At 38.4% G+C, this 144,179-nt stretch overlaps 4 protein-coding genes across 4 annotated transcripts in view; 2 read left to right on the forward strand and 2 right to left on the reverse strand.

Annotated features, from left to right (window-relative positions):
- The first annotated feature begins 974 nt into the window (after positions 1-974).
- Positions 975-63,936, forward strand: slit1a (slit homolog 1a (Drosophila)). Its single transcript, XM_056761274.1, has 37 exons — positions 975-1,392; positions 15,753-15,824; positions 16,641-16,712; positions 17,230-17,301; positions 34,778-34,849; positions 34,931-35,002; positions 35,137-35,208; positions 36,122-36,285; positions 37,411-37,558; positions 39,204-39,275; positions 41,235-41,306; positions 44,037-44,108; positions 45,824-45,967; positions 46,381-46,544; positions 46,772-46,795; positions 47,579-47,723; positions 47,810-47,884; positions 48,090-48,233; positions 48,325-48,468; positions 48,893-49,059; positions 51,287-51,419; positions 52,433-52,501; positions 52,591-52,662; positions 52,738-52,809; positions 53,931-54,002; positions 54,252-54,415; positions 54,598-54,722; positions 54,799-54,896; positions 55,738-55,877; positions 56,022-56,115; positions 56,241-56,378; positions 58,307-58,535; positions 59,290-59,420; positions 59,552-59,706; positions 60,021-60,309; positions 61,379-61,590; positions 61,853-63,936. The coding sequence occupies exons 1-37, from the start codon at positions 1,205-1,207 to the stop codon at positions 62,089-62,091; spliced, it is 4,587 nt and encodes a 1,528-aa protein (XP_056617252.1). The 5' UTR covers positions 975-1,204; the 3' UTR covers positions 62,092-63,936.
- Positions 63,937-64,238: 302 nt separating this feature from the next.
- Positions 64,239-89,587, reverse strand: wu:fc17b08 (uncharacterized). The gene is made up of 7 exons (XM_056761273.1): positions 89,471-89,587; positions 84,500-84,565; positions 75,696-75,775; positions 75,284-75,416; positions 73,239-73,499; positions 73,058-73,157; positions 64,239-69,661 (listed from the first exon to the last, which is right to left on the reverse strand). The coding sequence occupies exons 1-7, from the start codon at positions 89,565-89,567 to the stop codon at positions 65,479-65,481; spliced, it is 4,920 nt and encodes a 1,639-aa protein (XP_056617251.1). The 5' UTR covers positions 89,568-89,587; the 3' UTR covers positions 64,239-65,478.
- Positions 89,588-100,987: 11,400 nt separating this feature from the next.
- Positions 100,988-120,507, forward strand: nvl (nuclear VCP like). Its single transcript, XM_056760771.1, has 23 exons — positions 100,988-101,130; positions 103,139-103,209; positions 103,294-103,346; positions 103,431-103,509; positions 105,458-105,518; positions 105,612-105,776; positions 106,765-106,867; positions 107,424-107,500; positions 107,579-107,713; positions 108,951-109,052; positions 109,155-109,272; positions 109,354-109,498; positions 110,990-111,173; positions 114,407-114,628; positions 114,726-114,830; positions 115,708-115,770; positions 116,035-116,154; positions 116,235-116,334; positions 116,409-116,515; positions 116,614-116,690; positions 116,778-116,866; positions 116,950-117,023; positions 120,273-120,507. Exons 1-23 carry the CDS (start codon positions 101,074-101,076, stop codon positions 120,315-120,317), a joined length of 2,352 nt encoding a protein of 783 aa, XP_056616749.1. The 5' UTR covers positions 100,988-101,073; the 3' UTR covers positions 120,318-120,507.
- Positions 120,508-124,876: 4,369 nt separating this feature from the next.
- degs1 (delta(4)-desaturase, sphingolipid 1) overlaps positions 124,877-144,179 on the reverse strand; it is a 21,337-nt gene continuing 2,034 nt past the window's right edge. The window contains exons 2-3 of the mRNA XM_056760978.1: positions 138,795-139,537; positions 124,877-125,823 (exon numbers count right to left, since the gene is read on the reverse strand). Of these exons, the coding sequence (XP_056616956.1) occupies positions 125,677-125,823; positions 138,795-139,537 (890 nt within the window). The 3' untranslated portion in view covers positions 124,877-125,676. The remainder of the gene's footprint in view (positions 125,824-138,794; positions 139,538-144,179) is intronic.

Below are 144,179 nucleotides of genomic sequence, written 5' to 3' on the forward strand. Positions count from 1 at the left end.
TAGTATATAAATAAACAAAAATGGCCCAATAACATTATTTTATATACACTGTGTTTACCATACTTCAGATTAGTCTGATTACAAACTTCAGGTAAGTTTCATAAATGCACATTGTATTAAACAAATTGCAATAACACCATATTTTTTACTACTATGTTTTTTGTTGTTGTAATAATATCTCTTTACTCCAGCAACTGCTACCTGCATATATGAAAATCTGCTTTGCAAAAATGCAAAATTGTGAAAAGCGCAAAATTGATCTGAATTGAAAAACAGCACCACAGCAAAATAATTCACTTTTTCCTCTTTATCTTTCTTGTAGTTTTTGCTTTGGAAGAATGGTTGTGGAATAACCTTTCATTTAGTAAAATGCTAAAACAGTCAACACCTACAGTATACGTCCGCTTTTTTAGAGCGAGAATATGTGGTGTTTGTGGGCAGTTTTGCTCTTAAAAAAGGTCTTGTGGATTCGCATCTTCGTGTCTTCGTTGCAGCGCATTCAAGGTTTTCATTTTCAATGGAGTCAAGCAAAAATATTTCACCTTCTCTGTTCTTCCCACAAAGGCTCTATCATTTTGGTGTCTGCGTTTCCAACCTTCCCCCATCTTAAAACATGATTACACCCCACTCTTTTGGGGAGGGGAGGCACGGTGGGGGGGTGGGTACACTGCCCTTCCCCAATGGACCCTCTCCCCAGGCCACTCTCTTTAAAGAGGCCGTCGCCCAAAAACAAGGTCTCGTTGTGCCACGCAGGGAGGCGATCGCAGTGCTGTCTGTAGGGAATCCTGTGAGCTCGAGAGAGGAAGAGCGGGGAGTTTAAGGTTTTGGGGGTGGGTGGAGAAGAAGGTTCTAAGGGAGGCGTGTGTGAGAGCAAGAGAGAGAGAGAGAGTAGGGGGTGGGAGGAGTCTGGGAACTGCTATTTGTAGATCCTTGTGATGGATCACTGCTGTGTGTATAAGAGGGAAGGAGCGAGGGATTTTTTTGTTCCTTTACTGTTTCACGTGCTTCTTTCTTCAGGCAGACAGCAGTGCGCCAGAGAGGAGAGCAGCCAGACAGCAGCACGTTACACGCAACCAGTAAAGCAACTCCAGCAACAAGAAGAAAAGGGGAGTTTGTGCAGAAAGTGAATTGTGAAGAAGCGGGAGCACCTTTTTCCCCTCACGTTCTGGACACAGGAGAACACTAGCTTCAACGCTTGGAGATCATGCCTGGATACTCTGGAGGCAGACTGGCAAAGGCGTGCATCCAGATCCTGCTGCTGTGCAAGGCTGCCTTCAGCAGTCATGCCACTGCATGCCCGGCACTCTGCACATGCAGCGGTACCACGGTGGACTGCCACGGGCTGGGAATCAAGACCGTGCCGAGGAATATACCAAGAAACACAGAGAGACTGTGAGTAGACACTTTTTGTCCATCTCCATGAGTGTGGGTGGGTGTTGGGGGGCGGTTGCCTGCATCGCTATCAATTGAATGAGAACAATAGCTCAATGAGGTTCTGCCGTCTCGGACAGGTACAGTAAGACACGCACTGCAGATGAGCGAGTGGCCCACACGTGTCCGAGTAGGGACTCAGTACGCTTTCGGAGGCGCTAAACTTTGCCCTCAGAATGTGAACTCTTTCAGCTGCTAAAAAACTGAGTCTCCCCCCATTATCACTCTTACAGAATAAACACATTATCATGCCAATGTCACATGGCCATGTTTTTTCGAGCTGAAATGCCTTTCCGAGAATCAAAGCACTTTTTTGGGATCACAGTATTTTGAGTTTGTGAAGGTGTAAAGACAGCAGACCTACACGACTCATATACTTGGGGTCTGCTTTAAATACACTGTAAAAACATCAAAGTTTAGCTGTTCATCATGTAGCGTTTGGAACAAGAGAAATATAGCACTTCCTTTAAGCAAGTCAACACATGACATACTCATATGCACTGCTTCTCTCTGAATCGAATCAACATTTCAACATTTGTTTCGACATATACTGTATGTAAACATACTGATTGAAGTTTCCAGTAATATGTGGCCAGGCCAGTCATCAATTATATGTCAGGACTACACACACAGAGTGTTTCCGGAGTCCACACAGTCTACAGGCATTTTTTGCAAATCCAACTTTTACCAGACATATTTGCAGAATGTCTTTAGACAATGCGTTGAATGACTGTAAAGAACCAGCCTCCCCACAGGGTTTTCGCATAACCTGGGTGCAGAAATGGGCAAGCAACATTTCTTGTGTACTCAAGTGCTGGGTTTGTACTAACATCAGTCTCTGTGAGTTTCAATTTCACCCTTAATCGTTTTCTATCTATTCTACATCCGTGTCCTGCTTCTTCCCACATGAATGCTGAAGCAGAGATGAAGTCCTGTCTGTTTCATCTCTGCTTATATATACATTTAGGAAACTGCAGTGCTTGAGATCAAACAGGGCTGATGTGTCAAGTGTGAGCTATCTAATAGAGAATTCTCTTTGATTCGGAGCGTCGCTGTGGGTACTGAGACACTCGTGCTGTCAACTCTGGCACTCGTGTGCTCAAATATTCTCCATGCCAGCCAGAAATCCTTCAACTGATTGCTTATTGATTGACTGTCTTGAAAGTGTAGCTCAGCGAGCGAGAAACACTATAGGCCTTACTGTTAAATCTCTGTAATAAGTCTCATAACCAGTGTAAGATTCGATTGTAGAGCTTTTATCGTGGAAGAGTTTTCCATCGCAGCACAGCGCAGAAATATTTGTTTAAAATGGGTGTGTTCCTTTGGCCAGTCTAGCTTTACACATACTGCACTATATAGGTAATGGGAAAAGTCAAGCAGACAGTGACAATTTTATGGCTCAGAAAAAAAAAACTATTGCCAAATAAATGCATTGGTTCTGTGAGTAGCATGGTCATCGCCGCAGTCCAGACACATGCACACCAGGTTTAGTTAGAGGCTCTCATCGCCCGTAGGTTTTGGTGTCTTTGTCTGTCACCTCTTTTCCACCAATGCTGTTTGACCGTGGTTATCAGATTTACAGTTAAAGCTTAACTTTAGAAGTGAGAATATGCTAAAACAACAAAAAAAAGTAGGATGCTGCAATAAAAAACACACAACCAAGGTGATAAATTATTTATGCATTGTTATTACACAGCTCTCTGAAATACTTGAGATCTGAGGTTTTGAGGTAGAGGCTTCAACACTTTCTGCAACACCATTTATTGAGATAAGGGGAACAAAGATCATATAGACAGTGTCAAATGTAAATAAACAGAACAGCGTTCTCTTTTAACAACCTTGAAGAAGAGTAGACCAAGAAAAAACATAATGGATAAACCATTAGGAAAATATGGTTGCATTATGGATCCAGACCAGGTCAACGTCAGAGACTCAACGCCATAATATCTCAGTCTTCCAGTTGAATTCATTAGCTAAATAATGACTCCTTGCTCTTACCTCATCCCTGTGTATTTTCTAGCAGAAACGGCCAGCTTGCTGTCTAAACTCTATCACAGTGAAGTTTTTAGTGCTCTGAATAAGATTTAATGAGCATGCTAATTGTTTTACTCATGACACCTCAGGCACAGGGGACTTTGAAGTTTTATGTGCTTGATGATTTCATCAAAATGTCTAATGCTTAATGGGCCATATTTACTGGATAGTTTTCTTGTTTAAATCCACAAACATGACTGCCGGTTACCATCTGCCATGTGCTCATGAATTTTGTTTTAATACTTGACACATGGTTGTGAAAGGTTTGGAAGACCCACATCCACAAAGTTTGTGACTTATGCTTAGTATGGAAAATAGGAAATATTAGGACATATTTAATTTACTTGAACTCCCAATCCTTGCCCATGCCTATCGCACACGTGCACAGAAGCCTGCTGAGGGTAGCCGCCTGTTATCCGTCATTATCCATCGTTTTGAAATCAAGAGGATATCTGCCAAATGGTGGGCCAGGCAAATGACAAAACTGTTTTCAATCTCCCGGAATCTCTCTTAGATTGCCAAGAAGTGGGCTGCATACTATGAGATGAAATGTCTATGCCAGATGTAAGGTATGGTGTGAGAGGTCACGGCAATGGCTTTAGGGCCAGATTTACTAGACAGGGCAAAATAGCACCAGAACGCAATTTCAAAAACGTGCCGACAGGATGGGAAATACTGCAGGTGATTTGCAGTCTCAAAAACATATGTGTCAAGGACCTTTCAGCAGTAGTTTAACTGCGTGTCTCTAAATACTGACAGAAGTCTGTTTACGTCAAAAGAGGTGTTTGTGACTGTCACAAGCTGTTAGTAAATTCGGCCCGAAATCTCTTAATTATGGTGCAGAGTTCTTTATGTGCAAAGCACATTTCTTATTGATGTGATTAACCATGATTAAACATGTTTAGCCTTACTTTCAAACATCTGTTTATCTCTGAAATTGTATCTTCTGCGTTTGTTTGTGGAGATGTAAGAATCATATTATCTCACACGCACATTGAAGTTTTTCTTTAGAGTAGCATCCACTCAAGCTGTGGGGGTGTTAGCTTAGTTCAAGCACGTGGGGTGGAGTAAGGCTGTCAGGGTGGGGTGAGTTAAAGTGTGTTAATAAGTTTATCTTTCTCTATTTTAACTCAAGAACAAAAAACAGGATAGCTGCTTTTTATTTTATTTTTGTTTGCATTTCTTTTTTTAATTGTTTGGTTTTGACATATATGCCTGCCTTTCATCCGCTTTTTAAGCAGTAAAGCGAATGATTCACTCTCAGACCCATCTTTGAAATGCCTCTCGGGCATGCAGAGCAGCTTCTATCTCTTTGAATGGGGAAACATCAAATTCTCCAAAATATAAACCAAACTAAATCTGACAACAACTGTCTCATAATTTGCATCAAATCATAAATTAGCACTTTTCAGGCTGACCAGCTAATGCTCATACGCATTCCTAAACACACTGACTGTTTCCATAGCAACTGGATCATCTAATGGTAGCTGAAGTGACTTATTCATCAGTGATTGGCTCATTAACTTAGAAGGCGGGTGTCCATTCTGCTGCTCAAACTATTAAAAAATATATTCTGCTATGTTTCAAAGACTAAAATTAAATTAAAAGACATTTTTTCTTTGTATAATTCTTTTTTTCGGTATTTTCCCTCTCTCTTTCTCCCTGTTTATGTATATATATACAAATCAGATAGAGGTAAACACTGTGGCATTCACTCTTTTTGCCACTCAGTGGGAATGACTCGCTTGACTTCACGTGCCATGACATCACCTGCATACCCTCTATACAAGTATGCAGTTTATCATATTTTTACACCAACCACATTCATTACAGTCATGGCAACTAAATTTCATTGTTATCAGTGATGAGTCAGACTGCGACAGCCGCTTGACCCCCCCCACACCGAAAACATTTCACAGAGGGACACCAGAGTTTAGCTGGGTATTAAACTAAAATTAAACAGAGCAACTTATGAAAGTTTGTGTCAAAAAAATGTTAGCCGTGGGCGGCCGCTGAAGGAAGATAATTCAGACGTTCAAGAGCCATTAATCTCATTTAGCAATGAGCTGAACAGCTCTACTAGTGCTACTAGTCTTTCTCCATCACCAGCAGCACCTACTTACAAATGCGGCAATGTGCAATAATGAATATGAATAAATCATAATTTACTATAGCCAGGTTTACCAAGTCTGATGCATTTGGCAAGGTTGTGTATTAATATATCTTGTACACAGATTCAGGCCCTGCTTCACTTCACATTGAGACACTGTTCACTTATTTTGCTGTAACGTGACAGCTGAAAAGTGTGTTGTACAACTTCACAACTGATCAACAACAGTCAAAACCAACATCTATCTGACCTTCAACTGTTAAGTAGACTTTGTTCACTGCCTGTCTAACAACATCAGATTAAAAAAATGTTTCTCTTTTCAATAGTTCTGCCGTGTTTCATTAAGTTTATTAAATTGGCTCGTGCGATTATGGTTAAACTGCTTCCAGAAAATGTCACATGATTTCAGGATTAGGGAACACAGTGAGCATCCATACTGCCTGATTTTTGCGTTGCATTGTGGGAATTTTTTGGGACCAAATGTTTCAGTGCACTGGAAGGATTTAGCAAACCAGACAGCCCTTAAAATGGCCGACTTACTGATCAGTGCCCTGACTAATGAACAAGAGAGCTGATGGGAGGGTTATTTATTTAGCTATCAAATTTAATGTCGATTTGTATATTTTTGGAGCTTTTGTTTTTCACCTTTCCTTCAGTTTCATAAAATGATTTTTTCGGAGGTTGGAGCTGCTTGCTGGGAGAGAAAGCATACTATTAAATAGTGTTGAAACAACAGGTCATTTATCACCGTCGTATGGCAGTTCTACTTGATTCTTGTTTCAGTTGTTGTATTCTCTGCTTTTATTTTATTTTTTCTTCATTTTTTATATTGCATGTCTACATACAGAGCATCCCTTGTGTGAGGAGCAGTGTCGGTATAATAATTTACTGTAATTTAATTACTTGATACTGAAAAAGTTAAGTAAGGGACAACTCAAAATGTTTCTGTAATTTAATAACAGTGACTTCTGATGTTATTGAAATAAATACTGTGTAATATATACAATTGTGGAAATGACATCAACATTCTAAGTCTAACTTTAAAGCAATGCTTTAATGTATAATACTCACATTTGTAATAATTTGGTCAGTTCATAACAATACTTTATGTAGTTTTATATTATTCATTTTAATGAATTAAAATAGTTGTTTCATGTCTATCCATGAATTACTTCTAATCACAATGAATCAAGGTTGATGTAGGATAAAGAAAGTATTGGGAATAAGAAATTAAATAATTTTTGGAGAGAGTCATTTGTACAGTAATCTTATTACACTATTGAATTTGTTACTGGTAACTAGTAATTCATTACTTTTTCAGAGTAATTTGCCCAACACTGGTGAGGACGTACACATTTTTGTCTTCTTTGCATTCTATAGGAACAGAAAGAATTTGATAAAATGCTCTAGGCATTTAGTTGTATTACCTTAGCTCACTTTGTCACTCATTGTAAGAGGGGCTTGAACAGCGTCAGTGTCCTGCAGTCAACAATATACGGAAATTTGTAGAATGGTTATCTGAACTAGGGAGGCACCGATATGAACATTTTTACCGATAACGATAACCCATTATTATTTAAAACCGATGACCGATATATTGACCGATAAATATTTAGGTCACAGTTCAGTATAGGGGGCAATTCTCGCTGTTAACAAAGTATTAAGTACCAATAAACTCTCAATTTGTTGCTTATTAATAGTTAGTAAGGTCTTTGTTAGGTTTAGGTATTGGGTAGGATTAGGGAAGTAGAATATGGTCATCCAGAATATGTGGTTTATAAGTACTAATAAACAACCAATATGCTAATAATAGGCATGCTAATAACAACTAGTTAATAGTGAGAATTGACCCCTACACTAAAGTGTTACCAAAATGTTTATACAGCAAACAAATACAGTGGACAGACTACATTTATTTTAAAGCATAAACTGCAAATAACAAAATCCTTTGACGTTTAACTGACAAATAAGTAAGAGGAAATCTTTTTTTGCAATTGCTGTGGGACCACTTGCATAGAATGTTGTTGCCATACGGTATCCACTTACGTCCCAGTGTGTAATAATACAAGTAAAATAACTATTTTTATGTAGCGCCTTTAAAGCAGCTTCTCAAGGCACTTTACATAAAATCTGAAAAACAAATACATCGAAAAAAGACAATATAAAATATTAAACAATAAAACAATTAAAGAAAAGCTGACCCAAAAAAATAAGTTTTAAGGTAAGATTGAAAAATACTTAAAGTCTGAGCATCTCTGATATGGGAAGGAAGAGCACAGGATGAGAAGGCCCTGTCATCAACAGTTCGAAGACATGTCTGTGGAACAGTCAAGAACCCAGCCTGAGATGAACACAAAGTACACCCAGGAGTATAAGGAGTCAAAAGAGCCAAGAGATACTGGAGGGCTAGACCATGAAGTGCCTTTAATGTGAGCATAAGGATTTTAAAATCAACACGGAAATTGACCGGAAGCCAATGAAAGGACTGCAGTGCTGGCGTGATGTGTTTAATGCGTGATTAATAGAAATCTGAGTATCATCAGAGTAAAAGTGGAAGTTAAGCCTAAGTGACCTTAAAAGCAGACCAAGAGTAAATAAATAATTCCTAAAATGTAGGGGCCCAGGATAGAACCTTGTGGAACCCCAGTGAAGACAGAGCCAATATCAGACCTGAAACCATTCATAACAACAATTTGATGGCGATCGGACAGATAAGATTTAATCCATGATAAAACAGTCCCAGAACTCCCCAAAACAGTTTTAAATTGATAAAGTAAGATAATGGATATTTTAAGGCAAAATTGTACTTACTGGGTCTTAAAGTCTGACTATTTAGCATAGGGACCAACTCTCACTATTAATTAATTAGTTGTTTATTACATGTCTATTATTAGCATATTGGCTGTTTATAAGAACTTCTAAAGCACATATTCTGCATGACCATATTCTGAATCCCTAATCCTACCCAATACCTAAACCTAACAACTATCATATTAACTATTAATAAGCTAAACATTTTTTCGAGTTTTTTGACGCAAATTCTGTAGTTAATAGTTTGTTAATAGTGAGTATTTAAAATAAAGTGTGAAATGGATTTTAGGATTAAAGACAGATGGGAGCAGGGAAGCTTTTAATGCAACAATCATGAATTGAATCCTGTAACCATTCTGGAATCCTTTTTATGAAAAATCTCCAAATTCTTAATAAGAATCTTAAATGTATGTCTTACTGCTCACTCTTTGAAAAGATAAACTAAACATTCTTGTTATGGTTATGTTCTTGGCAAAAACAAAGCGTTCTGTTTTTTATTTCCATCTGCCTGTACATCTGTGTATACATCTGTCTACAATTTCTCTGTTCTGCTGTGGTCCCCTGAGTGGTCATTAGAACCAGTAGAAAGTTCATGACTTAGGACGAAGTACACAAGAGATTTGTGTGTTTCTGTTAATGATTGGTCAAGAGATTTTACAACAAAAAAGAAACATGTGTTTAGTCTACTGTAATGAGAAGATATTTGCAATGGACGCACACAGTGTTATTGAGCTTCAGAATAGTCCTTTAACAAATCCATTTACACGATCTCGTTCACAAATCCATTAACTTTACATTCACAAATGACTATTTACACATTCAGACCCTCGTATGAATTGACAAGAAACATTTTTCAGATCCGCAGCTAGATTTACATTCAGGAAATATAAATCATGAGTGCAAACACACAATTCGTAGATGGGTTATTCTCACAAAATCTTTGTTTCAAGATGTCAAACATGATTTTCTTAAAAACCCTTGCATCAACAAATTTCTTTTGAATATATTAAAAAACAAAGGGTTACGTGATTAAAAGCATTCATTTAAAAACTTTCACTGACAGTTTAAGACAATAAAAAAAGATCTTATAAATCTCATTACCGTAACCAATAAAAAACTGTAAATCCCATAGCTTGTTTTGCTAATAAAAGATAAGCCATGAATGATGCCTAGCAAGATTTCAGTCATGTACACAGCGTGACAAGAGAATATTACATTTTTAACCAGAGAAATAGAAATGAGAAAAATGTTTTACTTGGTAAACACTTTATATATAATACTGTTTCATACTTAATAGGTAGTTATGCAGGAACTAATGCAGAACAAATGGTTAGTGCTGCATTACCACTGTAGTTATTATTGATAACTAATAAGGAAGAAAGATCAGTTGGTAACAGCATCCCAATGTTTCAAGTAAGTAACAATTAGTTACATATTACTTATTTAATAGTTGCTAATAACAACTAAATGCTGTGTGTCTCCTGCAGAACTACACAATAACTAAGACTCATTTAAAATAACTATCCATAAACACATGTTGTCATGGTTCCGCCATCTTGTCTTGTCTATTCTTGGTCTTGGGGCGGAGCCATGACATAGTCTAAGGTTCTTTGTGGAGAGAGAGGTTGGGCCTTAGGGATCATCTCACCCTCTCTCCGAGTCTCGTCTGTGTTTCCTGCCCTTTTCATCTCGTAAGCTTTCCCATCAGTGTTTCATCCCCTATCATCTGGTCCTTGTCAATTATCCTGTGTTTGTTCCCCTTTAAAACATCCTCATGTTCATTGTCCTGTGCTCGTTCATTGTACGCTGTACCTTGTTTGTTTCATGCCTGACCGTGTATTTCAACTTTGCCTTGTTACCTTACCCTCGTGTCCCGGATTCCTTGTTCCTGTTACCTCGTGTCTTGTACGTGTAGTTTAGTGTTGTACAAAGTGTTTGTTTTCTTTGTCTAGTGAGTCCGTGTCGTTGTTATCATTATTATTTATCCTGTATTGTTTTCCCCCTCCTGGGTTTTGTTTTGCCTTTCGTGGAGTCCTTGCTTAATAAATTCTTTGTTAACCCCTTCATCCCTGTGTCTGCCTGCAACTCAACTCAACTCAACTCAACTTTATTTATATAGCGCTTTTTACAATTTTCATTGTTACAAAGCAGCTGTACATGAGACACATTTAATACAAGTATGAATTCTAAAGCAGCCCCCCCGGCCAGGCAGATAGTGCAAAACAATATGCAAACGGTGGTGAGGAACCCAAAACTCCCATCGAGAAAAAAAACCTCAGGGGAACCCAGGCCCAACCAGGGGATTCCAGTTCCCCTTTGGCAAAAGCTGCTGCCTCTGCACAAGCTCAACAGTGCTTGCACAACAAGGCTTAGTAAAAATATAAAAATTAAGGATTAAAGATTATCATTAATAATCTAATAGCATTTGAAATGTTGTAGGAAAAACAAAGTTGTCGTGTCCTTTATCCAGCTCTATCCTCTTAGCACTTGTCAGGTCACCGCTTCCCATTCTCAGCTCTGCCATCAGGTCTGGGCATGAACTGCATCCTGCGGTAACCTTGGAACAAAGAGACAAGACTGGCTGAGAGTAGAGTACTGTTCTGCACTCTTTGATGCAACAAGTACATCATTTGTTGTTGAATGTGTTCCTGGTTCCGGTTGATCTAAATAATGCAGCCTAAATCCTCTGAGGATTAATATTATGGAGGTGTAGTGTATGCAAGATTAAAAAGATGAGGCTTTAGTCTAGATTTAAACTGACAGAGTATGTCTGCCTCCCGGACCGTGCAGGGAAGAATATTCCAAAGTTTAGGCGCTAGATAAGAAAAGGATCTTCCACCTGCACTTGATTTTGAAATTCTAGGTATTACCAACTGACAGGACCCCTTAGAGCATAATGTACGTGGAGGTCTGTAATACAATAGAAGTTCATTCAAATACTGCGGCGCTAGACCATGTAGGGCTTTATAGGTAATAAGCAAGATCTTAAAGTTAATGCGATGCTTTATAGGTAACCAGTGCAAGGTTGACAGAACCGGGGTTATATGCTCATACTTTTTTGTACGTGTAAGAACTCGAGCTGCCGCGTTTTGAACCAGTTGCAGTTTTTGTAATAGGCCCGCAGGGCAACCACCTAGAAGTGCATTACAGTAATCTAGTCTTGATGTCATGAATGCATGAATTAATTTCTCTGCATCTGAAAGTGACAGCATATGACGTAATTTAGATATATTCTTAAAATGGAAAAATGCAATTTTACAGGTGTTTGCGACATGGCTTTCAAATGAGAGAGTACTGTCGAATACAACGCCAAGATTCTTAGCTGATGACGAGGATTTTATGGAGCATCCGTCAATCGTTAAGCAGTATTCTTGGTTGTTACGCATAGCAGTTTTCGGTCCAGTAAGTAACACTTCTGTTTTGTCCGAGTTTAGTAGTAAAAAATTGTTACTCATCCACATTTTTAAGTCAACTATGCAATCCTTTATTCGATGAAACTGCTGGGTTTCATGAGGCATCGAGGAAATATAAAGTTGAGTATCATCAGCATAACAGTGAAAGCTAATTCCGTGTCGCTTTATTATATCTCCTAGAGGTAGCATGTATAATGCGAAGAGCAGGGGTCCCAAGACTGAGCCCTGTGGTACACCGTACTGGACTTGTGATTTGCGGGACACCTCATTGTTTATTGCTATAAATTGAAAACGGTCGGATAAATAAGACTTAAACCATTTCAATGCTATTCCGTTAATGCCGATGTAATTTTCGAGTCTATGTAGAAGTATGCTGTGGTCAATGGTGTCAAATGCAGCACTGAGGTCTAGCAGCACCAATAACGAAATACAGCCACGGTCAGACGCTAAAAGCAGATCATTTGTAACTCTGATCAAAGCAGTCTCTGTACTGTGACATGCTCGAAATCCAGACTGGAATTCATCATTAATGTCATTCCTTTGGAGGAAGGAGCATAATTGAGTTGAAACTACTTTTTCCAGAACTTTAGATATAAAAGGTAAATTCGATATAGGCCTGTAATTCCCTAGTTCTTTAGGGTCGAGTTTGGGTTTTTTTAAAAGAGGCCTTATAACAGCCACCTTAAATGCTTTAGGCACATGTCCTAATGTCAGAGATGAGTTAATAATACTAAGAAGAGGATCTATAATTTCTGGGAGCATTTCTTTCAGTAGTTTTGTAGGTATAGGGTCTAGCATGCATGTTGATGATTTAGATGATCTAATGATTTTAGACAGTTCATCGTGATCTACTGTAGAAAATAATTGCAATTGGGTTCTCCCTGTCAAAACCATAACACTCCTAAACAGCCTATTAAAGATACCCGTTTGGTATTAGGATTAATTTTATGAATAGTTTTAATTAATTTGAATAAATTATTTGGGGACTTTTGTAATACATACTGTGATATTTTTATTCATATTGATAAAAAAATCAATCTATTGTGCATTTCAACAAAAACTGTAAAAAAGAATGCCCCTCTTAATCACTGTATTGTCACTGATGTTTCTGTGGTAAAATTGGCAGTTTTTCTTGTCAATCAGTCGGTACAGTATTGTAACCACAAATAACGCACTGTTACTTACACTCTGTCTGTCACAGCAGCAGCGTTTTAAGATTGAATACTGCTAAAATGCTCAACCACATCAATCAATTTACTTTATTGATATATTCAACATGAAATCCTTGCTGTCTTTATAGAATGAATTATTTATACAGACAGATGAAAGCTTCAGAAAAGAGAAGCAAACAAGACACAGTGATTTACAGAAAGTTTACTGAAAGAAATCTTATTGACATAAACTCGTAGCAGCTGTTAATGAGTAGTTAATAGATCATTATTTTAAATTAACCTTAGTTATTATTCAATTCTGCAGGAGACACAAAGAATTCAGTATTTAGAAAATTACTTTTTTTATTAATGGAAAAGTAACTAACCATCCATCCATTTTCTACCGCTTATCCGAACTACCTCGGGTCACGGGGAGCCTGCGCCTATCTCAGGAGTCATCGGGCATCAAGGCAGGATACACCCTGGATGGAGTGCCAACCCATCGCAGGGCACACACACTCACTCATTCACTCACGCACTCACACCCTACGGACAATTTTGAAAAAGTAACTGATTGTTACTTATTTTAAACATCAGTATGCTGTTAGTTCCATGGAAACACTGGAAGAACCCAAGCGCAGGCAGCAGTTTTGAGGTGTTTAACAAAGACAAGATTTATTTAAACACAAACAAAAGACCCACAATGGGGTTAAAACAACAATAATGATAACTTAGGCACAACAGAACAAAGACTTATTGAAACTAGACTAAACTAAAAGAACTTGACAAGAACTATAACACTACAATATGCTAAGACTTAACTTTGTCTTGACCAGATATTCCTTAGGGCATACAGAGACGAAACGTCCTTCATGGAGTAAAGGCAAATAAGCACAAGCACAAGTACAACAAACGAGCACAGGACAATAGACTTGAGGATGTTTTTTAGGGAGACAGACAAAGGATAATTAACAAGGGGCAGGTGTGGGTAATGAAACACTCGGGACAGTTAACGAGGAAACGAGATGGCGGGAACAGAGACAAGGACCAGAGAGAGAGAGTATAGAAGGTTCAAAATCTCTCTCTCCACATAAAACCTAAGGCATTGCCATGAATCTGCCACAAGACCAAGAATAGACATGACATGATGAGCCAGAATCATGACAGTTACCTAATTATTAGTTCATCTTTCTTCCTTATTAGTTATCAATAATGACTACAGTATTAATGCAGAACAAACCATTTGTGTTACCTTTTTCTCTGTTTCAATTAAACATATACTGTTGTAAACTAATCGGGAAGCAAATCGGGATGAGTTACGAATGAGTTATAAGTTCAGCATAAAAAGCAATAAAGTACAAAATAGTTTGTTTCTCTGCAAAATGATGCTTTGTGCAAGGTAGATAATACAATAACACAATTATGGTTATTCTCATTATTTTTTACATCTCATCTCAACCCCCGATACTAAATCAAGGTAGCACGTTTTTCTAAGACAATCTTTTCTTGAAGGGCATCTGTCAACAGTCTTTCAAAATAAAAGTCTCACACAGAAAAACATTTAATATTAAAAAAATTGTTGTTGTTGATGTTTTTTCTTTGACTGTACACTTCCACTTTTGGGTCGAAGACTTTTAACGCACTAGTTGAGGTACACCCCAATCCCTCCCAATTGGGTTTACGGTCCAGAATGAAAGCTTTGAAGGATGTTTGTAGACCAAACGATTTTAGTAACTTGAAGTGGCCTTTTGCATTATGATCCCTAGCGCGGAAGGAGGCACCAACATAAGGCAAAAATCATTAGGGAACGAAGTGTCCAGCAGTTTTACCCTTAGAAAGCCTATGGCACCATGACCCTTTTCACTACTTCAGAGAACTATATATTGCGTTTGGAATGCACCACCTAACACAGTTCCTAGAGTGACACTGTCCTGCGGAGCATAGCTCCAAACGTAGTCAAGCACACCTGATCCAGCTCAAAAAAAGAAAGATGTGAAAGACGCACACACAGGTGAATATGACTGTAGGAATGGATTAAGTCAAGCATCGCATGATTGAAAGACGAAAAGAGGGAGGAGGTTTTGTTTGCTGATCATGACGTAATGGATTTGCTGGTGGCAGAGAGAGCTTCAGAAAATGATGACCACATATGAAGTCTTTACATGAAGTTGAACAGAGTTATTTTCGTGTCTACACCGGACAAGTCACACGGCTTGTTCAAATGGGATTGTCACGCCGTGCCTCATCCAGTATGGACAAAATTAAAAGTTCTAATGGGTTCCAATGTGTTCTGTTGTCTAATTTTGCGCCGTGCCTCATCCGGTGTAAGAGAACAAGTTTGAGAGAATATGAGCGATTGAGATGTTCCAAATGAAATATGTCTATGTTGGATTAGCAGAATTGGTGTCAGACTCATTTCAATGCAGTTAAAAATTCAATACTTGAGGGCTTGTAGTTCAAGTTGTATGGGGGGTTAGGAGGGTTTGAAAAGGTGTTTTTACAAGGTTAAGCAGCAACCAGCTATTATGTCTCTCAGATGCTTGAGGTGAAGATTAACTGACCACTGTTTGATTTCATGAGCTGCACCGTTGCCAAATAGATCAAATTCCAAATGTGTCATTTTTATTGATCGTCTCATGAGTAAGGAGGTGTACATGCAGTTAAAATCAGTTTTATAATCAGTTTTCAATGCCCTTAAGTTTTATTTAATGGCAAATATTCCATGAATGTTTTATCCTTAGCTGGAGAGATACAAAGCAATACATTTACGTGACTCATAATTCAATGTTTTTTTTTCTCCAGGGAACTGAATGGAAACAACCTCACACGCATCAACAGAAACGACTTTTCTGGACTCAAGTACCTCAGGGTTCTGTAAGTTTCATCTTTGAATAGTGGTATTTTAATAAAGAACTCAGGATGGTTTTAGGGCTTTCTCAAAATGGTATTCCTTAGTAGTCACTCTTCCATTTAGAGATGGATGTTTCATATAAAAACATCTACAAAAACATCTCAGGTGTTTCTCTTTAAATTCCGTGGAGAACTTTAATTGGACAAATTGTTGGCATACAGGGCTGCGTCCGAAACGATAAAATGCCGTGGCAATTCCAAGTCAGGAAGGCTCCAATGAACCTCCGAATACAATGTTTGTTTTATTTCCGATCTCCTGAGATACCATCATCTGATAGATGTTTGAAGGCAACACAGATGTATCTTTCTTTGCCCCACAATGCGTGTTTGTGTGTGAGGAAGGTGATTGGTCAAACTCAAAAAAATAAAATGATCGGGGCAAAGCGAGAAATTTGTATTATATTTTTTCAATATGTGATTAGTTATCGTAAACAAATAGACTGCCTATGAAGCCTATCAGAATACGTTTTTAGGAGATGCCTTCATGGACCTATTCTGTCTCTAAAGGCATTGCTTGATTGGGTAGCGAGCCTGACAAAAAGTCAGCTCCCCAAGCATACGGATGCAATTAGTGAGAACATTCGCTTGTCCAGTCGTGACGTGGTGGAAGGATTCTTATGCATTTCTTTCTTAATGTTTAGGGTGAGGGATCCAACTGGATCCTTGCTTAAAAACGCAAGTGTATAATCCTCAAGCACCATCAGTATCCATAAATTGCTCAGATGTTATATTCTGTATTTGAACATCAGTTTCTCATGGCTTCTTTTCATTCTTGAACAGGCAGCTGATGGAAAACCAGATTGTAATGGTAGAGCGTGGAGCATTCGATGACATGAGAGAGCTGGAGAGGCTGTAAGTTCTGTGGGCCAGAGCCACACGTTTTTCTGAATGTTTTTTGCAATATCAAAGTTAATCAAGTTTACCCAAAGATATTTTTGACAGAGAAAAGCTAACAGAACATTATTCTACATTTTTTTGTGTGTTTTGGTCAAGACGCCTTAGGCAACCACTAGTTTGGTTCACTTTCGTTATATTAAAAAGAGCTCCGGCTGCAAGTATATTCTTCAAATATGAATCATTTATGTTTTTCAAAAGAAAGTCATTTGGATCAACACGAAAGTGAAATGAACAATCCCTCCATCTGATTATTTCCATTAGCGGCCTCTACGTTGTTTCACGAATTTGCTGATTAAAATGCTTTTTAGGTATAAATGTTGAAAGAAATCGTTTTTACAGGTTCAGTATGCTGCCTGTCCAATACTCTGCAATAATTTTACAATAATCCACTCATTATAAACACAAATGTTCTAACACAGTTCTTTGGCTTCAGAATACAATGTGTTTGTGTTTTTCTCTTGTTTTCTCAAAGACGTCTGAACAGGAACCAGCTTCAACAGTTTCCCGAACTTCTGTTTCAGAAGAACGCGGCTCTGTCGAGACTGTAAGTCCATGTTTTCTGTCCTCTCCTGCTTGATGTTCACATCATTACTATGACTGAATGCAGTCATGGGAAATGAACCTAGTGTAATACAGTCTGTTGACATTCACACGGCTAAACTGCTGAAAATCTAGCTTGAGCTGGTATCTGATTTTGGAACATGTTCAATGGTACATGCTGGAAGACCGTTTTTACCAAGAAGCAAAGTAGCTAAAACACTTTTATAACATGACCACCCAATGAATATCTAATGACCTTTTGTGACCTGTGACAATGCTAATTCTTTTGGAACAAAGGTTCATGTTTTGTTACTGGAAGTACCCAAATTTACCCTTAAAGGAATGGTTCACCCTAGAATGACATGTTTGCCATCTTTGAGTAATAATAGTCCAAATCCTGGCTGTTCCTTGTTTTGTAATGAAAGTGAATAGAGACCTAGTTGACCCAGTCCCAAAATAGCAAATATCCAACATCAAAGTTAAATTTACGTGTATTTGTATATCGCTTTTCACAGTTTACACCACTGCAAAGACACTTTACACAAGGATTAACTCTAAAACACTCAGATTACACGGAACAAATTCAAACATTTTTAATAAAAAATAGGAAGACTTTCATAGTCTGGAGCTGGCAACATCTGAAGTCCTTGTTAGGGCAGGTGTCATCTTTCAGCATGCGTTAAGTCATCTGACATCTTGGTGGGAGGCAGGATCCGAACTGTAGCTGGCATATCACTAGTTACCTCGGGATGAGAATTTGGATTTAACCATAAATCATTGAGGAAAAAGTTCAGAAGAATTGCATAATATATCGTCCCAGCCCTAATTTAAATCGGGAGAAAGTGTCTGAGCCCTGAACCGTGTCAGGAAGGCTGTTCTACAGTTAAGGTGCTAGGTAGGAAAAACTCTACCTCCTTCGGTGGATTTGCTATCCAGAAGCTGGGGCTTTTTTAAGCCTTTATAAGTGGGAAGCAGTATTTTGTGGTCAATACAAAATCTGACTTGTAACCAGTGTAAAGGTGTTACAAATTGGGGTTATGTGGTCAAACTTGCCTGACCTGGTAAGAACTCAAGCAGATTCATTTTGGACTATTTGTAGCCTATTTATTGAGGGTGAGGGTGCAGAACAACCACATAGCAGAGCATTGCAATAATCAAATCTAGACGTCATAAATGCATGACAGACTTCTCTGCATCAGAGACAGATAATATATTTCAGAGTTTGATGATGTTTCTAAGGTGAAATTAGGTATTATTAGGTAGTATGTTTTTGCGACATATGAGATGTGGTTTTAAAAAGACAGATTGCTGTCTAATGTAACGCCCAAGTCAGATATTACATGTTTTTTTTCAGCCTTTTATCTGCTCATTGTAATTAGGATAGTGAGGGAATAACACACACCTGGTCATGGAACAGCTGAGAAGCCAATTGTCCCATTACTTTTGGTCCCTTAACAAGAATCATATGCAAACTGTTGTAATTCCTACACGGTTCACCTGATTTGGATGTAAATGTAAATGTAAATACCCTCAAATTAAAGCTGACAGTCTGCAGTTAAAGCACATCTTGTTTATTTCATTTGAAATTATGATTGTGATAGAGCCAAAAATGTTAGAATTGTGTCGATGTCCCAATATTTATGGATATGATTGTATATTTCACTGGCATTCGTTCTGATGATTCCCCATTAATACAAACAAAATTTAAAGGCCCAGAGAGGTATGATCTGAACCCTTCTAATGCCTGTCCCTGAATACCAGTAGCATTGTTGCAGTCAATCGATAAGTATGGCAGGAGTCCAATTGCATAAACTTAAAACCTACTCCGTCTTAACAACTATTCTCACTGACTGGCAATTGATTAGGACTATTCACCTAATCACCTTTTTATGGAACTGACGTAAAAAAGTTCTGACCAGTCTTGAAGAAAAAAAATGGATAACTAACTTCCAAGACTATTCTAAGCAAATTATGCAACCGGCCCATGGTCTACAGGCCATGAGTACAGACCAAAAGTAATACACACGTTGGCGCCAATGGCTTTGTGGTTAGTGCGCCGACATGTAGCGCTAGTGCACTTACAGCCTGTCCAGAGTTTGATTACCATCTCGAGCGTCCTTTGCTGGTTCAACTCCCCTGTTTTATATCCAATGTATTAATGTCTGTTTTCCAATTTCCTATCCATTAAAGGCAAAAGCCCCTAAAATATAAAAAAACATTGTAAGAACTGCCTATAACTACTTTGTTCAGTGAAGATACACTTTCCGCTCAGTTATGTTATATGAATTAAAGAAATAATCCAGTTCCCCTTATATAGTCTTGTTCATGAATACTCGTCATGGTGTGTGATCGTATGTTTACAATTTAGAAATATACAGACTGATCATTGTTTGGCCTTCTGAAGGTGGCAAAAGAAAGTTATAAAATGTGTGCTTTACACAGTAAAACGTTAAACCCATTTTAATGAAGTCAAAGAGAAAAAACACTGTGAAATATTCAAAACAAGTGGGCCAGGCGGAGAGTGAGAAAGATGAAAAGAGATAGGGTTCTGCATTCATGTACAACAGGATCTAAATTTCGCTTTATTTATTATTTATAGACAGGATTTGCTTAGTAAAATATTAACCAGTCGCTGTATTGAGATTTCAATGTTTGAGAGAAGATGAAACAACATTCAGAAATCATGGATTGAAAGGTCAGTATTATACTGTTGTTGAGTTCTGTGAAGTTTTTGAGTGGGGTAGACGTGCCAGGTTCATAAAATGAGACACAGGAATCTGGAGACCTTTCACACTAACCCAAAATCATGTCTTGAACCTCATCTGTTCTTGATGTAGTGAAGACTAAAAAGTGATGTTTAGCAAAGCTTTATGGATCATGTTGCTGGCACGACCTGTTCATGCAGATCTGTATTGTACAACATTTGGAAAATTAGACCTTTCCTGTTGTAGCATGCTCTGCAATCCTCGTACAAGCGCTAATTGTAATTGGTACAGTTACTAATGTAATGCTCTCCCGGTCTGTCTTCTAGCTTGTACAACCAAACCTCTGAAAATGGTCCAGAATGCAGCAATAAGAGTGGTTTTCAATGAGCCAAAAAGAGCACACGTTACACCGCTCTTCATCAGGTTACATTGGCTTCCAACAGTCGTTCGCTTTTAGCTTACAAGACTACAACTGGTTCCGTACACTTCATAATTCAGACGTATGTAGGGAATGCGATCAATCTTGAAGGCATCCTCAATTGCGAGGATCATGATCTTGTCTGTCGTCTAAAACACAGCTGCACAGACCCATTGGCGTATGACATGGAAGTACCGCGGGAGCAGAGAGCTCTGTATGCTTTCCGATCACTCTCGCCGTGCTGCGAGGTGGTCTGTGAAGTCTCCCGTAAAATTTAACAGCTTATTCACTTTCATGCACCTTTTTTCGAGCCGCTCCAAGAACAGCAAAATCTTTAAGAATTGGCTAAAGACACATCTCTTTGGAAACACCTCACACAATAATACAAACTATTTCTATGCCTTATATTGCTTCTAGAAAAAGATTTGTATAGTGTCTATAAGTATTGTCTATGTAGCTTTATAGGACCCCAAATCTAGTGCACAGAATGTGTCTGTGAAGTTTCAGCTCAAAATACACCACAGATCTTGTAATATACTGTGACCTACATGTTCAATTCTTGCCTGTGAGGAAAAACAGGCTGTTTCGGTGTGTGTCTCTTTAAATGCAAATGAGCTTCTGGTCTCCGCCCCCTTTCCAGCAGAAAGCGCTGAGCCGGTGCTTCCAACAACAAAACTGAAGAGAATGGTCATTAAGTGAAAAGGGGAAACACTGTCTTTACTTTAAAAATCTATGCTGCGGTAAAAACGGGCTGATGATGAGGAGTTGGAATGGAGGAGGGATGCTGCGAAAACGTAGAGAGAAAGAGGGTAAGGCGTCTTGTCTGTTTGTATAGGTTTTCTCCTGAGCTAAAAAGGATGATTGGTGAGATTGGCTATAGGAAACCAGCTGGGTAATGTCAGGGTTGGCGGAAGGAAAACCCAGATGCAGGCAGACACGTGGATGATCGGGTTAACAGTAGTTTATTACCACACGAAAACATAAAACAAAGACCCACGATGGGGTTTAAACAAGAAAACAAGATAACAGTAAACAGACAGGACACAGACTAACTAGGACTAGATAAACTAACACTTGACATGAACTAAGAAAAACAAACACTAGACTAACTTGACTTTGACAAGAACAATTCCAAGAGGACCGTCACAAAGGTAACCAGATACAGAATACACATTCAGATACATTCCATGAGCACAGGACAATAGACATGAGGATGTTTTATAGGGAGACAGACAAAGGATAATTAACAAGGGGCAGGTGTTTGTAATTAAACACTCAGTGAGAGTTAAAGAGGAAACAAGTTGGCAGGAATAGAGACGCGGACCGGAGAGAGAGTATAGAAGAGCACTAGGTTAACTATCGCTCTCTCTCCACGAAACCTAAGGCTATGCCATGGCTGAGCCCCAAGAATATACATGACAAGATGGCGGAACCATGACAGGTTAGTTATCTGATTTGTGAGAATAGTCACAGCAAGCCAGCCGGGTAAGTAATATACATGTGCTCCTCCCGAACTTTGTTAATAAAACATCATTAAAAACTAAAACATGCTCTCTATGAGTGAATGCACAAATGCGCTATGTCTTAACAACGTGTACATTGTTCTCATATGTGACAATACAAGGGACAAACACGTCATATGTTTAAAACTGAAAACATGACCCATATGAATCAAGCATTTGACTAACATTCATTTGTGAAGCATCCCCGTTTAAAGTGACTTCACCTGATGTCTTCTGCACATTCCGTTGAGAAATAAAACTAATCCACAGCGTCTTCAGAGGCTCAGATGTCAGGAGTAAATGAAGACTTATGTTCAGTCTTGCATCCAACAACAAAACACCTCGTTTGTTTACAAAACATTCTTGTATCTCACTGTAAGTAGTCCAACGTGAAAACAATGGCAGTCAGTGTATAAATGGATGAGGGCGATCATAGGGATGGCTCAATCAATGTGACATCAAGTTCATCAAGACAATGCCAACAGCTCCTTCAATAGGACAGTCAAGGGTCATTGGGGATTAAAAAAAAAGAATGGGTGGATCTGTACACACACGCCTGACACACAGAAATGTTCAAACAACATTTAAAAGTGCATTTTCTGGATAACCTAGCTGAGATCAGTTATAAAGTGCTAATGCAATGCTTCCCTTTTGTTGCGCGGATTGCTTCCATTGTTATGCCTCATTTGTAAGTCACTTAAGATAAAAGCGTCAGCTAAATAACTCAAGTGAACCCAAAAGAAACTTCCTGCTTGCTGCAATAACTGCAATTACCTCGATCTTGACCCGCAAGGTTTGTCTTTTATGCCATGAATGCACTGCACTCTTGACCAATAAATGCTATTGCTCAAAATTAAGATTCTCCCATAAATTTTTAATAACCGGGCACCTTGTTTTTGCTTTATTTGTAACATTAAGGATCTGTCGCTGGAGAATTTGCTTCTCACAGGCCTCATGAGTGTTTGTTTAGAGAATATGTGCACAGGTTAGAAGACATGCTATTCAAAACCAGTTCCCATGGACGGGCACAAGTCTCGACATATAGACCTGGAAAGAATGCACACTGGCTCACGCTCAGAATCCTCTACAATGAAAACAATTTGAAACATCCAGAGCACTTTCATTTTGATCTCCTTGACTGAGATTTGAAGAAATAAAACTGTAGATTGTCCTGAAAGAAGTTGTGGCTCTGTAAAATCTTTCCCATCTAAATGAACAGATGTCCACATCTCTGTTTTACATCTTTTAGGGCTTATTTACAGCTGATGAGAATTGTAAGACATTTTACCATTCCGGTTAAAATTCTCTTTCCAAGACTATTTTACACGAATAGTCTTGAAGTTTAGGATAATTTGCCTAGGAATTTAGAACATAGTCCAATCAAGAATGAAAAGAAAATCGAAATAATCTATGTTTGATTTTCTTCTTTTGCATCTTTTCTTCGCGTGGAGCTTCCAAGAATGGTCTCTTGTCATTTTATCAACCAGCTTCTCAAAAGACAATTATTTATTCAAGAAGATCCATATAATCTGAGCTCTTGACGACTGCTATGTCATCCATCCCTGTTGAAAAAACCACACGCGCTGGTTAGGTAGGTTTTGAAACATGGTACCTGGTTTGTGCTGGTTTAAGTTGGTCCTGAGCCCTAAACCAGCTCAGGACCAGCTTAAACCAGCACATGAGCAGCTTAAACCTCCACAACCCTGCTACCAAGCTTCAAAAACCTTTCAACAGGGATAACAAAGCCAATGCAAAACTATTTTCAACATCTAAGCACGCTCATTCAGATTGAACGGGTCTTGAAAAGCATTTTAGTCAAGGTTTTGTATTCTTATTTGAACTGGGTCGAGCTGTTTACTGAGGAGCTGTTCACTAAGTTTTCTTTCAGTAGAAGAGATTTGCCCTTTACTTGTACTATGTACTTCCCCAGCCTACCATTGTTTCCGTCACTAAGCGATGGTGGGGCATAGCAATGTCACCAGGGAGATGGGGACCTGCGTGTTTGATTTTGGGTCAGGCATGATAAAGAATAGCACAATGGGGTCTGGTATGTCCTGAAACTCCTCTGCCATTTAGACTGTTCTTAAACATCTGGCATCCTCTCCTCCTACTATGAAAACTTAGAAAAGCACAGACAAACCCAGAGTATGCATGCTGAAGAGTGCTTGGACCACCATGTTCAAACAAACATATGCCGTGTGTAGTGACAGTCTTGTATGAGTATCCATTGGCTTGTGAAGTCTGACCCAGCAAAACTGAACCCTGAATAAGAGGAAGAAGAGACAGATTGAATAGTTCACATTTAAAATAAAATTCTGTCATTATTTACATTTTTAACCTGTGTGACTTTCTTCTGCTAAACACTTTAATTTTAGTAACCAAGATTCAATGGTCTCCCTTAACTACTATTGTGTGTACATAAAACCAATACAAGTCAATGAAGACCAACAGTTTTCTGTTACCACATTTTTCAAAATATCTTCTTTTGTGTTCTGCAGAAGTAAGACAGTCATACTGGTTTAAAATGAGAGTAAATGATAGCAGAATTTTTATTTTGAAGGTGAACTATTCCTTTAAAGGACCAGTCAGTAAAATCTAGCGGTGAGGCTCACTCCACCCTTGTTATGTACAATATCTCACAGAAGTGAGTTCACCCCTCACATTTTATTAATATTTATTATATCTTTTCATGTTACAACACTGAAGAAATGACACTTCGCAACAATGTAAAGTAGTTAGTGTACAGCTTGTAAAACAGTGTACATTTGCTGTCCTCTCAAAATAACTCAACACACAGCCATTAATGTCTAAACCACTGGCAACAATAGTGCGTACACACCTAAGTGAAAATGTCCACATTGGGTCCGAAGTGTCAATATTTTGTGTGGCCACCATTATTTTCCACCACTGCCTTAACCCTCTTGGTCATGGATTTCACCAGAGCTTCACAGGTTACCACTGGAGTCCTCTTCTAGTCCTCCATGAGGACATCACTGAGCTGGTGGATGTTAGAGACCTTGTGCTTCTCCACCTTCAGTTTAAGGATGCTCCACAGATGCTCAATAGGGTTTAGGTCTTTGCCTTTACCCTCAGCTTCTTTAGCAAGGCAGTAGTTGTCATTGAAGGTGTGTTTGGGGTGGAATACTGCCCTGTGGCCCAGTCTCTGAAGTGAGGGGATCATGCTCTGCTTCAGTATGTCGAAGTGTGATTTCTTCAGTGTTGTCACATGAAAAGATATAATAAAATATTTAAAAATGATCTTCTGTGTAACTTATGTTATATTGCATTTTTGCCAATAGACCCTCCAAAAAAGTACGGAGTACAAACAAACATCATTTAACCAATCTTTGAGAAAATAATTCAAAAATTAATTTAATTCCTAGCAATTGTTTCAGTTCAGAATGAATAGAATAGTTTATTATGCATGTATGACAAAAAAAACATTCAAGATGTTCATCAGTTAATGTGACGAGACATCGCACCGTAATTCAACTCTTTTAGTAATAACAATAAAATGAGTGATTGAGTATAGAATGAAATTGTTATCTGATTGTTCTGCTTTACAGTTATAGTTTGTCATGTTTTGACAATTTACTGTCTATCTATTTCCCCAAGCCTTTGAAAGATCTCTGACCTTTGCCTTGATGTAATGATAGATCTACATTTCGAAGAGTGCAGACTGATCCCCAAACTTATGTCTGCTCTTCTAATAATCATAATCTTTTTTTGTTTAAGTCACATTGAACAAACATTCCCAGGAATGTTCCACCTTGTACAATGCTTACGAATTCCAGAGAGATCAGGCTGAACTTTTATTTGATGTTATGACAGCTTTACACAGAGTGTGTAAGTGAAAAGAAATCAGATTCTAAATCCAGCAGAGAGAAAAAGAGGACAGAAACAGCACTGATGTGCTTGATGTTCAATCGTTCAACTGTACTGAGACCAAGCCGTTAATAAATAAAGTGCATTCAGAAATGAGAGCAGCTCTCTGTAGGATCACTCTGAGAATCATTAATTCAGGCCCGCGTCAGTGAATGTTGCAGAAACCATGACATTATAACTGATTTATTTCTCCTCCCTCCCTTCGTCGTGTCCTTCTTTGGTCTGTATCACAAAAGCTCAGAAACTCGACTACGGAACTAGGCTTGGACGATGTTTGAGGAGCACGAAAGGATGCATGTGTGACCTGAATGCGGCAGAATTTCCCCTCCGTCACGCGTCTGTCCTACTTCACAAGTGTCACATAGGGGACATGAAGGGAACTTTCCATTCCCGGCCTAATGTTCAACTTCCACTTTACTCCAAGTCCTCAGAGCCTCGAGCAAACACACTGGAAACAGTCAACATGCTCCGGTGTTATTAATTACACCGACGGGAAAGTCTTTAAATATTTAGGTACGAGATCCCCCTCTGTTAAAGCTGAGGATAGTTCCCGGCATCTCTTATACCATTAGAGCTCTGAATGCGAGGCTTTGGTGGTCTTTATCTATCTGATGCTTTACAGACAGAGTTGTGTGGGAAAGAAAGATCTAGCTTACATAACACAATTGCATTATCATTGACATTTTCAGTAATGCTCAGTTTAGTGGGGCGTTACTGCTGTGTTTTATATGCTTTTTCTCACAAATGGCATCATCTCAAATTCATGTCAAGTGCCTTTAAGTGTAAGAGCTAAAGTTCACACATTGTCCATCCATCACCAGATTCCCAGCCTGATTCATTATCAGATTTAGATGGTTCAGCGTAGGCTGTGAAGACCATCGGGCGCTCAGAGGACAGCGTAAGTGTGTGTGTAACTGCATCTGTAGGCTTCACATCTATGAGAGAGCGTGTGTGTGTGTGGAGTCGTGTTTCATGCATGTGGGTGTATATGAACCTGTGTGCGTGTCTGTATTCTGAGTGTGTTCACTTCTTTTGTTTTAACTTGTATGATGTAGTAGAGTAGGCAGGGCGAGACCGTGGTTCGAGTAATTGTGAATTAGCGCCAGCTGTGCGCACACCGGGCTCGAATCACGTAGGAGATAGGGAGCATATAAAAGGAACGAGCGACCGGACCGTCGAAGAGAGAGGACCGGGCCCGAACTTGTGTTTGTATTTGTATTTATATTTATGTTTTGTTCGCCGGCGGTTATATTACTTTATTAAATGTTTTGAATGTCTTCCGGTTCCCGACTCCTTCCTTCCATTTTATGGATATATATTACATATGACTTAAATGTTTTGCTTAAAGTTAATTTGTAAATTGAAAATTGTAAAAAGTGCCATATAAATAAAGTTGACTTGATTTGACAAGTCATGAGAAATATAAGGGAGACGAAGAAGCAAGCCTGTAATCTCTATGAAATTTTCTGAGGTTTTTGTGGTTGCTTACAAAAAATTCAATTTCGGAAAATGCTGATTAGACCTCTTTAAGGTTAGTTATGAAGCTGTGAGCAGGTGTTTCATGCATTCTGCATACATACAAAGCTTGATTTTTCAACGTTCTCTCAATAATGCAGATAAACTCAATTCTTAACACATAAAACATTCAAAGTAGGAATAAGACATTGTAGAACGGAGTTGTTGTGCGTGTCTGGAATTCCTTTGTTTCACTTGGCTAATATTTGCACATGGATTCCACTTTGTTAAGAGCTGCTCAGGTTACCAGGCAGCATGAGACCAGTGAAAAACGAGGGCACACGAGGTGTTTCTTTTGAGAATTAGTTTGACCTCCATTACCTGTGCAGACCAACACACACACTTATGTTTTATTATCTCCGTGGGGACAGTCCATAGGCGTATTGAGTTGTACACTATACAAACTGTATCTTTTATCCCCTAACCCAACCGCCAAACCGCCAAAGATCGTAGAAAACTTTGCATTATTTACATTTTCAAAAATTATCGTTCTATACCATTTATAAGCTTTTGTGCCTGTGGGGACCTCAATTTTGGTTAACCAGAATGTTACGGTAACACTTTATAATAACTGCACGCTATGAATCATTAGTTAAGCATCAGTACATAGTTAATTAATCATTTATGAAGCATTGGCCCCACATTAATAGACATTAGTAAGCAGTTTATAAATACAGCTATAAATGCTTTGTTCTTGATTTATAAGCATGTATATAATATGCTTAATAATCAATTTTCATACTTTATTCTAGTTGTCAGTAAACTATTTTTGTGAGCTCATCTAAAGTGAGGACTATGTATGCCTTGTAAAGCATTTACAAATGAGAGTTAAAGGCTCAGTTATCTTCTAAACAGAAATAGGAAAAACACAACACAGAGGGATACAGAACATAGAAATATTTATTTCAAGATGCAAAAGAAATTAATCTGTACAACTGTACATATTAATGAATATAAAACGATTTAATATAAAATAAAAAATAAACCTCTGCAAAATTAAAATTGTACAACCAAACATATAAATTAACATTAAATGAATTGATATAAAATGAAAAATAAACTTCTGAAAAAAAAAATATTCCTGCACACCTCCACAAAAAATATAACTGTGAAGTGATATGCAACTCTCATTTGTAAATGATTTACAAGCAATACATAGTCCTCACTTTAGATGAGCTCACAAAAATAGTTAACTGACAACTAGTAAATGTTTTATAACTACCTTAATTAATCATGAATTACAGCAGGAATGTGTGTTAAAAAAGCATTTATTAACAAATTAAGTAACTGTTACTATATGTCAGAATAATAAGATGTATAAATGTGCATTCAAAGAGTTTATTAATCATTTACTAACACTTTCTAAATGATCTCATGAACCACTGACAACTCCTAACTAACTGGTTTGTAAGTAATGTAATCCTTAGTTTAGAAATGATGAATTCATCCTTAATAAAGTATGAAAATTTGATTATTAAGCATATTATATACATGCTTATCAATCAAGAACAAACCATTTATAGCTGTATTTATAAACTGCTTACTAATGTCTATTAATGTGGGGCCAATGCTTCATAAATGATTAATTAACTATGTACTGATGCTTAACTAATGATTCATAGCGTGCAGTTATTATAAAGTGTTACAAATGTTACATTTTAAAGATTTAAAGCTGATGTCAGTAGCCCTTTCGCTCAGGGATACAGTGCAAAACAGTATACAAACCACATAATATCAGCATTATGATTGGGCCTGTCAATCAAACTTTTTTCTTTTTAACTAAAATTCTTCCTCAAAATTACCCCACGTATCAGACTGAACTCTTTAGGTCATTATTTACATTTATTCATTAGGCAGACGCTTTTATCCAAAGTGACTTACAAGTAGGGTGCAGTGGGCAGCTATCAACGCAGTGCCTTTCTCAAGGGCACTTCAGTCATTTCCTGGTGGCACTGAGAATTGAACCAGCGACCTTCTGATTACCAAGTCGAACTCTCTAACCACTAGACCACAACTGACCACAATGTTTGACAATGTTTACCTTTACATTTTGACATAAACAGATGGAAGAAAGGTTCAAATAACCAATCAGATTCATATGCATTGAAAACAGCTTGTGGCTCAAGAACATGAACCATCCCTTACCAATGGCATGCAGATTTACACTGACATGCTGTGAAAACATCCGGCAACCAGTGTTTCATTTAGCAGAAACTTTTATCTAAAGCGAATTACAAACGAGGGAGCATGTGACATTTTTTCAATGAGCTAAACAACAGATAACAGATTCATGTTTTCAAGAGAGAAACAGAAAGTAGACCATTTGTGAACAGGTATGTGTTCAAGCTGTGATGGATTCTGCTGGTCAGGTGGAGGCTGGCAGCTCATTCCACCAGAGAGGAACAGGGATATCACGTGACATTTAACGGGCCGCTTAACCAAAATCAAACTCAATAAACATCATGAAATGCGACCAAACTTTTCAAAACTTTTTTTATATATTAACATATTTGCTAGACCGTCACGGAACACAAACTACTCAACGGTTGAATCAAACAAATAAACAAATTAGTGCATGGATATGTTAAAGTATAATTAAAGTGTTTCTCATATGTACTTCAAAGTATATATGAACAGGATCAACGATTGCTCACCAAAGGTGACGTCAGTCAAAATTACTGAGTTGAAGGTTCATGTAGCTCAGTGGTTAGAGAATGGCGCTAACAACATCAAGGTCATGGGTTCCTTCCCAGGGAATTGCACATACTTAGAAGCAAATGTATAGGATAATGCAATCTAAGTCTGCCAAATCCATCAAATGTAAAAGAGTATTTCAAAAAGAAAGCACAATGTCGGTTTTGCAGGTTGGTGATAAATAGCTGTGAAGTATCACAATGCACTCAAGCGGTCACGTCACAGGAAAATAAATGAACCTTGTCTCAATGTGAAGTGAAAAGGGTATTTATCCGGACCCCTGTACAACATGTACTGATTCACCACCTCAGGAGCCAGTGATCTGCATAAGAAGTTACAGGGATAGTTTACTCACAAATGAAAATCTTTCCTTCATGTCATTCCAAACCTTAATGCTCAATCTAGTTATATTTGTATAAAAATATCAGTTGACCATTTGTTTACTTATAGCTAAGAAATAGGCAAAGGCAAAAAAGGTTTTAGCTATTGTTTTCTAATTTGCACTCCAAAGATCTTTATATGCCTATGTAGATCAAGAATATCTAAATTGTTTTGTTTGGAACAAACTCAGTTTTTTAATCCTGCACAGAGCCCTGCAACTAACCTTATTTTGTTTTAAATAGCATAAAGAACAGAGATAAATAGTCTTGTTACCGTGCTCAAACCCACAACTGAGAGGCCAGCTCTCTTTATTCCAGCGTGTCACCCTTGGCCTCAGGTTTAAATGCCGTTCCCATCGTTGTCATGGGCTGAAGATGGATTGAAGCTGTGTTTGCCTGAGGAAGCCCTGAGGTGGAGAGGTCAGTGTCTCAGCGGGGGGTGAGGTGGGGGGTTGCAGATGATTATTGAGACCACTGGCAGTCTATTCACACACCAGCCCTGACATTTCGAAAAGAAACACACACACACACACACACACTTCCAGCTGGGTGTGCACACGCACACACACACAGTTCCAGCTGGGCACCTTGGTCTCCTAGCAACCTTCACCTCAGTCATTTTGACTGCCGTCACCTTTGGTGAGCAATCGTTGATTCACAAAGCCTCAGGACATTTATATTACAGCAGCGGTTGCAAAGCAATACACAAGACCTTTAGATTTCTGAAGGCCGTTAATATAACACTGCTGTCTAATGTCACATATTGTGTTCTTCCCTGTTTGTCAGCATGAGTGATAAATGCTCAGTGCCATAATGATGACATTTAATCTCCTTGAGACAATTCATGTGAAGAAATCAGACGCCATAACAAAAACCAGTTATTCAGTTTTTACATTGACCAGATAGTGTTGAAACGCAAACAATCAAATGTTTAAAGGAAAACTCCACCAAAGAAGGAACATTCTGTCATGAAGTACTCGCCCCCAAGTCGTTCCACAAACGTTCATCTTCAAAACACAATTTGAGATAGTTTTGGTGAGGTCCAAGAGCTTTCATAGGCAGCAAACATTTGTGCGCAACAAAGCAAAAAAAAACGTCTTTATTCAACAATTCCACAAAGTCCACAGATAAAATAGCAAGCATATACGTGTGGTGTTGATGTAGAAAGTCAGCTCCAGCGTCTGCTCAACTCTCATGCAATGTATGGGATAGTTCAGTAAGAAATACAAATCCTGTCATCATTTATTCAAGATGATTTCTTCTGTGGAACACATAAATGTGTTTTTTCTTTGGATCTTAAAAGATCTTTTGTGTTTCGAAGAAGATAAACCAGAATTGATAAGATAAGAGTAAGACATCATTGGAACCTGTGAAGGGTGCATTCTGACATTTTGTTTCTGTGAACTTGTTTGGTGGTGTCCCAAAAAATTGGTTACTGTCTCAATCATTTTGTTAGTCCACAAACATATTCTGATTAGGCATATTTATTTATTTTGTCCCAATAGTGAACATGAACATTACGAAGAGCAACAGTCGCTGTGCAATGCTCTTAAGTAGTCAAAACTCTCAAAATGAATTTACAAACCATTTATTGGACTGATCACTGCTTATTTTTCCTCCGATGTGGATTTAGATTACAGTTGATTTACCTCACGACCTGCGGTTGTAATTCGGCAGTTGGTGATTTTTAAACAGGTGGTGGGAGAAATCAAAGACATTATTAGAATGAAACAATTACTGCCTGAAGAGGGTTTAGGTCATTTTCATGCATAATGTAAAGAACATTCTGTTCAAAAAATGATCTTGACATCTTTCATCTCAATCTGATTTCAATCTTTGACCTTCTTGCATCGTACGTAAACCACAAACAAAAGTAACGCTTTGCAGATAAAACAAATCCAAGTTATAGACATTCTAAATGTGAGTAAAATGAGCTTCTCGATGAGGTGTGTGAAGCGGTTTTTCTCATTTAATAATGTAATGCGAGTATGCATTGTTGTTGGCAGCATGGTGCCCTGTGAAAACGCTGCGAGGGTGATATCTCTTTTATCCCAAAACCAATTTTTCTTTACATTACAATCACTAGTAATTGGAATACAACTAATAGGAGCTGTGTTTTTGCTATTATACTGTACACTTAAATGTATAACATAAGTTAAGTGATTATTATCCAACAAGAGCGAAACCCAACAAATCAAGACCCAGACGTCTCGACAGATTCTGCTGTTTTCAATCTGATGACATGGAAATGCAGATAAAAACAATCTGTTTGGCACATTTACGCATTTATCCAAAGCGACTTACATAGCATTGTACTAAACATTTGTTTCTAAGTATGTGCAATCCCCTGGGATTGGACCTTGGCGTTGTTTGCTCCATGCTTTTACCACTGAGCTACAGGAAAAACAATAATTCCAAACTCTTGGATTATTACACAAACACTCCTCATGACAGCTCAGAACAGATCATGGACTAGACATTTCTTCATTGCATTTTCTGGGTGAAACAAAACTGTCTGAGTTTTGCTGATCACCCACCACTGATTTCTTGACAGTGAAAATGAGCACCTACTATCTTTAAAATCATCGCGGAGAACCAAGCAGCAATGCTTTACGTGAAGCTTTGAATCTTAAGGGAATGAAGCTCTTTGTGTGGTCTCTGTGTTTACTGGACTTTCTTGGGACAATTCCCAGCTTGTTTTTCACTCCCTGAGGATAGTGTGATAAAGATGATGAGCTGAAGATATCAAGCTGCTCCTTCAGATCGTTTGTATCAAACGAGATGGTGAGATGGTGGTCTAGTGGGTTAAACCACTGAACTGGTAAATCAAAGGTTGCTGGTTCGATCCCAGCAGCCACCACCAGTGTGTCCTTGAGCAAGACACTTTACTCCATGTTGCTCCAGGGGGATTGTCCCTGTAATAAGTGCACTGTTAGTCGCTTTGGATAAAAGCGTCTGCCAAATGACTAAATGTAAATGTAACTGTAACTGTATCATAAAGTTCAGTTATTTGGATCAGTGGCCCTACAGCAATGTGTGAGGCAGATGATATAGATAGGTCTAGGATTTATTTGTGTCCTGTAGGTCTAATGTTGGTCTGAGCAAACTAGAGGACCATGAGCAGCTCAAGGCCTTTTTCTGAGGTATTTATGTTGTTATACTGTGATGGGAATATTAAAGAAATGATGCTAAACTAAAATACCCATTAAAATAGCAAACGTAAAATGAATGTGAAAGGTCCTCTCATCACAGAATGTTTACATATAAAGGAACATAAATACTCTGGCGAGGCACTTTATATACTAGTTTTATTCACATTTTGATCTTTTACATTGATCTACACTCCATACACGATATGACAAAACTTTGTGCTGATTGACAAGACTTTTTTGAACAAATTTTGTAAAACTAAAAAACTGTAAGATTTCTTTGCATAAGTATTCAAGCCCTTGTCTGGGACACTTGAAAGCGGATGTGAGCAGTGTAAATGTTTCTTTGAGGTACCTTTTTGTGATTTGCGGCTTCACAAAGCTCTCGTCTCACTTCATGTGTGGAATAATATTTTAGTGCCGTTGCTATCCAGTATAACCTGTGTGTCCTCTTGTTTTGTAAAAACATGCACAAGGTAAAAAGAAACGCGTTTTATGGTATCAGGCCTGCTCACGTCAGCTGTGTCGGGAAGACTGATAGATGATGAGATGATGAGAAGTGATTCATCTCGCTAATATAGTTCCATTTCTGCATATGTTACAGCACAGTTACGGCTCTGTTATGTGTGTGTGATGTGTTCCTCTCATTAGTGCCCTCAGAGTCCTGCCATTAGCCTCTTAAACACAAGCGTGAAATCCACTCAGATTACTCAGAAAGCTTTGTGCTCAGCAGATGATCTTGTTAAAGCATGTTAACAGGATTTTGAATGCGGATTTTCATGTCTTCCTGATCATTTGAGGCTTGTCCATGAATTGTTTTACAGCGGTTTCTCAGGATACGATGTAGAAACCTCATTGGAATATGCGCACACCTGATTGTTTACCCGTTTCTTTATAAATCCTTACTTATAGCGTCAGACGACAGAAAAGCAGTTGGATCATTTTGTTTAATTACTGGCCTGTCAGGACAGACGCAGAACAGCTCTCATGTGAACAAACATCCCAGATCATTTATGAGCATTGGGCTCCTGCTGTTATTCACCAGTGTGAGATCTGGAGACCACATTCATTCAGGCATCTGATTCAAACTCTGCCAATCGACACGTAATGATTTCTGAAATCATTTGTTTTCGATGTAATCTCCAAGATTGTAACAAATTCAGAATCAAATTTCTGATATTGTATCGTTTATCTAATGTTATGTGCACGCATGGTGTTGTCTGTGTTTACAGAGACCTGAGTGAGAATTTCATCCAGGCGATTCCTCGAAAGGCCTTCCGTGGAGCCACGGACATCAAGAACCTGTAAGCGCACCTCTGGACAACATCAAACATATAAAGAAGTGACATGTTTGTCTAACGTTGTTTTGCCTGTGTATTGTACAGTCAGTTGGACAAGAATCACATAAGCTGCATTGAGGACGGAGCGTTCCGTGCATTACGTGACCTGGAAGTTTTGTTAGTATCTCACAGAGACCACATCACCTCTCCATCAACAGAGTCTGGCAATCCCAACCTGTGACATGAACAAATCATTACAGTGCATCACTAATCTGTCAAAGACTCTTGATAGGTTCATTGATATTTTGCAGAACGCTGAACAACAACAACATCAGCAGTATTCCAGTGTCGAGTTTCAACCACATGCCCAAACTCAGGACCTTGTGAGTGACACACATATCACCTTTTCCTCTTCATGATTCTATCTCTTTACTTCAGTGACTACATACATGTATGGAAAACTGCTTGTTTGTTATTGTCACGAAACGTGTGGTGATAGAACCCAAATGCAGGCAGCGGTATGAGGTAACAAAAGATTTTAATAAACAAAACAAAAACCCACAATGGGGTAAAATACAGGGGATAAACAAAGACAGCCAAACAGGAACGAAAAACTCACGTAGGGTAACAAACTGTAACAAAAATCAAAAGGATCCAAAAACAGGAACAGAGCACTGGAAATGAACGCTGGGGCACAGCGTATGGATAACTCCTTGGAACAAGAGTTCAGAACAGCAAACAGACATCAAAGTTTCCAAGTATGTACAAGAACAAACGAGCACAGGACAGAGAATACAAGGGCATTAAATAGGGAGACGAACAAAGGATAATTACAATAGGCAGGTGTGGGTAATGAAACACTCAAGGGAAGCTAACGAGGAGACGAGAGGGGCGGGGCCATAGACGAGACACGAGAAGGCGCATGACAGCCAAAATCTAAGCCATGCCATGTCCTTCTCACACAAAACCCTAGACTTAGTCATGACTCCGCTGCAAGAATAAGAATAAACATGACATGATAGCGGAATCATGACAGTTATAGAAATAAAATGGAACTATGAAATGTATGAAACTGGCTTCTATGAAGATCACCAATACGTTTTTGTTTATTGTCTTTTAGATGCACGGAAGAGATTTATGATGTGATATGAACATTACAAATGAAAGACTGTCTTAACTTTAGTTCTGAACACTAACTGGCTGTAATAAATGTTCTCTGTCTATGTTTGAAAACTGTAAGTTGCAGCTCAATAGGAAAGTTGTGCCATTTATCGTAACATTTGTGTTGATGTTTAGCCGTTTGCATTCCAACAACCTGAACTGTGACTGTCATCTGGCCTGGTTGTCTCAGTGGCTGCGGGAGCGGCCGGCCCTCGGCCTGTTCACCCAATGCAGCTCTCCCACTCCACTGAAAGGACTCAACGTGGCCGAGGTCCAGAAACACGAGTTCACCTGTTCAGGTAACAGAAGCCTTTTGAGCTATCGCTTTTCATTTATCAACATCTCTTTCACGTTCAATGAATTTCTAACAAACACAAAGTTATAAAGTCTTAAGCTCACGTAACATTGTAACATTTTCACAATCTTGCTAGAACCTAACTAAAGTAGTAAAGCAGGGCAATTCCAGCGTTATAGATGTAATATTTTGTGTTATGGACGTGACATAAAAATGCTCAGAGAATGAATTTGTTACGATTATATTGAACCATCTGTTTATATTTTACTGAACCCTCGCTTGATAGTCTAAACATCAAAAAATGTCAGTCTATGAAAAAAATATAAAAAAAGGGAAATAATCATGCGTGACAAAAAAGGATGCTGTTTTTGGGAGAAAATAAGCTTTGTAGTATTTATATAAAATAAAATGCACAATCCTGAAGCAATAATAACTAATGAATGGAGAAAAGACGCCTCTTTATAGAACTTCAAATTGTTACTTTATACTAATTTTCATGTGTCACTTTATGAGGAATATGTAGCATAATGGATGTAATAATCCTTAAAATGGCTCTTACCTGACTATGAAAAATCATGCACTAAAAATGAAACAAATGCTTTACAAATTTGAAGAGAGATCTCACATGGGTATTTAAAACACCAAATGTTAAAATCTGTGCTGTTACCAGAGTAAAAAACACTGTAAAATGTTTCGAGGTAAGGTTGACATTTTCACAGAATATCAAGGTAACAAGCACTTTCCTTTATCTTTTATTATTTCCACTTAGTGGAATTTGGCTATTATAGTAGCAAACTACTAATAAAATAACCTCTGTAAACTGTATGCGAACAAATTAACCGATCACTCACTTTAGTACACGTTCCTGTTGGACGACATTTAAACACCTTTTTTAAATCTTAAAGTGTTATATATAACACGTGTATTCAACTTGACCTAAGCAGTAATAAAATGATGTCAAATAAAAGGAGAATGTATCAGAGGGGTCGTACATGAGTATTTTTGAGAAGATTCTACAGCAAACATTGAGTGATTTGGATCAAACTTGAACACTGTAATGCATTGTTTTCCATGTTCCATTATGTTCTACAATATTTAGCTGTATTCAGATTTCCTCTTGACTCTGCAGGTCCAGCTGAAAACACTGGTGTGCAGTTGTGCAGTTTTGCTGCAGGTTCGTGTCCAGCGGTCTGCACATGCAGTAATACTATCGTGGACTGTCGAGGCAAGGGACTGACAGCCATCCCAGCCAACTTGCCCGAAAGCATGGCAGAGATGTAAGTGAGGTCCTGTACTGACAGCAATGCTGTGTATTTTGTGTCCAATGTGGGGGATGGCCATTGGCAGTGTAAATAAGACAAAGAACTGAAGGACAAAAGAATACGCCTTAAATGAATGTCCAGCTAGTGTTTCTTCATCTGTACACGTGCAGTCTTATTTGTATTATATTTTTATCCAAGTTACAATTGTCCTTAAGATGTCAGAAAGTTGGACAACTGACTTTGTCATGTAGACTGCTGGCTCTCTTCCCACCATATAGCTGATTTCAGATTTTGCTATTCTTGTCAGGAGGTTTGGCATCAGACCGGTTTGTGGGGCCCTGGACAAGATTGTCGAAACAAGTCTGACCAGTATAAGAAAAACCTGACAATTAACATGTCTATCAACTTGCCGTTTAACTTAAATAGTCTTGAGTTGTGACATATGACATAACAAATGAATTATATACAGACATTGACCTTTATCTAACTATGTATCAATGTTTATTTAGTGCAATGAACAGTTATTATTTTTTTTATACCATGGTTTGTTTGAATTCTGATTGGCTGGAAGTTGTGCATTAAAACCGGGTGGTTCCGGTCAGTTTGATCAGCGTCTCAGCGTTTCACCTGTCTGATCAAAACTGACACTGTAAACATCAATAATAGCTTTAAATTGGAAATGCCCATGGTATAAGCGTTATAGTCCACGGCTAGCCTTTCAATCTAAGGATTTTAATGAACCCTCTGCTTCATGTCGGTTGGTTCTTGGCCTCCACGTCATGCAATAAAACCCTTCAATGCACGGCTAGCTGTGGATAATCCGTTAAGGCTGGAAAACACAACACACATTTTAAAATCTGAACAGAATTTTTGAAAACTAGACATCACACACTTGCAGACTTTTTGAAAGTTTGCATTTAAAATCAAGGCATCACACACGAAGCGATTAAATCTGGAGACTAGCGCTGACTTTCTGCAACAAGTACAGTATGTTACAGTGTGATTATAAAACATTCATGCTTCAAAGATTGGAAGAAGAATGACTGTAGACCGATAGAGTTTTCCCACAGTATACTCACTGATGGATGAGGTCCAGATGTAAAGCACAACTGACCCGCACGCATACACACCAAGAAGATTACACTAAACATGAAACTACTTCTGTTGTCGTGTTTAAAGTCACATTCACATTAGATTTATATAAACACATATAAATAGAGTGAACAGGGCGGTCAGAGAACATGAGCCCGCAGGAATGTGCTGTCTGGAATCACAACAATGTCAAGAATGTAAATTGCCTTTCTCTGTTTCCCACTGACTGCTCAGCTTCAAAGAGGAAAATTGAGTAACTGTTTGAGTCAAGTGGTCGTCGGTTGGAACTAAATGAGCCTTACAAATGACTTTTCTGCATTTTACACGCAAAACAGGGCTGCTTTCCTCACTATATTGTAACCGCAGGGTGTGACATTAAACCAGAGCCTTAAAAACACAACCATACCTGCACAGACCCTCACAACATTCAGAGTCTCAAAGAAAGAGCCGGCGCTTCAAGCCTCTGTCAGTAAGACAGCAGCTTGGTATAATATGATAACATGATGCCCCGTGTGAATGTACCGCTATGTTTTATGCTATCTTCTTTTTTCCCACGTTTTCTCTGTAGACGTCTGGAACAAAATGGCATCAAGTCAATCCCTCCTGGAGCGTTTTCTCCATACAAGAAGCTTCGCAGAGTGTAAGATTTACTAACCTATCACTGAGGAATTAGATGAAGACATTTCCACATTACATGCACAAACATTTGTGAAATGACAAATGGAATTTCATAGGCTCGGTTTCAGCCAAATGAAGTAAAGCATTGACACATCTTAATATAGGTTAATGTTCCAACGCCATAGATGAACACCAGCACTGTTTTTTCTAAAGCCCATTTATAAAGCTACTTAAGTGTCTTAAAGTAACAAAGGCTGGCCCTGGTGTAATCCAAGCCCTGGCTGTGAAACCGTTCCTCTGTAGTTTTGGTCTTCATTACCAATCGTTTCACATCCATAAGCAGTTCTTTAGGTTTCAGGCATCATTCAAATCTGCAGTCATAAATCTGCAGCAGTCTACACAATACTTCTGCTTGGCAAGTGCTTAGACTTTTTATACACTCAAGTGTGGTTTGATGGCTAGACCACAAGTTTATGAAAATCTGCTCCAAGGCCAAAATTTCTTGTCATTTAATCGGCTTAGAATTATACGGTTCTATCTGACATTTTTTTGAAAATAACTACAGTCTTAATTACAACAATAAACATTGTGCTATTTCAGCCATACTCATATCTAGATTTGACCTGTTCCACCTTCTGTGGAATGAAGTCTAGATCAGTAGCTGCTTTCTGTCTAAACCAACGGGAAGCTAATGGTTCCTGCAATAATGTGTTGAAAACCTCACGTACCCACCTCAAAGGGGAGTTTTTTTCTACTTTTACACAAATCTTAGGGGTCCACAGATTGTGTCAGTGAAGTTTCAGCTCAAAATACAACACAGATTTTTTATTAAACCATTCCCTAAATGCCTAGTTTTGTATGTGAGGAGAAACATGCTGTTTTGGTGTGAGTCTCTTTAAGTGCAAATGAGCTGCTATTCTCCGCCTCAATTCCTGCAGAACACACACGAAGGGCCAAAGCTACAAGATAGAAAGCCTGCAATCTTTAGCCAAAAAAGCATAAATGCTAATGCTAACGCCTTGCCGTTGTCAATAGATGTTGTTAGCCCGTTAGGATTTCTGCAATTGTAAGTGTTACAGACTCTTCCATCTACCTATAATAAGAGTATCTCTAGCAGGGCTGTGAGCCTGTGCTTCAAATTTATGACAAAACAAGAAAGAAGGGTCACTTAAAGCGAATGAGAAACACTGCGTCTCGTCTTTAAACACCAAACACATTCCTAACAAACGTGTCGTGTACACATGTGAAAGTAGGCCTACACATGACAAACCGCTCGTGTATTTACAACCATACACACTGCTTTCCATAAATGAAGTACCCATGACACACCCGTCGCATGTTTACACACGTTCAGATTAAGGAGCCGTAATATTATAATAGGAACACCTCACTAAGTCAGAATGGGCACAAAATCTGATTGGCAGGTTTTCTCAGAGGTCTGCAGAGATAGGCTCATCAAAACAAAGTTACTGGTTGTCAAATATTTTTTACATTTTCTGAGTTGGTAGATGCACCAGAGACCCGATTATAGCACTTAAACATGGAATAAGTCAGATTTTTATAAAAAGACCCCTTTAAATAAACATTTAGCACTGCCTTCTATGCTTAACTTGAACAAGAAAAAACCTAATTATTATTGTCCTAAAATAGTAATAAACATCATAAAAAGCAGTAAATTCATGTTTAAAACAAGTGAATTGTTTATGTTGCTTGAAAAAGTGTTGCTTTAATTCATGTTTTACAGATTGAACCTTATCATTCTAAGCAGAAAGGGTTTTTCCAGAATCATAAGGTTCTGCGTTTGACATGTTCCAAAAATCTCATTTACATATTTCACAGGAGTTGTACATTTAATCTCGCTGTCTTTTTCATGTATGAAATATCATATCATTTTTGCTATATGGAATGCATAAACTTTGAAGGTCAATATCTCAAAACGCAGAGTAAGTAAACCATGTTCTGGTTCTCTCTTTATCAACAGAGATCTCAGCAACAACCAGATATCAGAGATCGCTCCTGACGCTTTTCAAGGCCTACGCTCCTTGAACTCACTGTGAGTGTTTTCTTGCTTCTGAGTTTGTTTATGTGTGTGGATGGGGACGCAAGGTTTAAGAGCTTTTCTAAGCATGGTCTGGAACAGTTACAGTTATTTTTTCCACGTCAGCCTGGCGCGGCACAGTAACACACCGTTTTCTGGCCAGAATTGTCAGCACGGTTGTCTAAGCATGCTGAATCATGCTCATAGACTGTAGTGACATTGCCACTCAGGATTGGTCTCTTGTCAGTTGCCTAGATACCAGTTTCTCTCTGTAGCTAACAGATAAGTTGAAAGTTAATTTAGCTGTTTAATCGCTGGAGCTGAAGGGTCTGTCAGAGTTCGCCACAAACCGGAGACGTAGACTTACAACACAGATATTTATTATAAATACAAATAAAGACAAGAGAGAAAAGAGAGAGGGAACATGAGTCCTTAAATGTGGTTTGCATGATGAGAGAGATCACTGATGGGAGACAGGTGAGAGAGAATGGAGGATTATGGGAAATGGAGTCCAGGGAGAAACACAGGCAATGGTGAAGACTGGGAAGCAGACAGTGGAAACGGAAGTCATAGCTCAGTCTGTTGCATTACCATGGCAATGAAAGACGTGTTTGTGTTTAAAGGGATACTTCACCCAAAAATACAAATTCTGACATCATTCACTCACCGCCGAGTTTCAAAGCTGTATCAATTCTGTGTTCTGATGAACACAAAGAACGATTTTTGGAAGGCATTTTTTCACCAAACAGTTCTTGGACCATGTTGTCTACCATAGCAGCAACATTTATTTGATATTTTGCTTTGCTCTGTTAAACACAAAAGAAGATTTCTTATTTGGAAGAATGTAGGACAAAACGCAGTCCTGAGCCACTTTTGACCACCATTGTCATTTTTTAACTATAGTAATGCCTTTTCTTCTATACAGTATATATTCCATTTTTTATTGGCTTCATGAAATGCAATTTAACTTTTGAAAAGACAAACATGTATTTCATTTTATACATAAACACACATTGTTGGACAGGCGGGAACACAATATACTAAACAGTTAAATGTTTTTATTGACCAAATTTGTGCACAGATAAGTAACAAAATTATAAAGAAAGTGTTTCTCATATGTGCTTCAAAGAGTATTTAAAAATAAGGTCAGAGAGATGTCGCTTTTGCTGGTTGTTGATAAATACCTGCTGTGAAGTATCACAACTTGCTTATGCCGTCACGTCACAGAAATATAAGTGACCAGTGTCCCAATGTGAGGTGAGCCAGTGCCGGGCTGCAAAAAGAAGACCCTCAGATATAGGGTTCAAGGATTTTGGGGGACCTTAAGGGTTTACATAAAGAAACTTTAAGACTGTCAATAAGTATCAACCCTTAAATGCCAAAGTGTTCCCCTAAGTTCTGTAAGGCGTTGCGACAAAGTCCTTTAGTTACTTTTCTACTTTAAAAAATGAAGGGACCGATTCAGCTCCTTTAAATCTCAAACGCGATGAATCATATCATGTTCATTAAAGTGGAGAAAGTAATGACGCTTATTTTCAGCTATATAATGAGAATAATTATAGACCATCATTTACTGAAAGAACTATCAGTTTGATGCGTTATAGGGTGTGTTTTCTTTTTGCATATTTATCTAAAATAATAACTTTAGCATCTTAAGTGTTGTCTTTTTTTCGTGTAATGTTAATATTGTCCATAACTCAAATGTTTTAGTAGCTGTAATGTTAAATTTGCAATCTATTAAAGTCAATGTATGTTTTATTGCGTAACTATAGCAACCGCTTCTCTATTGCTGTTTTGACAGAAACTATCGTGGAATGCTAAGTATAAACACTAAGGTAAGAGTGACGGTTATGACCTTATTGCAACACTCTTAAAGAAGTTCTTAAAGATATCTTCCCCTTCACTTGAAGGGACACGGGGTCCTTACCAGTGACCATTTAACCCAACCAGTGAGTAGTGCACACGCACCCAGAGCAGTGGGCATCTATCACTGCAGCGCCCGGGGGCAAACATGGGTTAGGTGTCTTGCTCAAGGGCAACTGAGTCGCAACCTGCAAGGGCCATGAGAATCAAACCGGTGACCTTCTGGTTATGACTCCGACTCTCTCCCCTGTACGCCATAACTTCCATAACTTAAGGAAGCATTAATGCACTGAAAACAGGACAACTGCGGCACATGTGAAACTGTTCAAAAATAATGATTATGGGCAAAAAATCCTGGGACATGTAGTGTGATAATGGCAGTCCAGCTGATGAGGGGAGTGCCCTCTGGTGGAGCATGAGGGCACTTCAGCTGACAACTGTGACAATGAATAATGTTTTGGCATTTTAAGCTGATGGTAGTGAGGACCAACAGATATGTAAATGTGGACCATCCAAATAAATGTAAATGTGCTATTAAATTGTTGAAATAATTACTTCTCATGTGGTGCTTCAAGTAAATCATTTAGCTAAGGTCTAAAGTGGATGAGTTGACAAAAGGTTTGAAAACTCCTGACTAAGAAAAATTGTGGCAAAGTCACAACAATGCACAGGCTCGGTGTGAAACCTGAAAACAAATAAAGAAAAGCAGAAAACATGCAAGATAGTTGTCCAGCAGAAGTGTTTGCTTCATTGTGAATCACCAGAAGTGTATAGACTCCGGGTTTGGTGCTCAGCTCTGTTGTGTTCAGATGTTGTAGACTAAATGATGTTCAGGACAGTATATGCGTGTGGTTTCATATTGAATGTTTCTCTAATTCCCAGGGTTCTGTACGGGAACAAGATCACTGATCTGCCCAGAGGAGTGTTTGATGGACTCCACACCCTTCAGCTGCTGTGAGTGTGTGTGTGTGTGTGTGTGTGTGTGTATGTTAGCGAGATGTTCAAACACCCTTACAAATAATAATACATTGTCAATCAACATAAAACAAAAAAAGAGAAAAAAGAAAAGATACAAAATGATCTCCGAATGGTGGCAAAAAACAAGTTTTCCTCAATAACCTCACACAAAGCCCCCTATAGCACCACATCAACTCATAGGGATCAAGATCAGTTATGGTTACAACGTAACAAAATCTCTTACTTTTTTTGCTCCCTAGTTCTGTAAATGTCCAACAAAAATCTCAAGTTGACATTTGAATCGTTGTCTCTAAACATATTTAAAACCAAAAATAAATATTTAAATAGGGAAAGAGTCCAAATAATATAAAATCTGTAAAGCATTAAACAAAGCCTCTAGTCTAAAACATTGCATAAGAGTATGGAACACATATTCTCTTTACAGATCAAAAGAACATCCGTGACCAACATGGTTTAAGAGAGAGATAAAAGCGTTAACTGCAATTGCGCCATGTAAAGTTCTCCACCGCAAGTCTCAAACCTTTGTAGGTAATGGTGACGTGATCTAAAGCTCTCCATTCTGGTTTTGCCCCCTCCTCCATCTCAAGGACGCATCACCAGGGTGTGTCCACTTTATTTCTTCATTTGACACAGCTTTTAGACGTTCCTTTTCCAGAATCTGGCTATGAAACAATTTGTGTCAAAAAAAATGTTTAATGAGATATGTCCTTTCAAGAACAATAAACTAAAGGTTCTTGTATCAACCAGTGCAAGAAAACTGTGCTACTTAAGTCTTTGCACAGTGAATTAAGTCCAAACTTGAAAAAGATTGATAGCTTTTGGGACCCTGTGCAGTTTATTCCCCCAATAATCAATAAGAGTTGACTGAACTTGCCCAAAAAGGTGGAGGATAAACACAAGCTAATTATAATTGACATTTTCTTGAAGCATGAATTTCCTTTTTTAAGTTTTTTTAAAGCTTTTGCCTTTCATGGGACTGGACTGTGGAGAGACATGAACGTGTTGGGCAGAGATAGGGTGGCAAAGAACCATCGAGACAGGAATGGAACTTGCATTGCTGTGACATGTTGGTGCTCTTACCACAGGGCTATTGGTGCTGACAAGAATTTCCATTTATCAAGACGTCCCCATCAAAGTTTTTTTGTACAACCGTTTCAATGTGAACTATGCCGTCCATACAACTCTGTTCCTAACATGTTTAAAAGAGGCTCAATTGGTAAAGAGTAAAGCATATACCAGACAAAGCACTGCCCTGCCCAACACCTAAAAACCTTAAAAGGAGCACATTCGTCCCTATGAACTTTTAATATACTCTCAACATCACTGTACAAACATTAAATGTAAAAAAAAAAAATAGGAACTAAAATGCTTTCTAAACATCACATAACTGTACTCAACTTGGTGAAAAGTCTTCTCTTGGGATAGTGACAACAGACAAACACCTAAGTTGAGGTTCTTGCCAATATCTCAAACATCCTTAACAAAAGTGATGTTATCCACGATTCGTCTACCAGATACACAACAGGGTGGTTTCCCAGACAGGACTTAGCTTAATTAGTTTAAACTGAGACAACATGTGTCATTATTCTCCATCGAGAATCAGTGCATTTTCAGACAGACTCAACATTCATGATCACTCTGGCTTGGTTCAAGTCATAACTCTCTCTTTTTGGTCTGTCTCTTGTCTTTAGCCTGTTGAATGCCAACAAGATCCACTGTCTGAGAGAAAACACGTTTCATGACTTGCAAAATCTCTCGCTGCTGTCTTTATATGACAACAAAATCCAAACTCTGGCCAAGGGCACCTTCACCTCATTGAGAGCAATTCAGACACTGTAAGTACAAACATATCACAATCATCCATGATGCATCACATAGAGGTCTGTGTCAAGCCACGCACGTATGCGCTATTCCATTTTATAGTGTAAGTCAAAATGTGGAACACTGGACACTGGTTGTGATTGTTCACCCAAAATTGAAAATTCTGTCATCTTTTACTCACCCTCATGTCAAAAGATGATATTTTGAAGAATTTTGACATTACAGAACCCCTCTAAAGGCAGATTTTATCATGTCTCTTTAACAGAAACTCTTGTTCCCCCTCTGGTTTCTGCAAACGATTTTTAAAGTAACATGTTCGAATGTGTAGAGTTTTGTCATTTGGAAAGATGGCCAGATTGCTTTTCAGTTAGTTTTTTGGTCATAACTGGGATTTAAAGGAAAGATGTGGTTTTGTGTGTTGCTGTAGTCATTTAGCACAGAATCCATTAATCTGCGACTGTAATCTTCAATGGTTGGCTGATTATCTTCGTTCGAACCCCATCGAGACCACTGGCGCGCGCTGCACGAGTCCCAGACGTCTCGCCAACAAACGCATCGGTCAGATCAAGAGCAAGAAGTTCCGCTGCTCCGGTAAAAACCTCCTTTTCAAACTCAATCAGACTCATCTGTGATAATAATGATTTAAAACCTGGAAGTAATCATGTGAATTTGGATGAATCTACAAATTGAAATGTAATTCAATTCAATTTTATTTTTATTGTGTCAACTTCAGTTTATCACATGTCAGCTGTCCCACGTTTACTTCATGTGTAACTCAGAATTGATATCATTGCTTTCTGCTTGTGTCTCCATAACAGCCAAAGAGCAGTACGTCATCCCAGGTGAGAGCTTTTATGTCCAATGAACATGAAACAAAAAAAAAATTATCCCTGTATGAAAAATAACTTTTCCAGTGCTTTTAAAAAGAAAAACAAACAGAGAAGTTAAATAGGGGAGGAAAAGAGGGAAACATATTCTGAGGAGAATGTCATGAAGAAATGAGAAAAAAATATTTGAAAGTCTAAAATTAAAGCCAGACTATAAAACCCAGCCTTTGCTCCAGCCTGCCCCGCATCTGTCATTTTCTCATCTGGAGGTTATATAAACTTGAAACATGTCTTACCTTTTGTAAGGGAGTTTTTTTTTACATTTGACATGAAACAAGGCTGTAAACTCTAAGTAGTTAACGTGTCTCCTCTATCACAAATTTAGAAGACTGATATTTATCATTTATTGAAATGCATAGCAATCAGCATTCACACTTTGAGACCTATCATACAATCGGCGCAATGTGACGCAAGTGTTATTTGCTAGTTTCAGCCCAACACAGTTTTCAATTTCACATCCTGCGCCACATGGTTTGAATAGCAAATGCATTTCAAGGGGGCTGCTTCTTCTTCGGCTCTTGTCTTGGTTACACAAGCAACACGCGCGTCCGTCGACACAGACAACAACGTAGAAGTATAAATGAAAACCTGACACGTAGGCCACGGCGTAGAGGCTACACGAGTATAAACTTTGCTTTTAGACTGTGCACTTACATGGGTAAAATACGGCCCTTTAAGTCACTTTGGATAAATTTAGCTGCCAAATGCATACATGTAACAGGACTTGTTGTGTTACAGGGACTGAGGACAGTAGGCTCTATAATGACTGTAGCAATGATCCGGTCTGCCCGTCCAAATGCCGATGCGAGTCTAATGTGGTGGACTGCTCAAACCTGCACCTGAAGCGCATCCCAGAGCACATCCCAGTGACCACAACAGAACTGTAAGGCAACGAATCTTATAATCTGCATTAAAGACAGATGCATTACCCTATGCTTCATAACACTTCTCATTCTACTTTCTCACAAGACGTCTCAACAGTAATGAGATCACAAGTATAGAGGCCACGGGTATATTCAAGACTCTCTCTCACCTCAAGAAAATGTAAGAGGCGTTCTCGGGTTACCTATGATATCTATGATAAGTATCTCCTCGATGAACATCTTTCATGGTCCTGGAAAAACATTCCTGTCAGTCAAGCACTCAGGACCGGGTTCAGGTTTCTTTAGCAGGAATTCTGCTCCAGGACCAACAGAAGATGTTCCTCGATGTTTCTGACGCGTCACTGATGCTGTCATATGACCTACAGAAACCTCAGCAACAATAAGATCTCTGAGATCGAGGACGGGGCGTTCGAGGGCGCGTCTTCAGTCAACGAACTGCACCTGACGGCTAACCAACTGGACTCGGTGCACAGTGGCATCTTCAGGGGTCTGGACGGCCTACGGATGCTGTGAGCTCGCATTCAACCATACACAAACATGATACAAGCCGTACTGATGATCAGATTGAGTCTTCATCTTTATTGTCTGTTTATTTTCCAGCATGTTGCGAAACAATCGCATTAGCTGCATTCACAACAACAGTTTCACAGGACTGCACAACGTCCGCCTGCTGTCGCTCTATGACAACACGTTGACGAGCATCAGTCCCGGAGCCTTTGACACGCTGCAGAGCCTCTCAACCCTGTATGAAGCAAATGATACGTGGGCAGAAATCCTGACTCCCAGTGATGTCTCCTGTCATCTTTATCCGTGTGTAAACTGGGAAGAGAGTTTTGATCTTTAATTTGGACCGAAGCACAACAGAAGGTGTGCTGTGAAAAATATGGACATGGAAGTATCCAGATGATACAAAATCCAAACATCAAAGCATGAAAAAAACTAATTTGAGCGTTAAATGACATGTCCTGAGAATGACCCTTCTACTGTACAGTATATAACACACACATGATGCAGGATTTCTGAGCGCTTATCATACTAGCTCACTGGTTATAAACTGCCTGAAAATTTGTTTTTCATTAGTAAACAAGTAGCAAATTTGTTGAATTTTATCATTCGTTTGTGGGATTCCTTTGCTTTCTGGATGTTTGAGGCATTTTTGTTTTGGCAGAAACCTGCTTGCCAACCCATTCAACTGTAACTGTAAGCTGGCGTGGCTGAGTGGCTGGTTGAGGAACCGTAAAATCGTGACGGGAAACCCACGCTGTCAGCGGCCAGCTTTCCTTAAAGAGATTCCCCTGCAGGATGTTGCGCTACCAGACTTCCGCTGTGAAGAGGGTAAAACGCCTCTGCTCTTCATCTGTCTGCTCTTGAACTTCATTTTTAATAATTCTAGTGATAGAATGATGAAAGGGATTTCTGTTGTTTTAGTTCGGCCAAAAATCTATTTTATCCATTCTAGTTGACTTTCTTTCTTCAGCCCAACACAAATTGAGTCATTTTGAAAGATGTTCTGGCTAAAGCATGTGGATTTTCTGTTCTGTGCAAGTTCAAATTTAAACATTCTTTCTGTGGCCAAATATGCTCAATATATTAATAGTTAACCCCATTGGCTCACTACTAATATTAGTGTATCTTGGAGGATTCACCATACATCTATAATAATGAGTCGTGGCAATTTTGGCTATTTGTTATTGGCAGACAATACTTCCTTGTTATTTTCCTCATTTAGCGCACTCCCTCCACCTGACTAACAAACTATGTGCATATTAACAGACAAACTATTTTCATGTCCATGTGCCTCAATTGTCAGTAACAGATGCTTGGAAACACTTTTCTTTGTTTTGTTCTAATTCGCTGGTTTCGGTCGACTAAATGAGCCGCTTATCTGCCCCTCAGACTGCACAGAATAGACGGGAAGTAAGCTAGACCTCGTAGGGCGGTACTGAAAAATAAAAATGTTGCTTTTATTGAAAAAAGAGGGTCTGAAATTCAATAAATATATTGCTCAAGTCGCTACATTTCCACTGGTTTGTGCAGGCCTGTGTTTGACAAGAGACTTGTCAATGGCAACCCAGCTAGCCAAAAAGCAGTATGTGATTGCTACGTAATGGCAACGTAATCTGATGAACAAAGTTAAGCTGTGATGACCGGAATAGGGAGATTCCTGGATTCATCGCCACAATGTAACTTTGTGACATCTGCCGGTTGTGGCCACATTGTGAGAATCCCATGGATTAATAGTTTTGTGTTGGTTGGTAACCAGTTAATATTTATTTATTTATTTAATATTCTTTGGGCAGACATGCGGTATAACTAGTTTAACTTGTCCTTATTTATCAAAAATAGAGACTTTTTCAAAGACACGAATGACACAGACTCAGACTTGTATTACTTTTCATTTACTATAAAACATCAACAGCAACATATCAAATCGCATTGAAAACTGTAAGCTGTTCTTAGAAACATTCAAATGAAAAACAGCAAGTGTTTTGCGTTGCGTTCTGAAGGTTTATAAACCTTATAAACCTTATGTTATAAATCTTATGTTTATAGACATAAGAGAGGGCAATGTTTTTCACTTTTTCTTTTGCTCATTTATTTTATTCCGTGAAATGTTTTCAACAGCTAAACTTAAAATAGTATCTAAACAAGTATTATGTATTCACTTTACATTGAGTTACGCATCTTCTGCACAGAGGTTTGTGATATAATATCCTTATTTTCTCCACTTACGTACTCTTGTGAGCAAAAGGTGTGCCGAATGCTGAGAAAACTCATAATTCAGTTCACTCACTGCAAAATACGCAAGAATTTCCGCACTAATATAAGCCAGCTGGAAAACTTCCAATGAACCGACAAATGAGAGAGCATCAAACATTTTGGCAATGTTTAGTTAAGTAGGACTCTGGCTGAGGCGAGGGAAAAAAGAAACAGACACAATTTTTTAGCTAAAAATGCAGAGAGTTAGGGGTTGGTCATTGGGAACAGCTGTGTTTTGAAGGGTGTTATGGATGCTGCAACATGGGTGAAGGTTTTTGTGAGCCATTTGGTGCCTTGTTGAGTCACTAGGTGTAGAGGACGATATGGAACGTAGACCTGTGTGAATGAGTTAAGTTAAGAGGGTGACTCTTGTGAAGGCTGTGTTCTGGGTCATCAGCGGGGTTCTGGCTGCGTTTGCTGGAAGACCATCCAGTGGGGCATTAATACTTTTGTCGTCAGTTGTGCCATAACATCCATTTAGTTGTTTAAACGTAAAACAAGATGAAAAGACGTTTACATTTCAACTGCATGAGGGGACGACAGATCTCGTGTTTCTCCTCAATCAATTTCAATTCACTCATTACATTTCACACTCTTTTAAGGCAGTGAGTATAGCATGAAATCCCATAGCTGTCAGTTCAGCGGAAATGTCGGATCTAGCTTATCGGAAGGAAGTCACTGTGCATATAATCAATTATGACGCTGAGATGAGTTTCAAGGACAAACCTGTCCAGCCTTTTTCCATTGACCTTCAATAGACTTGAGAAATCCCCTTCATGCCCCTTGTCTGTCCTGTGTGCAGGTCAAGAGGACTCGAGGTGTACTCCACCCGTCCAGTGTCCCACTGAATGTACCTGTCTGGAGACCGTGATACGCTGCAGCAACAAACATTTAAGTGTCTTACCCAAAGGCATTCCACGCAACGTCACCGAACTGTGAGACTAACTTTATTACACCTCTGAACACCTGATCAACTCTGGTGAACATCTAAAGTCAAATACAAATATGTTCTCAAAAGGTTGATTTGAACATATATGATATCAAGATTTCCAGTCAGTGGGAGGAGCTACATGTAGCTGTTAATAATTAGCTGATACACAGACACATGTTTGCTGTTAAAGTGACTCCAAGCTTGAAATAATCTGCTTTGGTGGTTATCGTCCGGGTTGCTATAAACACAAAAATCACAAGAGATAAATGGAAGAACATTATTAGCGAAAGAGAGTTTGCTGGAAGGTGATGTCATAGATTCTGTGAACGGCAGGACCGGTGAGAGCTGCTGCAGTTGTGGTGTAATGAGGATCTTTTTCAGTGGGAGTGGCTGAAATCACACATACACACGCAGTCTCCAGATGCCTTGCGTTCCCTAAGAGCATGAAAACCTCTCATTTACACTTTGCTCTCACTGATTCCAGGCCTGTTTCCAGGTGTGTTCTGGACTCACATCATTATTACCCCTAATTTACCCCTAACAGCCAGACTTACTCTAACTCCCATAAGCCCACAACCAGATGCTGGGATCTCTGTGGAATGACCCGCAGCATTTCACATTCCCTGTGCATTCTTCAACATTCATTTAAATAGGACGACACAACAGCCAGACGCACACAAAATAAGTTTTATTTTACTTTCACATATATATCTAAAAATAGAACATATGACGTGTGCTACATTCATTCCCTTCTTCAATCATTCAATATCTTTGTCTGAGGAACTGAATTCACTATAAATGTACACGTCTGCATATTAAGCTGCTATAATGTTATCAGTCACGTGACATGCAAAACCAATGACATGGTTTGGCATCGATTTGTCTTTACAATGCACAGTTTGATAAGCACAAGTATTTAAAAGGTTTGGAGCAAGATGTTAGCGAGTAACTGATGCAGGAAAGAGAATGAGTAAGCAGTGAGATTAAAGGTCTTTAACATTGAGCTCCTGTCTGCAGATACTTGGATGGAAACCAGTTCAGCATTGTCCCACAAGAGCTCTCCAACTTCAAAAATCTGCAGCTGGTGTATGTCTCTCTATATTCTTTGCAAAATTTAGTTTTTTCTCATTTAAATGATGTTTATTTTCACTTGTTCATCTTCTGATTCTTTTCAGAGACCTAAGTAACAACAAAATCAGCTCCCTAACCAGTTCTTCATTTGCCAACATGAGTCAGCTCACTACCTTGTATGTGTTATAACATTCATTTTTTAAAACTATTATCACAGTACTGCAGTTTATTTTGGTTGTTTTGTCCTCCAGGATTCTCAGCTATAATGCTCTTCGTTGTATTCCAACTCTGGCATTTGCGGGTCTTCGATCTCTCCGCTTGCTGTACGTATTTTTTGTCTTTCTATCTTCTAATCGCATCTCACGTTTTGCCATTATTAAAATTAAACACAATAAGTGACATTCAATACATTTGCTAGGCTTCTATTTTGTCTACAACTGTTTCGAACTCCATCATCTTAGGCCTATTTCCCAGACATTAATGTTTCACAAAATGCATTCTGGACAGAATGAGCTGTGAGTTGCTTTTCAGTGTTTTTCTGCTTTCGCTAAGCGCAGAAAAATACCTTGAAACTGCAGCATTGTGCAGCATTGAACGAAAATAAGGATGCTAGATCATTGAAGTCTGAAGTAGTCTTTAGCTTAATATCATGCTGATGACTCGCACATTATATTTTATACAACAGTTCTTTCTGGTTCTCGAATATGATGTTGTTCCACCAGTATCACCATTGAAACGCTTTATTGTTTGTATCACTCGGGCACTCAGCTAACTCAGACTATGCTGTCCTCAATACTACGTCACTCTGAAGAAGCTAGACCGCTAACAAACAAACACAAACGAATCAAGTGGATCCTTTCCAGAATGTTTACTTCTGTGATCCTTTCTCATTGTTTGTAAAACTAACACACAATAACATAGTTAAGCAAGATGTGAAATTACAAACTGCACATTAATTCATTTGGTAGACATATAAACGTGTGCACTTCAAACTGCACATGGGTGTACATTATCATATTATACTCTCGATCACAATTCAACTGCCAAGAATTACTACAATGTTTACACGTAATAAAACTGCTTACAGATAGTAAATGAACATACAGGCATATCTTTCTCCAAGAAGAAGACAAAGATTGTTTGCGTGCCGAAATGAATCTTATGCTACATGTTGACTGTTGCACTCTAAATCAACACTGCGTATGTATGGAAGAATATTAAACAAATAATGAGAATTACACAAACTTTTGAAAGTGAAACACACGTAATAACACACACACATTTGGCAGTGTCTCTTAGAGCAATTTAATCACAGCGCTCAGGAATGGTTTAAAAAAGACAACGCGTGACTCAAGGGTCAGTTGATGGTGTTCACACTCTCAAAACGGGCAGTTATTTCAAAGCGGGCATAACATTTCCTATACATATTGTGTGTGTGCTTTAGGTCTCTGCATGGCAATGACATCTCGGTGCTGCCTGATGGGATTTTCAATGATGCTGCATCGCTGTCACATCTGTAAGTAATCAAACAAACACACATTTAGACATTTTACATTTACATTTGGTCATTTAGCAGACGCTTTTATCCAAAGTGACTTACAAAGAGTTTAGGAGCAATAAGCGATAGTTCATACAGGAGCCATAATACATTAGGTGCCAATACAAAGTTACTGGTTTCAACAAAAGCTAGACCACTACTAAACACAATTACAAATCTATTTACATCATTGTCGGTTCATGCTGGACCATGTTTGAAAATTTCCAGGGCTATTGGGGCGAACCCACTGTACTGTGACTGCAGACTGCGCTGGCTCTCTGACTGGGTGAAAACCGGCTATAAGGAGCCTGGAATTGCCCGCTGTGTCAGCCCGCATGGCATGGAGGGCAAACTGCTTCTAACCACTCCTGCCAAGAGGTTTGAATGTCAAGGTAAAAAATAATCAATAATCAAAGTTTACGCAAAATAGTCCATCTGTAAACTAAAGCAGAAATCAAAGCAAGCCACAAAAAAGTTTGATCCCATGAGCACTTTCCATGTGCAGATCAAAGCATATATGAAGCCCAATGCATCATGTTTTCTTGAAGAGGCTCATTTAGGCTTGTGTGTGTAGGTGAGGTGGACACTGCCATACTGGCAAAATGTGACCCATGTGTGTCCAGTCCCTGTTTAAACGGTGGGACCTGTCACACAGATGAGCTGGACGGCTACAGGTGCAGCTGTTTAGAAGGCTTTAAGGTAAGTAAACACAACATGTAATCAGTCTGAGCGCTGACAGAACATGAAACATTTATGTGTTTGCTATTTTGCCCAGGGCAAGAACTGTGATATAGTGCCTAATGCTTGTGTCAGCGAGCCCTGTCAACATGGAGGAACATGCAGCGTGTCTGAAGAAAGCAATAAAGCCTACAGGTCAGTGTGCTTCGATCATCTGAATGTTGTTATATTATAGTGGCAAACATAATATCAAAGATATTACAACATCAAGCTTTCCAGTGATGTATGATTTGTTAGGATTGGATAATATTTGGTTGAGGAAATGGCCTTGTTGTCCAACAGAGGTGCTGTAGTAGGTCGTTGCTAAGAGGAATTTAACGCTCTCTGTGGTCTTGTGGTTACCGCTGTAACAACGTTGTGGAGAGTAGATGAACTTGAAATCAGACATTCTGAGCTTTACTGTACATATAGATACCAAACTTGAGTGCATAATTTCCGAAGAGCAGGGAGCAGTGAGTGAATTGTGTCGGCATGTTTCCAGCTATTTTTGTTCATGATTCGCTGCATCCAAGCACAAAAATAACATTTTGATTATATTTAAACGTTTGATATGTTTACTAAATATCTTCATGGAACATGATCATAAAGATTTTTGGCATAAAAGATTTAAAAAAAAACTTTTTTACCCATACAATGTATTGTTGGCTATTGCTAAAAATATACCTGCGCATCTTATGACTGGTTTTGTGGTCCAGGGTCACATATACAGACAATAACGAAGGCCCTAAAACTGAGCTTTGTGGCAATCCATAAATTAGATGCATTAGATTTGATGATTCACCATTTTAATGAAACAATTAAACCGTCAGATAGGTAGGATCTAAACCACTGTCATGCTATTGTAATGGTACTGGGTTTCTTTATGTCTTTCCTGAGGTTTGTCTCTGTTAAACAGCATTTATAGAACTGCCATACATTTCTTAATACATCTTTTAGAGGATTTGATCCCGTTGGAAACTCTTATTTGTTTTCTCAGCTGTTCCTGTCCTGCTGGCTTTGAAGGTCTCACATGTGAGATTGACATTGATGAGTGTAAAGATAATGACTGTCAGAATGGAGCGAGCTGTGTAGATGGCCTTAACAACTACACTTGTTTATGTTCTCAGTTTTACACAGGTCTGTAATAAACTTACTCAACATATATCATCCTAGCATCTTATTATTATTATACAATGTGTACCATCTTTAATCTCTTTTACTCTCTCTCTCTCTCTCTCTCTCTCTCTCTCTATCTCTCTGTGTGTGTGTGTGTGTGTGAAGGAGAGATGTGTGAAGAACTGGAGGATATGTGTGCTTCTGGTCGAAGTCCCTGTAAGCACCAATCAACCTGCGTGATTACAGCCACCGGCCCAAAGTAAACACACTTCTCCTGTCATCTCGTAACCACGTTTATAGATTTTTTCAAATACTTGATTCAGAAAGCAGATCACAAAAGAGCCTCATATTAAATGCTTTAATTTGTGTATTTGTGTGCTTTAGATGTATATGTGCACCTGGTTTCGTGGGTGATGACTGCAGCGTAAACTATGACGATTGTAAAGAACACAAGTGCCATTATGGGGCACAATGTTTGGATGAAATAAACGGATACACCTGTGTTTGTCAACAGGGCTACAGGTTAGTACCATAGAGAAAGCATATAAAACCCAAAATAAAAAACAGTAATGAAGTATTTTTAGAATAAAAAGGTGAACAGATAGTATTTTTATTTATTAGTTTTTGCACTTACTTAAAATTTTAACTTTACTACTGTACATTCTAAAGCAGTGATTCTCAACTGGTGGGTAACAAGACCGTTCTAAGTGGGTCGCGGAGTGTAAAGTCTAAGAAACAACATCAACAACAAAAAACTTCATTCTAAATGTTTTTCTGATGCAAGACTTTTACTTGAAATACATGCGGTATTATCTGTTGTGAGATGTCCGAGCAATGATCGCTCGCTGTCGCAATTCAATATGTGTGTTTAGATACGATGTTGGCAGGCTGAATGTCAGTGTCATTGTTTCACTTCAGAAACACTAACTATCCTGTCCTGTCAGACGTAATGCTGTCTTTAAAGTAAAGTACCTAAAATCACATCACTTGTACTTCATGTGTTAGCTGGGAAGGATGTACATGAAGGTATGATATTCACATACATCTTTCATTAACAGTTCATGTTAGTATTGTGAATTCACCTTGGTAACTCTTGTTTCCACAATGTTTACCTTAAAGGGGTCATACGGCGTGAATGCGTGTTTTTCTGTGGCTTTGGACACGTAAAATTACAATAATGAAAGTGTGGGAAAAAAAGATGCATTATAAACACACCCCCAAAAATCAACATCAGTTAGTGGTCTGATTTGATTAAGACCGCCCAAATGTATACACAAGTAAGGTGTGTATCTTTCAGTACAATTGAAGAGGAACATGATGTTCCAAATATGGTAAGAGGTGTTACATTTCCATCACATACTTGCAGTATTCCACAAACAATACAGCGTTTTTGAACCTTAAATCATGCATACACATTGTATTACATCTAAAACAAAGGAAAATTTTCGCTTTAGCACTGTCATATGACCCCTTTAATCCTAGCGTAACCTATAGTAAAAATCTAGAACCTGTCATGCAGAATGGTGCAAAAGAAAGCACATGATGAAGAAAATGATCCACAATTAGCATTTATTCAATATATACAAGCGAGAGAGCCTTGGCCATGGCAGTGAGCACTGGTGCAGGCTGGAGTGGCCTCTGGAGCAGACTCATGAGCTTGAGGGGCCTCTGGAAGAGCAGAAGAGTATTTTTAGAGAGTGTACCCCAAACACACAATAAAACAGTGGCCAACACAGGAAGTACAGACGATATTAGTGGAACCACCGGGCTTGGCGCTTCTAGTTCAGCTCTCTGCCGTGGTGGCCATGGCTGCCGGAGGCTCTGCTTTGGCAGTCATGATGGCTTTCTGCTCAGCATCCTCATCAGCACGCCCTATGCTGAGCATGTAACCACCTAAAAGCAAGAAGTAATCAATGAAGACACTCAAGGAACATCATGGAGGAGTTTAGCTTTGAATTGTTAACAATAAAAATAGAGTCCATAAGAATAGAAATCTCTATCGACCCTTCACAAAGCCTGCCCCCTTTGGTCATGTCCCACACCAATGCGATCCCACTGCACAAAAGAATATTTTGGGTAAAATTATCATTTCTGGAAAAAAATGACGTGTACTTTCAGCCAAAAGCAATAAGAAGGTCTATTTAAAGTATCAATTCGGGATGTGAAAGTGACTCGGAATAAAGTAAAAAAATGAAGTTAGAAATAAAAATTCAAAATAATATTGCCGTTATGATTGGTCAGGTCGTCTGTCAATCAAACTCAAGGCGAAGGGTAAATTGGTAATTGGTCATCATGGGGTTGATTCCCAGGCCACACATTGTTATAAAATAGATAGCTTCAAGTTGCTTTGGATAAGCGTCTGTCATAATGTGTGAAAATATGAATAAGGAACTAATGTTTCAATGAAAATTTGCTTTGAATATTGACCTCACTGTAACTGTTGTGAGAAGTGGACAGCTGTGTGAAGTGCCATCTACCCCGAGATCTCCATGCAACCTGGCCGACTGTCAGAACAATGCGCCCTGTGTGGAACGAGGCGGCCATCCGCTGTGTCAGTGCCTGGAAGGGTTTGGTGGACCACGCTGTGAAAAGTTGGTTAGCGTCAACTTTGTGGACCGAGACTCCTACTTGCTCCTGAGTGACCTAAAGAACTGGCCACACGCCAACATCACTCTACAGGTATTCACCGAAGCCCAAATTTTACACAATTTGTTTTTGAAAAGTATTTATAGAATACAAAAATAGTGTCACTGAACACGAATCTTCAATGTAGACAACAAGAAATAAAGAATGTGCCCCAATGATGCTCTGAAAGCTATTGTTGAGCTTTTCAGTTATTTTGCACATTATCAGGCGTCAGGCCAGTAAGAGCTGTAACAATCAAGAAATCTATGATGAACCGATAATGCAAGCAGCCATTATATCATGCTTTCACTCAGCTTTTCTGCATCTAACAATAAAATGAATTATGTGCCATTTGTAAAAGGACACTTTCTAGATAAGCGTAAGAATGGTGTCCTGTAGTCCTGTAGAAATGTGACTTTCAAATAAAAAATCACTGTCATAGGTAACACTTTACTGTTCCCTTGAGTTCTTTAACTGTAGAATAACTTATACAGCAACATACCCAAGGAACATTTTAAGTTCTTTTGAACCCACAGAATAATAATGGAGCAATGAACATGCTTTCTCTTACTTTAGTCTACCCGATCAGAGTGTAATGGTGTTTCTTATTCAACATATTATTTGCATTTCCTAAATACTTCATAAAAGTGGCTTGACGAATCTGATGGGTAACGCAGCAGGCTACTTTCTTCTGTTCCAGGGTTGCCATATCTGTGTAACACAACCAGCCCAATGGCCATTCAAAACTAGATGTAAAACCACAGATTTGGCAACACTGTTGTAAAACCGATAACTGTTTCTTTGTTAGGTGTCAACAGCAGAAGAAAATGGCATTCTTCTGTACAATGGAGACAATGATCATATTGCTGTAGAACTTTCTGAGGGTCATGTTAAAGTCAGCTATGACCCTGGCAGCCAGTCAAGTCATGCGATTTACAGGTGAGATTCACGTTAGTTGGTTTTGTATTGGTGGTTAAGAATAAACATAACTGTAATATTTAATCTTTTTCATGTTGTTGGTTTTACTGAAATATGTCTTTGAATGATCTGTTTTTTTGTTTTGTCTGCAGTACTGAGACCATCAATGATGGGGAGTTCCACACAGTAGAGCTGGTAACATTTGACCAGATGGTGAACCTGTCAATAGATGGTGGCAGGCCAACAACAATGGACAGCTTTGGCAAAGAGCAGCCCTTGAGGGGAGAGACTCCACTATATGTGGGAGGTAAGGATGCACCACAGATGTTTACTTTTATTTCAGCCACTGTAAATTGCAATACAGTCTATCACATCTACACATCCATAAATGCACCTCACACGTACACAGGCACTGCATTCATCTCCAATTTCTATAGTTCAAATTTAAGGACAAATGTTTTGGTCCACAAAACCTAGTCTCTGGTCATGTAATTCAATGCAAGTGCAGCCAGCAATAATGGCAGATGATTCACTAGAGTTATAACCAGATTTGAATGTGAATGCTGTACATTTCAGCATTAATTGCCCCAAAAGTAATCTAATACTTTCTCTATAAACTAGGCATGCCGGTCGATGTCCACCCCACAGCCCCCCGCATATGGCAGATCCAGAATGGCTCTAGTTTCCATGGTTGCATTCAGAACCTCTACATCAATAATGAGCTACAGGACTTTACCAAAACCCAGATGAAACCCGGTGTGGTGCCCGGGTGCGAACCTTGCAGAAAGATATATTGCTTGCATGGCATTTGCCAACCCAGTACAGCCATAGGCCCTGTTTGTCACTGCCAGCATGGATGGAGTGGGCAGCACTGTGACCAGCCTGCGGCAAACCCTTGTCTTGGCAATAAGTGAGTGGATGATTGACCTTAACTGTAATACCATTTATGTACAATCAAATTTGCTTATGATTAGCCCAAAGAACCACCAATTTTCAATCCTTTGGAGACCTGGGTTTTGAATCCGGGACTCCAGGTTTTGGTGACCTTCAAAACATATTTAACCAATAGAGATGTGTAATATGTCTCACTGGAAATCCCAACCCAAAGCCAGACTGGCAGCTGGGTTCTTCATATTAGTCGAAATGTCAACACAATATTTTTCTCAAATTATGACCCCGTCCACACAAACAAGGTTGCCTGAAAAACAGCTCCACAACATTATGCTCCCCTCACCATTTTAACTGTCAGGACTTTTATGCCTCCCAACATTGACATCATGTGACTGAACAGCTCTATTTCTGTCTCATCAAACCAAAGGACACATCCCAAAAGCTATAAATAATGGCAGGCAAACGTCAGTTTTTTCCGTCGGGCAACGAGCTGGCTACACGAGACTATATACTAGGGTCCCTAAAATCTTACCCTGGAGGTCCGGAGCACTGCAGAGTTAAGCTCCAGCCCTGATCAAACACACCTGAGCAAACTTATCAAGGTGTACAGGATCACTAGAAAATCACAGGTAGGCAGGTTTGATCGGGTTTGGAGCTAAACTCTGCAGTGCTCCAGACCTCCAGAGTAAGATTTGAGAAACCCTGCTATACACCATACAATTATTTGCAGAATAAGAAAGCTGAAAACCATCAGAAGAGCGAAAACAAAACTTGAGAGTGCTTAGCAATGTACAACTGGAGGTTCAAACTTCTTTGGAAACATATCACTGAAATGAACAATGTCTTAAACATAAATGTTGACCATTCCATTTCAGTTTGTTATACACAAAAACCCCAAGATTGCTGAATGAACCATAGGATTTCAAAATGATCCAGATAGGGCCATCGTATTTTGTCTTCTTTTTTAATGAAGTTGCTTGAATGATGTTAACGTTGGGCAGAATTGAAAAAGAAATGAGCCTTATAATTTAGACCATAACTGTTAGCAAACTCTTTGATCTTTAATGTGTAATTGTCCTTTTGAACAGGTGCGTTCATGGGAAATGCATTCCAATGGACTTGCAGTCGTATCGGTGTGAATGTCAGGAGGGTTTTCACGGTGCCCTGTGCAACCAGCAGGAAGAGCTGTTTAATCCATGCCGAAAGCTTCAATGCAAATATGGTCACTGTCAGATCTCAGACACTGGAGATGCATACTGTCATTGTGAGGCTGGCTACAGCGGAGAGTCATGTGACAAGGGTAAGACAATGCCAAACTTATCGGTCTCTGGCAGCTGGTACAGTAATGCAGAATTTAAAAAAATAGCATTTGCCACCATTTTGCACTCTGTTTGCCCAAAGTGAAATTTGAGTTTTAGATACTGTAGATAAAATGGTGCTCATAAACGGCATCCACAAATGCTTTGGTCTATCTTAATACAACATGGCAATAGGGTCCTCGCAGTTTGTTTAATGGCATTTCAATCCATTTCATTCCATTTCATTCTGTCATTCTGTTTTAGAGTCCGTGTGTCACGGGGAGCCAGTGCGAGACTTCTACCAGGTCCAGCGTGGCTACGCCATCTGTCAGACCACACGCATGGTGTCGTGGGTGGAGTGCAGTGGTGTCTGCGACACGGGCTCATGCTGCGCCAGCCAAAGGATGAAGCGCAGGAAATACACATTTGAGTGTAGCGACGGCACGTCCTTCAGCGAGGAGGTTGAAAAGACCCTCAAGTGTGGCTGTGTAGGGTGCATGTAGAACATAAACACTAGCATCACCTCTCCATCACAGTTTGAAAGAACTTCAGAGAGCCATCACTAATAACAAAAGTCAACAGAAATATTGATGATCAATGTCTTTCATTGGGTATACAGAAACGTACCCCACCCACCCCTCGCCAGAGCCTGAAACTTTACACTCTTTGTCCACATATAAGTTCTCAGAAAGATTTCATATTAAGAACTCTGCTCACAGGAGGACGAGGAAGATGGCCTCAGGCTCGTTTCAGCCCAAATGCAAGACCGCGGTAGTATGTTAGAACAGAATGCTGGTCTTTCATCAGACCTCTCTGTGCTGCAAGACGTGTATTCGTGCAGGTGAGGCTTGGTCATGGTGATGAATGTGGGCGAATACACAAAAAACCCCTCAACAACATACAAAACATCTAGGTTTATGAGAGAGGCGTGGAAAGTCTTACCCATGTATTCATTAAAAACCGAATAGTTGTGAAGACTAGATTGAGACTGAAGGCAAAGTGATGACTTTCACCGTGTCCTCAGCCCAACTTCCCTTCAAATACAGCCGCATTGACAAACGGTCCCTCCAAAGTCATAAGTACTTCTGTCAGAACATGAGGAGCTCTGTGATGCTCCTGGTGCCAACAACTTGGAAAGGGAAGCCCTAAGAATAATTAGACTGTCCGTAGCTATAGATAGAAGAAACAAATGAAATTCAACAAACATGAAACATTGATGTATTTCATATGCGCTATGCAGATGTTCATCATGTCATGTGACAATGTCTGCTTTAAGATTATTATTCATTTTACTGAGCAGAAGAAAGAACCCTCATCAAAAGAAACTGATCAGTGTTGAAAGGGGTAAAAAGATCAACTTTACCATTAGGATAAGGGCAGATGCTTTTATCCAAAAACAAGGAAGACCTTTTCCAACAAGTGCACATTTAGTTAGTGTGAAATCTCAAATCTTTTGACATCAACATGCATTCCGCTTCTCCGCAATGTACAAAGACGAAGTGGTCTTTCAAATTCATTACAGCTACATATTACTGCATTTGTGATTTTTGAAATTTGACTTGTGTATCTTGCTTTGATTGTTAAATACGTAAAACAAAAGTGATGTTTGGATTATTTCGTCCAGTTTTGGTGGGTGTTTGTTTTTACTTTGATTTCAATTGCCTAACTCCCCTAGACCTTTACTTTATACAGAAATGTTTAACAGATTCTAATATATATTTGTATTTCATTTTGGTATAGTATTTTTATATGTTAAATAAATTTGTTTTCAGGACATCATCATCAAACAGAAGTGTGAAATTGGGTGACCTGATATTTATCTGCTCGTTTAATTCACTTTGCAAATACAGACTGCAGTGGTTTTGCAGTGGTGGCCAAAGGCAAATGTTTCATTAGCTTTACTTAAAATGAGAGCCGGTATTAATTGTTTTAGACCTTTTTTTAGTATTGTAAAAGTTTTCCGTGTGAATAGCTGATTTTTTTATCATTTTGAATATTTGTAATAATTTATTCTGCGATAGAGGACAGACCAAACATCAAGAGCAAATAAACCTTTCCTCGACAGCATGACTTTCCAGATGGTGAATGATGCATATGCAAGCAAGGAGGATCTGTAAACGGTGATATATCATTGCAGATGTTTTCTCATTACACAATGAGGAGCTAAACCCTGTTCCACAGTCACAACCATCTTCCACTCCTGAGAATTCATGATGAAAGTACCTTTGCTATTATCTTCAGAAGTTACACAAACTAAATGCAGTTACTCAGCTTTTTAAGCACCATCAAACATGTTTACTGAAATTTCTTTTTCATTCATTAAAATATGTGAATATGTAAGTGTGCAATTACGTCTATGGCTGGTTTATCAAAACCACTGCAATGTTGTTGATGAGTAATTGATGGACTTTTGCAAAAACGTCAGAATAATCTACCAGGAATCAAACACTAAACGCACTGAAGTCATTCATTCGGTATCTGCACGTAATTCCAGGAAACTGTAATATTTCCAGTAGGGTGAATGAAATCATTACCTTACACCCAGTATTTCTCTAGGAATAACCTGTACAGCCACAAAACCCCATAATAACATATTTACCACACTAATAAAGACAAACAAAGAAATTTGACTTTAAATCTTTCAATCAAACACATCTAAACACTTTATCAAACTGACAAGAAAATGCATAATGTTAAACAAGTTGTTACATTTGTTATAATTTTCCATTTATACAAATCAAAGACCATAAATATCTGGGGAAAAGCTTTGAGGTGTAGTATATGGTGAGGGAAGCAAAACAAGGCAAACACAAGAGAAAAAAAATGAAACAATCTTTAAAAATAAAACATTCCAGTTCTTCTGGTTATCTTTACTTTGAACTAAATCATGTTTTATTATTTCCCCACATTGCTTTAAACTGTAATGTTACATGTAAACATGGGCCTAACTGAGTTCTTTACTCTGAGCACCGTAAAAGTTTGTGAAATGACAATCACTATGTCCCATCTTAATTCTTTTAGCATGTTTAGGAACATGATTCATAGATTACGGTCTTTGCCACAGTCAAACCTTTCTTTGTTTTGTTTATTCCTTCCCTGATGGCAAACGTATACCAAAATATTTACAATTACTGCATTACATTTTCAAACCACTAAAATGGTAAATGAGCAGAAAGAGAAAACATAATGCTAATAAATTAGAAACACAATCAAATAAAGGAGCACCTGGGATAAGCGATTAATATAAAAAGAACAAAACAATTGATCACATTTTTAAGAATAACTCAAGAAACTTTTTTTTAATTCATGTGCAACAAGAATAAGAGTGAGATTTTTTTTGAGGCACCTCACCTTATAAAATAATCAACAATATAAAAAGGCACATTTTTCAGTCTACAAAAATCACTTAACCAGCTAAAAGTGTTAGCTTTATAACAGAACTATGGTTCAGTACTTTATATAATCTTTGATTTTAAATTGTAGCATTACTGTCCAGCAGGGATTATGTAACTTCTAACCCATGTTCAAAATGTCGCATTTGCCTCATTTAGAGGAATCAGAACCTGTATTTTTCAATTAGTTTGTTTTTTTACATTAAATGGCTTCATAATGAAACAAATAGACTTTTTTTATAAACATCCAACATCTTTTGAAGCATAATAAAAAGTTTGACCCTGTTAAAAATAACAGTAACTAGCTAACAAGACAAATCTCTCTCCACTGACATTATATTCAAAGCTCTGAAAATGCACTGGCAAGCTTAAAAAAATAAATTTAAATACCTTCAAAAACAGTCTTTCCAAAAAAAAGAACATTCTGGAAAATAATCACCAACCTCCAGAACCATTCCTACAAGTGTCTGCATGGATCTATTAGCTTGTGCAGATCTTTTATGGTTTTGAGGTCCGTGTGCGTTTGCTTGGAGTGACTGATTGTTCCATGCCTCGCTTTGTGGAGGATTTAGGAGATCCAATCTGTGAAGGTGTAGATTCCATCTTTCTTTGAGACCTAGTTAATACTTGGTCTTCCAATGACAAAAGCTTGACGTCCATATCTAGAGATTGTGGTTCCACACCATCAGAGCCTTTGTTAAGCACAGACTTCTTTATGTCCAGTTTAGTCCCACTTGCTTTTGTTTGATGTGCTTTGTCAGCTCCAGTTTTCTTGCTCCTCTTGTTACTTTTTCTCCACAGTTCTTTTTTATTCGAGGCTTTTGCTGAGGCATGTTGACCGTGGACTTTTGTCACTTTGGTGGGGCCCTGCAACCTCTTTGGTGACGTTCCATTTTTGTGATGCACGTTTTGCTTCAAAGTCCGTTTTGTTGGGGTAGAGGTGTTTTTTGCCTTCTTGGTCAAGGACTTGATCCTCTGGACAGTAGCAGACTTTGAGCCCTTACGTGTCACTAATCTTCGTTTGGCAGCTTTCTTTGTAATAAGCGATGTTTTCAAACGGGTAACTCTGAAATTCTGCTCTTCGCCTTTCTTGCTTTGCTGAACCTGAAGTTTCTCGCGTATGTCCGAATATTTTTTGATAATTCTAGCACTTGCTGGAGTTTTTGAACTGCCCGTCACTGGGCAAAGGTTCTCAGGAGTCTGCACCGGCATCAGTCCAGCAAGACTCTGCGCCTTCGTACTTATTCGTGTGGCAGTTTTTGGTTCAGGTTTACTCCTAAACACAGAGATATTCTGACCTAAAGCTTTTGATATAAGCCTCTGGTTTTTGGGGTTATTTTTCACAGGTGATGCAATGGCAAACTTCTTCAAATGCTTTTTTAACCGTTCAGCCTGCAGACTGGGGAAAATCCCATGAGACGACCCCGTCCCTGCTGCTGAGGAGTGAAAACACAACTGCGTTTCAGAAGGATGTCTAGTGTTTACCTTCTTGACAATGACAAGAGATTTGGTTTCAGTTGACTGCAAGAACCACCTGCAGATACTGGGCAGGTCAAAAGGCTTCATGAAAAGCATTTGCACAGGCGAGAACTTCTGTTGTTCTAGCGGTCTTGATTTGCGTACTCTACGTTTGCTTTTCCAGATTTCTTTAAGCCTGTCTGCCTTGTTTTTCGGCTTTGGTGCAGGTTGAGTCTCCTTATCCATTTGAACCCAACCTTTGTGCATTTTATCAAACTTTGAATTTAAATTTGAAATGACCTGTTGGTGTTCTTCTCCTCTTACCACCTCCAAAAACCTGGGTGGGCTATAAACCACAGGTTTGATCCCTTGAAGACCTGCTATGCAAAGCAACTCATCGGACAAACTGAAAGAATCTTTTACATGCTCCTCCGTATTCTCCGTTTTAATTTTTGAACACAACTGACTACGCTCAACACCTGAAGACACAGGAGACCTCTGTTGTCGCTGTGGGAACGTATTTCTGAGCGGAGTGGCTGAGCCACTAACAGACAAGTTCCCTCTTCTCAATGACATGCGCCCAGGACTCACTAATGCATCTTCAAGGGCAGATTTATTGTTAGGGATATGTTCTGCAGTTGAACTTCTTAAGGGCATGTATGCAGTGGGCTCAGATTTTATCCAGGGAGGACTGGCATGTGAATTGAAAGGTTCTTCACAGATAAAACTTGATGATTTGGTACATTTTATGGAACGTTTAACTGGGGGACATCGCGTCTGTGTAGCTGCACCACTACTTTTGCTTCTTAAAGGCATGCGCATGACACTCATGGAAGACAAATCAACCGAATCACTTTTAGTTGCCTGTTGACCAGCGGAGCAGCTACTCCTGGAAGACAAAAGCTCCTGCTTCTCGGAGTTATCTGCTGGAATAAGACTGCTCGATTCGCTACCAAAGAGTTGTTCGATATGACTTCTGCTTCTTAAAAGCATGCTCTTAAAGCTTGGTGAAGCCTGCTTCATGGATGAAGCGCTATCTCCATTAGCAGAAAGTTCATTTTCGAAGTTCTGAACTCGATTTCTAATTGACATTTTCCCAGTATTTGGTTTGTCCAAAACGTGTGGTATTTCATTTTTAGCTGTGGAGGCGATGCTTAAAATCTCTGGAACAAACTCAGGTGACACAACATTTGGCAAGTCTTCACTGTTCTTTTGGAGATGTGGAATCAGAGGGTCGTCATTCTCAACAGTTGTGTGAGTGTGTTTGGCACCAGCTTCAAGAATGTGGGAATGCTCGGCCTCTGAACGCACAATTGTTTCAGGATTGGAAGGCTGAGTTGCTAGAAGAGTCTCACTGGTATGTTTCATCTTCAGGTCAAGAAGTTCAGCACCACACTCAGAGTCTCTGGTAAAATGAACATTAGCCTTTAAGCCTCTACTACGCAAGCACCTGTCTGAGGTGGATGCATGCTTGCCAACAACCATTTTTGCCTGCTGATCTCTTTGAGCGTGTAGAGCCAACTCCACATTCTCCTTTGATTTTTCAGGTTCTTTTAGGCCGGACAGCCCAGAATCCACTTGACCCCTCTCTGGTTCTTCAACACAATTGACCACTTCGTGATTCATTTCCATGTTGTGAGAATCCTGCTGTTGGGCACACTTGTCAACTGCATTTTGTGTCAATATTTCCACTGGATCCACTAGAACTGGAGTTATGTCAACTTTCGAGAGGTCATTTCTTGGTTCTACTGTGAAGGCATCAGTAAAGTCATCTTTGGTTGTCTTGGGGGATAGCAAGCTAAGCGATGGCTCTATGGACTTCTTTTCTAAACCACATATTTCTTTTGACACGGGATCAATCTGAAAATCGCACTCATCTTTCTGTACAATGAGTTCCATGGTCTCAGATGTTTCTTTGACTTCTACAATGTCTTTTTCCATATGTGTTTTGACGGTTATGGGAGCACAACTGACAGCCTCCGTCATTACATCTTGCTGAGTTCTTAACTCCCCCTGTTTCCACAAAAGTTCATTGGGAATTCGGTCATTACCTTTAGTTTGACCTGTCTGGCTGGTTTCAACAACCAAACCTTGACTTGTTACTTTTGCAACATCCCCTGGCATTTCATTGTCTGCCATCTGCTCTGATGATAAATTCTGAACAACAACATCTTTTATGCAATCCCCTGCAAACGCTGTGTTCATGAGAGGAACGCTGTCAGGCTTGGATAAGGACTGCTTTGGAGTGACTGAGGTATGCACATCTGGCATGCGAGCCGGACAATTCCCACTGGCATCACTGACTGATTTTCGAGCTAATGTGCGGACAGTTTTCAGCTCCAAGTACTCCTCGACATACCTGTGCCCTCTTGTGCTCTTCCGAGCATTCTGCCGTGGATGCAGCCTATTGTGAGATTGAGGCTGGCATTCAGTTATTGATTTTCTAACGTACACCAAGTCACAATTTCCATCAGGATCATGTAAGATGTAATTTGTAGAGCCGTTCCTTTGCCTAAGGGAAGAACCCTTTCTGCTTTTTCGGGCTGTTCTTGGAGATATGGGTAACCCTACATGAGATGTTCTTTGAACCGTGGATGGCTTTAAAAGAGCATCTTTGCTTTGACCAGGGGCACACCTCTCAGTGGACTCTGAACATGTGTCTGCACGATCAGACTCTGAATTGTACGTTGGTAAGCGTCTGCAAGTACCAGCTTGTTGAAAGCTTGTCAAGTCTGACAATTGGTTTGCTTCCAGGTGCGAAGATGTTTTTTTCATGTTGAACAAACTTCGACATGTGGCAGTACTACTTCCATTTCTACCCTCAAGACATGCTCTATGAGGGGAAAACAAACCGTCAACAGCCATCTTGCAAAGGTCCACAGGCTTTTCAGGCACAATATTGTCCTTTTTATTTGTCCTGACAACACAGGGTTCTTGAGTCCTAACAGCATCAGCGGAGCACCTTCTCTCAGACCACCTCATCTTAGATCTCGCTTGAAATGGCACATGACTGCAGCTGGTTGTGGCTTGCCTGTCAGAAAGCGTTGAAGCAGGTGTTTGAGAATGTCTGGAAGCATCTACAGTCTTGACTTCGCTCTGCAAGAAGCCCAATGCATCAACTATTTGGCGCTGGTGATGCAAACACAGCTTTGACATGAACTCTTCCAATGTAGAGGCAGACTGCAGATCTTGTACACGGGCAAAATTCGGGTCAACAGAACCCCTAAAAGACAATGTAATAAAGAAAGAATAAACATGTTTTAAAATAGTCAAATCCATGTGGGTCAATATCACTATAAAGTGCCTTTGAAACTTCGTCTTCGAAAAATCTCATATTTTATTTTGGAATTTTTTATTTAGTTAAAAAAAAAGGGAGCTCGACCAACATGCGTACGGAAAGTATTCAGGCCCCCTTCAATTTTTCACTCTGTTATATTGCAGCAATTTGCTAAAATCATTTAAGTTCCATTGTTTCCTCATTAATGTACAAACAGCACCCTATATTGACAAAAAAAAACACAGAATTGTTGTCATTTTTGCAGATTTATTAAAAAAGAAAAACTGAAATATCACATGGTCTTAATTATACAGACGCTTTGCTGTGACACTCATATATTTAACTCAGGTGCTGTCCATTTCTTCTGATCATCCTTGAGATGGTTCTACACCTTCATTTGAGTCCAGCTGCGTTTGATTATACTGATTGGACTTCATTAGGAGAGCCACACACCTGTCTATATAAGACCTTACAGCTCACAGAGCATGTCAGAGCAACTGAGATTCATGAGGTCAAAGGAAGTGCCTGAAGAGCTCAGAGACAGAATTGTGGCAAGGCACAGATCTGGCAAAGGTTACAAAAAATATTCTGCTGCACTTAAGGTTCCTAAGAGCACAGTGGCCTCTATAATCCTTAAATGGAAGACGTTTGGGACGACCAGAACCCTTCCTAGAGCTGGCCGTCCGGCCAAACTGAGCTATCAGGGGAGAAGAGCCTTGATGAGAGAGGTAAAGAAGAACCCAAAGATCACTGTGGCTGAGCTCCAGAGATGCATTCGGGAGATGGGAGAAAGTTGTAGAAAGTCAACCATCACTGCAGCCCTCCACCAGTCGGGGCTTTATGGCAGAGTGGCCCGACGGAAGCCTCTCCTCAGTGCCACACACATGAAATCCTTCATGGAGTTTGCTAAAAAACACCTGAAGGACTCCAAGATGGTGACAAATAAGATTCTCTGGTCTGATGAGACCAAGATAGAACTTTTGGCCTTAATTCTAAGCGGTATGTGTGGAGAAAACCAGGCACTGCTCATCACCTGTCCAATACAGTCCCAACAGTGAAGTATGGTGGTGGCAGCATCATGCTATGGGGATGTTTTTCAGCTGCAGGGACGGGACGACTGGTTGCAATCGAGGGAAAGATGAAAGTGGCCAAGTACAGGGATATCCTTGATGAAACCCTTCTCCAGAATGCTCAGGACCTCTGACTGGGCCGAAGGTTTACAATGACCCCAAGCACACAGTTAAAATAATGAAGGAGTGGCTTCACAACAACTCTGTGACTGTTCTTGAATGGCCCAGCCAGAGCCCTGACTTAAACCCAATTGAGCATCTCTGGAGAGACCTAAAAATGGCTGTCCACCAACGTTTACCATCTAACCTGACAGAACTGGAGAGGATCTGCAAGGAGGAATGGCAGAGGATCCCCAAATCCAGTTGTGAAAAACTTGTTGCATCTTTTCCAAAAAGACTCATGGCTGTATTAAATCAAAAGGGTGATTCTACTAAATACTGAGCAAAGGGTCTAAACACTTAAGACCATGTGATATTTCAGTTTTTCTTTTTTAATAAATCTGAAAAAATGACAACAATTCAGTATTTTTCTGTCAATATGGGGTGCTGTGTGTACATTAATGGGGAAAAAAATGAACTTTTAGCAAATGGCTGCGATATAAGAAAGAGTGAAAAATGTAAGGGGGTCTGAATACTTTCCGTACCCACTGTATATTTCTATTATTTAAATTTTAGCAGACACTGTACACCCAAACCACAAAAGATGTTCAACGGTCATGAACAAATGAATCAATCATATAATAAAACAAACATCATCATAATTATCATCAAAACCCATGCTGATACCAATATTGCCAGAAAAGTTCATATCAATCTCTCATGTATAGCATCTACAGTTATATTATGTGTTATAACTGCTGTATTATATGATATTTGAAGAGCTCTTTTCCAAAACATATTAAACGCCAAATAAAAAAAAATGAGTTTGTCATGCCATTTTGCTGTGGACTAAACCTATTCACCGCTCCATCAATGTTTCATGCCAATTCGCTATATTTTATTGTTTAAAATATTCTGCAAGATGTAGTTTCTTTCCAAAACGCTAGAAGTCCCGAACCTGTTTTTAGCCTAAATGCGAGATGTCCTCTCGACCAATCAGAATTTGCTCATGGTATTTGTATGCGTGTTATTTTTTTATTATTTGTTGTATGTGGGGGAAAATATTGAAACGTGAAATTGAAATATTTATTTTATTTTACTATTTAGTTTGTTACCATTTATTTTATTCGGCTTTTATTTATTTCATGCATTTGCATTTATTTGGTTTATATTAATTTATAGTATGAGTCCCTGATGTCATACGTTTCACGTTCTCTTGTTTGTTTGTTTTTTAAAAGAAAAAAAACAAATAAATTGAAATAAAGGATGGATTTGTAGCGTTTTTAATAATAAAATTTGAATTTATAATCGACAATATTGTTGTTTCATTTAACAATCATTGTTTAACATGTTCAGACTGAGCCATTTTAACAGGATAAATTGAATATTAACAAATTGAATGGGTCTAGGTCTATTTTCATGAACACTATTTAAAATGGATTTATAGCGTTTTGGAAAAGAGCTCTTCATTTGAGGGTGACAGGGTGGACAATTGTGGCTGAAGTTAGCATTTAATGAACACGTGGTTTACCTACAGTTAGCAATTTTCAGAATTTTTATATGAATTAATATTTCACTGTGACAGGAGGAAATGTTAAGCTTGACAACATCCAACTGCAAACACGATATGATGAAACTTGGAAAATGTAAGTGTATTTAACCTCCACTGACGAAAGGCAAATGGGGGACGGGGTGTCATGAAATACATCATTTGATTTCTTAAAGGGACATTCGCCCCATAATGACAGAATGGACAGCATTTTCAGGGCAAATTGCCTAGTATTATCATGAAAAGAGAATATAAATAATCAAAAAAAATTTGTATCAAATAACTTATTGAGGACAATAAGAATATTCAAAATAAATATAAATGTTATGCAATTTATTCACTTATCACACTTAATGGAGTTAGCTGAGCAGTGTGTGGGACATGCCATAATCACATACGTCCAATCAAAGAAGGTGTAAAATGTGGAAAAAAAACATTTTCTTATTGCAGTTTGCGTGTAAATATTTGGCCATTTATAATAAAACCTCATAATGTCCTTATTCTGCATTATGTTCATGATGGCTCAGTGATTCTGATGAGGACACCACAGGCACTTTATAGTGATATTGACCCATGTCAGAATATCATATCATCCTGGTTTTTGTGACTTCGATTGTTCTTTACCTTTTGACCACATGAGCAGCCTGACTGACACGGGCACAAGAATTGTTGAGAGATGCCTGTCCCTTGTCGAAATTCTTCCTTGAAAGGTCAAGAACACAATCTAAAAGGAGACAAATGATCACTATTAACAAAAAATAAAGATGTGTTTTGTTTAGCATAATAATATGATCCTGTTTCGCACCTTCCTCAATGTTCTCTTCTTTCACCTTCTTCACTGAGAGGTCCAGTGGAGAATCCTGGTGTGCCATGAGAGGAGCAGCAGCAGCGGACATGACACTGCTAGTTTTCACAAGGCTTTTGTCCTTTTCTTCATTGTAGTGAAGGGAGTCCTGAGAGCAGTTGGTGTTTGGGGTATAACATGAAGCCAAACGATGAATCATTTGCTGCACAATTTCACAAGCCACCACAGGGATGTGTGGATCTGGAATCCTCGGTTTGTATTCTGTTTAATCAGACATGAACATGCTAAGAATCATCAATCATTCCTCATCGACAGCCTATGTGCTCAGATGAACCAAAAGCATATCAGATTTTTTTAGTTTGTTGTTTTTAGCATCTGCCAGCTGAACTACTTAAATGCAAATTACGGTTTAAATGGTATTGCCCAAATGTTGGGCAATACCAACAATGGGCAATTAGTCGGTCTAAACTAAATGCGAAAACCAGGCAATCAATTTATCAATCAATCAATCAATCAATCCGATAAGCATGTGGACGAGTGTGTGTTTGCGCACTCAAACAACGGAAAGAAAATCATGGTAAAAAAAATGGACTGGATGAGGTGTAATTCTTTGACCCATCATATAACACGATGTTATAAGAGTTATATGAGTATTTAAACCACTATGAGCAAATTGAAGATACAACTGAAGAAAATAAAACGATCACTTTCAGTGACAGTAGGGATGTAATGATTCACTCAGCTCACGATGCGATTTGATTCACAATACTTATCTCATGATACCATTCTTTCTTCAAAATGAGTTTACAAGAAATAAAAATGTACAAGTGACCTTTTATTATTTTTCAACTGAAAATTTAAAACAAATACCAAATCAAATAAAAAAATATTTTCATTAAAGAATGATCTGTTAAGCATTAAATAATGTTTGTTAATAATTTATTAATGTTAACACATGTCATTTACCCATATGATCACGCACCTTACAACAGAAATTATTCAAAGATTACACAATGAATGAAGTTTATTTATAAATGTATCTTTGAACGCGAACAAATGTCGATAAACTTTAAGTTACATATTACCTAAAGCTCTTTTTAACATTTGTTGTTAAACATTTGCTTAAAGTCACCTTAAAACTGAAGTTGCTATTGACTTGTTTTCTGTAAAGTGGCATATGATCGAGTGAATTCTGAAATTAGAAAAACTGTAGGGCAGGGCTTTATTTTGCCCTTCCTTTTTTATGTTTTTTTTGTAAACTGGGCCTGAAGGGGAATGCTAAAAATGCCTGGCCATTGGTCTTTTTTGTTACTGACGTCATGTAGTTAAGAATTGTTGTTGAGAGGGGGAGGAGCTTACTGTTTTTGATTAACAATTACAAGTGCAATTTTTTTTAAATAATGGTGTCTGCAGAAAAATAATTTATAATATTATTAAAACACGACAATTTTCATGTTTGATTTCATGGTAATGTGTAATTTACGAACTATTATTATATTAATATAACATAATAATTAATGAGTGAAAGTGACCTATTTGTCAGATGTGGTGATCCATACACAATCTGCATTTAACACATCCAGTGATGTTTTCACCAGTTTTCGGAAAACTACTCTATAGGTACTCAAGACTAATAAGAGATATTGTGTATGTTACATCAGTTTTTATGATTTATTAATGAAATTTGTATAAAGTGTCACCAAACGGATACTAGAAAAGTCTCCTCAATATAAAATACTAAGACTTTGTCTCCCCTTTTCCTAACTTGGATTTTTAAGATTTTTCGCGGTTTCCAAGTTTGCAGCAAACACAGCGATGCCTGCTGTTTAGACCATGAATTGCAATTCATTTAACATCTTAAACGACTCATGTATAATCGATTTTTCAACCAGCTGACGGTTACATCCCTACTGTGCAGTTAATACTCCATCACTACATTACACAGAGTGCATTTATACGTGCATTACAGAGCTACAGCTGTTTTTTGCACAGTCAAGTCAAGACAAATTCTTTTCTGCTGTATGTGGCTCCTGTAGGTTACTCACCCTTCCTGTGCAACACAGCATTCAGAAACTCTTCCGACTGCCACTCGAGTCTGCAGATATTAGAAGGATCTTTACCTAGTAATGGTTTGCCTCCACTTTCCACAATTTGTTTGTTCAGCGCAACTACATGGTCCTGTTCAAGAATAAAAGAAAGAGTAAAACAGTAAAAGCAGTTGTGTGTGTGCACGGTGTTCTGTTGCCTTTCTAGAAAGTACGTGAAGGAAAAGCAATCGTACTTCACAGCATCCAAATGCCATGATAAATAAAAGTACAATTTAAAATACTAGTTCTTTGAAAAGATTACTTAAATAACTGTTAGCGCAGGAAAACAGACACCTTGAAGCAAAACAAATGCTGCTCCACTGTGTCTCGACATATCAGAGAAGGGGAAAGTAAAGAAAATAAAAACTACCTTCACTTTTTCTCGTCTTAAGCAGCAGAAATGACAACTGTCATCAAATGAGCAATTTGACACACTTGCAGGCTTACAATCTGTGGATCCAAAAGAAGAGGTAAAATGTAACTGTGCGCGCGCAGGAACCAAAATATACTGAACCCAATGCTGCTACTTCAAAAACTACAGGCACATTTAGATTATTTAGTTAGATTTTACGTTTTACACAGTGCCCACACCACCATTCTTATTTCACCCTATTGCATTTCATTTCATGAACTTTATGATTATTCGTTTATTTACGGCTTATCATTAAAATGTTAAACACCCTCAGAAAAATTAACCCTGGTTTTACAACAGTTAAAAAAAAACATGGTTACCAGAAAATAACCATAGTTACCCGGTCACCCCCCCTCATTTTCCAAAACTCATCAGAACTAGACGGATCTTAATAATAACCCATTTTGCGGAAATCACTTGCGTTGCTCTGTAGGTTTGGCAGTATTGCAATGGCTGTGCCTTTGACATATTGCAGGCGTGCAAAGACAAGCAGGAGCTAAACTGAACCGGACCGTGGGCTTCCGGAACCGAGACTGGGCCCCCCTGATTTAATGTACCCGGTTGCCATTGTCTTTTCCTTCTAGGGATGCACAGATACTACTTTTTCCTTGCCGTTCCGATTCCGATACCTGAATTCTGCGTATTGGCCGATCCTGATCTGATTCGATACTAGCACTGTTTTTCTTGATCAAAGTAGAGAGGTGGCATTAGGTGGATAGTTCTTAAGCATGTTTACTTCAAAGTACATTTTAAAATATCTGTACTTTATCATAGTACTTTTGGACAAAAAATACTTCCCTACAGTATGAAGCACATCATACTTACTCCACTACAGTCCATAAATAAATTTTGTTTTTAAACTTTTAATCCATGAGTACATTAAAATCTACCACTTTCCTTTACTTAAGTTTTATTACTTTTAAATGTAGAAAAGTATGATTTTTTAAATGTAATTAAGTGCTGTATTAAACGTAAAAGAAATCATACAAAACAAAAATGTGGTCTCATAAAGCACAGATACTTACAAAATGTTTAACAAATAAATGATGCGCTTAATAAATTCGCTTCTACGTTATTAAAAGTCATGCGCATTGGACGCATAATGATGTGCTTAATGTACCCGCTTCGTTCACAAGCTTCCCGGACGCATAATGATGCATCCTAGTGATGATCCTGATGTCGCGGGGATCTTTCAAAAGTTCAAAACAGTTATAACACAAAGAGAAGAGATATGTTATGTGTTTAAATGATAGTACATTGCATCCATCCTAAAGTTAAAAAGTGTTATTGTGTATAGAATGACGCATAACATCCAGTGCTTAAATCTTCTTACGTCACACTCAGCGAGAACCGTCTCCGGCTAAATGCATTTTAAACAAAACCACATTCTATTATCTAGTGCTTATGAAGAATATTGAAAACTTTGGAACGAGTAACGTTCTGTCTGTTCCCGGACACACGCATGCTGGATTGAGATTGACAGACGACCGCACCAGCGGAGGTCAATTTTATTTTTATTAATGCTATATTGGTTTATTCCTCGCATAAAGCTATCGAAATACATGACATCGAATACAGTGCATGACAACTTTTATGGTAATTTCCTGATAGTCAGTCCTTTTTGAAGCTTTAGAGTAACATCCACGGTAACGCAACGGATCAGATTTGAAGGGAACCCGTCAGTCCGATATCCGATCCAGCAAAACAGTCCCTTATCGGCCCCAATTCCGATCCAGAGTATTGGATCGGTGCATCCCTATTTCCTTCTACTTTTACATATGTTGAGGGTTCTTCTGTAAAATGCTGTTTTTCATGTTCTGTTACCGTTGCTCCAACTACATCCGCACTCAAGACTTAATCCCTACAGACCCCAGATGACCACTACAGACCTCAAAGACCTCTGTGCTCATTGATCATGGAGACTAATGTTGGCATCGATCAGTTAAAATGGAGCTTGATAAAAGATATGCAGTGCAAGAAATGTCTAGCCAAAGTAAATAAATACTTAAAATGGGAGATTCTTTATAATTGTTGTTAATTGAATCCTAATATTGTAACTCCAAACTAACATTTATTGCAAATGATCTCTTTCATTAAAAACACTGGCTTTCACTTCCTCCACACTCTTGAGCCAAGTTACTGAAAAATGTTAGAAGTTTTTTAAACACTCGGGAGCTTGCAATCTTGTGGCGTCTGTCGTTGGCAAGCCACCATAACCTTTTAATTAATCTACATTCCATGCACAATAGTGAACAAAAAACTGTTTTGTGACAACCTTTCAAATTTATTCAAAAAAAAAAAAACTGAAATAAGTACAGGAGTTGGGCAATGAAATGGGTGTTTCATGGCTATATTTGCACAGTCTGGTTGCCAATCTTCACTGATTTCACATTCCACCAGTAAGAGCTGAGTGTGAATGTTGAATTAACAAAGCATCAGCACAGCTGTACATAAAATATTCTGCACACAACACAATAGGAGACATCAGAAGTCAAAAGAGGGAAAATTGTTGGTGGACTTCGCACTTGCGCATCTGTGACTAGGACAGCAAGTCTTTGTGGTGTATGAAAAGCCACTGTATACAAGGTGATGTCAGCACACCAGCAGGAAGGATGAACCACATCCAACAACAGAAAGGGAAAGTGATGTGAGGTGAGGCCAAGTATGATGTTCCGTACTCAGAATTTGTGCTCTGCATTTAACCCATCCAAGTGCACACACACAGCAGTGAGCAGACATTGCTGCGGCCTCCGTGGAGCACAGTGCCTTGCTCAAGTGTCTCACCTCAGCAGTTGTATTGAAGGTGGAGAAGGGCGCTGATCATTCACTCCCCCCACCTACAATCTCTGCTGGTACTGAGCCTAGAACTGTCAACGTTTGGGTAAAAAGTCTGATTCTCTAACCATAAGGCCATGTCTGCCCCCTGAGAGTAACTGTCGACGCAAGAGGAAGCTGTCTAAAAGGCATGTCCGGGTGGTAACCCAAATTGTCTGTAAAAAAAAACATAAAACCAAAGCTGCCCATTTTACTGCAGAATTAAATGTGCTCCTCAACTCTCGTGTATCCACCACAACTGATTGTCTGGAGCTCTAATGAGTCAAAATACACGGGCGGACTGCTATTGCCAAACCTTTGGTCAAGTGTGCCAATAAAAAAAAAAAAACGTTTCTATAGTATCGGAAATCTAGGATTATTTACAAAGTGAAACATGTATTTTTCTCAGACGAGTTCACCTTTACGGTCTTTCCCACCATCCGGGAGAGTTGCGGTTTGAAGAAGCCCCAAGGAAGCTAACCACCCGGACTAATGCATGCTCAGAGTGAAGCATAGGGGTGGATCAGTGATGATTTGGCTGCAATACCATGGCATTCCTTAGTCATAATACTTGTTCTAGATGGGCAAGTTACTGCCAAGGACTACCAAACCATTCTGGAGGACCATGTGTACCCAATGGATTAAACATTGTACCCTAAAGGTGGTGCCGTGTATCAGCATGATAATGGCTTGATGAACATGAAAGTGAAGTCGAACATCTACAATGGCCTGCACAGTCCCCAGATCTGAATATTATTGAGCCACATCAGATGTTATGGAGGAGCGAGTCAGAAAAGGTTTTCCACCATCGGCATCATAGTAGTCTAAAATACTGTGTTTCAATTTACCTGCCCAAACCCTGTACATTGCATAAGTATTTATACCCTTTTCTGGGACACTTGAGATTTAGCTAAGAAGCATTCATTTTGCTTGTTGATGTTTCTACACTTCAAGAGTGGTTAACCTGTGCAAATTCAAATAAATGATTAGGATTAGGAAAGGCACATACCTCTCAATAAAAGGTCTAACAGCTGAAAATGCATATCCATGCAAAAACCAAGCCATTAGGTCAAAAGAACTGCCAGTAGAGCTCAGGAGACAGGATTATATCAAGACACAGATCTGGGGAAGGCTTCTGAAAAAAATCTGCTGTATTGAAGGTTCACAGAACCATGTAGCCTCCATTAATCCTCAATAAAAGCAGTTTGGACCAACCAAGTCTCTTACTTCAGCGGTTGACCACCCCGACCAAACAGAGCCATCGTTGGAGAAGGGTCTTGGTTAGAGCGTTGACCAAGAAGCTGATGATCACTCTGGTTGAGCTCCATGATCATATATGGAGAAACTTACAGAAGGACAAACATCACTGCAACACTCCACCAGTATGGATTTATGACATAGTGGCCAGACTCAAGCCTTTGCTCAGTGAAAACACATCAAAACATGCAAAGATGTATGCAAAAACATGCAAAGATGTACTTCAAAGAATCTTTCAAAGTGTCAGAAAGAAAATTCTCTGGTCTGATGAATCTCAGTTCCAAGCATCATGTCTGGAGAAAACCAGGCACTGCTCATCACCTGCACAATTCCATCCCAACAGTAAAATGTGGTAGGAACAGCACCATGATGTGAGCATGTTTAAGCCGCAGGGACTGGGGCACTTGAAAGTGTAGAAAAAAAACTCAACAGCACAAAATTCAGATGTAATGATCATGAAAACCAAGTCTAGAACATTCAGAACTTTTTACAGGGCAGAAGATTTATTCTCCGATAGGACAATGATCCTAAGCACCAAGCTAAACAATGCAAGACAACTTATGGACAACTCCGTCAATGTCCAAGAGTGACCAGCCATTGCCTGGGCTTGAACCCATTTGAACATCTCTGTATAAACCTGAAAATGTCTTCGTACCGATGTTCCCATCCAACCTGAAAGAGTTTGAGAGGGTCTGAGGAGAAGAATGGCAGAAAATTCCCAAATGCAGATAAATGTAAAGCTTATCACATCATACCCAAAAGACTTTTAATCAACTACTGAGTTAAGGGTATAGATATTTATGCAGTTTACTTATTTCAGTTGTTAATTTTTAATACATTTGCTAAATTGTCACAAATCTGTTTTGTCATTATTGTGCATGGAGTGTAGATTTTAAAAAAAGTTTAAGTTGTTTAAGACAAGGCAGCAGCATAAACTCTTAATAAATGAAGGGGCTGAATACTTGCAATGTACCTCTTTCATAATGGACCCTGCCATACTGAAAAAAATGATTTACAATACTCTACAATGTTCAAGGTATTGCCTCCAAATTCACAGAAGGAGAATGTATGGGATTGTGTGGAATAAAATTAAAAACAAATCCAAACTATGGAGTTCGAAACTTAAAAGTAGGGGTACGCCGTAATGAATTTTTGGCTGAGGCCGAAACAGAATTAAAAAAAACAACTGGCCGAAGTCTGAATAGCAAACACAGTATTTTTTACCATTGCATAAATTGAACATTTAAAATGTGCTTGTTAATTTTTTCTCTCGCCTTTCAAGGAAACTCTGAAATTTCCATTAAAACATATTGAAAACTTCAGCAGGCATTTTACAACAAAGCACAAAATAACTTAAAGGGAAAGTTCACCCAAAAATGTAACTTCTGTCATCATTTACTCACCCTCAGGTTGTTTCACACCTGTATACATTTCTTTGTTCTGTTGAACACAAAGAAAAATATTTAGAAGAAGGTTAGCAATTTTTAGTTCTGGGACATCATTCACTACCATAGACTAAGAATTAAATGTTTCCTACTATGGTAGTTAATGTTGTCCCATAAGTGAAAATTGTAAACATTCTTTCAAATATCTTTCTACAGGTATGAAATGACATTAGGGCAGTGTTGGGTAAGTTACTCTATTAAATATGTCAATAGTAAATAGTAATTTATACTTTTTCAACCTTGATTAGAATTGATTCATGGACACATAAGAAAAGGCTTGTTTAATTCATACAAATAAATAACAACATAAATTACTTTTATTGACTGACTAAAGTTAACAAGTGTAAGAGGTATACATTTAAGCATATAGTTTTAAAGTTAGACTCAACGTATTGATGTCATTTCCACTATTGAATATATTAGGTAACACTTTCTTTTACGGTGCTCTTGTTACATGTAACTAACCCTGAACCAAACCCTAACCCTACAGTATGTACATGTATTTATACTTATTACTCAGTACTTAAATATAGAATTACACTGTAACACTGGCACTGTAAAATAAAGTGTAACCATATATTACATAGTATTTAGCTAAATTACATCAGAAGTAACTAATTAAATTACAATCTGAGTAATCCCTTACTTCACTTTTACAAGGGGAAAGTAATTAAATTACAGTAACTAGTTACACCCAACAGTGAGTAATGATGACAGAATTTTCATTTTTGGGTGAACTATTCCTTTTAAACAAGTAGGCCAATAGCTGACTGATGAAAGCATGCAAGTACGTTGGAATGGATGTAAAAGTGCATAAACCTTAACCCACAACAAATTGTTGTTGTAGACATCAGCCTACTTATGGCACAAGTGTAGTTAATTTTTACACACAGTTAAACGCACAGCCTTGCTGTATCCTAATTTAACTTGTAGGCATACACAGCCGTTTAAAACATGTGCATTGTGACAAACTGCAATACCTCTGCTGGCCTACAAGGGTCCGTAAAGAACAGTTAAGCAGGGCTCACGTGTTAATAATGACAAACCAGACCTTTCCGGGAGGGCCAGTTCTCCTCTCACAAGTTACAGCTGCATTCAGTGACTTTTCATTAAAATAACTATTCAAATAAAAGAGTAATTGTTTATGATTAACATAAATGAGTAACTTTTATGCTTAAAAGAAACAGCATTTTTGATTTATTTAATTTGCATATGTTTAAAACTATTAAGGTCTGATCTAGTTGTGTCTGATTAACTAATAACTGCACAACCCAAGTGTACAAAGTACACATGGTTTAAATATCCAGCAGTGCACACAGTATTCTGATGACGATACTGGTGTTTCGTGTATTATACGCTGACCCTCACTACTTCAGGAAATATGTCCGGATCTTTATGAAAAATATCTCTACTTTCATGATACTATCAATTAGGGGTGGGCGATCTAGAAAAAAATTTCAAATCACGATTTTTTCCAGATAGATCACAATTCACGATTTTATCGCGGTTCTTCTTCAAGTTGGTTTTAAGACTATTTTGCAAATTAAAGGGGCTTCAATACAGCCAAACTAAGTCCCCATATAAAAATATACTCTTTACCATTTATATTTTGAAGAATATTTTAATCAAGTTAATATTTAATGCAAGTGCAAGACCATAAATCAGCTGTTAGCAATTTTTAATGTTAGTTAATTTTGTTTTTCATCTTGTTGCGGCACTCGGAGTAAAGCTGTGGAATGGGCGTGGAGGATAAATATTTTTGGCTGGGTATTTCGTAACGTGGATCTACGACTTTGAGCAGTTTTTTAAAGCCCTCATTTTCCACAGTCTTTATGGGAATCATGTCTTTGGCCAGGTAAAATGCGACCGCGTCAGTGACATCTTCCCAGCGCTTGTTCATTCTGTCATACGGATACGGAGTTCCTTTCTCAAATAGTTCTTTCGCTAAAGTCGTTGTTTAAGCCTTTTAGTTTCCGTATGCTTGGTTGTACCTGATTTACTCGCGTGGGATCCCTTTATAATTTGACTGTCGGCATACTCTTTCAGTCCCTTTATTTTGAGGTGGTTAAAAAGGTTCGTTGTGTTGCCTTACGACGCTCGAATCTTATCATTGCCACATTTGCAAATAACTGTTGTTTGGGCCGTGTCAGTTGGGGAAAACCCAAACCATTTCATTATTACTGATGTAGAATTTTTTTTAGGGACCAAGTCCTCCGTGTTTCCCTCCATCTTCACTGACCGCGTCACTTAATCTTACTGAATTCACAAGCAACGTATACGAGCTTGTTAACATGGCGCAATCTATCGCAAGTATGTTGACGAATTCTATAGAACACTACTATATAGGACGATTTAAAGATTTTCCCGAAAAAGTGGATCGTGCAGTCATTTTAATCGTTCACGATCTAATATCGTCATATCGCACACCCCTACTATCAATACCGCAAAAAAACGTCACAGAGAAAAGTACGGAAGTGAAAGTCAGAAATTGTTATATATCCACTGGAAAATTTACTCCCAAGCTTTCTTTCTTAACACTCAATGCTTCCATATAACAACATGTTTTCTGCATTTATAAAGTATACATGCTTCTCACTTATGCTGGTTGCTACTTTATCGCATTATCAAAAACGTATTTGTTTAGGAAAATGTATTTGTTAACTTCAATTATTTAGTTCAATTAAAAGCTTTTTTTAGGCCGAATTATTTTGGTTGCCAAACATTCGCATACTTACTGAAAAGGTTCTGCTGCGAATGTCTTGTGTCAGATACCACAGGACACATTGGATTGCATACAACAGAGCTTTTCTGAGAGCCCAGGGTGACATTCATATTGTGGAAAATAAACAGGTTTAAAGCCCAGGCGCAACAGAAAAAAGAAAGACAGTCGAGAAGACACAGCAACTAGGATCACATGACCACAAATGGTAAAATTTCTTCCACCATATGCGCACTTCAGTAACAACATTCAGGGAGCGTCATCTCACTGTGGCCGAGACACCATTTTAATTTTAAAATGCAGATACCATCATACATCATTAGTTAGTTGCAACACTCATGTCTCACACTTTTCTACGCAGCTCACAGTCATCAAAAATAGGATGTAAAACTAAGACATAAGATGATGGCAATACATGCAAGTATGATGCGTTATGCTTAGTTACAAAGATACAATTGCAATCAATAGGACAGGAATATTATGATTAAGTTAAGAGAAACTAAGCCAATCTCCTCAGGTAAACATACCTTTTAAACGCTTGAGATCCTCTAGAACTTGTGTCCCAAGAAAAACTTCTGAGATACAATCAAGACCTATTCAAGAGAAGATCAGAAATTATCAGATGTTTGAAACTTAAGGAGGAAAACAGGCATCATATTACACAGAATCAAAGAAGACACCCACACTTACATCCTATAAGGGTCGATGACAAAAAAGGGTTGGCAGGATGTCAACATTAAAAATCTTTTATAGCCAGGTTTTAAAAAAGCATGTATCAGACATTTATTACATGTATTTACATAAATTTTGTGAAACTACAAATAACATTTGCAGCAATTTTGTTTTAAATAAAAGTTTAGACTGAAGGTACCTGAAAATGTCAAATAGTGTAAATGGCAAAGAATGAGACATGTTAAATATTTTATCCACCTAAATTGAATGTAAATTGTCATAAAAGTTTATATTTTCACACAAGAAATCTATGCAAGTTCTAAAAAAATAATTTTTAAATGTGTTTTTTCATATTTGGCTCTCGTTGTACGGTGTCTCTCTGAATTGTTAAAAAAGGCCACTCAAAATGCTTGACAGATGTGAAAAACGCAGAAAATCAAACCCGGTTAGATTTTTTTAAATCAGCGGCAGTGTGTAAATGTGATTGACACAACGTGAGGACGTATTTATTTTTTAACGTGCAAAAATTTCTGACACAAATTTCGGACTTAATGTGAAATGGGCTTTAGAATGAAAATGTTTTCATGAATTACTAATCCTCAAACTGTTTTACATCCATAAGACATTTGTTCATGTTCAGAACACTAATTAAGAGATCTCTGACTCCCCACAGATACAGCAATGCAACATACACTCAAAGCACATAAAGTTAAGTATAAAGCAGCGTTACCCATACAATGCATTAACTTGGGCGGTCCGCCCAGGCATTTTTATGGCTGCCCAAGTATATTTTTGAATCACAAAAAAACAAATTTTGTGTATTTTGCGATTGAAACTTGTTTTCCAGCTGCATTGAGTCCATATAATTGAGACCATCAAACTAAATAATGCTGTTATTTAAACATGCCATCTGTCTGTTCTGCGTGTCAGAGTGAATGAACTGCACAGTTTAACATGCTACACGTATGATTCTCATGGATTTGTCTGCACTGTATGAGGACATGAACAAATTTAATTCATCTCCAGAGTTGCTTTGAGAGCTTATTTCAGATTGACACGGAGTGCAAACTTGACGCGATGACATATTTAAATCTTAAATATGCAAATTAGTACATCAAGAATCAATTCTGAATCGAATCGTGACCTTAACAATCGATTGTAAATCAAATCGTGAGGAACCAAACGATCCCACCCCTAATAATATATAAATATGGTCTCGACATGCACATTTTCTGTCAGTTCAAATGAATTCTGAGTAATATGGTCTGGTCTTATTAGTATCAATCAATAACAACACTTCTCTGCTTCTTTTTAAATAAGCAGAACTAAATCTGCTTTCATCTGCACAGACAGGCTGCATTTTAAGACTATTTACTAGTGGTGGGCATAGATTATTTTTTTTAATCTAGATTAATCTAGATTAATTCAAAGATTAATCTAGATTAATTCAAAGATTAATCTAGATTAATTCAAAGATTAATCTAGATTAATCTAGATTAAAATGGCTCATTTGAATTCTGCCGAAGGCATTCAGAATATGTGTGCTACCCAAATAATGACTAAAAGTAAGTCTTTGAGAACGGGTTTCTCAAGCCAGGTGGCGCATTAGACCAGTGGCTCATCTCCTGTTTCCAAAATGCATCACAAACTGCTTGAGAAAGCTGTTCTACTATGATAATTGGTGATGAAAATTAAATTATGTTCAATAAGATGAACTTGTGTTTACTTCCGCATTAGCTAAGGGATGATTTGCGTTTAGGTGGTACTTGAGACTGGAAGCGCTCCTACAGTACATTTACATTTAATCATTTAGCAGACGCTTTTATCCAAAGCGGCTTACAAAGAGTGAGGGAGCAACAAGCGATATGTCATACAGGAGCCATAACACATTAGATCTCAATACAAAGTTACTGGTTTCAACTAAAGCTAGACCACTACCTGTTGAGAGAAACTAGACCACTACCTGTTGAGAGAAAGTTTTTTTTTAAACCAATTCCGCATTGCACAAGGTGCAAACAACCTTAGTCTTGTCGATGTTTCTATTGGGAAGCTTCTTAAAAATTAATATTCCCTGAAGCAAACCCGGCGGCTTCATAGCTGCATCCATGTTAGCACGTCACGTTTGATGCGGTAATTTCACAGTAACGTTATGTTGTGTTCAGACCAAACGCGAATGGCGCGTCAAGCGCGAGTGATTTATATGTTAATGCAAAGAGCCAATAGACCTTCTTGCTGCGCGAATCGCGCGAATGAAGCCCTGGTTATGAGATGATGAGGCGGCTTCTGCTTCCGCGAATGACGCGAATCACACGAGTTGAAAAATCTCGTTCTCGCCCCGTACAGTGCAGTTAAGCTGGTATACATCCGCGCTAAAATATCAAGGTGAAAGTCATCATAGCTTGCGTAGTATAGACCCAGCTCCCAACCCAACTTTGAGAATAGATTAACGGCAACATTTTTTTTTATCGCGCGATAAGAGTCTAACTGCCCCACCACTACTATTTACACATTTATATTTGTGTACAAATGTAAACACATTTAAACTATTATGAGGAGTTCTGCATATTTTCCCAAAATTATAGGGCGGAATTAACAAAAAAAGTCAGATTCTGTTTGACCCTGGTTATGAGGGAAAACAACTTATGCGAGTAGTATTACACGATAGACTGGTACTAGAAAAGTACTGCGATACGCTTCTGTTAAAGATACAGTTTGTAGAATTCGCCGCTGGAGGGCGCACGATCAAAACAACAACAATCGCATAGCTTGATGACGCTGTGTGGAAGCGTGGAATGATGGGATATGTTGTCTTCAACTGATGGTACCGCTGATACATCAATCAGACGGCAACAAGAAATCAGGATTTAGAAGCAGTTGGAAACATTTGAGATATTGTAAGTACTCAGCTGAAACAAAGATATAACATTGGCCTAGTGGTTTTTTGGATCTTTTACTGCAAAATTCTTACAAACTGTACCTTTAAAACGATTCCAATTTCTCATTTATTTGGTACTTTAATGACGCGCGCATTTCAGAGAAAACACATCCTGAAATGCATCCATTTGCGCCAGACGTATGTGTGCGTGCTTGTGCTCTCAGCGCCCTCTTCAGTCAGTGGGTACGTACAATTTTATTTCCTCGTATTTGCGCTTCAGATTTCGGTTTGACGACAAAATGAAAGTAATAAGTGCCTTTTCCATGTGTTCACAGCTTCTAAGTGAAGCAGTTTATTATTATAGCGGAGTTAAAGCAAGCGGCATACTGCAGACGAAGTCCGTCTGTGCAAAATCTGCGGACCAAAAGAGCCAACATGATCAGCTTGGAAAAGCATTTCCCCAACAGACATCCTGACTCGTTTAAAGAACTTTAAAAGTGATCGGTAGCCTCATAGCCGCAGAAAGTGACGGTGCTGCGGGTGCTGGAGCACCCCCTGGCGTAGAGCGAAAGAAAAACTGAACCAGCGTGAAAGATAGAGGCAGAGACTATTAGCACCTAGGTCCGCCCACCAATATGTGATTGGATTTGAGAAAGTGTAAGAACAACTTCATTCAGAACTGTGACTTCAGTGGAGTAAGGTGTAAAGTCTGTACAGCATTACACAGGAGGCTGGACTTCTAATCCATGTCTCGCGTTTTCAATAAAGTTGATTTAAGACTTAAAATTATGTTTTATTCATAAAGTTTAGTGTGAGGTTAGTTAGGCATGAATGTGTGTTTTTATGTGTCTTAGGTGATTGATAAATTGCTCGTGCATGTATTAGACGTGTAAAATTGCAAAATGTAAGTGTCGGGGGAAAGAGGAGAAACAAACAGACATGCACGGTATGCTTTTGAACCTTAAATCGTGTATACACATTACATTACATCTAAAACTAATCATTATATTCGTTTAAGCAGTGTCATATGACCCCTTTAAAAAATATTTGCGACTCCTTTTTTCCCCTATAGGATCCAATGGCTCATTAACTGATTTTTTTGTCTGAAGCCCACAATAATATCAACATTGAATAACCTGGTAACAAGCAAGATGGAGCTAATACATCATAAGAATATAAGATGTAAAATATCACCTGCGTATCGTTATTGAGGGCAAGTAATTCATGACGTTATATTTTAAATTTTAAGAGAGTTAAGTGATAGTGAAGAGGGCACAATTATTATTTTTAGCCAGTCTGAACTTATTCTTGCAGAAAATAAACATGCATTTACAAGCTGTCTTATTCATATATTATGTGTATCGTCTTCATATCTAACTTAAAACATAAGTTATTTCCGTTTTAAGGAATGCGTGACATTGGTGCTCGTAGAGTGAACATTGAATATCATGTATTCACACGCAAACAGTAACTTAAGTGTATTTTACATTAACACACTCAGGATAAAGAGACACTTACGCGAAAGACACCGAATGCACAAGATAAAAGTAAGTCAGAGTGATCTAGATGTGTGTGAACAGTGTTTTGTTTTATCACTAACATGCAGATATTAACTGACGCTCACGTCAACGCAAATAAAAACGTATGCGAACTCGCAAGCTGTAAGCGACGTAACTAACGTAACATTACATATGTACATATGACATATCCCATCGGGAAATAAAGCGAACTAATTATAAACAAATTAGGCAAGTGTTTAAAACACCAGTGTTAAAACTGCAACTGTCGCTATTAGTTAAAGATGAAATCATTTGATCCTGCCTTAACGGTTAGCCCATTAGCATGCTAACTCCAGGAATTAAGAACACAATTGTGTGAAACTAACGTTAAACACGCGCTTGAAACCTCGGATTTGCACTTGAAGTAAATATGAAGAGCGTTCTGATCTTACCGACACACTGAATGAGTTTAGACGTCCAGCAGTCCGCGTTCTGTTGTAAAATATACCTCTCATTGGCGTGTAAACCCTTGTTGCACGAACTCGCCATTTTCTACTGTATGTGTTCACGGGTACGCGCACGTAAAGCATGCACATACGTTTCATTACGTTATCGCGTTCTATTCAACATAGGATATCTCTTTAGTATCTTTAGATTTTTTATGGCCTACAAGCTTTTTTTAGTTCCGTTTTAGTAATCAACAAAAGAATACAATACAAAATAAAAATAATAAAAAGAGATATGGAATGAAGAAAATTAAAAAAGAAAAGAAAAAAACGTACTAAAAAATATAAGATTCTTATCTTACAAGGTAATATCTATTCCAGAAATTTTGAAATCACACCAGAAAAAATATTAGTCCTTTTTTAAATAACAAAACATTTTTCAAATCAGTATATTTTCTTAAATTTACTGGATTAATAATCACTTAAATGATACCTCACAAATCTTATTGACACTCAGTATCTCATGGAGACCATAAAAGTCTCTTCCCGCTTAATGTCCTGACCCTGCAAATTCAAAATCTGTTCACTTCAGGTATCCTGAAGGACATACACATCTGTTAAAAATTGTTGCAATTTTTAAACTTTAGTTCCTGAGTTGTGACAGCAGAAGTTGAAAGTGCACAACGTCACGTGATTCATGAAGACTTTGGATAGTTCAAGCAAGTTCAGGGCTGACAATCCAAATACACTGAGTTAGTTAGATAGAAAGATCTGTTATTTATGGTATTTAGCAATCCATAAATGCATTGATATGCAATATTTATATAACACACCGACTTGTGAATGTGTTATTCATATTTTCATCAATGATGATTTGTTAATATTTCAGGATTATTGTGGTCACAAACAGTTACCACGTTGTTAACATAACTGGTAACACTTTACATTAAGATTCCCTTTGTGAATTATTTATGAAGGCATTTATTAACGATAATGAACTAATTTACAAATGTATTTTAAATCATTGAGTGGGTTAAATGAGTGTAAAATTAACTCCTTAAATCGGATGAGAATTTAAACCGAGGTCCTGACTCTCTGTGGTCATTAAAAATCCCAGGATGTCCTTCAAATATTAGGGGTGCAACCCAAATCCTGCTTCCAAAGTTCAAAACTTATAGGACAACTGATGCATCCATCCTCAAACTCGGTTTGTTGACATTAGCATATAAAACAAAATGAAGAGCAGTGACATAATTAGTACAGATTTGTTTTTTTTAATCGCAAACTGATTTTTGAACTTTGGAATATTGGGTGTTCTTGTATTATTTATGATTTGGGGAATTTGGCAATATTCTATACACTTTTATCACTTTTAAGTGCATATAAGCTTTATATTTATAAAAGCTCTAAAATGCTTTTGAATTCTTATTTAATTGTTGCAGACACAAAAACAAAACTGAATTTGTGTTGTATTTGGTCTTGACTTCATAAAGAGATATATGGAGTAGACCTCTCCACTTAGAAGTGATGCTACTTCATCAGATGAGGAGGATTTCTTCAAAGTCATCCCAGACCCAGACAAGGCCAAACAGTGCTTGATGGCTATCTGACAACTTCTGGTGATAACCTTCCCAGCTCTTTTCCAGTTACATTCGGGCTCAACACTCCCCTACCTGCATCTGCTGCTTGCAAGCCACTTATAGCATTGCAGGCCTCATTTTCAGTTCAATCAGGGCTAGAACAAATTCTAAGAACTTTGAGAGCCAGCTTTTGTTGAAGTTGAATAAAAATATTCCCCCCTCTGAAACTGAAAGGGTAAATCAAATCAAAGTCAGATCTCCATCCATCCATTTTCTTCCGCTTTATCCGGGGTTTGGGTCGCGGGGCAGCAGTCTAAGCAGGGAAGCCCAGATCGCCGGTACAGCGACCGCATTACTGCAGAAGCTGCACTGATCCGTCTGTCAATCTCCCGCTCCATCCATCCCTCACTCGTGAACAAGACCCCAAGATACTTGAACTCCTCCACTTGAGGCAGGAACTCTCCACTAACCTGAAGTGGGCAAGCCACCCTTTTCCGACCGAGGACCATGGCCTCGGATTTGGAGGTGCTGATTCTCATCCAAGCCGCTTCACACTCGGCTGCAAACCGTCCAAGTGCATGCTGAAGGTCATGGTCTTATGGGGCCAGCACGACAACATCATCCGCAAAGAGCAGAGATGAAATGCCCCTGGCTGCGCCTAGAAATTCTGTCCATAAAGATAATGAACAGAACCGGCGACAAGGGGCAGCCCTGCCGGAGTCCAACCCGCACCGGGAATAAGTCAATGCGAACCAAGCTCCTGCTCCGGACGTACAGGGACCCGATAGCCCTTAGCAAAGGGTCCCGAATCCCATACTCCCAGAGCACCCTCCACAAGATGCCGCGAGGGACATAGTCGAATGCCTTCTCCAAATCCACAAAACACATGTGGATTGGTTAAGCAAACTCCCATGCACCCTCCAGCACCCTGGAGAGGGTATAGAGCTGGTCCAGTGTTCCACGACCGGGACGAAAACCACACTGTTCCTCCTGAATCCGAGGTTCTACCATCGGCCGGATTCTCCTCTCCAGTACCCTTGCATAGACTTTCCCGGGGAGGCTGAGAAGTGTGATCCCCGATAGTTGGAGCACACCCTCCGGTCCCCCTTCTTAAAAAGAGGGACCACCACCCCGGTCTGCCAGTCCAAAGGCAATGTCCCCGACCGCAACGCGAAGCTGCGGAGGCGTGTCAGCCCCACAACATCCAGAGACTTGAGGTACTCAGGGCGGATCTCATCCACCCCCGGTGCCCTGCCACCGAGGAGTTTCTTGACTACCTTGGTGACTTCAGCCCGGGAGATGGACGAGTCCGCCTCCGAGCCCTCAGCCTCTGCTTCCTCAATGGAAGACGTGACGGCGGGATTGAGGAGATCCTCTAAGTAATCCTTCCACCGCCCGATGATATCCCCAGTCGAGGATAACAGCTGCCCACCTCCACTGTAAACAGGATTGGTAGGGCACTGCTTCCCCCTCCTGAGGCGCCGGACGGTTTGCCAGAATCTCTTCGAGGCCAACTGATAGTCCTTCTCCATGGCCTCACCGAATTCCTCCCAGGACCGAGTTTTTGGCTCCACAACCACCCGGGCTGCAACCCCTTGGCCTGTCGGTACCCGTCAGCTGCCTCGGGAGTCCCACAAGCCAGCCAAGCCCGATAGGACTCCTTCTTCAGCTTGACGGCATCCCTTACTTCCGGTGTCCACCACCGGGTTCGGGGATTGCCGCCTCGACAGGCACCGGAGACCTTACAGCCACAGCTCCGAGTGGCCGCGTTGACAATGGAGGTGGAGAACATGGTCCACTCGGACTCAATATCTCCAGACTCCCTCGGGATCTGGTCGAAGCTCTGCCGGAGGTGGAAGTTGAAGATCTCTCTGACAGGGGATTCGGCCAAACGTTCCCAACAGACCATCACAGTACGTTTGGGTCTGGCGAGTCTGTCCAGCTTATATCTGAATATTTTATTTAACTTTATCTTCTTTGTCCATTGTACTGAAAATACCTTTTTGAAAAAAATGTGTTTTACTTACAGATGTATGCCTAGTATGACTAGTAATCCTTTTTGAACACTTGAGTTTGACTGAGACTGACTTGTTTGATCTGTGTTTTGTTCTCAACACTCAACTCAACTAAAGTCATATACCTGTAAAAACAAGAAAAAGGAAGAAGGCAGACATACCCACATACATATGCTACACACACACTATATGCACACATATTTACACACATCGACACATGGACCGACACACAGACAAGCATGCGCGCACACACACACACACACACACACACACACACAGACAGACAGACACGCACGCACTCAGAGTGAAAGTACACATTCAAGATAAAGGAGAGGGAAACAAAGGTCAAATATTAAACAGACTATAAATTCTTATATGCAATATTAATTATGTAAAACTTCTAAATTCTAAAGCCGCACCCCCAGCCAGCAAATAGTGCAAAACAATATGCAAACGGTGGCGAGGAACCCAGAACTCTTATCGCGAACAAAAATCCTCAGGGGAACCCAGGCCCAACCAGGGGATTCCAGTTCCCCTCTGGCAAAAGGTACAGGTAACCAGTGCAAGGTTGACAGAACCAGGCTAATATGCTCATGCTTTATTGTACGTGTAAGAACTCGAGCTGCCGCGTTTTGGACCATTTGGAGTTTTTGAAATAAGCCTGCAGGGCAACCACCTAAAAGTGCATTACAGTAAACTAGTCTTGATGTCTTGAATGCATGAATTAACTTCTCTGCATCTGACAGTGACAGCAGATGACGTAGTTTAGATATAGTCTTAAAATGGAAAACACAATTTTACAGGTGTTGGCGACATGGTAATCAAATTACTATCAAAGGTAATCAAAAGACAGATTACTATCGAATAGAACGCCAAGATTCTTTGCTGAAGACGAGGGTTTAATGGAGCATCCATCAAAAGTTAAGCAGTATTCTTGGTTGTTACGTACAGGGGTTCTCGGTCCAATAAGTTGTTTTGTTGTTTTGCTTCTGTTTTGTCCGAGTTCAGTAATAAGAAATTGTTATTCATACAGTTTTAAATATCGACTATGCATTCCATAATTTGATGGAACTGCTGTGTTTCATGAGGCTTCAAAGGAATTTATTAAATTGAGTATCATCAGTATAACAGTGAAAGCTAATTCTGTGTTGTTTTAATACATCTCTTAGATGTAGCATGTTTAATGCAAAAAGCAGAGGCCCTAAGACTGAGCTCTTAATGCCAACATCATTTTCGAGTCCATGTAGGAGTGGGCCGTGGTCAATGGTGTCAAAAGCTGCACTAAGATCTAGCAGCATCAATAACGAAAGACAACCTTGGTCAGATGCAAAGAGCAGATCATTTGTAGCTCTGATCAAAACAGTCTGTACTGTGACATGCTCGAAATCCAGATGGGGTGTGAGGGGTCCAGAGTGATTTTGCAAGTTCTTTTTCTCATTTTTTTAACTCACTCTAGATGAGTACCTTAAGACTTTTACTAAAGTCATCTTGAAATTGGTTACTTGTAACTTTTAATGGAGTCATTTTTACAGTAATGTATCTATACCTTTACTCAAGTATGGTTTTTAGGTACCCTTTACACCTCTGCCTCCTAGTGATGCACGGCTCGTCTCATAACCCGCGGGCCCTGCAGGTAACCCTCGGGTCTGGTTGGGGCAGGTACAGACATTGTCACTTGTGTCTAAAAAGTTTTTTTTGCCTTTAATTGTACAGCTTAGTGATAAGAGAGGACAGGAAGCGAAGTGGGAGAGAGGAGAGGGTGAGTTCGGCAAATCCGAAAGCCAGAGGGCGCTCTCTCGAAGAAACTCCTAATATGGGACACAGAAGAAGAACGATTTACATGTTCAGTAGTTCCAGGAAATGCCAATGGTGATATTCTATTGTTGTTCTTCAAACCTTTCAGGTATTTTCATGCTAATAAAGAATATAAATAATGATGATGTTTATCGAGGGTTCCTTTTTCAAATGTACGTTATAAACTATTCAATGTTGTAGAGATTTTATATCGAGCAGTATTTTCTTCTGATCAAATAGCCTCATTCTTTGAAGAGCTGTGCATAAAAAACAGAATCGAAGCCTTTGCGATTTCAGAATCGACCTAGACAGGTATAATTAGTGTGAATCGCTACATACGGTATATCGCCACAGCCTTAGACCACACTTTCTTGGGATGTCCTCTCAAAGAAGTAAAACTCTTATAAGACAACAAAATCCCTAAGACTACGCATTCTCACGTTTTTCAGCTTTCTTAAGGATTTGTTTTTAGTATTTATTTTATTTATTTAATTTTCAGATTAGGCCAGATCTGCTTTTGAGACAAGTTAATATGTTTAGTTAGATTTTTTTCTTTGTTTGGCAATACTGAAATATTTGTTAAATGTTTTGGTAATAAAACACACTGTTATTTTTATGAGTGGAGCAGTGGTTAATGTGCAGAGATTATAAGGTACTGCATCTGCATTTAAGTAAAGGGCAATTTATGCATAACTATGATTCAGAGTGCTGCTGCATTAATATAAATGATGTACATGATATACAACTTCAGAGTGATTCATTCATTTACCAGTTGTTACTAAATCAGTCAATCCTTTATTCTGTGTATTGTAATTAATTGAAGTGTATTAATTACCTGCCATCGGGATAGTGCGTATGGTTGCATTGAAGTGTGATCCCACCAAGATACAATGATATACCTAATCTTGCTAATGTGATCATAGGAGATGATTATAATTGTGTTATTGATCCAGTAAAAAATGCAAAGCATAGACATGCCATAAAAAGTAAATCTGCAGCCATTTTGCAAAACTATTTGAAAAAAGTAATATGGTAGATCCAAGGAGATGCTTAAATCAGTCTGCTCAAGAATATTCATCAGAACCTAAATCATATTCTATAATTGACACTTTTAATGTAGATGCAAAAATGTTACAAAATGTTAGATCCATTCAGTACCATAACAGGAACAAAATTATTGTTCAAATATTTTATAGAAAATTGTGGCATTAACAGGTAGGCTGAAAAATCTATGATTCCTTTGTGGATTTTTATAAAGAGTTATATATTGTATGTCTAAAGGAAGTGTTGACATTAACGATTTATAATTAAATCATATACTATTAAATATAAATCTCCCACAATTGAGGAGGTTGTCCAAAGATTAGAGGTAGAAATTGTTTGCACCTGACCGATTAGTTTTGACTTCCCTCTTTTCTACTCTTTCTATCCTAAAAAAAAGAAACCTAGGTTTGTGGTGGGCTATAATAATGAAACCAATTTTACTGTGCTTTTGCTTTTTGTTGTCATTATTGTACCAATTGCTTCCCCTGGTTTGGATAAAAGCGTCTGCCAAATGACTACATGTAAATGTAACCAGTGCAATGTTGACAAACTCGCCTAATGTGCTCACACTTTTTAGTTTGTGTGTGAAATCAAGCTGCTGCATGTTGACATAGATGGAGTTCTTGTTGTCATGGTTCTCCGGTGGAGACATGGCGTGGGAACCCAAGTGCAGGCAGACACAGACGGTAAAGGTGGTAACAGAGACTTTTATTGAAACCATAAACAAGACTAAACAAACAAGCAAAACAAAAACCCACAAGGGGGAAAACAGGACAGGATAAAAAAATATAAACTTTAACAAGGACAAGAACACTGACTAACTAGACTATAAAACAAATACTGGGAACAAACACCTACTAGACACAGGGAGCTGGAACAGGGTAAGACGACTGCATGAATAGGTACAGCTCCATCCACAGGAACAAGAAAACATGTACAAGAACAATGCACGAGCACAAGACAATGAACATGAGGACTCTTTATAGGGGAAACAGACAAAGGATCGTTAACGAGAAACAGGTGCTGGGGATTAGCACTGAGGAGAGGCTGACGAGGAACGGGATGTAGGGAACAATGACGAGACACGGGAAAGAAACATTCAATCTCACATAAAACCACAGGTTATGCCATGACTCCACTCAAACAACATGAATAAACATGACATGATAGTGGAATCATGACACTTGTAATAGGCTCACAGGGCAGCCACCCAAGTGCGTTACAATAATCTAATCTTGACATAATGAATGCATGAATTAACTTCTCTGCATCTGATTGTGACAGTATATTAGGTAGTTTAGATATATTCTTAAAATGGAAAAACACCGTTTTTTCAGGTGTTGATGATATGGCTTTCAAATGACAGATTACTGTATAATAAAATGGCAACATTCTTTGCTGACGACAAGGATTTTATGGAACATCCATCAATAGTTAAACAGTATTCTTGATTGTTATGTATTGTTTTGTGTCGTGAATTTGAGGGGAAGAACCGAATTGCAGGCAGCGGTAGTACGGGGGGAACAAAAAAACTTTTATTATAAAATAAACAAAAAACAAAAACCCACGAGGGGGTAAAACAAGACACGAAAACAATAACAAGAACAGGCAAACAGGAACTAGACTAACTATCATTAAACTGATAAACTAGATCAGAAATAAAATAAACACTTACTAGACTTGACTTGACTTGACTTGACTTGACTTGACTTGACTTGACTTGACTTGACTTGACTTGACTTGACTTAACATCCAACAAGAACATGAACATGAACATGAACATGAACATGAATCACACAGGTTGGCAAAAAAGCATTGAGGGGATTACAATACAATGAACGAGCACAGGACAAGAGACGAGAAGGCATTAATTGGGGAGATTAACCAAGGATAATTGACAAGGGGCAGGTGTGGGAAATGGAACGCTCAGGGAAAGACAACGAGGAACCTAGATCGCGGGAACAGAGTCGAGGACCAGAGAGAGAGAGTATAGAAGACCAGGGGAAAAAACATTGGTGTCCAATGTGGCACTAAGATCTAGCAGCACCAGTAACGAGATACAGCCATTGTCAGATGCCAAAAGCAGATCATTTGTAACTCTGATCAAAGCAGTCTCTGTACTGTGATATGCTTTAAATCCAGACTGGAATTCTTCATTGATGTCATTCCTTTGGAGGAAGGAATATAATTGAGTTGAAACTACTTTTTTAAGTAGTTTAAGGTAGATTCGATATTGGTCTTGGTTAACTATTTCTTTAGGGTCGAGTTGGAGTTTTTTGACAAGGGGCCTTATAACAGCCACCTTATATGCTTTAGGCACATGTCATGATGTCAGAGATAAGATAATAATGCTTAGAAGAGAATCTATAATTTCTGGGAGCCTCTCTCGATTTGTAGGGACATAGTCTAGCATGGATGTTGTTGATTTATATGATGTAATGGTTTTAGACAGTTATACTGTAGAAAATAATTGCAATTTCTCCTAAGGTGTGCTGTAGTTAGTTGTTTGATCAGTTAGTGTAGCCTCTGGTTGCATAGTTATTATTCTTTATCTATTATTATCAATTTGATTTGTGAAGTAGTTCATAATTTCACTACTGCATATGCTGGTATCCACAATCAGAAGTAGCTGACATAAATTTAGTTAATGTTAATTAGTCACTGTGTTAAATAAAAACCTAGGGTTGTGCTGGTTTCCTTCTATTAGTGATGAAAAGTAGGCGGATCTAGACCTTTCTAGGGCGTTCCTGTATTTTCCAGTACTATCCTTCCATGCTGTGCGAAATAACTCTAATTTGGTTTTATTAAAGCTCGGCTCCATTTTTCGGGTCGCTTTCTTTAGAGCCTGAGTGTGTTCATTATACCACGGTGTTGGGCTGCTATCTTTAATCTTCTTAAAGCGCAGAGGAGGAACTGTGTCTAGTGTTTCAGAGAAGGTGGAGTTAAACTTTTCGGGGGTAATGTTAAGATATTCTACGTTATTAGGCATGTTAGGGAATTGAGACAATTCATGCAGTTTATCGAGAAACAAATCTTTGGTAGTACCAGTTATTGTTCTACCATATTTGTAACAAGGAGTCTGATTTGCACCCATAGGCAAGTGAAGCAAACACAATACCAGATAATGATCCGAAATATCTTTGCTCTGCTGAGGAATTGTATTGTTGTCCACATTTGTAATGTAAAACAGTATTATTGCGTATGATTAGGAAGGTGAGTGGGTCCTGACACATGTTGTCTGGAAAATACTCCTATTTGATAGAAGTTGAATGTTTTTTTGTTTTGATGTTTCGGGAAAATAACGGACATGCACCAAGGTCTGGTCAGCCCGGGGGGTCGCATTCATTAATAATTTGTCTTGCCATTGTTGCTAAGTTTGCAACTCTTTTACTAGATTTAGTGACTTTTCTGACCTCTTTAGTAGGGATGCACCAATGGGATATTGTTTTGGGCGGATACCAATTAAATTCCTGCTTTAAATTAATTTTACTGAACATTAATTTTATCCATTTAACATTTTAAGAGAGGCACAAGTTAAGATAAAAAGTGAAGGTAACATGACAATCTTCAACGGTAATATTTGCTATCCAATATTTATTTTCTAAACAACATTGAAGCAACATTAGAGAACCATTGCCTATGGATCCCCCATGAGGTTGATAGTAAATACGGTGACAAAACTGGTAAAAAAAACTGTTACATCATGTAATGTTAGCTACATAGCACATTTGCAGTCACCCAAAACACAGCGTGTTTAGTAACCAACAAAAATAATTTTCTGTAGTTATATTTTCGGAAACACAGTCGTCGCGACCAGGCACTGTGTTGGTGTAAGAGGGCTTTGATTTACTGAATTGTGCCTGTTTGGATCAACATGTTTTGGGTGTCTCAGAGAATTAAGCAGTAAATACAGAGAATGCATGATTGCCGTTCTTCACCAGAAATGATGGTGACTTAATGGGTATTTTGGTATGATCCAAATGTTAAACCGGGTCCTTTAATGGCAATGTGATTTGAGTTATTGTTGTATATTTTTTTCTTACTTTGTTCGTTCGTTTGTTTGTTTGTTATCCATTGTGGACCAATGAACTGTGGGGTTCTCACTTGTATATGCCATGTGAAGTGTCTTGTCGTTTTTGTTTAACTCAGTTTCTTAGCCAATTCCATTTATCCTTGAGCTACTTTTATTATTGTTGAACAAATACATTTGTGCAGATAAACAGACTGTAGTTTGTGCTTGGTGTTGAGTCCCCTTCATCTCTAATAAGATGTCAGGGTTACATGAGCATAACACTACATTGGTGACGAGGCACGATCATGCTACATTAGCTATTGAAACCAACAACATAACATTCTCTCACCTCTACACCCCTGCAAGGCATCATTAAATATTGACTCTGCCTTTATAGCCTCTATTCCATCCATACACCAAGATATATACAGCTCCTGTTTATATCCTTTTCATTTATCTACTGTTTCTTTTCCATTTCTTTTCATTTTTAGCCTCTAACAATCTAAGCTCTATTTATTTGTCCATGCCTTCAGTTGATCTACTGCTTCTTGTAACTTTTTATTTTGTAATTCTGAGAATACTCTACCCCACCCTAGTTTGTATTGTTTTTACAATGAGAAAATCCATAATCCAACTATACATTTTATAACTTTTATGAGTAGATCCCTCTTTCCAGAGCATATCACATGCCGTCCTCTGAGGTACTCTACGGCAGAGCCATTGATAAAGAGAGTCGCGTCTGCTCCGTTGACTCCAATAGAACAGTTTTTTCACTTAGTTTCAATAGTTCCCGGAAGTTACTAGTTACGCATGCAGCTGCGAATAAACAGACCAACTGAGGTAAACGTTTAACCCAGTAAAAGACAAAAGCCATTAAATGTATAAAAAATGAAAGAAATAAAGCATTTAAAGAGAAAACATAACTTCCTGGATCTATCTGAAGGCTCCGTGGATCACGTGACGCTGCAGCGTTGTCAGAACTCTGTCAGTGGCTCTGTTCTATGGGCGCCGTCATTTATCGATGAAGGTCTCCAGTGCGCTAGATGTCGCTCTTCTGTCTCTGTGTGTGTTCGCGTGCGCGCGCACATGTCCACTAACAACGTGATGCTAAAGATTGAAGTGTGAAAACTCGAGTATAAAAACATCATTCATGCGCGATAAATAATGAAGAACCGCAGTGGATGTAATATGGATCAAAAACTCAAGCAAAGAGTCCAGCAGGTAAATAACTTCACACGTGAAAAAAACTGCGTGTGCAAAATGTATGTTTTAATGAGTTGTAGTCATGTCATATAAACTATACGAGTCGACGAGAGGTCATCACTGATGTCATTATTATCATATAGTAGTTGAAACGTGTAACTCTTTATTTTGTTGTTATATATTTGTACATTATACTGGACATTTCCAAACAGTGTTACTGTTGTTTTTGGACTCCAGGCTTGTTCTTAGTTGTTTTAGTACATTGGAGATGAATAACAGGGTTTCTTCTGCTCTTCGGTGGTGACTGATGAACAAAGTCATCCACACAGAGTTAATAGGACTCCTGAAATGCTAATCCATACAAAAAAATACAATGAAACATTGGATTTGTCATTTTATTCAGTTGTTATTATTTAGTTCTACAACCCTTTCCAAGTTATATACTGGGAATGAAATGATGTGGTACAAACATCCTCTTTCCTCCTTTCTTGCCCTCTTTGCGAAAGAAGATGTCATTGTTCACTATGTATTTTATACGTCATGTACTGCACATTAATAAATAAACTGTAAAAACCAGGGCTGCATGTTTTTGACAAAAATCGCAAATTGACAATAATTTACGTTGAAATTGTAATTGTGTGTATTATTTTCAATGATTAGATTTTATATTGAAGCGTTGACGTGTTTTATAATGTTTTGTAAAGCAACTGAATGCCAGTCTTTCTAAAAACATCCAAAACGTAATATAATGTAAGAAAACAAATAATTATGTTACGGGAGTTATGTTGGTAAAAAATGAATTATTGTTCACCCAAAAATGAAAATTCTGTCATCATTTACTTCACCTCAGATTGTTCCAAACCTGTATAAATGTATTTTTTTCTGATAAAAACAAAGGAAGATATTTGAAAGAATGTCAGTAACCGAGCAGATCTCATCCCCCATTGACTCCCATAGTATTTATTTTACCTACTTTGTCAGTAAATGCTGGATGAGATCTGTTTGTTGACTGACATTCTTACAAATATTTTCATTTTTGTTTAGCAGAACAAAGACATTTATACAGGTTTGGAACATTGTGACAGAATTCTATTTTGACTTTAATTTGAAGTTCTTGGTTTCGCCACTGTCCTTGATGGCCAAACACACTGCTGAAACGCAGAGAAATGAAGGAAAATAGACAAATGGAATTGAGGCTTTTGGCGATTATTTAATTGTTTCCCCGACCCGTAATTGTCATCACTTCATTTTATATTTTAAAAAGTTTGACATGTATGAGTGTTTATATATTATATAGCATATTTGAAAAACTTTTTAAAATATAAAATGAATATTTATTTGTAAACAGTTATGCTTAAGTTATGCTATTAAAACAGTGACATCTGCTGACAGACACAATGCTTATTTTCACAGGAACATGCCAGCTGAAGAATCATACATTAGCAAAATGCGCTATGTGTTAATAACATATGTTAGGATACTGCAAAAAATAGAAGTTAACACAGAAAACACTTCAGCGATGGATAGGATTCGTTCCGTTTATGTCAGTTGTGTTGGTGGAACCCTTGTAAACCAGTTCTTTTTTAGCACAGGTCATCCAGCGGTAATTCAGGTACAATATTCATTGCTCATGATGAATCCAAACAAGAATGAAGGAATGAATGTAGGAAAAACCCAGAAAATTGAAGTACAGGGTATTGTCTTCTGCAGTCGCTGTGTCAGGATGCTTTACAAGAGATATTTCTGCCTCTCTCACCTTTAGAGATACACAATGTGGAGCCAACAAACAGGGGAGATTAAAACTGTTCAATAATGAAATCAGAAAAAAGTACAATTCATTTTATTGCAAATACCAGCAACTTGTCATTTCATTTTGCACAAAGAAAATCCAGATCTATTTTAAAATGAGCTTTGGCTATTAAAACAAGTCTTCTTTCTCCTCTTAGGCTTATTATTTTATTCTTGATGACATCGGGATGAAATGAGTGCAGCTTGTGTGGATGACGTTTTGTGATCTCTCTTTCAGTATCTGAAAGAACACAATGACCCTTATGTGGATCTGTCATCCATGGCCTTTGAGCTTCAACAGCAGTTCAGGTAAGATGAGTTCTACTCTGTGAATTCACTGCAGAAACACCAACAGTATCGCTTGAAACGGATGTGTGTCTGTGATCTGAGCAGGATGGAGTATGGCAGGAGGAACCGGACGGCTTTCAGGATTCAAGTAGAGAAAGGTTGGTATTACTTGCTGCTTTTTGCTGTCTGTGTAAAGGCCAAGTTTTAAAGAATTTCATTTTAAAACATGTTCTTTTATGTAGTGCATGCAGCGATATCCAGCAAGTGTGACATCTCTGTCCTGGAAAACAAACATTTGGTGAAAAGAGCAAGACTCGATGGGTAAGACACGGCCACTTCTTCCATAAACTGAAAACCACTAAAAAGATAGTGGTGGGAGAAAAGCTTGATGCATCGATGCATCGCGATTCGTTATCTAACAAGCCAGAATCGATTCTTAAAAATTCATAATCGATTCTGTGTTCAATTCAAATGCGAGCGCTGTCAAGACTCACGTGACCAAACAAAAAAGATGTGATGGACGACCGTTCATATGCTGGTGAATTAGCTTCGTTTAAGATAAAATGGACAAACTACGACCTGCACCATCTCATTTAAAATCGGATGTGTGGCAACATTTTGGATTTTCTGAAGACACCGAAGGTGTCGTTGATAAAAGCCATACTGTGTGCAAAGTCTGTAGCGCCAAATTCAAATATTTCGGCAACACGACAAACATGAAGAAACATATTACGCGGTTCCACTCAGAGCTGGAGAAACAGCATTCTCTTCCAATCACGAACACTCCCGGTTACATTCAAAGGACCCTGGATCAAGTAGCAAAGCTTCCACCGAATTCTGAAAAGGCAAAACGAATTACCCGATCAGTGGCGGGTTTTATTGCCAAAGATCTGCGCCCGTACTCCGTTGTGGAAAACCAAGGATTTCGCACGATGTTACAGGTACTTGAGCCATGATACACTTTGCCCTCGCGTCGTTATTTTAGTGAGACGGCTGTCCCCACACTCTACAGTGAGTGTAAAGATCACATCTTAGAAGTGGCAATAACATGCGATGCATGGACATCAATTACAACAGAATCGTATGTCACTATTACGGCACACTACATTACAGATGAGTGGAAGCTTGCAGCTTGTGTTCTGCAAACGAGTGCTATGAGCGAAAGTCACACAGGGGAGAATATTGCTGAACTACTGCACAATGTTTCAGACGAATGGAAAATTCGGAACAAAGACTTTGTTTTGGTGAGTGACAATGCCTCTAACATGGCTGTTGCAGCACAGCTCGGCAAGTTTTCACATGTGAGATGTTATGCGCACACACTGAATTTGGCTTCCCAACGAGCGCTGAAGTTGCCGTCTGTGTCAAGGTTGTTAGGGAGAGTGAGGCGGATCGCGACTTTTTTCCACCGCAGCGCAATTGCACACCATCAGTTGAAGGAGAAGCAAAAACAACTAAATCTTCCGTATCCTTGCACAGCAGGATAATTAATTAAGAATCGTTTTGGGAATCTGATCGTTCCTCCCGGAATCGGATCGAATCGTTAAGTGCCTTAAGATTCCCACCTCTAGAAAAAGACCCCTCTCCTTTGACTCTGGATATGGGGGAAGCTGCTTCCTTGTAATTTCTGACAATAACAGAAGGATGTTTAAAAACTGCTATGTGAAAAGATGTACAGTAAACAAGCTTAAAAACACAGAACTACATTTTTTATAAACTGTCGACCCCCAAAAAACGACATTTTAAGGACACAAAATGGAGCGCAACGTGTCATATTATCATTTTTGTAACTAAAACGATGGTGGAAAGCTATTAGCTATGTAAGCTAATATTAGCCCTTACAAACATAACATTACCGCATAGCTTTCTGCTTAGTCCACATTCTATTCTACAGTCTTATTGTGTGTATCCACTTTTGTCTCCTTAAAGTCTGGCTTTTACGGTTCGGTGGCTTATAAAAACATAGTTCTGTGTTTTTTTGCTGGTTTACTATTCAACTTGTCACACACCAGCTTTTAGACATAGTTGTGTTTTTTGTTATAAGTCAGAAATGACAAGGAGGCAGCTTCCCGCATTAGAAAGTCAATGGAGAGGTTTGCATCGTTTTCCCGTCCGGTGTGGGCGTGGCCTAAGTGCACGCCGTCTCTTTGACAATAACAACATAGACTATAACTGTTCCAGTTTCTCTATTCTTAAAATGTATTCTCTGGATAAATAGCATGCTTGATTCCTCATGTTTGACATGGTTTGTGCTGAAATTGTGTTTTAGGGATGACAGTCACTTCACAGAAGACACCACCGACAGTGAGGAGGATATTTGCGAACATGAAGTATCTCATCTTGCTCTTTCTGTTTGGTTACACAATCAAGATGCATAGCAGTGTGTTTTCAACTATACCCTTGTTCTGTGACTCTTTCAACAGCAGACGAATCACATGAACAGCTCGCTGGTGTCGCTCTATCAGAAAGGGAATCCAGCGACCCCGCACAAGAGCGACAGCGATGGCTGGTTCATTGATAAGTCTGGAATCAGAGAGCCGGAGAACATTTGCATAGATCTGCGAGAGGAGGACTCCACCGTCACCACGGTAAATATTAGAGGTCCACTGATTCATCGGTTTTGCCGATTAATCGGCACCGATAACGATTATTTGAACTATCGGCATAAATCCCCACGGATAGTTTATTCCTGGTTGAGTTTGATCCAGACGTAGCAGGTAAAGCTCTACTGGGATACACAGGTGGAGAGTTCTGAGTATAGTGTAAAACAGCGACCTCTAGAGGTGGAAATAAAACTGACAGCCTGTTTGGTTTTGAGCTATACAGTTTATGGTTTGGAGACGGAGCGGAAAACATCAGAGGGGGGTTTAAAAGTTTCATAATGACAAGGTAGAGCCAGTTGCAGTAAACATGATGTTAAAAGCTTATAAATGTATTAACTATATGCAGCATTTAATGGGGAACAGCAATATTTGTGCTGATAGGGCTGAGAGTGCGCTAACTTTAGTAGACTATAAACGTTAGCTTAAGAAATTATAACATGATGACAAAAATACAAAATTGTTATTATTGTAACTATGAACAGGCGTGTGTGTGTGTGTGTGTGTGTGCATGCCCCACCGAAACAGAAAACAGATGACAGAAACGACTAATGTTAATGACATTCCTTTTAATGTAAACAAATACGCATGTGAACACCACGGAATATATTGTAAAATATTACAATGGATGTTTCATTCTGCTAGTTTGGTGCCAATAATGTTTTAAATAATTCAAATTTTATAAATTGCCTACTAAAAGTTTTGTTTAAATCATACACTGGAGTTTAATATTTATGTGTTTTATTTCAAAGTACTGTACGTTTAGTGGTTCAAGCTAATTTACTTTGTGTTTTTTATTTTTATAAACCATAATAAAAACTATCGGTAATTAATCGTTAGTGGTAGGTACTTACCACCTTATTCATCGTTATCGGCAAAATCTAATATCGGTCAACCTTTAGTAAATATCAGCAGGTTCAACGGGTTCTTGCTTGAGCTTACGTGTGGATGTCATCGCAATGTGTTGTGTTTTCAGAAACCAATGGAAAAGAAATCAAAGAAAAGAGTGAAGAAGCACAAACATGGGGAAAGTCATGAGGAAAACTCTGAAATGAACGCTGGCACACAGGCGAAAAAGAGTGAGTGAGGCCAACAGTCTTCCAAAGCATGAATCTCACAAAACTAAAAGTGTCCGGGTCACATGCCATCCATAATGGATCCAAGGCCGTATTTTATCTCGATTGAGATCGTGTTCATAATTGGATTTAAGTGCATTTTCACTGGGTTTGAAACGTAGATCAGGGTTTAGTGGTTCACTCGGCTCGAGAATGGATATAATGCATAATATCAGGTTCATAATGTAATAACAATATTTTGAACAAAATTAGAAATGAGTTTTATTTTCAAAACAGTTTTTAATGATGTTCTGTTGAGGAATTTACATTGAGGTTCCAATGAAAAACAGATCTGTCACTAAAAATAAACAGAATTTTAGCATTAAACTCATTCTGAAACACATTCTGTATGTTGACGCAGGACTAAATTAATAACATATCATAGAAAAGATATTCCCTCATCTCCACAGCACTCATGTTATCAAGCCACGATGTTTCCTTACACCTCAATAGCAAAAGTTTTTGTGAGACTAATCTCTTGATCAGACATACTGAAATGAACCTGTGGTTTTCATTGCAGGCAGAAAGAAGTTTGCTGAACTTCAGTACTCCACAGTGAAGTTTGAGGACTTCGGCGGCAGCGAGCACACTCTAGCGGTGCGCCACACAGATGATAAACTACACATTTATTCCTTTATACGGTCCACATATGAATGCGTCGTTCTGCTTCTTTAGGAGGTGTGTAAACTGCTCATTCACATGAGACACCCAGAGGTGTACCAGCAGCTTGGAATCGTACCTCAGCGTGGGTTCCTCCTACACGGGCCGCCTGGATGTGGGAAGACGCTGTTAGCTCAGGCTGTGGGGGGGGTGAGTTGAGTTGAGCCAAAACAGTTTCGAATACATACACACACTACCGGCCAAAATGGTTCTCATCATTAAAAAAAAATGTGTATGGTAACATTTTCATGAGTAAGCTAATTTATTTTATTTACTATAAAATGTTTGGTCACACTTTATTTTAAGGTCCAGTTCTCGGTTTTAGTAAATTATTAACTACGATTTTTCCTTAGTTAATCCTTAATTTGTTGCTTATAAATAGTTAGTTATGTAGTTGTTAGGTTTGGGTATTGGGTAGGATCAGGGATATGCCAATATGCTAATAATAGGCATGCTAATAACAACTAATTAATAGTGAGAATTGACCACTATACTAAAGTGTTACCAAATGTTTTTGTAATGGATGACTTTGTCTGAATAATGAAGAAAGAGCATACAATAAGAGCTCAGAATAGTTGGAAACTCCTAACATATTGTTTTTAAAGCATCTCGGGTGAGTCAAGAATCTGCTAATAATTATAAGACTAGAACACATTTCTTTAAATTCTGCTTCTAAGGAATCCACACTGAAGATATATAGACAATATAAGATCTTTTTTAGTTACAACCAAATGTCCATAGCTGCCTTTGTTTTATTATTCCAAAATGTGGAGAAAATATAAAGGCGTAAGTGTCCAAAAGCTTTTGACCTGTAATGTGTCGTCTGGACTTATTACACGGCTCATTTAAATGCTTGATTCTGATTGGCCAGTCGCAACATTCCAAGGGTTGTTATTTTCAAATAACAAACGCTCAAAACTGATAACACCCTGTAACCCGGACAATGCAAATCATTTTGAGAGGGGCAGTTTAATATTACACAAAAATTATTTATAAACATATACTTTAATCACATACATGACATTATATTTTCAAATGATTAAACCAATTTGCCTGTTCGTGACGTTTGAATGTCGTTTCTTACTTTAAAACCGAAACTTAACTGCTTTTCCTTGCGGAGGGTCTGCATTCTGTCAAAATAAGCTAATTAAATATTTCAAATTTCATGTCCAGTTTTTTTCTCATGCGGCAAGTAAACATGTAATAAGCGGAAAAATGTACAAGAAGCTGGCTGTTATTGCGAAATAAGCCACTCCGGTGTGAAACAAGACCCTCCGCTTCGCATCGGGCTCTGATCTCACTGTCTGGGATTATTTCTGCGATAACAACCGTCTGCCCGTACATTATCTCTAACATGGAGAATACTGATGATCATGTGTGGCTGTAGGAGACGGGTCTGCCCATGCTGAAGGTCTCTGCACCAGAGCTGGTGTCTGGAGTCTCTGGAGAATCGGAACAGAAACTGCGGGAGCTGTTTGAGCAGGCCATAGTGAGGAACACACCACTCATCAAATACATCCGTTCATGCATTTTGTTATTTAAGATGGATGTGTCTGTGTGGCTCATGTGTGCCGTGTTGTTGTTCCACCAGAGCAGCGCTCCCTGTATCCTCTTCATCGATGAGATCGATGCCATCACTCCCAAAAGAGAGATGGCCTCTAAAGACATGGAGAGACGGATCGTCGCTCAGTTACTCACCTGCATGGATGGTGTGTTTTGATGGTTACATGGGTCACATCATCTTCATAACTTAGACTGTGGATCATTCATCATGATTGTATTTGTGTTAGATCTGAATTCGTTACAGGAGATGGCTCAAGTTTTGGTTATTGGAGCCACTAACCGGCCGGACTCATTGGATCCGGCCCTTCGCAGAGCAGGCAGATTTGATCGAGAGATCTGTCTGGGGATTCCCGATGAGAACGCACGACTCATGTATGTTTGACCAGCTCATTATCTGATGTATAACAGGGCTTCCGCGGGGTTGAAAAAGTTTAGGCCATAAAATGTCTTAAATTCACTGAAGTATGATGTTCTAGGTCTTAAATCATTTTCCAAGGGCCATATTACGCTACCTCTAATGCTCATTTGTGTTTGATTCTTTGGTGTTGTAGTTCTTTTTGTTTGTAGTTCTTATTACAAATGGGACCAACATGCAATGTAGATTGAAGCCAATCAGCTTCGTGTTATGGGCTAGTTGCACAAAGCCGCCATATTAGATTTCAGATCAGTGAGTGTGGGCTGGTTTACTTCCGGTCGCATAACACGGTATGGGCAAATAAGGATTTTGGCTGTCAAATATGAGCGTTTTTTAAAAGTCAAAATTGGCCTTTTGATCACGTCTGCACTATAAGCGACCCATAGTAATACTATGACCGAGTTTGCCTCAGAACTTCATTGCGATAGTTTCGATGCGCTGATGGATCATAATACAGTAAGGCATACGAAAAGAAAGATCCGCAGCTGTAAATGTGTGTGTGTGTGTACTAGGGCTGAAATCGTACGTGATTTGGCGGTTGGCTGCGATGTTTGTCAGTGAAATACCGTTAATTGCAGCTGCATCCGAAAGCCAGACGGTGCTCTCGCAGATCATGTTTAAGAAGTTTCTCTGTATCAGGACTTAATCTGTGCAACGTTCATTTCACATTCACTTCTTAAAACAAGATTTGAATTTGTGAAACCAGCAGAAACCCTTTATAAACCGATATATTTAATATAGAACATTAGTGTCACAGCAAACTAGTTTTTGCCAAATTATCTTATACTGCCCATACAAAAAAAGTCACAGTCTAATATTTCGTTGAACCGCCTTTAGTTTTGATCGCCGTGACACTGTTTCGATAAGCAATGTCACAATATTTATTCCAGTCCAGAGTTTTTTTGGCCAAGATCTTGTATTGATGATGGGAGAGTCGGACCACTGCTCAAAGTCTTCTCCATCACATCCCAAAGACTTTCAATGGGGTTGAGGTCCGGACTCTGTGATGGCCAATCCATGTCTGAATATGATGTCTCGTGCTCCCTGAACCACTCCCTGAAACACAATTTGAGCCTGATGAATCCTGACATTGTCATCTTGGCATAAGTCCGTGCCATCAGGGAACATAAATCCATGTATGGAACAAGCATTTCGTCAGCTCAATCTTTGGGCACATAACGTCGCAGCAAGTAGACCTGACCAACTGCATCAACTCAAGATCAAGACTCTTTTGGGTGGGCAGTGTATTTTCTTATGTGGTTGATCACAAGATTTACTCTCATTTTACTTGATGCGGTGAAAGTTTTCAGCACATGCACGTGATTTATTCCAAAGCAAAAGGAACATTTATACTTGGTGCTCTTTTTTTCAATCTTCAGTCGGTTTTTATACACCTTCACGTCTTGTTAAGTGATCAACATTTACCTTGAGTGTGTGCTCTATCTCAGGATTCTGAAGACATTGTGTAGGAAAATCCAGCTATCAGAGGATTTTGACTTCAGGCAGTTGGCGCGTCTGTCGCCGGGTTACGTGGGTGCTGATTTGATGGCGCTGTGCCGAGAGGCGGCCATGTCTGCAGTCAACAGAATCCTGCTGGAGCAAAACGCCTGTGACATCGAGCAGCCAGTACAGGTACAGCCCATCCTGTAGGACCACAATTTCTGCCCAGTTATACACAAATAGGTCACCTTTAAGGCTGCACGATATGTCGTTTTAGCATCGATATCACGACGTACGCATGCGCAATAGTCACATCGCACAAGGTGCGATGCAGGGAAAGTTTTTTTTTCTACATTTGCCTGATATAAAGTAATGAATTCTGATTTTTTTTTTACAAAGCACATGTTGTTGCTTCACGTTTTTGACACGCAGCCTCTGCAAAAAAAACAGGTACTTTGTCGGGAGTGCCGTGCAGTAGTTGCCACAACACGCGGAAACACAACTAATTTGTTTGATCATTTAAGTCGGCACCACAGAGCTCTGTATGACGAGTGCAAAGCTTATTTTATCACTCATGTTAATTCCCTAATGTGATAATTATGTGTCCTCTTTAGTGTAGCGCTCTGTTTTAACCTGGAATACATGCATATAGCATCCCCCATAACTAGATTGCTTCTAGACGCCAGACTGCACTTCTTCATTCACAAATGAGCTCCCTTATTTTAGGGAAAGAAGCAACATTTATTATTAAATAGCAATAAATAAAAAGTCATTTTCAGGGTTTCACATCGTTTACTTTCCATGAACATGCCCACAAAATCACCCCAATTATTCTTGAATCAATTATTTATTTTTGGAGAAATTCAAGACATCTGATGAACAGTTCTGTATTTCTACACATCGCAATATATATCGCAGAAAAAAAAATATCGCAATGTACGTTTTTTTCCAATATCGTGCAGCCCTAGTGACCATTGCCTTCAGTCTACTTCTTTACGTTAGTTTGACATTTTTGATAGAATTTCACTTTTGAAACTTCAGTTATTAGTGTGTGATGAGCGTAAACTGACGCCATGAACCTAGAGAATTTGAATAACCTTCGCTCCAAGAAACACAAAATAGGGGCGAGGTCATGTTAAATGCTTTAGAGAAGACAAAGACCATGACCAACATTTCACTGAGTAGCACGCTTACTTTCACTTTGTCACAGTCTCTTGTTTACTGCTATTAGCTCTCATGTTAAAGATTTCGCACACATTCTAAAAGATACAAAATAATGTAGTGTACTATCATATTTGCCCAACCAAATTGTAGTATTCTTGCAGTAAAGGTTCAAAAACACTGTAGTATTAGGAATTTTACTGCAGTTTACTTTAGTATACTACAGTATTTTTATGTGGATAAATATATTAACTTTAAACCTCTAGCGCCAGTGCTATGTACACAAAAAGTTAACACTTTCCGTAGGTAATTTTCAATGGCAAGCATTGTTTTTCCATGGTCAGAAATGGTCTTCAGTGGTGGCTGATGCACATCATCAACACTTAAATGTACCATACTGTGAGCCCAATACTGACAATAAAACCAAAATAAATGCTAAGAATTTATAAATGCTTATTTGCCATGTTATGATGTTGCTGTTACTTTTTTTTAGGTATGAAATGATCTCTCACAGATATTACCTGTCAATCTCACTCTCCTTTCTTGCCCCCTTTGCAAAAAGCTGTCATTTTTCCACTGGCCTTCATTGATTTTCATTTGCCAGACCTCATCAATATTTTGATGTATAAGCATATCAAAGGGCATTAAAAAGTAAACTCTTTTTTATCATCATTTATTTTAAATAACAGTTCTTATAATTTCTTAATTTAATAAGCAGGTAACTAACAGCAACTTGTGATTTGTTCTTGTTTCAGAACTGGTTTCTGTTTAAAGTGAATTATTTTATAGGTAATTGACTACACAATGTCATATAATTATTTCAGACTAAATCTTACTAACCACTCTTGCTAAATGGCCATAGCACAATTGCATTCAGAGGGGTTTCATTTGAGTGAGGCCTAGTCCACACGTACAGGGATGTCTTTATAAAGGAGTTTTTCATTCCTTGTTTAAAAATTTCAGCATTCAAGCGAAAAAGCAAGAATGTGCTAAAAACGCTTTCAAATGCTTTCCAAACCGACAGGAGGCGATATAACCCTGACCATAAAGCCTTGTCGACCAATCAGAAGGTTTCTAAAAACCTTCACCCTGGCAGGAGTTTTCAAAAAAGTTTGGTTTCAGTGACCGAGTGCTGCGTTTGCTTGTGGATGAACTGCCAAACTGCTTTAACTGCAAACTGTTCTTGAAATAACTGTGTTCGTGTGAAGATGTATTGTACAGCTCCAGGTATCCACATACAGCAACGGGGATTTTGTTCTCCAATGTTGTTTCGGATTTCTACCGCCTCTCGCTAAGTCATAATCACGTCACTATTAGAGCAAGCTCCTGATTGGTTAACGCTGCGCAATTTTTTTGCCAAAGTTCACATTTCCTGAGGCGTGAATCACACGTTACGCGCTGCAGGATGTCCCATCACGTCTTTGCATTGACTTTACATTTAAAACACTCTTGCTTAACGCTTCGTTCACATTTGGTGGGAGCACACAGTGAGTCTCGTGAGTTCAGTGTTTAACAATGAATCACTTCAAAGGAGTCATTAGGTGGTGAATCGGACAGGTTCAACTTCATTCGGCGCTGCGCAAACCGATCGACAGCTGATAACAAACTTCAGAGAGTGTTTTTGAAAGCATACAGAACAGTCTGTTGCCGCAGTACTTCAAGCTACATGCAGATCGGTCTGCGTAACACAGAATGAAGTCGAACACACACCTTAAGTTTGGAGACCGAGAGAGTGCACAGGGTCTCTGTTCTCTCTTTCCAGCAGTCATCTACATCACTCATAGATCACTTTCAAGGATCAGATAAATCTTTGGCGGGGGACATTTTTTTGTTTGGGAGGCCTCAACTCAACTCTTATTTATATAACGCTTTTTACAATTTTCATTGTTACAAAGCAGCTGTACATGAGACACACTGACTTCAAGTAAAACAACTAAAGTCATACACCTGTAAAAACAAGAAAAAGGTGAAAACACAAAAGACAAACATTCAACAATCAACATTCAAAACGTCATGACCCAAGGTTTTTTTTTAATGACGCTTGAGAAGTTATAAGCAAAAATGTTTGTTTGGCTTTGAAACGGTGGTGGCGTTAGAGGGTTTGAGTCAGCCTCCAAATTTGCCCTGGAAACACACGAGACAAAAATTGTACAAACTTTTATAACTTTCCCATGTAGGGTTCTACAGTTCTATTTTTTACAAACTATTATTGTTGAATAAATGAGGATTGTGTTGGTAGAATGCAGTGTCTTTTTTGTCAGCAGAAGAGCGAGCTGGAGCAGCTGTTATCTTTGTTAAAGAACACAGAGTCTCTGACTGAAGAGCAGCTAGCTAGACTTAGTGTCCTCATGTCAGACTTCAGGGAGGCATTAACTAGAGTCCAGCCTTCTGCCAAACGTGAAGGCTTCGCCACTGTACCAGACGTCACCTGGGATGATGTTGGGGCGCTGCAGGACATCCGCGAGGAGCTTAATATGGCCATCATGGTAAAACCTCCGCTTCTGAAATGTCACTGTACAGTTGCACAGTTTACTGGAGTGATGAACAAGATCATGTTTGACTCTTCTATTGGATTCTTTACAGGCCCCCATCAATAATCCCGAACAATTCCGAGCTCTGGGTCTCAGCACCCCCGCTGGAGTTCTGCTCGCCGGGCCTCCAGGATGTGGGAAGACGCTGTTAGCAAAAGTGGGTGTTGTGTTACTACCACATGTAGCTTCACTCTGTTATCGTGCCGTTTCTAGTAGGGCTGGGCAGGTTTCCCAGTACGTGCTGGTATTTTTTTGACCGCATTTCTAATGATTGAGAGAGGAAATAGTGGTGTTGATTGACTTAAAATGCCCTTTTATACGGTCATTGTGAAAGTGACAGTATTCCTTATAATATCTGCAAAATGATGGATTCATGATTTCCTGAAATCATCTTTTTTAATCATAAAACCAGGGCTTAAATTAGATATGTGGGAGCAAAGCGATGACTTCACGCTGTCAATCCTCCTCACTGACGCTTATTTCTCATCATAGCATACAGAGAAACAGTTCCAACTAAAAACACATCATATTACATGCTTATATTGAGCAGATATGGGGGAACACAATCATTTTTTGAAGATGTTTGTTCTTGAGTATATTTAATGTAACGTAATGCGAACGTATGCTGCTGTTCAGCCGTGAGGTGTGCACTCCCATTGCGACGGAAAGAATTATGTAACATTACCACTCATGTGTGAGATGCACACAAACATCCAAACGCCTCCGTTAAGTGCATTTGTATAGAAAAATGATGAGAAAGTAGTGCTGCGGCATAGAAAGAATCATTCTGTCTGAATGGCCGGTCACAGTGCAACAGTGAAAAGGGACCCCACTGAAACAGTGTTACGCTGTGTTCCGCACGTTGTTTAAGCGACATACACCGGAAATGCGGTATAACAAAATTCATATCATAACAAAACACACACCGGTATTAGGTATGAGCCGGTATATCGCCCAGCCCTAGTCTCTAGCTTGATTTCTGTCTTGCCATCTGTTTTCACGGGACATCTGAAAGGATCTGTGTCTCTTTACAGGCTGTGGCCAATGAGTCTGGTTTAAACTTCATCTCTGTCAAGGGTCCAGAGCTGTTAAATATGGTGAGTTTCTCCACATTAATCAACAAACCAATGTGAGGCCATGAAAGCAGAGTTTGTACACGGCGTCAACATCTTCATTCATGTGTACATTTGAAAGCTTGAACAGTCTGTCTGGATTCAAACGTATTATCTGTATGTGTGTTTGTGTGTCTGCCTGTGTGTGTGTGTGAAGCCCATGATGGCGAGCACTCTCTCTTGTCAGCTGAACTGCAGAAGGTTGATGATGATGATGTTTGTGTGTGTGTGTGTGTGTGTGTGTTGTAGTATGTTGGTGAGAGCGAGCGGGCTGTTCGTCAGGTCTTCCAGCGGGCTCGTAACTCTGCTCCATGTGTCATCTTCTTCGATGAGATCGATGCGCTTTGCCCTCGCCGCTCACAACATGAGGTGAGGAATATATTTAAATATCGAATGCAGTAACACCGTAACGGCGCGAGAGATTTTGAGTCCTAACGTCTTTCTGTCAGTCAGGGGCCAGCGTTCGAGTGGTGAATCAGCTGCTCACTGAGATGGACGGACTGGAGAATCGCCAGCAGGTTATCATCCTGGCTGCCACTAACAGACTAGGTGAGGAAAGAGTTTTCTTATTGTGTTTTGCCTCGGTCGTGTGTGTCTAAAGAGGACTTTCTTATTGTCTTTAGATATAATTGACCCCGCTGTGCTCAGACCTGGACGCTTGGACAAAACTCTTTATGTGGGTTTACCACCCGCTACAGACAGACACGCCATCTTAGTCACTATTACAAAGGTAACATCAAACGGCTTTAGCAGCGGTGTTATAGCAGTTATCTTTTGTAAAGCATAGAACATCTGTTGAATATAAACTGTGATTCTTTGGTGTGTTAGGGCGGCACTAAACCCTGTCTGGACTCAGATGTCCATCTAGAGGAAATTGCGCATGACACGCGATGTGACAGCTTTACGTAAGAATGCTTTATTGTCACAACAGTTGCAGCATGTGTGGTAAAAAGAAACATGGTGATCTCACAAGGTTGAATTGTGTGTTTCAGAGGAGCAGATCTGTCGGCTTTGGTACGAGAAGCATGTGTTAATGCTCTAAGAGTTCATTTATCCTCACAACCGACTCAAACAGACACAGGTAGACATGTGTTACCCAGTACCATCAGAGCAACATTACAGGTGCAAACGTGCATTCAAGAAACCATGTTTTGTGTGTTTCAGGCTCACCTGTTAGGGTTAGCAAAGTTCACTTTGAAGACGCTCTCAAGAAAGTGCGACCATCGGTTTCTAAGAAGGTCAGTGACGAGAAGAAAATGATGTGTTGAATCCGAACGTATATTGTTCACCTTAAAGCAATAGTGCATTTTCAGATCACATTTTCATGATCATTTATTCACCCTCATGTCATACAAGATGTTTATGTATTTCTGTCTTTAGTGGAAAAGAAATGAAGGTTTTGATGAAAACATTCCAGGATTTTTCTCCATACAGTGGACTTCATTGGACTCCAAATGGTTGAAGGTCCAAATGTCAGTTCAGCTTCAAAGGACTTTAAACCATACCAGACCATGAATAAAGGTCTTATCTAGTGAAATCATCACTCATTTTCCAACAAAAATAAGAATTGATATGCTTTATAAACAGAAATGCTCTGTTCTGCGATGCACGTTCATTTTGACCTTCAACCGTTTGCAGTCCAATGAAGTCTACGATATGGAGAAAAATCCTGGAATGTTTTCATCAAAGACCTCCATTTTCTTTTCCACTAAAGAAACAAATACATAAACATCTTGGATGACATGAGGGTGAGTAAATGATCATGAAAATGATATTCTAAAAATGATATTCTGAAAATGCACTACTCCTTTAAATGCCCACATACAAATAACCATAATCATGGTTTTCAGTCTAAATCTGTATTCGATTTGTAATTTTCCTCGTAGTGGTGTAAGATATTTTCCATATTTACAGGGTAGGTCTGGGATTTCTGTTACAGGTGATCTGTAAAAAATATGTTTTTCTGTCAAACAGTTACTGTTTCAAATTTAATAAATGTTTTTTTTAACTATGGTTTACTTTGAAATGCTCAAATAAAAACATAAAGTCCAGACCTGCCCACCTTGGAGAAATGTTATGAGTGCCATCATCTGGTTGACGTCATATTTGTGACATCATTCCATTGTATTTGTGTTGACACTTTGAATCCTGCCCATTGAAGCAGTTCAAGTATGTATTTCTGTTTCTGTTGTCAGTCCTGATTTTTAACAGCAGCAGAAATCACCATGTATACCGTAAAGAGCGTTGATTTTGGCTATATTCTTTCACATAAGCACAATTTACATATTTACAGATGAAGTGTAAAAAGAGCAGCGCAAATAAGCACTGGGTTTAAGACACACTTTCTTTGGGCGTTAAAAAAAGAGGCATTTGTGTGCTGCTGCAAGCTGTCAGTAAATGTGGCTCTTCTGCCCCCTGGTACAGCTCCCTTCAGTCTTTGTAAGGCCCTGTTTTTGCCTGGTATTAAGATGCGTTTTGGTCGTTCGGATCACAAGTAGACAAAAGGCGCACATACCCATTTAAACCTGCTGCTGTAATCCGTTTATTTTGTCCACTTTTGACCACTTCTGTCCTGGTTTCTTCAAGAAATATTTGACCAAGCATACACATTTACCCAGCCATTCACCCTGGTTGGGTAACCGTATTTGCTTTTTCAGATATTTAATTTGAATAGACAAAACAAGTGCAATGTACATATGAGCGTGTCCGGAGATGACAGAAAAACCACACAGAGAGCAGCAGTTTTATTAATGCTTTGACAGACTGAACCGATCACTGAAGGCGTGTGTTAGAAATGGAATGGTGAGGCAACATTCTGCTTGGTATGTTTTTTTTTTTTTCTTTATACCAAACTTTTAGGTCTTAAGTTGGCAAAGTTTAAATTCTATCTGGCTATCGCGTGCGTCTCTTGTGGCTGTTCATCAAACGCTGCCAAAACAATAGTTCACAGAAAAAAGCTGAAATCTAACTAAAGAAGTGCGTAAAACACTGCATCACTACTCTCCTATTGCCAGGCAACACTCCCATTTCTTGACAGGGACAAAAATTTATAAATTGCTAAAATCTAAATACAATAAAAATCACACTATATTGCAACTTACATCTTGCAGTTATTTAAAGGTTACATATATTTTGCGGCTCCAGACAAATTTTATTTGGTGGGAAAGGGCCCAAAATGGCACTTTTGGTCGCAAAGGTTTCCGACCCCTGTCCTAGCTGATTTATGCAATTGGCACCAAACATATTGCCGAGACACTGACAAAGCTAAATTCCAGATGAAATGCATTTATGGGGGAATCATGAAAAGAGCAAGTGGTAATATGTACTGCATACATTGAGTGATTTTGGTGAATTATTTTACATTTTTGGTCACAAGGTCACATCATTTTGAATATTGTGAGTCTCCTTCAGTTTTCCAACCGGAAATAGAAGTGGTTATCTTTCACAACAGACATTAAAATAGTCCACTTTAATTTACCCAATTTGCTTCAGTCATATTCAGAATAATGTAGAACATAGCTGATTTAAAAGGTTAAATAGTGTTGCCTTTGTAATATGAGAAACCTTAATACTCTACTTGTATTTTTGAGGCTTAAAATGTCATGAAATTTGGCACATTCAACACTTCACTAGGCATGAGCAAAAGCCTAGACATGGACATAGAGGGCAACATGCTATATTGCAAACAGATTTTTGGAAATTACAAATGATGTTTCAGTGGTGATGTAGCAAGTTTATGGCAAGATAGGAAGCAGAAAGTGTCTTATATCTACAGCATACATTGGGTGATTTGGATCAAATGTGTGCATTGTTTTCTGAGAGACACCCTGTAGCAATGGTGCAGTGGTGCTTGGGCCCCTCATTGCTGCTTGCAGCTATATTTAAAATTGCTTCTGATGAAAGACAAAGAGATAAAAGTGTTGAAAACATGCAGAAGAGTAATCTGACTAAATTAGTCAACAGATGAAGAGAATCTGTTCGCTCCAGACAGGGGAAGAATGAATGATAGAGGTGAAATATGCAGAAATTCTCTGGGTTGAACCTCTGTCAATGCCTCAGAGTATATCACCTGTTATTGTTTGAGCAAGAGAGATTGCTTAGTGATTTTGTCAGCACAAGCTTTGTGAGGAGCTATTATTAAAGAATCCAGCCATTAAATTATTATCCCGACCCTCCAGATAACCTGTAGTGTGTAGTGTAGTGTTTACACCAGCAAAACAAATACTTACACTGTGCTGTGGAATAATTAACCACTACACTGTATTATTGTCTTAACTATAATCCCTGGAAACCAGTCAAATCTCTCTCAAATATTATGAACTCTCTGTGTCTAATGGTTTGCCAAGTATCCAAGACTAAGATAATCATTATTCCAAAAAAATGAGAGCTTAATAAAATCATCACCATGTATGGAACTGTTCTTTTATCTTGAAGATAGTGTGAAGAGCCTGTAAATGTTTATCATAAATTGTGTTTTATCTTTGCAGGACCAGTTAATGTATGAAAAACTAAAAGAGTCCCTCACAAGATGAAGACTGCTGATGAAACGGCATATCCACTGTAGATATCTTTTTTGAAACCTCATCGTTTTTATTTTGAAAAGCTCATCTGTCAGGAGCATCATTGATAACATTGTGCTGTTTTTCTGCATTTGCCCTGCACCGGGAACATGAAACTGGATTTGTATATGCAATAAAGCATCTGTAAGAATTCTGCACTAAAGATGATTTCTGGTATTTATTGATTTCTGCAACAGACGTAACTCAACTGAAACACATGACTTTCAACACACTCATGCTTTTAAATCAGACGTAACACATGCGCTTTCTTTCTCTCATATTAGTCTTGAGTACCTAAAGAGAAGTATTGCATACTTTGTATCTTCGAAGAGTATTTAGTTTGATCACATTTTTAAAAGATAGATACAGCTGTACCATTACTTCTGAAATCATACGGCGGATGCAGGTCACGTGCGCCATAAAACACAGACATCATTTTCACTTACCGCATGTGGCATCTTTTAGCGCTGGGACGGCTCCATATATCAGTTTCAAACCATCTCCTAATCCACGTTATATCCACCGTTTATATGACATTCATCATCCAAATGCAGTGAACAAACAAACACCTGAACATCACCAACAAATCTCTCTCCCTCTCCCTCTCCCTCTCTCTCTCTCTCTCTCTCTCCCTCTCTCTCTCTCTCTCTCTCCCCCCTCCTGCACACAACTGGAAGTGACGTCTGCACATGCTCCTTCTCCTGCTCTCCTTGTTGCCGTATGGCCGTGCCACGTGCTTTTCCAGCAGAATTGTCCAATATGGGACTGAGAAAACTTGTTAGAAAACCGTTTTATATGATGGAAAAAAAATCCCAAAAACCTGTACGATCACTGGGGGAGTGTATGGAGCATAGAAATACTGTCAAACGGCCAACTCGTTTTTTGACAAGTTGACCATGTTAAGCATGAGAAGACCGCAAGTCAGAATCCATGACATACATTTGCAGAGCCGCTTTAAAACAAAATATTTTTACTCTCCATTCTCGTCAACAAGTTATTCAGTCATGAGAACCACTGAGATATAAAACCACTGAGTTACTGAATGTGTTTTCTGAGTCTACTGTATTTGAACAGGATGTGATTGATTAAACATCAAATAAGGTATTTTCTAAAGTTTTTAAACAGTTTGTTAGACATTGTAGTGTTAAATGATCCTGCATTTAAAACTGGTTGGTAAAGCAAGTCAACTTTTTTCAAACCACTGTAATACCAAGTCTGTTATGACTTGTTGATTTCCAGTTTAGACATTTTTGCTTTTGTTAAATTAGCAGGATGGTAGAGTTGTTCAGCATATAAGGACCCATCCTGCCAACTACACCAGAAATCTCAGAGCAACTATAAGCCTCTGCTTTAAACACTAAATCGAAAAACTTATTCTAACTGTCACAAATGTTTGGTGTGAACAATACAATAGATTTCCTATTCAGCCATTTATACTCCACACAGTTATTTGCGCCACAGTCGCAATAGACTGTGATTTTTAGACACAGATTTTTATCCACCGTCAAATTTTTACACATTCACCCAACGAAGAAATAGGCGTCCAATTCGATTTGAGCGGTGACACTAAAGCGTTGAAAACCATAGACGTATGTCTATGTCGCAAGCTGACCTCAAACTCTCCAGCAAGAAACACACAGAAGAGTAAAGACATGGACTCCGACCAGGGTAACATGTTATATTACTAATAGGCCTATAAACTTCTCTTTATTGACTAAGAAACTTTTCACATTTTTGGGCGTTGGTGTTGAGAATATTGCATATGAATCACAATGTAACGTTTTTATTTATTCATATTCATAAGGACTATAGCTCTTGTTTAAATTCTTCTATGCGCCGCAGTATGAACGACATTAGTTTACCTCAAAATAAATAGACGTCCAGCACACAAAATACTGCTTCATATTTAAATGCATACATGGACCTTTTCTGAAGAAATACTAATACGGTAATACGGGACTCTTGATAAGGTCTAGCTTCCTTACTTTAGCTTTTTCCCTTTTATCTGGGACAAAGCGACTCGAAACGGAGAGGGTTCACAAATTTTATGGCATGGTAACACACAAAAAGAATTATAATAAATATAATTTTGTAATGCTTGCTAAACTTTTAGCTAATGCGATTGTAAATGCTGTTTAACACATCACATTGTAATATACATTAGGTCATTTTTTGGGTGTCCATGTAAGATTCAAGATGGATAATGGCTTATCCTCTCCATGATAAAGATAAACCCCTTCAGAACGTCCAGACAAGCAAAGAATTAATCTGGATGCGTCTGTCTTTTGTTACAACACCAGAAAACACCAGTGACCCAGTGCCTTAAGAAGTAATGCATATGGAATCACACTGCCTGAACACTATTTAACTGAAGACGCGTCTGCTCATATCATGAGATATTCCAAGGCTTCCCCATAGATTGTATTGCTTGTAGTTTTATGCAGGTTGATATTCGTTTTTCCCTCCAAAATATGCTTTTTTTACCCATCGTATTCTTGAGGCTTTTGCACCCTGTTGTGAACCCTCTGTAGTCGTCCTTGTCTTCTCTGTATTTCTTTTTCATTGACCTTCCTCTTGGAGAGTGTTCCATACTTCACGACATTGTGAATGTTTTTTTTCTTGATTACGGAGAGGATAATGTTATTATCCATCTTCTATTACATCATATGGTCGCCCAAGATTGTTTCGTTGCTGAGCTCAGCAGTGTGTTTTTTTTCTCAGAATGTACCAAATTGTTGATTTGGCCGCTCTTAATCTTCCCGGGATCTTTCTGATGGATTTTTTGTGTTTGTGAAATCTATCTATGGTCTGTTTAACTTGCAGGGAGATCTCCCTGAACCCCATGATGTGGGTTCACAGCAACAGCTTTCAAATGCAAACGCTTGAGTAGGATCAACTCCTGATCTTTAACATGCTTTATGAAGCAATTATTTAAAAAAAGTCCATACCTGTCCATAAAACAGCTTCTGATTCAACTGTTCAATTGATTTTGGTCCTTTGAAAAAGGGAGGAGCAAGACATTAAAGAACTGTAAGTCCTAAACCCTTCAGCTAATGTGGAGTGAATACACTCGAACTAAAGCTATAAGTGTGCACTCCCTCCAAGACAGTATTTATTATAAACTGTAACTTGAATACATTTTGGTACACAGCTAAAATAACAAAAAATGTTTTACATTATCATAAAAACACTATTTAGGATATCACAAATTCTTTCACAATTCTTTCTAAATTATTATGAAGTGATTTGGGTAAATAAAAGTGGAATATTTTAATATCCATTGTCACACAAAGTGCAAATCACTCATAATCGTATCTTGACAATAAAAATGTATCGGCTCGCCACGTTAACACCGATTGAGAAAAAAGTAATTTGCAATTTAGCATCAGCAATGTCTTGGCATCCTGCTCACCAAGTTTAGTGCCAATTGCATGAATCCCCTAGCAGGAGTATTTAAAAGTTCACGACATAAAATCCAAAATGGGTTCCTGTTGGGCGGAACTAATTGGTGTGTAAAAGTTGTTCAGGTCGATAAAAACGATATACATATTACGCTTTGGACATATGTGTAAGCAAACCTTTGGGTACAGATCGACTCTCTAACCATTAGTCCACGACTGCTTCTTCCAGTAAAACATGTTTTATTTCAGGTTTATACTCCCCCATACATCAGTATTCATGACCATTGATACTCCCTCACATATGGCCTTTCCTCAAAAAAGAGTGTTTTACAAAAGTTAAATCACTACATTGTTTTATCTGAATGGCATTCACATGTCTTTGTAGAAGGTCAGTATTCAAAAGTCTTGGGTACATTTTTAGTATGCGTTTGGCCTTATTTTGGTTACTTAAAAATTTGTTTTTTCTCAAAACCACAAGCATGTACACAGATATTGCTTGGATATTATTGTAGCAGTTTGACAAAAGATTGCATTCCAAAAACGCCTCTTTTTCAGAGGACAATTTCCCCATACACACAACACCATTGGACGTTCCAATTTTCCATGTAACACTTGCACATCATGTTTATCCTTTGCCTCTGGATCAGTCTGTTCCACAAACCCTGAGCACAGGTACCACACATGTTTACCCCACCTCTCTTTACTCCTTCTGCGCCTACAACCAACCGACAGATCTCACAATCGGATGGCATTTGTAGTTCAACTCGAACAAGCCAATAAACACAGTGTGGAGAAAGAGCAGAGCCCCTATTCCTTAACATTGTAAATAGTCAAGTGTAAAACATTTAGAACGCCGCTGTAAAGCTTTCAAATCCCAGTATGAAAACCCATCCCATGCATCACTGACTCTGGTAAATTGTAAGGATCACTGTCCAGTCCAACTGCTCTTAATTTCAGCAAAAAATGTGTGTCTATGTTCTGGTTCCAGTTTGGCTTATGTGTGTGCGTCTGATAAAACCATCTATAGTGTAGTTTTGAAAACATTCATTATAAAATGTGGATTAACATAAATAAACATTTTGACTGGCAATATAGCTGCTTTTCTAATGTTCAGGGTTACACAAAACATCCTAAAATCACAACAACATTTATTAAACCATCTGTAATTTAATAAGGCATTTGTGTTGATACATGTGACATACAAAATACATACTCAGTACTTAACTTCATTGTTAACCAAAGTATGCCATTTTTAATGAAATAAAGGGATATGGTGAAGCCATAAAAAAACTCTCAAAAACACAAGAACTTTATGCCAAACAATTGGACTTCACTGAGTCGGATTAATAGGACATTACATTATCAGTTTTATGCACAGTTGGGATGTGATATTGAAGTTCTTCAGAATTTTTTATACATTTTACAACAAAATGAACTGAAGAGAATCATTTGGTCTGTTAATTCATGTCTTTAGGATGTACCCAGGTCTGTAGGATTAAGATGCAAATTATATTTTGCAGACAGCTGAATTACACACACCTGCTTAATAGCACTTTATACTCTCTCTCTCTGCATGGCAGGAGAGCCACAGATAACCCTGACTCACTTGAATGCCAAAAACAAGATGAGTGTGACTTTTTCCAATCTTTATATTTGTCACTTTAAAGACTCCAAAATGAGGAAAATATTATCATAGAATCTATAAAAGAGTTAAAACATTTGCACAATTAAAGCAATTAAGAAACAGACCTTTAGGCTGGACCCAAGTGAAATAGAACAAAATATCTTCGAATTAAAATTCATCTGCAAATTTGCTAAAAACATTGTTTTTCTATCATTGAGGGTGAAAATAAAAATGTCTGTGATTATTCTTTCACAGTCAAGTTAGCATATAAAAGGATGAGCAGAAATGGTGTCCAGTGATAAGCGTGTTACTCTTGTTTCACATCTCCGGTGAGTCTTCTCTTCACACGTGAATACGGGCTGAGGTCTTCGTCCATGATGAAGTCATACAAAACCTTCACCCATGATGTGTAACACGGAAGATCTTTGTAGTATTCTGCTGCTATTTTCTTCACCTGGTAGAAAGAAAAGGGTACAACATCTTAGAAAATAGGCTGATGACCATGAAAATAATAAGCAGCATAAACCGTAGATAAATGGGCAGGGCGTGAGCAGATTGTTCTAGAAAAACAGCAGATCTTACAATCAGCCAAGCATCATCACTACAAGATTCATCTCTCTCCACCTTCTTTGCATTAATATTATTGCTCTTAATGCAAACATATACAGCTTTTAATGATAAATCAATACAAACCTCACCCATGTTTATGGTTCTTGAATAATCAAGAGTAAAATGTCCTAAAGACATTTGTTTCAAGTGTCTGGTTTTATCAAAGCCATACAGTGAAAGTGAATCTGAAGGTGAGGCACAGCGCAGGACTATGAAAGACTTGAATGTTGATCACTCTTTCAGAAATATACACAACATAGTGTTTACATCGGTAACCCAAAGGTCAAGGAGTGATGAAATGTAATGACCAAGAGCTGCCTCAGTGTGGAGCTCTCCAGTTCTTTTGATGTTTTTCTTATACAATCAGTTTCACAAGGGATGAACTGCTGAACGTTCAGTGCACACCATGTGATCTCCTACCGGATATAATTATTCAGACTTTTGGTGAAGATCATAGTCGGAGGCGCAGCAGCAATACTCATGTGCACGAATGTTTGAATATTCGATCTGCAGTAACTATTAAAATATTGGTGTTTTTCATAAGAATAAAACTGCGTCACCACAGGGTAAATTGACACTACAGAAGAACTTAGAGTTGTCACGGCATATTTAACGCTTCTTGACTTCATCGGTTTATTTGATTAATATACAGAAAACATTATAACAATTTGTATGTGTTCCTTAATCTTTGTTAACTCGGATCGCAAACAAGTTTAAATAAATTTGCACATATGCTTTTTATGTTTGTATTAAAACGCGCTGTGATTCCATACCTTAGTTGAAATAAATAGGCTTACTTTTGTACTGATGCAATTGCAATGCAAAGCTAAACAAGAAAACAACCATTAAATAGACACACTAGGCATTGTTATGTAAATGAAAACAGGCTTTATTTCAGCCTAAAAGTGCACTGGCAACAACATACACTTATGAACCATAGAAACGTGCACTTCACGAAGCCGATACTCCTGTTGTCTCCTGCTGCATCTATTCTGAGATCCGCTCCCAAACATTAGATTTAGCAGCTTGATAAATGTAATTCCCGATCTTAATTTCTCCCACATCATGATTACGATCTTCACTTTTATTTCTCTGTTTGTTTTGTGGCTGGCAGTGGGATTGGTGCTTTTGTGACGTGTTCAGTTTAGGGACATCACGCAAGTTACTAAAGTTTGGCAATGTCAACCAAATTGGCATCAGACGGAAAAAACTGTGATGGACGATCACACCTGGAGGCGGGGCTTGGGTCTGCAGTACAGATCCTGCCCACTAGGAACGATGTGAAGCAGACATCAGAGAACTGAAATATGACTTTGAATTATTATTATGCTTTATATACATATATTAGTAAATATAATATAGCCTATGAATTACCCTACACCCACGACCAAACCTGACCCAAATTAAGTTTATGCAAATTCACCTACCAGGCTGCCGATTAATTTTTCGCAGGTATAGATGCGCCGCATAAGCACAGCAATCTAAAAATGGCATTGACAAAACTGATCAATAAAAAAGGTACGACTTCGCCTATTCAGCACTTTGGGTTTGGGCCTAATAAAGTCAAATTAATTTTGAATGTAATATGTATTGAGATCAGAAACACCTTCATTATGTTGTTATTACCTAAATAAGAAAAAAATAATTAATAAAACTTGAAGGAAATATAAAATAGCAGTGTAAACTGAAAGTATGATTTGCACTGGGCGCTTAAGCGTGATTAATTAGGATGTTTTTTGGGTTGTTAACATTCTGATGCCTGTCAATCATCGTCTATCGGCCCAACCCTGTTGCCCCGTTGGCCTTTGTATTGTAAACTCATCAAAGAACCTAATAAAATATGAAAATATATATTCCCAAATATGTAATATAGGCTTTAGGGAATTGGACAGAACAAACATATTTCTTTTTTTGTTCTTAATGACCCGCCCCAAAAATAAAGTACCAATTTCTTTACCCAACCCAACCCGCAGGTTACTACTAAGAGTCTGCTTTACATTAACATTATAAAAGAACATCTGTACCAGTGTTTCCCGTATGTTTATGGCTTTGTAGGGGGTATGTGCACTCTCTATATTTTCTTTGTGGTGGAGGTCCAGACAATACTTTTTCAATTAAATAATATTTAATCAATTGAGCCCAGTATAGTTTGTGTATAAAAAGTGAACATCTAATGTTTTTTTCAGGCACCCACAGATTGTAGGCTCTGTCCTAGTGGCCTATTTTATTATGTAATAAAACTACTGACAACTAAATGTAACAACTGAAATGAATTTATCATGAGCAGAGGTACTTAAAAAGTTACTAACAAGTAGCCTTTCCATGCCATTCATACTAGAACTGATTCTAAATCATCTCCATTTAAAGCTCCTCTGACAGCTCAAAATACTCTATTACTGCTGCATTTCATTACTTTACTTCGTAACAGTAAAATGATCTTTTTATTGACTGGATCTTGGTGTCTGCGGGTCTTTATATGCGGAGCTTCTTTGGCGGGAGAAGCAGCGTTTACGGAGCTGAAGGGTTAAAATGAAGTGTGTTTAGTAGAGCTGCACCGATTGACCGGTCAGAAACTGGATTCGGCCGGTTTTCGCATGATCGGCCGTGACCGCTGACCGGCCGGTCAGTCTAATGTTTTGCCAATTCGAAGCCGATTGTATGTTGAAACCGACGCGGGCAATAACGTCAAATACGTAAGTAAACGTCCGTTCATGACAACTGTCTTTCATGGCTCATTTACTCTCCTGACTGCGTGGTTCCACCGAACTGCTAAACTCTGACACATGCTAAACTCATGTTGAAGACGTTCACTATGTGTAAAACAAATGTAAATTCCATACAACCCGATTAATTGTCTAACATTAAAACTATGGTCATGTCACTGATAGGGATGGGAACTGAGAACCGGTTCTTCTTAGAACCGGTGCCCAGTGAATCGATTCCTTGGAACCGTTAGCGTATCTGCTTAACGATTCCGCTTATCGGTTCCGCTCGTTGCAAATGTGTCATCATCATGATGTCACACACGCGCTGCGTTGTTTTGGTTACGCAGCAAACATGTCATCGAGGTAGAAGCGATCTAAAGCGTGGTTATATTTCACTAGAAAAGATGCCAATGCGGTCATTTGCAACAACTGTAAAAGTTTAATTTCGACAAAGGGAGGAACAACCTCCAATATGCAGAAACATTTGGCCACACAGCACGCAATTCATTTGCAGGACTGTCGTGTGTTTGATACACTACTACTATAGCGACACACCAACAACAAGTCAAGCAGCAGCGGAGCTAACGAGACGTCATCTGCTAATGCCGAAGGGAACTTCTCTATTAGTTAATGTGAGCGCCATTTCATCTCGTATCCTTCCTGAGAGGGCAAACATGACCATTTTCTGCACAAAAATTGTTAATTTGCCTAAGTTGATAGTTGTGGTCTTTACAGAAGATTTCTTTTTATTTTGTATGTCAGTTGAGTTGAATTTTGTTTCAGGTAGAATATTCCCAAAGGCACAAACTCTTCCTTGACTGTTTAGTCTGTGTTTTCAGGGCACTTAAATGGCAGTTTTATTTAATTTTTTTGTCTGGACCAATGATGAATGTGAAAAATTCTATAGGTCCCTGGACTTTACTTTGTAGCCTACTTTTAGGTTTGTTCTGAGGTTGCTACACATAATTTGTGTATACTCTGAGTATGTGCTGTGTTCTTATCAGATATTAAAGCGAGTTAATACAAACAACAAATTTGTACTTATTCCCTCACCCAATTAGAATCGATAAGAGAATCGATAAGGAATCGGAATCGTTAAATTCTTATCAATTCCCATCCCTAGTCACTGAGGTAAAATGACATTCATCACGACTTGAAAAAAATCCAAACTAGAAAAAATGAATAAATCAACCAATATTTGTGATATTATCTGATTGAGTTCTTTACTAACACAAAAAGAAGGACAAATACATATTTAAAGTAGAATTCACTCATGAGATTTTTAACTTTTTATTGAAGTGGCAGCTAAAATCAACCCACTTCTTTTAGTACTACAGACCCAAGATAAAGACAAGTTATTTAACGTTTCAGAAAAAATAAATAAAGCAATGATAGTTTCATAAACAAGAGACAAGAATAAAGTTGAAGTATTTTATTGTTATCTTGGACTTTTTTGAGAGTACAAAAATGAAAAAGGTCTATTAAGTGATTAAGTTTAGTTAAATTTTATTATTTATACTTATTTTCAGTCACAGAGTTATTTGGGCAAGAGAAGATTCTTTAATTTCATCCAGGTTATAGAACTGTATTAAGGGAAATTGTGATGTTCAATAATTTATGTAATAATAATTATAAAAATATGAAATTTTTTTTTAAAAACTGTCAATTATATACTGACAAAAATCGGAATCGGCAGGTTTCACTTATAATTAAATCGGAAATCGTCAAAGAAAATTGCAATTGGCGCATCTCTACTGTTTAGCGCTATATGAAGATATCAACATAAACGTCCCTAAGTGCGCTTGATGTGTACAGCTAGGGATGGGTATCGTTAAGGTTTTAACGGTATAACTACTTTTATCGATACCACTTATCGATCCGGTACTTTAACGGTACTCTTGTCGGTAAGACAAAACTAAAGCTGGAGTTGTTTTCACTATTTAAAACATTCTTTACTGACCTTACATATCTTAATGCATGTAAAAGATGACTGATACCCGCCTATTATTCATAGAGAATTAAAATAAAATGCATGTGGGCCTAAGTTTGTTTGTGTTACTTGTTGTTGTTTAATAATAACCATAATTGGACCAGATGCTGGAGTGGATGGGTTCACTGTAACTGTAGCTTTACATTCACATAATGTAGTTAACTCTGTTCGGGCTTAAACGTTATACAGGTTTGGAACCTCTTGCAAAGTACACACAAAAAAAAGTTTATGTATTTCATCAATACAAAATATTTTTTAGGTAAGCTCTGCTTTATAATTTCTTAAGCATAATTTATTATTATTCATCCATCTTAAATGCAGTACTGTGAAAGCATTTTTAATGTTTACGATTTAATTAGGCTACTGCAGAAAAAAATACTCTAAAGATTTATATGTAGGCTATTTTTTAATGTGATGTGTGTTTATTAAATGATTACATACTATTTTAAAGAAACCTTATGCAATGTTTATGTCGGTGTTATTTAGGAAGACTGCTAGTCTAGTATACGTACCTGACGACGTGGATGATGATCTAGTAACTAGGCAGATGAAAACTTTTCATTTCTCTGTCTGCACATAATGCACTTTTGAAAGATGTTTTGCCAGATTGTGTGTTTCCGCTTTTACAAGCAAAAACGGCATCGTCACTCTATTAAGCGCAACCTTTGTGTTGTGTGCGCACGAGCTCTGTGTGTCATTCGAAAATGCATCGTTTCATCAGAAGTTCTTCCTTTGGTAGTTTGAATAAGACTCACTTAGTTTCACAACGTAGAACACAGGTTTTAGACGGCCCACGCATCACAAACGAGCGACAGTGTTTTGGGGGAGGAGAGAGTGAAGTTTTCACGACAGTCCCAACAAAACGTAGGCGGGGACTATTTCTAGTGACGTAGATACGCTGCGGTTAGAGACAAATCTCGTTTGCCTGATTCAGAGTTGATTCCCTGTTTTACCAGCCAATAGCCTTGTTACTTATTCACCTTAGAACTTACAGCTTGGCAGACTGCTTACTTTCAAACACGGCAACATAACTACATGCAGCTTCTATCATTAGATGAAAAAACAGTGGTGGATGGTGTTATAGTTTTATCGTCATTTGTATCGCTATCGTAACAAATACCAGAAATAATCGTGATCGAGTTCGCACCACATTGCCCATCTCTTTAATCTATTAACCAGACTTGTGTGTGTGTACAGTGTACAAAAATGGAAACTAATTTTTTCCCACTATTTCTTCATTTTCATTATACATGAAAATTCTGTCAATGATTGTTTGTCATTTGAGAACATCTAGTAGAACATCCAATAGTTTTTTCAAATTGTTTTATTTTAATCAGACAAAGTGTTGGGGTAATGAGAATTTCACAGGGATGCAAACTCATCGGGGTGAAAAAAATGTGACAATAAAGCGTGACCCCCCCAACGCTATACATTATATATAGTCATAGTTTATATAATTATTACAATTTGTATTTCAAATTATTCAGTGCACATAATCACAATAGTCCATGGTCTGCTAAAATTGTCTAGAATAGACAACCATGAAGAGTTCATTTCCAAAACCAGACAACTCTGTTTTTGTTCATTTTCATAAATCATGTTTATTGTGTGTTTACTTCACTTGTCTGTTTTTTTTTTAGTGATTATTACTTAATCAAAACAATCCAACTGTTTACATGATCTTACTTGGAATGCACAATAGAAAACATAGTTAATGAAAATGAACAAAAACAGAGTTGAACTCTTCACATTTACTTCAAGGTGCTCTGTTCACACAAAAGCTTACAGTCACAGCTCTAGTCTATACATGAGCTGTCAAACTCGTAACGTTTCAAGATTTGACCAGCATGCCTGTAACCAAAGTGACAGATTTAAATAAGATTTTTACACAAGAGCTTGCATTGTAACAGCAACGTTATGTGCGATACTATCAGCAATGTTGTACTAAAAACCAAATGCAACCCTTGCATGGGTACTGTATGTTGTACAAGAAATCTGGAGTTGCATTGAACGCTGGTAGACTATCACATTAAACTGTAGCGCAGGTTTAGATAGATCGGCTTTGCAAAACATTTTGAAGCAGTTTGACATCAGCCCCGTGCTTTTATTTGGACATTTAACATAACGGCGAGTGACGGGTGACGTGACACTCAACTAGTTGTCTAGTTCCATTCCTTTTACACATCAGGGCTTCTCCGTAAATGAGGCGATACTGCGGTTGTCGCAGTGTGTTAACACACTTACCCCATATTATGTTTCTTGGGTCTGCTCCATTCCTTTCAAGGCAAAAAAAACAGCGCGCCTTTTCCTGCTGCTTAGTGACAGTTGTGTTGAAGTAAGTCAGAAATGCGCAGTCCAGTTGCTGTGTAGTTTGTCTACATCTAATATTGATTCATGAAAGGTGACAAGTTGGCATCCCTGATTTCAGCAGAAAAAGCAATAAAATACATAATTTGCATAGAGAAATCAGAGGCGGCCGCCTCCGTCAAATGTTGTTCCACCTCAGGCTCTCTCCAAAATTATGTCAGCTGTCTTCACAAGAAATGCTGCGTGCATTTATTTGTAACTGCAGTTGCGACATTACGTCACAATGGAGGCGCTGTTTCGTTATCAGCACACTGAGGCACTAAAAAGAGTTGCAGAACAAGAGTTAGCTGCGTTTCACAGCTGTTTGTTTTGCATCAAAGTACGTTTAATTTCTTAAATTAACATGACAAACATCATTGTTATGTCTTTAGCTGTGCAGTTGGATCGTTGAATCAGTGTATACTGTACACACTGAATTCACCAGTATAAACGTACATTGTGTTCAGAACGACTCGCACATGAATGTCTCATTTGAACCGGTTCATTTAAACTATTGAACTTATCCGTCACTAGCAAATATAAGAGACGCTCTTGCGTTCCCTCCCCCATCATACACACACACACACAGACTTTTAGACCTCATCCCTCATACAGACTAGGGCTGAAACGACAATAAAAAATTGTCGACAAATATTCTTGTTGTCGAGTAGTCGTTTGATTATGTGACTTAATTTAAGGGCCTGCAATATCACAATTTGACCGCTACGTTTCTGTAGCGCTAGAGTGTAATGCAGTCTTCCTGAATGCTATCGCAGTAGAAGGACACACAGCAAGAATTATGGCGGAGTACAAACGAATGTGAACAAGTAAAGTTTGGGAAAGATTTACCAAATTGAAATAAAAAATGCGGTTGTGTGTAATGCAAGCAAAGGCAGAACTTGCCTTTCACATCAGCACAACCTGCATGCTGGAGAATTTAAAAGGAAACATCCCGGAGAATGAGCAGAGAGAGGCGAGTGTTCTCAATCTAGACCTAACTAACTAACTTAGAGGTAAATCTTTTTATGAGAGAATGCAATAATAACAGTAATGATAATAACAACAATAATCATATAATTAAAGTTATGTTATTATTTGTTTTGCAAAGTAAAAAGCTTTGATCGAGCTTAGGTGTCAAGTCTGTTTTGATTATTATAACACTATTAGGTATTACATGAGCGGAAAATGATTATAAGAGAGGCAAGTTAAGTGATAGGAGTCATATATCTTGACTTTATTTTAAAATATTTTCTTCTGTTTCTTACTCTTTTTCATTAACTCTTTCACCGACATTTATCTTGTCACTTAAAAAAATTGTTCCCCGCCAAACGAGTTATAACGGCAATCAGTGGTTATACTGTTGTACAGCAGGTGGCGCTGTTACACACCTTTCGGGAAAAGTACAGAATCGCTAGAACCTAAGTTTATTTCTTATCGGTTTTTAGTGTAATCTGTGTGGAATCTTTGACAAAAAAAACTAATTGACTCAAAATTATCTTTTAATCAAATTGATGCATCTTTGAAGAAACCTACCCACATCTAAGGAGTGATAAAAAAAGATCAAATCAAGATTGAAGAATACGGTTTCCTTTGTTTAAAAGCAGAGACTGTGTTCTTTCATTGGACATATTGTTTGTCCATATATTCTTTACAGAAAATGTACTGTGAGCCATCAAAGTTTGGTTAAAATGTAAAAGACCGCTGCCGTAGGCTGGCAACTTTTTTTTTTAAAAGGCTGACGGGGATAGAGTTAAACTGAACTGTTTTCATATAAACGCTACTTAATGCTTCTGTCAAGAGATTTGTTTACATTTAACTTAAATTATCTATAACTCAATGTTTTAACTAGTTGCAAAAGCTGAATAATCATTAAAAACGTACTGATTATTCATTGAAATAATAGCCGATTAGTCGATTAATCGATCTAATAATCGTTAGATTAGTCGACCATCAAAACAATCGTTTGTTGCAGCCCTAATACAGACACACACAAACACAGACTCTGACCGATTCCAAACCTCCGTCGCTTTGACCCGCAAGCTTGGCAAGCGGGTCTGTGTTAAGCGCCGTAATGGCTGCAGGACCGGATGGCTGGTTGGCTGGAGCTAGATTACTTACCCTGTTGAAAGTCTTGTCTATGTGTACTGTGTGCTTGTTTTACTCCCCACCTTCCTCATGTTATGCTGTATTTCCTTCTTGATACATTTCGTGTCATGTGTAATGACAATAAAATTGAATCTCAATCTCAATCAATGAATCATTCAAATTGAACCACATAGAATGCAAGATGTGAACAAGCTTTTCTCATTTAGTAAGACTGGTTAATCCAGTTGGCTATTGTGGGCTAACAAGTTAGTTGAAAATGATAAAAAGCTTTATTTGATTAAAAAAAAAACTTAATTATTATTTTTATCTAATTTTATTAGATCTTTTAATATGTCAAACTCACAGTCACTTTGGTTAAGACACTTAAAGGGACGTTAGGCCTACGTGTGTGTGTGTGTGTGTGTGTGTGTGTGTACAAGATCAAACTGGCACCCTGTGTGTTTCAATATGCTTAGTACAAGGCAGATAATACAATGATGTTTATTATGATACTTTTGTATTAGCAGTTATATGTTCTATAATTGAAACCTTTACTGTCATGTTTCAGTGGTTTTGTGAAATGGACACAAGCAGTCATAGGGACAGTGTGACTGCTGACAACACCTAGATGTAAAACAGGTGTAAAATCTGTGCAAATACTTCTGAGCACTTGTGATTAACAGAAGAGTGCAGACTGTTGACAATGGGCTAGCACTGCAGGTTTGTGTTTCATCCACTCAACTGGTCGTTAAAAAGATAATGTTTTAACATTTTGGTATCATTCAAACTAGGGATGCACCAATAACATTTTTAAAGACTTAGAACGAGTAAAGATATTTGCATTCACCAATACTGATACCAATACCAATGACTGTACCTGTATTTTTTTAGTGAGGGGCAATTTTCCCTACACAACACACTGAGACTAATAGCTCTGCCTCAAAACACATTATGAAAAAAGACAATTGTATTTACTTGTCATAAAGTTTCAAAGCACAAATTTCAGTCAGTTCTGTCAGGTATGTCACGTGAGGTATCGGTGTATTTATATGATTACGAGCACATGAGCTTTGTATCGGGCAATAATTCAAACAATTGTTAGACTTTTTTTAAAGAAATATTTCCTACAGTGTGTCAGGACTATATGGTTGCCTACAGTTAAATACAAGTGGCCGAGGGCTCGCACACACACATGGAACTCATCGGAAGAGACGTGCACACGGCCACACTCCACTCACACCAAACAACTGGACCGCTGTCGCATTGAGCCGCATCCCACAGCTAGAAGCTTTCTATCAACACAAAGCATGGTTTCAAAACACGCTTAAATGGCTTAAAGGCATTTACATTCGGCCTGTAGCGAAGCGTCGGAAATTTCGTCGACGTCATATTTTTGCGTCGACGCTTCGCAGCAGCTCGCCACACATAGGTGGGAGACCAAAACATGGGTATGGGAATACTTAAAATTTAGTCCCAAACGTAAAGGTGTCGTTATTTGCGCTCTTTGCCAAATGGAGTTGGCATACTACGCCAGCCCAACAGCAATGTTGGAGCATCTGAAACGGAGGCACCCCATTGTCACTCGTGAAGGAGACAATAACAAGTACTAACGTTGGCTAAATTAATGACATGTTTGTGTAGTGTAGCTTGAGCTCTGCGCACTTCGGTGGTGCTAGCTAACTATGTTAGCTCTCTGTGCAGTTTGTTTGTGCTATGTAGTTACTGGCGCCTAGACAGCTGTGTTTATCTAACGTTAGTTATCGTCTAATGTTGGCTTGAATGGAAGCTAGCTTACGGCTGCAGAACACCGCTATCTATAGTAGCTGACGTTAGCTAACGTGAACGCTAGCTACTAAGCTAGCACGAACAAACTGCACAGCTGCTAGATAGCCACGTTAGCATTCAAATAAACTAGCATAGCATAGCACTACAATGAGGTTAAGAGTAGATTTAAAATACCCCACAGTCATAGCTGTTGTTCTAATATGCATTGCTTTCGTGTTTTCAAGGACAAAGCAAAAAAACTGGCGTCCTATCTTAGGAAAGAGATGCTATGCATGCAAAATATACGCAAGAACAGGAATTGTATATTATGTTAAACACTCTCAGGAATGTCTATACTGTGCAAAGCAGTGTTTTTTTCTCTTTATGCACTACAAAATTAGGATTTTTTGAACAAGAGAGTTATGTTGGTACTGTAAAGAGCAAACAGGCTGGACTTTCATTTTGTATAACAGTAAAATAATTTTATTTATTTTATTTTGTGTAAAGCAGAATATTTTTTGCTGTGCAGAACTGTTTAATAAAGTATATTATTAAGATTTTTGGGGTATTTATTTGAGAAACATCATGGTTTTTATTAATCGAGCAGCAGAAAAATAATGGTTAGATTAATCGACCAATTAGTCGTCAGATTAGTCGACTAATCGATAAAATAACCGTTAGATTAATCATTTAATAAATAATCGTTTACCCCCAGCCCCAAGTTACATAAATAAGGGCGTGATTATATAATGTAACGCTAGGCAAAGGAGGATTTGTCCCAAATAAACAGAAGCTGCATTAAAATTAAAAGTACATTAAAAATGCATCCGTTTCGCTGAAAAACATGAATTCCATGGTACGTTGACAATCCTAAATATAATAATTACTATATATATATATATATATATATATATATATATATATATATATATATTTTTTTATATTTGTTAAAAAGTACAAAATGATCCTGCTTTAATATATGTGACATCAAGTAAGATTTAAATCAAATGTAATATAAATGTAGGTAGTCAGATTACGTTACCAAACATGTGTAATCCAAGATATTATATACTAACTGCAAATTTTAAATAGGGGTGTCAAAGTAAATGCTTACAATTATGTTTTCAGATTAACGCATTTAAATTATATAACTCCATTACGCAGCATCCTTTTTTTGTCATCATTAATCATGCAAGATTATCATGCTCTTATTCATGTGAAAGGTCTTTAAACCATTACGTTTACATTTATTAATTTACATTTGTTCATTCTGGAGAGAATGAACAAAATGGAAAAAAATGATAGACCTAGACAGTTATTGGTTAATCAAATAAATCTGGAACAGGTATGTTTTGAGTTGTTTTTTGAAAGTTGTGAAGGATGCTGCAGTTTGGTTGGAGTTCCACCACAAGGGAACCTTATGAGTAAAGGTTTTTGCAAGCGATTTAGTGCCTTGCTGTGAAGGAACAACCAGGCGTCGCTCATTTTCAGACCAAAGATGACGGGAGGGAATGTAGACCTGCAGCAGTGAGTTACGGTTAAGGTTTGAATTTTCCGTAATCATTCTGAAGGCCAGTGTCAGAGATTTAAACTTCATGCAGGCAGCAACTGGCAGCCAGTGAAATGAAACTAGGAGGGGTGGTACATGGGTTATTTTAGGCTGATTGAAAACCAGACGTGCAGCTGCATTCCGTATCATTTGCAAGGGCTTGACAGCATTGGTTGGAAGGCCGACCACTAGAGAATTGCAGTAGTCCAGTCTCGATATGACCAGAGCAAATGGTTTAAAATGATGATATTTAATAAATACATTAAAAACTTGAATTTCACCACAGGGGTCTAACAATATCAGTGGATTATGTGTGACAAAAATCAACAAGAAAGTTATGTTATATATGTATATAAAATGAAAACAGGAAATCTTACCATTGGTAGTCGGCATCCTGGAATGCTGGGGAAATCATGGTGCTCATTGTGGTAGCCAACATTAAAAGTGAGCAGGTTGAGTGATCCATAATAGGAATATGTCTCATGGCCTTTGAGGAACATATAGTGCTCTGCAATGAAGTGTCCTGAAATGGGATGAAGACCCATCCCTAACAATGACCCCATCATCATGTACACCACGGGCTTAACTCCCCAGATCCAATAGAGGAGGACATTAAAAGTGAGCTGTATAGCCACATTAACCAGCTCCAGTTGACTTATAGGTTTTGGGTTGATGCACAACGGTCGGACGGCGTAGAACAGTGGCTGAAACATTATCCAGATAAGCTTGCGGAAACGATTGCAAAAGAACCAGCCCTCAAAATCGGTGGGTATGTCAACATCCACACCATCTCCACCCAAGTAGCGATGGTGGTCCAGATGGTAGCGCTTAAAGGATGCAGAGTAGGGCAACCCGACAGGAAGATTGGCGAAAATGGCAAACCAGCGGTTCCATTTTGCACGGATGTTACCAAAAGCAGCGTTATGAGAGATCTCGTGAATAGCTAGAGTCATTGAATGGTTTAAACAACTTCCAAATACATATGTCCAGAAAAACACCCATTTCCAGGGCAGGTCTTTCACCAAGAAGAAGGCCAAAAACTGGACAGCAACCATCATAGAGACTATCCATTTCAGCCTGGGGTCAGGCCCCATCAGGGACTTGATCTCTGGATATTTAGCTGTTGAAACATCAAAGGAAAAACACATTAGAGTTATCAGAAGAAAATATGATGAAGCGTTGATTGAGATGTTTCATGACGAATCAAATGGATCTTGACATGAACGAGACTTTTCATCAAGGCGTGGCATTCATATGAAGACTATGTAGTAGGGCTAGGGACGTATTATTGTGTATTATTTATGCTCAGTTTCTCAATGAATAACAATTAAATGCTGCCACATCTGAAACCCAGAGGGCGTACAGAAGCTCAGACTATGGGACACAGAAGAAGAACGATTTACACAAATAGTTCAAGGGAACCCTGTGGTCATATTCTATCGCTGTTCTTTAAACCTTTTCAGGTATTTTCATGATAATAAAATATATTTATAGAGATCATGTTTGACGAGTGTTGCTTTTCCAAATGTACATTATAAATTACTCGAGCAGTAATTCCTGCTGATCAAGAAGCCTTCGTTCACGGAAGAGCTATGCAGAAAACACAGAATTGATTTCAAAATCAACCTAACAGGTATAATTAGTGTGAATCGATACATATCATCACAGACCCACTATTTAGACATAAAAGTAGTAAAACACTTCAAAGTCCATTTTATACTGCACTTGGCAAAGAAAACATGCCTGGAAGCAGCACCAAAAGTGAAACCAACCTTGTGACGAGCGCGACTGCAACTTATTGCAAAGGCAAGCACAAACGGTTTTATATGCAACATTAACTTTTCAACAAACAAGAGCTGATGCATAACGTGAAATGAATCAGGACAAAAGAAACCACCAATGTCCTGCTTCGTTTACATTTAAAGATTGATTTTCAATAATTTAATAAAAAAATAGGAACCTTTTTCTTTTGGCTTCAGTCATTGTTGGGATACTCTCAAAGCTGGCAACATTTACAAATTAAAAGACTTTATTCATGATATATCTTAATGTTAAAATCTGAAAATGTTTTAATTAGTTGATATACAATTTAATGACGGATAAATCTTGCATGAAAATTTATTATTACTCATTTTAACTATGATCAACAGTCAATATTAAGGCTGAACGATTAATTGCATTTAAGATAAATATAAAAAATGATAATAAAACTTCAAATGAAATATATATTTTTATCTTCGGACAAAGAATATTTGTACTCTGACAAGTAAATTACAAATTTACTTGTCAAAAGGACAACCACATGACAACGCTTAAAGGTCCAGTGTGTCATTTTTTGGAGGATCTATTGACATGCAATATAATATACATAATTGCCTTCTGAGTTGTATAAAGAGCTTACACAAGGAAGCAGAATGTTTTTATTACCTTAGAATGAGCCATTTCTATCTACATACACCACGGGTCCAATTGCATATAATTCGCCCTTTTTCTGTCAGCCGTTGTAGTGTTTCGAATGGAAGGGGGAGTGGTGGAGTGAGCGGTTGGTTGCAATTCGCAACCTTGCCGCTACATTTCACTGACTTGACCTTCAATGTCAAGCCCTGCCCTAAATCTACAGTCTCAATGAAAAAATTAAATATTATAGAAAAAGCTTTCATAAGATAAGGTTTGAAATAGTGTGTACAAACCAGTACAGTACAGACGTATAACCTAATTTGTTTATTAAGTTTTCTTACTTCTTTCCCTCCATCTGAATTTTGCACATCATCAGAACCGTGTGACTGCTAACAAAATATTGAGTGAGTAATTGAATAAAAACACCTAGTGGCTGCACTGTGTAACAGCAATCAGGAAACACTACTGAAACCCGGTTAGTTCCAGGGGAAGAAACGTGCCCAAACAAAGAAATGATCTGCATGTAAATGCTTGTCGCTGGTTTGAATAGAACCGAAGATGACGTGATGCACAAAGATGACAAAGAAACATGTCCATACGGGTATGTCTACTGTAACAGGCAAACACGAGTAACCTTGAAGACAGAGTTTGCTCAAAAGTATCCTGAAGTGATGAAGTGTTGTTTAAGCAGTACTCTTTGCTAGTGTCACGACTTCAAGGGTAATCTAACACATATTAGTCTCTGTAAAAGTGTTGTTTTAATATATATGATAAAGTCAAAATTCAGAGATATTCCAACAGAAATATATTAAATACAAAATGATTGTGGCTTGGTTTGTATAATGACAAAGTTTCCCATTGGTATATTAATGGCCACCCAAGTACAGTGGCAAAAAAAAGTATGTTTACCTTTCAGAATTTCATGGTTTTCTGAATAAATGTGTCATAAAATGTGATCTGATCAGAAAACCATGAAATTTCAAAAGGTTCACATACTTTTTCAGGCCACTGTATATTTGGCGTCACATTTTCAAAAAATGAATTTATCCGTGATAATGACAGTATCGTTCTGACATATTGGGTCAGAACGGTTATATTAATTAAAAGGGTGCTGCACCGGTGTTTCATGCATTCTGACTTCTTTACAATGTGTCTTACTTATCATCTAATGTTGGCTTGAATGGAAGCTAGCTTACGGCTGCAGAACACCGCTATCTATAGTAACTGACATTAGCTAACAGAACGATAGCTACTAACCTAGCACAAACAAACTGCACAGCTGCTAGATAGCCACGTTAGCATTCAAATAAACTAATCATAGCATAGCACTACAATGAGGTTAAGAGTAGATTTAAAATACCCCACAGTCATAGCTGTTGTTCTAATATGCATTGCTTTCGTGTTTTCAAGGACAAAGCAAAGAATCTGGCGTCCTATCTTGGGAAAGAGATGTAATGCACGCAAAATAAACGGAAACACAGGAATTTTATATTATGTTAAACACTCTCAGGAATGTCTATACTGTGCAAAGCAGTGCTTTTTTTGCACTACATCTTTGGAATTTTTTTAACAAGAGAGTTACATTGGTACTGTAAAGAGTAAACAGGCTGGACTTTCATTTTGTACAACAGTAAAATAACTTATTAATTTATGTAAAGCAGAATATTTTTTGCTGTGCAAAACTGTTTTTTAATAAAGTATATTATTAAGATATTCTTTGTATTGATTTGAGAAACATTATGGTTTTTATTAATCGAGCAGCAGAAAAATAGTTGTTAAATTAATCGTCAAATTAGCCGTTATATTATTCGACTAATCGATAAAATAATTGTTAGAGTAATCGAATAAGAAATAATCGTTTACTCCAAGCCCTACTGTCTTCTCATGCATAACATGGTTAACTTGTCAAAAAACAAGTTGGGCGTATGACGTAGTATTTCTGTGCTGGATACACTCCCCCAATGATAGTACAGGTTTGGAACATTTTTTTTTAAAATATAAAACTGTTTTGTAACAACTTTTCTTAGTCCCGTATTGGACAATTCTCCCGGAAAAGCACACAGCATGCCCGAGCAGGAGCATGTGCAGACATCCCATTGACTTGTGTGAAGGAGAGAGGGAGAGGGAGAGATTTGTTGGTGATGTTCAGGTGTTTGTTTGTTCACTGCATTTGGATGATGAATGTCATATAAACGGTGGATATAACGTGGATTAGGAGATGGTTTGAAACTGATATATGGAGCCGTCCCAACGCTAAAAAATGCCACATGCGGTAAGTGAAACTAATGTCTGTGTTTTGTTGACAATGGGTGCGCACGTGCTTTGATTCAGTAATTGTCCAGGCTGAATAAACAAAAGAGCCCTGCCCAAAATACCATAGAAAATGTAATGGATTATCATAATTGAATTGGTATTAATGGAATCTATAATGGTCTAATGTTTATTGGTGCATGATGAATTCTGTTGGTGGGAATAATCAGAGGCGGAAAAAGTACACATATATTATACTCCAATACACGTTCTACTACTCTGATAAAATTGTACTTGAGTACAAGTAAAGTTACCAGTCAAGTTACTTGTGTCCTATGTACTCAAGTAAAAGTAAAAAGTAGCTTGTCAATTAAATTTTTCAGTTAAGTGTTTTTGCAATTTATTTAAGAGGGAAATTAACAAAAACGAATGGACGAATAAACGCAGCAAACCTTAGAATAATAAAGAACAGGCTACAAACAATTGCGTTTTTATACTAAACAACGCAAACAAATTAAAGAAAAAAGCCTAAAAGTTCTTTGCTTAAATGGTTTAGAACAAATATATTTTAAACAAAACGAATACAAATCAAATGGAAACATTCAAGAAAAACATCAGCGCAAACTGCCATATAAAGCCGACGGATGAGTCTTGACCAGAAACAACGAATAGAAAAATCAGTCTGAAGTTTCCAAACACAACCTCTATTTTATATAAATTAAAAAAACTATATTTTACAGCTAGTCGCACGCGTCTGCACGCTCCGTGAGTTAATGCTTAGAATGTTTTTCTTTCACAATACAGAAAACTAAAAACATGTATGAATAGTTATTTAAAAACATACTCAATTATTTTTATTATTCAAAAATATGATTAATATTATTTAACTTATAACAAACATACATTTTAAATATAGTTTAACTGATAGTATTAGCCGGTCAACATTTTTACTATCGGTTAATGTTTAATATTAGCATCCCTTAATCAAACTGAATTTTAGAAAAAAATGGCAAGCTTAGAAATCAAACTTTGAATGTGTCAATGCCCTGCCTTTTTTAAAACATAGTAGCAGCACTTTGACTATCCATGGAAGACAGAAACCCCTGAAAGAAATT

Source organism: Triplophysa dalaica, chromosome 11 (assembly GCF_015846415.1).
Source record: "Triplophysa dalaica isolate WHDGS20190420 chromosome 11, ASM1584641v1, whole genome shotgun sequence".
Classification (NCBI taxonomy): domain Eukaryota; kingdom Metazoa; phylum Chordata; class Actinopteri; order Cypriniformes; family Nemacheilidae; genus Triplophysa; species Triplophysa dalaica.

Bases quoted from the DNA above. Each gene is read 5' to 3' on its own strand.
- slit1a (XM_056761274.1), top strand. From the start codon at position 1,205: ATGCCTGGATACTCTGGAGGCAGACTGGCAAAGGCGTGCATCCAGATC. The intron at 1,393-15,752 runs GTGAGTAGACAC...TTTTTTCTCCAG, and splicing joins CCAAGAAACACAGAGAGACT to GGAACTGAATGGAAACAACC. The intron at 59,421-59,551 runs GTGAGATTCACG...TTTTGTCTGCAG, and splicing joins TCAAGTCATGCGATTTACAG to TACTGAGACCATCAATGATG.
- wu:fc17b08 (XM_056761273.1), bottom strand. From the start codon at position 89,567: ATGGCGAGTTCGTGCAACAAGGGTTTACACGCCAATGAGAGGTATATT. The intron at 84,566-89,470 runs GTAAGATCAGAA...TCTCTTGAATAG, and splicing joins TAAACTCATTCAGTGTGTCG to GTCTTGATTGTATCTCAGAA. The intron at 75,417-75,695 runs GTAGTTTTTATT...ATTCTTGAACAG, and splicing joins TAAGACGAGAAAAAGTGAAG to GACCATGTAGTTGCGCTGAA.
- nvl (XM_056760771.1), top strand. From the start codon at position 101,074: ATGAAGAACCGCAGTGGATGTAATATGGATCAAAAACTCAAGCAAAGA. The intron at 116,155-116,234 runs GTGAGGAATATA...TCTTTCTGTCAG, and splicing joins CTCGCCGCTCACAACATGAG to TCAGGGGCCAGCGTTCGAGT. The intron at 116,335-116,408 runs GTGAGGAAAGAG...TATTGTCTTTAG, and splicing joins GGCTGCCACTAACAGACTAG to ATATAATTGACCCCGCTGTG.